Raw genomic sequence first — 102,313 nt, forward strand, 5'->3', positions numbered from 1 at the left:
GCTGCGAAAGTACTCGGCGCAGCCAGCGATCACTGGCGCTGAGACAGCCACAGGGCGGGGCTTACAGAATGGGCGGGGAGAGACGGGTTGTGCGGCGCGCGCAGCAGCTCGGGGCGGGGCGGGGCGGGGCGGGGCGGGGTAGGCGTCGTGCGCGCACGCGCCAATCACGGATGCCGCGAGATGGGTGCGCGCGGAGAGGCCGGGGGAAGTAGAAGGGAGGACGCTCCCCGTCTTAGCCAATCGCTACGCAGCGCCGCCATGACGCTAGGCTCTCCCGGGCGCCAAACGCCAGTCGGCGGGCCGGGTGGGTGAGGGCGCCGGGGTAGGGCGCGGGGCCGCGCGGGGGCGGGACTTCCGCAGGGCCCCGGAAGTGGGATCTGTGTGTTCTCATGCGAACGGGAAGGAGCGTTGGGGATCTGGAGTCTCGAGGTTGAGACATTTTCGGGCCCGAAAGGGGAAGGATCAGCTGCCGCCGCTGCCAAGCCCGCGCCCGCTCTTCTTTGCTGTCTCCGGCCCGGCCCGGCCGTGCCGCCTCTTCTTGCCGTCTCCCTCCTCGGCCGTCCCCGCGTGTTTTGCGCGGTCGCCGGGCACCGGGGCTGCGGCGACGAGCCCGCGGGCGGCCGGTCGGGCGGGGCGGGCGGCTGACAGGTGAGCGGGCCGTCCTCGGTCACCGACGGGGCGGCCTCCCTCCGCGCCCGGTGCTCGGACCCGCGCCTGCACCAGCCTGTCACCGGGCCGCCATCTTCCCGGAGGGACTGGGCCAGGCGGGCCAGGGCCCGGCCCGGCCGGGGAGGGACCGCACTGGGCCGGGGCACGGCAGGGGCAGGCGCTGGGGAGGACGGAGAGAAGGCCAGTGCCGTGGAGGGTCCGGCAGAGGAGGCCCTGGTTAGGCTGGACCTGGGAGGACCTGCGGGCCGGGGTCAGAGCTGACTGACACGGCCCTGGCAGGAGAGGACTGGAGCGAAGTGAGAGTGTGCTGAGTCGACCCCGAGGCCGCTTCCCCGAGGCCCTTGCGGGTTTGCCCATGCAGCCCGAGGAGTTGGGCTGGGGTCGCACGCCACTAGCACCCCGAGGGCGGGCGGGCGGGCGACGGGGACCCGCAGTGCGGCGCTGGGGCCTCGCCCCCCTCGGTCCTGCCGGAGACCAGCCAGACAGCCGCGCTCGCTGCTGCGGGGAGAGATGGCTCATTAGGGAATCGCATTCCTTCAGAACCAGGAAGTCAGGATCCTGTTGCTCGAGAGTGTGTTTGGAATGCTGCTCCCTTTTCCCCGCACACTTGATAGACTTGACCAAGTTCGACTTTGAAATAGTTCTGAAATTGAAATCAAACGTGAAGACTCCTGGGAACCGGCCTCCTGGTTTCTACGGCCTAACCACCTTGCTTCTCGGTGGTGTGTAATGGAACCTTAAGTTTGTTTCAGAGTTGAGGTCATTGCATATTGTGACTTTCAGTGAATGTAATCCTGTTTCTCCCCCCCCCCCATCGCTTTTTTGGTGTAAGGTGGTTTTGAATTTGGACTGACTCGAAATGTGAGAAAACTACCCGGAGAAAATGATCTCAATCTGACTTCCATTTGAGACCTTCTCCCTGGCCGTGGAATACTTTGTCTTAATCATAAACCGAAACTTTGAAGTTCTCTGTAATTGAGTAAACGAAGAGAGCTTCCCATGGCTTCAGTGGAATTAGTTTGTAGTACACAGTTAACCAAGAGTTTGTAGTGGAGGCTGTAGCAACTACAGCTATTTCTTTTAGATATTTAGCTACTCTCCTTTTCAAATTGAGTTGAATGTATAAAATGCACTTATGATTTGTTTTGAGTTGACCTTTGCACCACCACAACAGTGGTGGTCTGTTAGTTTGTTACATGCAATTTCCATACTCCCCCAACTTGATTGGCTCCCCTTATTTATAGTCAGGGTTAATTGACGGGCGTGGAAATGGTTGTGGCTTTTCCTCCGTGCTTAATATATAGAAGGCAGTTTTGTAATCAAGAAATAGCGTAAGGAGGTTTGCTGGAGTTGCTAAAGTGAAATGCTTTCTGAAAGTTTATTTTTCTGTTGGTATATTTTCCTTAAAACTTACATTGGGTAGAAATATATTTCATTTTGTATTTTGGAATACTAATATGACTTGTGTTGGCTTATTTACATGAATAAAAATGGCATGGCTTCTTAGTCATTAGAAGTTATATCCTGAACACATCTTTAATCCCAGCACTAGGGAGGCAGAGGCAGACGGATCTCTGAGGCCAGCCTGGTCTACAGAGAGTGTCAGGGCTAAAGAGAAACTTGTCTCAGGGGAAAGAAAAAAAGGGAAGAAGTTATCCTCTAGGTGACTGAGTTTCTCATCTGTAAAAGCCTGATAAGACTGATAACATGAACATGTAGATGTTGGCTGTTTTGCTGTTTTTATTGTTACTGATTTGTTATTTTTGATACTCTACCTTATAGCTGTCAGCTTTATTGGTAGTGTTTTTTTCTTCCTTGATCACATGTCTCTGACATAGACGACAGGTTCTGAGGCAAAATGTTAATTTGGAGAAAGAAGATATGCTATATTTGAGTAGGATACAGAAAGAAAATAGATGATTATATAGATGTAGAAGTTTGCTAGCATTCATTTTACACGTTCTGTAGAAGAGTGGCTGAAATTATAGCAGCAACTTAATATTTAATGTTCTGGGGCTTCCCCATATTGTTAAAAAACAGTAAACAAACCTTGAAACTAAAAGAATTGAACTTATCTAACCTATCTGACTTACCTAAATACGCACAAAATTTGACAAAGATATATATGAAGTCAGCAGAAACAAAAATTTCATTTAACTACCTGTTTTCATGAAAATGTCTTACAGAGTTATTTAAAATGTAATTCTGAAATCCTAAGTCAAAGTCTGGACATCAGGTTGTTAATGGTAATTACAGTAAAGAGTGCTTTCAAGTAGCTGCAACTATTCAGATTTGCAACAAGACTTACAAACTTTTTAGATTTGGCTGTTGTTACCAGTTAAGAAATGGCTGACACACTCCTAACTGTTGTTTTTATGTCATGGGGCATTTATACTTTTGTCAAAATATGAACTAGGATTATAATTTAGGTCTTCACTTATAGTGATGTGTGAGGTTGGGAAAGTGCTACGTAGGTTAGTTCCTGTAAGTCCCATTTGCTCTTAAGCTAGAGTTAAAAAAGGCGGAGTTTACATGTACTTTCCTAGTGCTCTAGTAGCTACTTTCTGGTTTAAGGTATATTTCTTTCTTACCAGATTGGTAGAAGCAGAAAATTTGTGACGTCCTTTAGTAATATCTATCGTTGAACCATTTTCTAATGGGAGGAAGAAAATTGTAGATGTTGAAGTTGAGCCTCCTGAATGCTGGATCAAAGGCGTGTGTCACCATTGCCCAGCTTTCATATTCTGTTTTTCATGTGAAGAAAGCTTTTTTGTTGTTGCTGCTTTTTTTTTTCTGTGAAGTTAATTTTAGAGTATACAGTGAGTGAATCCACTACTATTTGAGGGCTAAATTCATGAGACCTCACTTTAGTTTGACTGTTTTGCTCTAATTTATTTGGCAGCACATAGGATTAAACCCTGGTACTTGGATAATGCGAGACAAGCACTCTACCATAGATCTATATCCTCAGCTCTTTTTAAATTTTTTTAATTGGTTTATTTAAAGCAAGAATCTCACTAAGTTGCCCACCAGCCTTGAACTTGCTGTTCACCTGTCTTAATCTTACAGTAGCTGGGCACACAAGCCTGTACCACCAGGTCAGTTAGTTTGTTCTTAATTGTTAGATTTGTTCATGTCTTTGGAGCTGCTGTTTTCTGCAGTTACCTTAATTGGAAATGAATTTTCTTATTAGGCCATGGAATTGGAATAGTCAGCCTCTAGATTCCCTTAAGAAAAGGAAGGGGCCTTGTGACATGGTTCAGCTGCTATTGGACTCTTGCTATCAAGCCTGCTGACTGGAGTTCAATCCCAAGAACCCATATGGTAGGAGAGAACCAGTTTCTGCAAGTTATCTTCTGACCTTTGCACTCAATAAACACATAAATGGGAAAACAAAACCAAACCAGAAGAAAAGGAAGATAAATTTCAACTTGGAAATCTTTCTCCTTAATGTTGTGCCTTACAACCTGCATTTATTTTTCTTATGTATAAATGTCTTCCTTAGGAATGGAGGAAATTATTAGCTTGCCTGCCTGCCTGCCTGCCTTCCTTCCTTCCTTCCTTCCTTCCTTCCTTCCTTCCTTCCTTCCTTCTCCTTTTCTCTCCTCCCCCATGCTTTTGCCTTTATAAAGTCTGTCTTTGTACCCTTTGTACCACTTTTCTGTAGAGGCTGTCACGACCCCTATATTAATCATGAAGGATTTGCATTGGGGTATTGCTGCTGATTTTGTGATCTTTTCTTTCTTGCCATACCTTCCACCCTCAGCTTCTGAAGCCTAAGCATTTGGAAATATTTCATACTTTACACAAATGGAAAACATACTGCCTCGTTTTTTGTTTTGTTTTTGTTTGTTTGTTTTTTTAATAGGGAGCTTAACATTTACTGATACAAGAGTCAGTTGTAACTGAAAATATCCTTTTGAAGTTTCCATGCTAAGTTTTTCTTAAAGCTTATTAATCAGGATTGTTCTTATTTGCTTGATCAAAATAAAATAGTCCTGTATTTGTACAAGCTGTTTTCGTACAAGCTGTTTTCGTCATCTCCATCCAGATACTGCCTTTCAGGCACATCCTGGTTGCTTGGCCCTTCTAGAAACTTACCAGGACTGCCTTAAGCTCCATGACTTGCCCACTAAAACCCTACTGTCTCTGACTTCATTCCCTTCTTCACTCTCTAGGCTTTCCTTTCCTCTGTGCTTCCCTTCCACCGTGGTGCTGCTTTGGCTCTTGGTAGTTTCTTTGCTTGGATGCCCCCCAGAAACTTTTTTTTTTTTTTAAGTTTTGCTTATTTCCTTAATACACTGGTAAGATGACTCTTCAGGAATCCCTCAGTTTCTAAGTTTAGACTGAGTGCTTCTCACTTGCTGCACCCTAGTAAGTACACAGTTAACTCAGGGATACTTCTTGTGGGGAAGATCTCTTTTATGCTTATAACACCCTTCCCCCCTTTTTTTTTCCTACTTTAAGGCCTAGTGTGATGAGGGATGAAGCATGGCTAAGGACATCTTCAATTATGTAAAAAAAGTTGCTGACTATGTCTGTTAACAAAAGTGGACACCTAAAAAGGTTATTTTGCGGAGTTTCTTCTAGTTTATTAAGTTATTTTTACAAAGTTTAAACTTATTTTTCATAGCTGTATTTAATGGATAGAGTGGCTTAGAGATGGATAATTTAACTATGGGAGCTCAGATTTCACTGTCTTTCAGTCTTTAAACATATTCCCTTTCTGTAGACCTTTTATTTTATTTTTAATTTTTGGCTTTCTGTGTTTTGCTATAAATTATATTAACAAAACCCAAAACAATTATAGTATTTCTAATGTAGTTTTAATGTAATATTCTAAAGTCATGTACACTGGCATTCAGATACTGGTGACAGCTAAGTACTTCCTTGTTAGTTACAGTTTTCATTATTGTGTCATGTTTCCCCTAGGCTCTCTTATTTCCTTTCCTTCCTATATTTTTTGTTAGTTTTACTTATGGCACTATAATATGCCATATACATTATTTTATTTGTGGTCTGTTGTCTGTATTCTAATATAAATTCCATGACATATACAGGAAATTTTGTCTATTTTATTCATTGGTTTGGACCCAGACACCAGGACAATATCAGACACATAATGTGCCATAAATGATTTGTTTGCATTTATTTATTTGTTTATTTATGTGTGGTGCCAGGAATTAAATTATTTGTCCCACACAAGTGCTCTAGAGTTGTACTTCTAGCTCCCTGAGAAATTTAATAAATCCCAGCCTGTCATGGTGAATAAAGCAAATACCTGGTCTTTTTTTGGGTGTATTTGGTGTTCATTGAGGCAAGGTATGCAGCCTCTTAACCCAGTGTAAAAGTACAGTGTTCAGTAGGTCAGAGATGTGGACCTGGAAGGAAGTACTGAGAAAAGGCAGGAAATGAGAGAAGCCTTCTCAGCAAAGAGAATGATGTTGCAGTGACTCTGAGGTGGGCAGGAACAAAGAACTTGTGACAAATTAATGTAGAAATGGCTTAATGAGGTGAAAGAGCCAGAAGTAGGCGGGAGCTGGCCTTATAGGGCCTAGGATGTCCTGTGTAGGTTGAGGATTTTATGTTTATCCTGAGGACATCAGGAAACACATGGAGGTTTTTAAGTGGTGAATTACATGATCAGAATTGTCTTTTAAAAATAATTGTTTGGTGCTGGTGAGATAGCTGAGCAGGTTAAAGGTACTTGCCACCAAGCCTGACAAACTGTTCAATTGTCCCCAGATACCACGTGATTGAAAAGGAGAACCAATTTCTGAAAGTTGTACTCTTATTGCCATATGCATGTCATGGCATGTGCACATGCACATGTGTACATAAATATAATCAAGTCAAAACGTAAGAAAATACATGTTCGGCTTTATGGGAAGTGGTATGGAAGAGGCAGAAATGAACATACCGACACGAATTTCATTTAGTGGCAAGGTGCAGATTCCTCTTCCTTTAGTTTATTCTTCTGGGCATAGTTGAATAAACTAAAGTTGAAAAGGCCCCAGTTCAGCGAAGGTAGCTTGCTTAGTTTAAAACTATGCCTTAACTCCACTAGCATTGGTCAGTTGTTTAAAAGTATATTGTTAGTTCAGATTTTATCAAGGCTAACTAATATAAGTGCTGCTTTTAGTAATGTCTCTGAAAAATGGGAACATTTTTTCACGTTTCAAAAAGCTTTTTTTTTTTATTGTGTAAGTATTTTTATTGTGGATGCAAACTTGGCCAACTTGATGTAAAATTAACAGGTTACTCTTTGTGAACAGTTTCAACATTCATTAAAAAAAAAAAAACAACCTTGTACAACCTTTCTTTAGGATGGGTGTGGTGACACACACCTGTAATCCCAGTACTTGAGAGGTGGAGGCAGAATGAGCAAGCAGAGTTCAAGGCCTGGGCTATATGAGACCCTGTTACCCAAAGAGGGGAGGGATCTAGTCTATAAACGCATACTTTTTTTTGAGCCCTCATTTCTCTTTGCTGATTACATTATATCCTTATGTTTAATTGTTGAAATTTTTATCATGTTAGACATCTTCGCTTGAATTGTATTTCTCTGCTTTAGTCAGGAACAGTAACCTGTAAAAGTATTTCCAGTTGTTTGTAAACCAGGGTCTGCAAAGAGGGAAAATACTGTTCTTGTTGGAGAACAGTGTTACTTCTTCCTAATGGCTTACAAGGAATCAGAAGATTGCCTTTCCAGAGGACACTTGTATTGGGTCTAGATTGCCTTAACCACTTAGCTGTGATTGTGTGACAAAACAAAAAACAAAACAAACCTTTTTAAAAGTAGACTTAAAGTCCTATGAAGAAAGTTCACCTTTAAATATTCAGAAAGGTAAAAGAATTTTAAAATGCTTTAGGAGGTAGAAATGTTTAAAAGACAACCTATAGTATTTTATTTTTCTGTTAGTGTGTCACAGGAATGCTTCTTATGTGGATGCTTGGTTTTATTCTCAGCTAAAGCAGTGTGGCATGTTCATTAAGTCTTGTTACCTTAGTGGCTGATACCCATACTTCCCCAGTTATTGTTATCATGCCAGAATGCAAATTAGTGTTGCCATTTAACAGGTCAGTTGGAGTGCAGACCAGCTGTACATATGAGTAATTGGTGAATCAGCAATATTTGCTTTTTTACTCTTTTAGGGAGGGAGAGAACCACAAGGAAGACTAAAGGGTGAAATAAAGGAAGCTGTGTGCCCAATGATTGGTGTGTTCTGCACTTTTTCATAGTATTTATGTTTTTCTGTATACATTGATGAACTTAAATCTTTCTACTAAAAATGTCCTTTAAGACTGTCTAATTAAAGGTGAACTAAATCTAAACACAAAAAGATTAGAGGTAGAAACTAAAATTTCCAAAACCAAAACTTCCAGGAGCAATCAAGCTCATAGAATTTAAAGCTTCATGACATGGAAAATTTAAATTGTTTCTACACAGTGTCTCCCAATTCAGAATGATGGTATTTTAGTAGGTTTCAGTCAACCCCATTCTGTATACTGGTATACTGTGTCTTTCAAGTTCAGAATATTGAAAGTACTTGTCATTGTGGTAGGTTATAATATATGGTACATATTTTTCATGAGCTTACAGTTTGAGATTAAAAAAACTACAGATATTCTTGCAGATCCATTGAACACTTCAAAATTATATCAGCTCAGTTTTATGCAAGGGCAGTGTGAGTGTGGGGGGGGGATGCTGGATCCCCAGCTTTTAATTTGTGTGGAGGTGAGAGTAGGTAAGTTTATTGTAAAGAATAGTTACCACAAGTTTAATATTAACATCAAATTTAATAAGCTTTATTCCAGGTTCATGAATTTTTATCAATGTCCTTATTACCTGTGTGGAATTACTAGATGCTCATATAATATTAGGTAAAAATTAATACCACTTAGAGGTTGTACAGTCATTTTCTAAGATTTTGAGTTTTGGTCTACACTCTTTTGTTATCTGTCAGAAAGACAGTACCTCATCATAAGATTTTAGAGCTCTGAAAGCTCTGAAGTATTCCACAGAAGTTGTACTTCTGTTCGTTAAACTCGTTAAAAATACAGCTAGCTGGTTAGTGGCAGAGTTAGAATTGTAACTGATTGTATTCCAGGTTCTGGAGATGGAGCTGGGACTGGCCTTCAAATCCTGGGCTTCTGCCTCTTCCCCAGTGTGGACCCACCCCAGGCTCATTGCACTCTTAGTTGCATGTTCAGAACACATACAAATCTATAAAACCAACCTTGTCATTGGTGAAAACATTAACTTTATTTCTGCTACAGAAACATTTTAACTTTAAAGGCAGATTACCTCTTTTTGAATATTTTATTTTATTTTTTAGATTTACTTATTGTGTATACAATGTTAGGTCTCAGTGTATACCTGCACACCAGAAGAGGACACCAGTTCTCATTATAGATGGTTGTGAGCTACCATGTGGTCACTGGGAATTGAACTCCGGACCTCTGGAAGAGCAGCCAGTGCTCTTAATCTCTGAGTCATCTCTCCAGACCATATTTTTAAAAATATTTATTTATTTGTTTATTTATTTATATAGTATTCTGCCTGCATGCCAGATGAGGGCACCAGATCTCACCATATGGTTGCTGGGAATTGAACTCAGAACCTTTGAAAGAACAGCCAGTGCTTTTAACCTCTGAGCCACTTCTCCAGCCCCACAGATTATTTTTTAAAAAGATTATTTGAATTTTTTTACATGTGTGTGTAGTATGTGAGGGAGTAGGTGCCTAGGGAAATAAAAGAGGCATTTGATCTTCCAAGAGTTCAAACTACGGGCTACAGGCAATTGTGAGCTACCTCATGCGTGCTGGGGGTGGAACTCAGGTTCCAGTACATGCTCTTAATTTTTATTATTATTTTGTTTTTTCAATATTTTGTTTGTTTTCAAATCAGGGTTTCTCTGTGTAGCCTTGGCTTGGCTGTCCTGGACCAGGCTGGGTTCAAACTCATAGAGATCCTCTTGCCTCTGCCCCTCCTCTCTGAGTGCTGAGATTACAGATGTGTGCCACCACCACCCTCTTAATCGTAATCACCATCTTTACAACCCTAAAAGCAGATTTTTAAAGAAGCTTTAAAAAAAGATAGAAGGAATATTATTTGTTGCTTATTAAGGGGATAGTTCTGAAGTGCAGTTACGCTATTTAATTATTGTGACTATATCAAATACCTTAGAATGCTTAGCACAGACAGACAGGCCAGTCACTTTACATAGACTTTTGGTGTAGTCAAGGTTTACTGCTGCCTACACAACATGTCATGCTGTTTTATAGTAAGACTTTTTTAAAAAAAAAATGTTATACTCAAGCAATAAATAAGTAAATAAATTAACAGTAAATAAATTAATAAGGATCATTTATGATCATTATCGAGTATTATCTGTACATTTTTGCATGTGGTTTTACATGGTAGTGCAGTAGGTTTGTTTATACGAGCATTGCTACAACATTGAGTAATGTGTTGTAACCACATATTAGATATTTCCCAACAGCTACAGCAGCAATAGACATTTGGAATTGTTTTTTTTTTTTTTTTGTAACTTATAGTGGGTCAAGAGTGGGGTTGGGGGGTGGCAGGGTCTGTGCATGTGAGTACAGATGCTCACAGAGGCAAAAAAAATAGGGTGTGGAATCCCTTGGAGCTAGAGTTATAAACAGTTGTGATTCTCTTGATGTGGGTGCTAGGAATCAAACTCAGTTCTCTGCAAGAGCATCAAGAGCTCTTAGTCACCGAGATATTTCTTCAGCACACTCCCGAATTTTTAGCTCCACTGTAATGAATAGGGCCACCATTATGTTTGTATTAGCCTTTACTTAAGTGTTATATAGTGCATGACTGTATCTATTCAAGGAAAATTAAGGTTTTTTGTCATTCTACAATATCTATCAATCTTGATTCAGATAGAGAGGCAGTAATACATGTGATGAGCATCTCCCAATTTAATATAAACAGACTAGATTATAGTTTACCTTTGTCTGTTTTCGAGACAGGGTTTCTCTGTATAACCTCCCTGGCTATCCTGTAGATCAGCTTCGTAGACGAGGCTGGCCTCAAACTCAAAGAGATGTGCCTGCCTGTGCTACCATGCCCTTCTATGTAGTTCACCATTAAGAAAGAGTAACTCAAGAGAAATCCGTGTAAATTACATGATTTTCTTACTAAAGCATTCATATAGTTGTTCATTTTAGTATTCTTCGTTAACATAGGAGCCTGTGTATCAGTTCAAAGGTCCGATGTCAAACCTTGCATTTGTAATAGCTTTTGTTGTTTTTAAAGACTTGGTTTAGCTTTGTAGCTCTGCGATGACCTTGTGCTCACAGAAATCTGCTTCTGCTTCCCTAGTGCTGGAATTAAACTTGTGTACTATTATGCCCACAATCTATGAATTTTTTTTTTCTTTTAAAGAGACTCAAATTAAAGGGAAAGTGAACTTTTTTTTTTTTTTGGGAAAGCTTTTCTGTGGTGTGGTTTGCTGTGTTCAAGCAAAACAACTGGTATGTGTCATATTAACAATAGTTTTCCCATGTAACTAGAGAGTTGAATACTACATTGCAACAGCTCACATTCACAACAGTGTCTTATAGTTCTGAAGACTGAAGCTATTGATTTGTTCTTCATTCTTCAGAACACCTATTTACAGCTTGTGACTGAGGCCAGAGGACCATTTGCTCTGCATTATCTAGTACAGGACAGATATAAAATCATCTCATTTTCTAGTTTCCTACTTTCAAGCTCAACCCCTTGAAAAAGCTGTTGTTATTTCAGCACTGTGGATTCAGATAATTCAATAATGTGTATCTGGGGGCTTGCCTTAGACATGCAGGCTCTAGCCACGTGGAGTAAGACCCACCTCTGTACTTGTAGCACTCAGGAAGAACAGTCAGCAGGATTCTAAGTTCAAGGCTAACAAGACTGTCTTAAAAAGAGAAGGACATTACAGGCTCTAATGAGAAAGTTTTAATGTTTTCATTAGAAGTACAACACACTGAATAGTACTGAACACATTTCATTTAGCTTACTAAAAAGTAGTGCTGTTGGGAAGCTTTTAAAAAACAAACAAAACTTACTTGTGGTCCTCACTCTTGAGCTCAGGTCCACTCATGTGGTAGGTAAGTAGTCACTGAGCCACACCCCATCTAGCTAATTGGAGTTAAAATACTGGTTCGGTTTCTCAGCTTGCCCAACACTTATTGTGTGAGGTGTATTATCTACTGAAAAGGGAGTATAATCCTAACTGGCCTGAAATGGAGATGGCTGGAGACAAATCTTTTACTACAAGTACTAAGCCAAAGTGAGATTCTGAGTTTATTTTGGAACTTCAGTTCTTTTAAAAAATGAATCACTCCTGTACATGTTAGAGGATATTCATTATGTTTTAATAGTACCACTTACACTTTTATTTTGGGAAACTTTAAAGTATCTACAGTTGCAGTACTTAATTCTTGAAAACTGTAGTTTGATGCTGTAGCTTTGTTAATAGTTTGGTATTTCAGAATTTCAGAGTCTGGCTGTTGTCTCTCTGGGAATAGTCATGAAGAGGTGTCTTAAGCATGTTGGTTGTGTACTAGGTACTGTTTTGTCTCCGTGTTCTAAGAAGTCCTTACAATGCTGTTTGTGAGAAAACCCAGATGAATGAGGTTGTTTTTGGTGAGAAGGAGGCCAGTTCCCAGGAAGTGCCCATCATACCTCGGAACACACCTCCTAGTTGGGCTATTTAGCCTATGTTCACTCTGAAGAGGTCTAAAGAATTTGGAGTAGTAATTTAGTTGAGAGATGATTTTCTGAAGAATTTAGTGACAATGGGAATATAGAAGTGAAGCATATTTAAGGAAAGGCTACAAGGTATTTGCAGGTTCCTGGCTTAAGGATTGGTCATTTCTATTGGTCATTTATATATGTTTTCCAGTGAGATAAGCTTTGAGCAAATTTCCAAAACAATATTTTTACCTGTTCCTCCCAAACAAATAATTGCTTTAGTGTGTGTTTGTCACTAAGAGACTTCTTTGGTGATTTATGTTTTAATATTAAATTAATTTTAATGTCACTCTTTAATTTGATATGTAACTCTTACAAGTGCATCCTTATATGCACACATATGCATACAAACTGATTTAGAGACTAAAATGAAAATTTGCTCAAACTAATTTTACCCTAACTTACAAATACTGCCTGTTTGTGTATAACCCATCATTTGCAATGAAAGTTTTACTTGGAATCATCTCATTTCCTGTGCTTTCTGTTTTAATTGCTAGATAATTCTTCCTACGTGTATTCCACAAAGAATTATTAGACACACACTTAATGGGATTCTAACTCTATTAGGTCCTGTGTTAGGAGCACATTGGTGAGCAAGGTAGGCAGGCTGGCATGGATGTCCTTTCCTGGTGACAACATTTTGGAGTTGGTGAGTTGATCATAATTTGATATGCCATATTCCAGGATATAAAAGGCTATTAAGAGACATAAAATAACTAACTTGGGCTTTGTTGGGAGGAAGAAAAGTAATATCCAAATAGCTCTGTATATTTCTACTTCATTCTGAAGGCAGGCTAGAAAGTTGGAACTGAACTGAGGAGGCCCATGCTGTAGGAAACCAACTTGCCTGGTGGAGTCCTAGAAGGTGTAAGGAAACTCAGAAGTTAGGATAGTTTCAGAGATGCTGGCTTTCTGAAGAATTTAGGAATAGTTGGAATGTAGAAATGAACCTTATCTAAGAAGAGGTTATAACAACCTATATGCAGGTTTTAAATTTAAGTTTACATATTCTTGAAAAGGGGCTTATTAGTTTTTATCTTTTAAAAGAGTAGTGGAGTTAATGACTTTATTTTAAACAATTGATTTATAAGAGTCTACCAGACCATAAAAATTTCACTGCTTGTTGATGCCTTGAAATTTAGCATAAAGTTGTGAACTAGCCTTGTGAAAAGTGAACACAAGGGCATGACTTAAGAGGTAGAAGCTCCGGAGCCACATAGTTCCTGATTGCATTCACTAGATTTGTGAGATCTTCGGGACCTGCAGAATACTCTGCACTGTGACTGGTAGACTCCTCTTTGGCAGGTGTCTATCCTAACTGAGTTCTCTGTTTACCAAAGCCTCATAACCATGTTCACATTGATCCTTCTATTAGTGCAATTACATAATTTGATTACTGTAAATGAATACTATATTTTAGAAAGCATAGTGGTCAAGAGAGAATTTTGAATGTTTTCATTCACTAAAAAATGATAAATGTTAGTAATGGAGAGTCTAGGGAGTCAACACAGAAGTCACATAAAAGTAGGGGGAGGCTGGAGAAGAGCTGGCTCAGCAGCTAAGAGCACTTTTCTTGCAGAAGACCTGGGTTCTATTCCCAGCACCCACACAACCATCCATAATGCCAGTTCCAGGGCGTCAGCAGGCATGGTACACATACATGCATACAGGTAAAACAGTAACACCTACAAGGTAAAGTAAATAAGTAGAAAAAAAGAAAAAACTGGATGTATAGTGGTGTGCTGGTAAGTCCAGGTAGGAGGCAGCAACAAGAGGATCTGTGGGGCTCACTGCCCAGTCAGCCTGACCTAGTTGGCAGTCTGTTTCTTGAGGGAAGTTGCATCTAAGATGTTTCTGAGAGTGACACGAAAGGTTGTGTCCACACACACATACACACATACACACAGGAGAATAATTCTTATATAAACATTGTGTGTTTAGATGGTTTTCAATGTATTTTCAATGTATTAGGTGTGCTTTAAAGAAACAGTGAAAATATTAAATGATGTGTTATGGTTTCTGTGAGAAAGAAGAACATCAAAGAGGGACTGGGTCTAGGACAAAGATCAAAAGAAGGAACACACACAAGTTCAAGTTATGTGTGTGCACATTAATTTTTGTAATTACCTATTTGCTTTTGCAGTTCCTTTAAATTGTATGGGATACAGAGCTTCTTACTTTGCTTAGCACAGAGGAAGAATGTTTCAGGGTGGTTGAGAAAGAGTAGCTACAGAAGGAGAAGCACCAGGCTAGAGGGGAAAAGGCAGAGCAGACTCCCTGTTGGGCCCTGCTGTGCTTCTGAGAGATCTATCCAGTGGTACAACAGCGGGGAGACTGTTAATGGCTAGTGAGGCTGGAGACAGAAGCAGGCTGTGAAAGCATGTTAGACAGGCTCCCCGGAGCAGGGTCATGAGGGCATCAGTCAGAGTTGACCTGGCTCTTTTGTAGTATTCTCTTCTGTACCTCTCATGTCACACCTCTTCTGTCTTTTGAGTCATGATTGGGTTACTTTAAAAAAAAAATGACTTATTTTTATATGTACGAATGTTCTTTCCTGAGCTTATGTATATGTGCCGAATGCGTGCCTGGTGCCCTTGGAGCCAGAAGGTGTCAGATCTCCTGGAACCTTGTGAGCTGCTATGGATGCTGAAAAACTAAACCCAGGTCCTTTGCAAGGGCTCTTAACCATTGAGCCATTTCTGCAGCCCCAGGCTTTTTGAAACAGTTACAGTGTTCCTACTGAAGATGGAAAAAGACAAAAAATTGGATCCAGACCATAGGTAGGGTACTAATGTAGAACCATTGAGATTTGTCCCAGGATTCTTTGGGACCTGACAGTATTTCATAAAAGAGGTCGTAACCATTAAGGTGTATGTGTGATCAGTACATAGTTCTAAATTAGACTTTCATTAGTGTAATATTTAAAATAGAGTTTTATTTGGTATATAGCTAATGAATGGATACCTTTCCAGTCAGATTTTGTTAATAAAGTGTTGTATCTGGTGTCTGATTTTGATAAGACTCTTTTCTAGCACAAACAACTCAAACTGTAATTCAAAAAAAAAAAAAAACCAAAAAATTTCCACCATTGGCCTTTTCAGTAGAAGCACAGATGTGCATACATAAAAGGAAATTTAAAATATTCTATCTTGAATTTATTGGTGGCATCTGCTTAGGCGTACACTAGTGCTGGGTACCAGTGTCAATGTACAATTAAACTCATACTATACTAAGATTGGATTCATTTCTTTCATTTGCCAGTGTCTTTGAATAACACATTTACCATATGAGAAAATAAAGAACTAGAATAGCAGCCTTTCTGGAGAAAGCAGTCTTTTACTCTATAAATATTTCCACTATCTTGAAGATGAATTCTATGTGTAATCTGTGTGAGGTGAAAGAGAGAAGCAGAGTTGTCTCCCCTAAGGAACTTCACAGTTATTTTTGTGTGTCTGTGAAACTGGAATATGCATTTTCGGTTTGTGAGAACAATGTTGACAGTCATGAAAGAATATGATCTAGCAACATGGAGTGAATTAATTAGACACTCCAGTAACTGTCCTGTCTTTACTTCTTTATATCTCTAGAAATAGAAAATTGATGTTACTAGGAAATAGCCTTCTTTCCAGCCCTAAATTTTGCTACAATTGTATTTTAATAACTTTTTATAGCTTCCTTTACAATTTTTTCCTCTGGTGAATTTATTTAGTTTCAAAGAAGTCAGAGTCTAGTAAGTAAAAAGTTAAACTGTCTCACTTACGAATACATTTGGACATTGAAAGTGAAAACAATTTGACTTTTAAAATCAATTCCCCAGGGATCCATACAGTACTTAGGGCAGGTCTAAAATTGTGAATACCCTGTTTTTCTTATTCAGGGAAAACTTTACTTACCTGGGAGAATATTCATTTACTATTTTTTTTTAACTCTCAAAATTTAGTTGTGTGTGTGCATGTGTATGTGCTTAGGAGCCCTGACCCATGCCAGCGTGCACATGGAGAAGTGAGGACAGCTGTCTGGAATCCCATCTTACTGCCACCTTGTAAGATCCCAGGCTCAAATGCGAACTGTCAGGCCTGACTCAAGCACCTCCACTCTTTGAGCCATCTTGTTGGCCCCTCATTTACTTCTTTTCTCTTTTGGTAAATTTTTAAAAATTAAGTTGGCGTTCTTGGAGCATGTGCCTGTATAGTAGCATTTTGTATTTACCCTTGTGTTCTACCCCTTAACTGGTTGGTCCCAATCATGAGACTGAGAAGAGATCTTGGTAAACTTCTGTATGAATGCTGATGGTGGAGTAGAGTACTTACTTGGCCAACACTGTAGCAAGCCATTTGTGTCTGAGTATACTGAAAGAAGCACCAGTGGGCTGAGTTGTACTGTTAAGTCCTTGGTACAGTCTGTATTTCTGTGCAGTGTGCAAAAAGTGAAACTTTAATTACACATTGTTAATCTCTTGGCTTATTTCTTCCTAGTTTATTTTGGTTTTTAAGTAATTGCAAAGTTATATGAATTCTTAAAAAATAGTTACAACTTTACTTACTATCTATCATTTTATATTGTGCTTTTTTTTATTTTGCAGGTTTTGTCAAAAAAAAATTTTTTTTCTATTTAGCTATCACTGCCCTGGCTGGCTTGGAACTCACAGAGATCTACCTGCTTCTGCTGGAATTAAAGCCATGTGCTACTCCCCTCCCCCCCTCCCGCCCACCACCTGGCTGGTTTTGTCAGTTTTTAAATGGTTGCAATTATTGCAATTATAGTTTCTGCTTTTCTATAGTTAAATGTCTTATTCCTTTATGGCTAAACCCAACACTATTGTTTATAAAATGGTTTACATAGTGTTTTTTTTTTTTTTTTATTTCATCAGGACATGTTTTGAGTGAATATCAGTAATACGTCCAAGTTATATATGTGTGCTTATTTTTTCTCATTAGATTTTAAATATACAAAGTATCATGACCCTCACTCAGCCACTGATCTGCCATCCTTGAACCTTTGTTTTTTTTTTCTTCTTTAACTTTATTAGCATATTTTAAAAACAAATTCCAGAGTACATTACTTTTCCCATTCCTGACAGACTGCCTAATAAATAATTAAAGGAAGGGAGGGTCTTCCAGCTCTCAATTTGAGGCCATACATTTCATCTTGGCAGGAAAGTCACTGTATGTAGCAGGACCAGGAGGTGGATCAGTCATATGCATCCAGGGTCACAAAGCAGAGCGGGAAAAGGAAGAGGGGCCTGAGATATAAAATCCCAAGACCATCCCCCCGTGATGAATTTCCTCCAGCAAGGCTCTCTACCTTCTGAGAGTTGTACAACCTCCTTTCAAAACGGCGCCACCAAGCTGGGGACTGAATGTTTACAAATATGAATCTATGGGCAACATTTCACATTTAGACCACAACATAGATGTATATGTACAGTTCATTGCACAAGACGTTCGTATGTATATATATGTATTTATAGGGTAAGTCCTTAATGCTAGTCACATTTGGTCTTGAGTTCATGGGCTCAGGTGACTTTCTCAACTTGGCCTATCAAGTAGCTGGGTCTGTGTCAGCATGCCCTGTGAATAAAGAATTTTGGTTTGTATCTCTTTTATAATAAATATAAGGCCATTTCAAATGAACAGAACTGGAATCCCTTGATTTGAATTCAATAAAATCACTATCATTCTGTAATGTTCTTTCTATCCATGTAATGTTTTTTTTTCCTGTATCCAAAATGAAATTTTAAATTCAATTTTACTCAAAATTCAAACTCTTCCTACATTACACCATGTTACTTTATTGAAAGCTTTTGTAGTTTGTATGTATTTTTTTTTTCTTTTAAAATATTGTATTTGGTATAGAGATGAGTGCTCCACATTTTGGATTTAGCTGATGGCTTTGTCTTATTTAACACGAATCTCCTTCATATTCTTTTTAAATTGGCAGTCAGATCTAGAGGTTTGATTAAATATGGTTTTATTTTTGCAAAAATGACTCATAGATGATAATGCCTAGAGTTTTGGTGATAAGACTGAAAAATGGCCCTAGTCAATAGTTGATGTATCATTTATAAAGTTTCAATCATCAACTATGTAGTCAGCATCTTTATCTGATGTTGATGATTATCACCTCCCTTTTCTGTGAGATGTTGCCATTATTTCTGTTTATGTTGTTTCTAGTCTCATGTAGTCCAGGCCAGCTTGGAACTTGATCCTCTGCCCTCAGACTCCTGAATGCTGAAATTACAGGCATATGCCACTGTGCCCAACACTAAATTTTGATATTTTAAAAAATCATCCATTCTCAATTTAGTGAGGCTTTTCTTCCCTTGGTAACTGTTTTGTCATTATAAAATTGTTGGTTCATGTAGGCGAGGTAGAGTACATGATACTTCCCTTATTGAATTGATACCCTTACACACTCCAAAGAGAAGCTGTATAGAGGTGATGTTTTTAGCCTTCAGGGAATTTTAGATACCATATTTTATACTTGATTGAGACCCTGTCCACTTCTGCTGGGTCTTTAATCTTCTTGTAGTGGGACTACCACACTTAACTATGTTTAGTTTCCTTGTTTTCATGATAAGATGTTCCAGGTTCATCTGAAAACTAACAAACAAACATACTTAGTGTCAGACAACCTGGTGATAGCCCTTTAAACATTTTTTTTTTTTTGTAATGTTGAGTCTCGTATATATTCTGGCCTCACACATGGAAGGCAGCTGAGGATGACCTTGCATTTCAGATCCTTTATCTTCTGAATTGTAGTAGGTAGTACAGGCTGGTATTGCCACACCCATTTTACACAGTTTTGGGAACAACCCTGCATCCCTAGTTCCCTTTGTCTTCTTATTGAGCAACCTTCTTATTTGCTTGTGTACGAATGTTGTTTTCTGGTATTTATTTGTGTACATGCGCATACACATATGTGTGTGTGTGTGTGTGTGTGTGTGAAAGACAAAGTCAACATTGAATGGCTTCTCTACCTTTTTTGAGACAAACTCTCACTGAACCTGGAACTTAATGGTTGGGCTACAATAGCTAGCTCCAAGCCTCAGGCAGGGCATCTTCCTGTTGCTTCCTCCCCAATGCTGGAATTACTGGCAAGCACTACTGCACCTAACTTTTTATGCTAGACAAACAAATGTTGTGTTTGTCACTGCAGTCTTCACTTTGTGTATGAGGAGCTTTTGATGTCCACGTTTACTTTTGTAGGCTGAGCTGGACAGGTTCTCCCCTTCTTCCCCAGATCGTATGCTCTGAGGCTGACTCTGGAGTGCTTTGGCAATCAGGTAACCCCCCTGGAATGCCAGGGTTTAGTGTCTGCAGCAGAGCCTGCTGTAGCTGCATATCTCCAGAGGTTGACCCATCCCCTGCCCTCAGGCTTGAGGCTAGCAGGTTTGGATGGACTACCCTGCCTACTTCCTGATTGCTCATGGAGGTTATATGTGGTTTCCTTTTGCTGAGGCGTCCTGCCCCCCTCCATTTGTGCTTCCTTACATTTTTTTTTTTTTTTACTCTGGTTCTTTGAAATAGTGTTTGTTCCTTGTTATTCTGAGTCTTGTCATTCACTGCTACTCAAGACACTTTGGGGCAAATGCCTAATTATTTAGAAGGAAAAATGATGGGCATATTATGTCTGTTTAGCAAAACAAAGGCCTATGACCTCCAGAGTCCCAGCTTTTGACCAAGTTCAATGAGACCAGAAGTGACTTTCCCCCTGTGTAGTGGGTCTCAGAATGAAGTTGGTTTACCCCCACAATAGACATACCTCTATTTTACTATGGGGCATACCCTGTCTGGCAGGTTAATAATATACTATGCGAGACCCATTGTAGAGTAAGTGATATTTGGTGATAGTTGGTGATAGATTTCACCCAGTAGCCTGCATAGCCCATTCTTGTACTATGAAGGCTAGCACTCAGGGAGGAAAGTTTTTTGTTTTGTTGTGTAGTGTCTTCAGCAACTAAGCTATCTAGTCCTGGTGGGCAGTCAACCAGTGTGGCAATTTCCTGTATTATTTGGTATTCTCAGGTTTTCTTGACCAGCAACTTGGGGATGGGGGAGTCACTGGGCTCTTCATTAAATAAACCATGGGTAGATTATCTACCCATGCAGGATACATCAATTCAATCAGTTCAACCTCTTATTTTTTAAATTTGCTTGCCAAAGTATCCTTAAGGCTTTTCCATTGATTCTTAGTTTGGCAGACCTCCCCCTAAACCCCCTCTTCTGTTTCCTTATTTCCTTTTTTCTTCATTTATGTCTTTTTTTTTTTTTTTTTTTTTTTTTGAGACAGGGTTTCTCTGTGTAGCCCTGGCTGTCCTGGAACTCGTTTGTAGACCAGGCTGGCCTTGAACTCAACAGAGATTTTCCTGGCTCTGCCTCCCCAGCACTGGGATTAAAGGTGTGCAACACCATCCCTGGCCCTTGGTTTTTCCTTAAACCTTTCTATCTATTCCCTACTGTTCCCCTTCCACTCTCATAGTACATGTGCTCTGACAATACACTCCTCCTGAGATTGCTTGCTATTTGTCTTTAAATTTCATATCTTTTTTACAGCAAGATCTTATTATGTAGCCCTAACTGGTTTGGTACTTGCTTTGTAGGTCAGACTGGCCTTTTAAAGAGATCTGCCTGTCTCTGCCTCCCAAGTTTTGGGATTAAAGATCTATGCTACCGTGGCTACAGCTACCTGGCTGAGATTGTTTTTTGATTATCAAATAATTTCATTAATAAGAATGTTGAGAATTAGAATAGAATCAGGTTTTTGAGAATAGGGAGAAGCATAAAGAAGAAAACCCCCTCAATATCCTTAGCTGTTGGGAAATGCACTTGAGGCAGCTCACACTATAACTCTAGTTCTGGAGGGTATGATGCCCTCTGGCCTTCAGGGACACTAAGCACAGCCATACATACAGGCAAAATGCTCATACACACTTAAGAATAAAAAAGACAGCAGATGACAACAATGGGTTGTTGGCTGCTGCTAAGGATATGGGGAAAGGGCTCCTGGAAATGTGAACTTCGGCATCCATTATGTAAATTCTTCAAAAACTAAGAATATAATTAAGTATAACCTATATTTGAGTCTGTACACCTGAAGGACTCTAAGTCAGAACACATTACTTGCTCATCCATGTTCTTTGCTGCCCAATTCTTAATGGTCTGAAAATGGAGCCAACCTAGATGGCTGTCAATAGATAGCCGGCCTAGAAAATGTAGCACACAATAGAATTTTAAGCATGAAATCAAGACATTTGTAGGAAAATAGAAAATCAGAAAATTATGTTAATTGTAACAAACCATGTTCAAAGATGAACCTACATTCTCTCTCCTATGGAATCTGTTCAAAGATGAACCTACATTTTCTCTCCTATGGAACCTACATTTAAAATTCTCAATTCTATCCTCCTTCTCTTCCTTCCTCTCCCTGTGTTTATGTACAAATATTTGTCTGGCAGACACAAAACTAGGGATTTTGAGGATCATGAGAGGAGATGAAGAGACCTTAGGGATGGGAAATAGGAAAATGGAATACAAGTAATAAAGCACAATTTGAGACTAAATAGGAAAAGAAGCCAGCTGGAAGGTACTGGACATGAGAGAGCACAGTGGGAAAGGGAAATGAATGAGAACAAAGTATAATGAAGTGTGTGAAGATGCTGTAAAGAAACCCATTACTTTGTATGCTAACTTGAGAAATATAAGTGAAAAAACCTGTATGGGTACAAGTGAAACAGCAAGTTTATATTTCCCTCTCTCCCCTTTCTTTTTTGGCCTTCTGGTAATGGTTTTCAGAAGTGACTGAAAAGGAACCTGGCCTAGAGTGAGCTCTTTATCTTACTTTTGAGGCATTAAAGAAGAAACACCTTGAACTCAGAACTGAATGCTTAGGAATCCTCACAGTAATAGTAATGAATTTTAAAGTTAGATAAGGTAGTTAGTATGTGTGAATTTTATTGTCTAGTGCTATCAGAATGCTCCAGTGTTTGTACAACTCATATTTTCATATTTTCAGTTTCATATTTTCAGTACTCATATTTTCAGTTTCTTTCTAGTGAAATCATTTCTTTTCAGTTATTGTTTAATGTAGCTCTGGCTGGCCTGGAATTTGATGTATAGACCAGACAGACTGGTTGACTCACTTGCCCTTGCTTCTTGAGTGCTAGGATTAAGGGTGTGTGCTACCATACCTCATCCACAGCTGTTGTTCTTGATCAATATAAATCAATGGGACCATTCAAAAACTATAAAGATACGCATTTGGGATTTATAAAAAAATTTCTATTTTCAGAATTCATGCATTCTGTAGTTCTCTAGTTTGTTAATATGTACTTACCTAAAGTATACAGGGTGAAATGGTTCTCATAGTAAGTCATCTCACATTGTTACCTTTATGCGTGCATCAAGAGCATGTGAAATCTACTTTCATAGCATACTTCTGTGCACAGCATTTGATAGCCCCGTGTTATATTAGATAAGAGACCTCATCATCCCAAATCACTGTACTGTTGTGTTCTTTGACCTATGGCTTCCTATTTCTCCTACCTAGACCCAGAAGACTACCGTCGTATGTCCCCCTGCTCGGTTCATCTATTTTCAGCAAATAGCAAGATTTATTTCAAGTCTGAACAATCATATTCCTTCCCCTTATTCCCTAATCCATTGGTGATTCTCTTATTTCTGTTTGTGTCTTGGCTAGGATGAGTGATGCTGCAGTGAGCATGGACTGTCTTCATGAGGAGCTTATTGCATTTCCTTTGGATATATACCAAAAAATGGAATTGCTGGCTCATGTAGTGTAGTAATTCTATTTTTAAACTTTTGAGAAACCTCTCTACTGTTTTCAGTAATGGCTGCACAGGTCCTTCCAGCAGCATTCTCTTGTTTTCCACACCCATGCCAACACTTGTTGTCTTTTTTATAGCCATCCTAACAGGTGCATGGTGGTATCTTTTTGTGGTTTTAATTAGCTTTTCCCTGATGACTAGTGAGGTACTTGAATGTCTTATTATGTGTGTTTGTCCTTTTCCATGGCAGGGTGTTGGGGTTAGGGTGGGTGTGGGTGGGTGTGTGTATTCTTTGGCCAGTTTTGAAATTTAAGTTGATTTGATTTTTACTCTTGAGCTATGAATATTCCTCATGTGCCTTGATTATTAACTCCCTAATTTTAGGTTTTAAGAGGAATTCTTGCACTATTCTGTATTAGCACATGGTTTCTTAGTTTTCTGATAATGCTTTCACTCAGTTGGTCTGAAGGAGAAATTTGCTAAGGATTCAGTGAGTAATATGAATGTTCTGGGCAAATGTTTCTAAACTACTTGGAATCCAGAAGGGTAAACAAATATTCTGAAAAACTCAAGCATTTTCAGACTTAGTATCTCATACTTGTGATTCTAGCATTGGGGAAGCTGAGGCAGGAGGATTGTGGTGAATTGGTGGCAACCTGGGTTCTTCCTATAATGAGTTCCAGGCTAGCTTAGGCTATAGAATTAGACCATCTCAAAAATAAAACAACAAAAACTGGTGCTTCTTAAGTCACCCTTTCACTCTCTGTCATTTTCCAGCGTCCTGAGGTTAGCATTACACTTCTCCAGTGGAGCCCATGACTTCTGATCAGGACACTAAAGTTGTGGCTGAACCGCAGGCACAGCGAGTCCAGGAGGGCAAGGACAGCTCTCATCTGGTAGGTGTTGTTGGAGGGGAGGGCCACAGTCCACAGGTTACAGGTGTTTATTCCTTTTTCTAATAAACTCTACATTGATTTTAAAAAAGAGGTTCAAAATAATAACAGTAACATTGCTTAGAACACACGTATAATAAATAACAGTGTTGCAGAGGCAAAAGGACTTCTTGCTCATCCAGTGTACCTGGCTGAGATCCCCATAGCAAGAGATACACATAGGAGTCTTTAGATAGAAAGACCTACTAGGGCAGACTTTGCTAAATCTTATAACAGAAGAGAAGTGGATAGCTATAGAGAAGCATAATTGTACAAAAGATGGTGTGATTTGATGATATTTATGGGGAACTTAGCTAGATCTGTTCAGATTTTTCTTGACATCTGTGTGTGACATTTCTCCAGCCCTTTGGAATGAGGGTCTTGTGACCTATTTTCAAAAGGAAGTCAGCTTGTTTCATGGTATAATTGAGGTGAAGGAAGTAGTAAAAGAAATTCTAGTTTCTATTTTTCTGTTTTTATTCTAAAACTCTCTCAAATATTAAACTATAATATTTCAGACTGAACTGTATTGTCTGAAAAAAATACCTGCAGCTTTAGTAGCAGAAACTAAAAATAGCAGGTGATACAGAAAACAAGACACCTATGACTTTAGATACTTAAAGCTTTGTATCAAGAAAATGGAGTTTAGAGCCAGTAATTGAGGAAAAGCAGTTGTCACACAGCCTGCCAATTTGAATTTGATTCCCATAGTCCACAGCGGAAAGGAGAGAACCAACATGTGAAAGTTGTTCTTTGATTACCATATGCACACTGTGACATCCTCTACCTACACTCACATATGTTGTACATATATACATCTAACACAAATAATAACAACAACAACAATAATAAAATGATGGGAGACATTGTGGGCTAGAGACATGGCTGAGCAATTAAGAGCACTTAACTGTTCTTGCAGAGGACACAGGTTTGGTTCCCAGCACTCAAATTGTGACTCACAGCCATCTATAACTCCAATTCTAAGGGACCTGACCCCTTTTGTAGTCCCTGTGGGCACTAGGCATACACCTGGTACACACACATGCGTGGAGGCAAAACATTCATGCATGTTAATTAGCTTTAAAAACTGAATACCTTATTAATATAGGAACCATTCTAATAAATTATATTTGAAGAGTTAGGATTTTATTGTATGTTTTTGTGTTGTTTTGGCCACCTTTGACTTTTAATCCTGGACTAGAGATACAGCTTAGTGTTTCTCTGTGTAGTCTTGACTGTCCTGTACTCACTTTGTAGACCAGGCCTTGGACTCTGAGTGATCCGATGGCCTCTGCCTCCCTGCGAGCTGGGATTAAAGGCATGTGCCACCACGCCAGGGTGAAACATGGCTCAGTGCTTAATGTTCTTGAAGAACTCAGTCCCCAGCATCCGCATAGTTCACAGCCTTCTGTAACAGCAGCTTCAGTCCATCCTGTGGCCTCTGAGGGCATCTGCACACAAGTGTAAATACATACTTGCACACGTACATTTAAATAACAAATCTTTAAACAGTCTTAATCCTGTCAAACAATATCTAAAGTTTCTAAATGATGTTGGGAAAAGTAGCTTTTTAAAATTACCCCAGTTGAAACAAGAAATTTTCTTTGTAATGTTTAGTGAGACTCCAAAAATTATACATTTTAAGGCAGCTCTGTTCTTCCGAATGTAATTATTTATAAATTTCTTGCTATGTAAAAACATGAATTTTTTTTTCAGTGGGTTTGGTTTTAGTTAGTTACTATGGTTTGAAATTATGTTTTATTTATGTTTTAATAATGGAGTTTTTGATGTTTTCAATTTTGCAGATGAATGGTCCTATATCGCAAACCACTTCTCAAACAAGTTCCATCCCAGCTTTGACTCAGGTAATTTATTTTTGGTATTTATCACAGATTGTCTAGCCACAGCCAAGATTGCCAGATATGGCATTATACCAAATATATATTGTGAAAAGTTAGAAAAATGTAGATGTTTTTTAAAAGGAGGACTCATTTGGCCCTGTGCTCTTGAGTGTGTTAACTGTTGATATTGTCTCTTTCTAACAATAGAGGTGTCAAATATTTTAGTTCATTCTCAAGAATAGAATTCAGGGCAAAGTTTTCAGTTAATCAATTGTGCGTGTGTGTGTGTGTGTGTGTATAAGTGTTTATATCTTGGTTGTTTTTTAGAATATGCAAGTCAAATCCTAAATAATAAAAGAATAAGGAAACAGGCTAAAGATATAGCTCGTTGGTACCATATGAGGGGAGAGATCCTGTATAAACTGGGTATGGTAGCTCATTCTTGTCATCCTAACTTGGAAAGCAAGAAATAAGAGTTTAGCAAGAAACAAGAGTTTAGAGTCCTTTTTTTTTTTTTTTAATTTCTATAGAGCAAGTTTGAAGCCAGTCTTAGATACCTGAGATACCTTTTTGTTTTTTTAAGAAAAAGGATATGGTAGTGGGAATCCATTCTTTTAAATCTTGCTCTTTGCATGTGTATTGCATGTAGGAAGTACATCTATAGTATTACAAATTTAGTTTCTTATTTAAGTATCTTACAACTCTTATTAACTGTATATTATAAACTTAAGTGGTCTATACTCAAATACATAGCATGTGTAGAAATTAGCACATGTGCTACAGTATGTAAGTAGAGGTCAGTGGACAACCTGCAGGACTTAGTTCTTTCCTTCCGTCATGTGGGTCCTGGGACTGAACTCAAATCATCAGGCTTGGTGATGGCACTTTTAACCACTGAGCCATCTCACTAACCCCTCATCCACTTAAAAAAGATTTATTTACTCTCTGTGTGTGTGAGTGCCTGCATGTATGTATGCCTTCTACATGTATGCCCAGTGCCCTTGGAGGCCCCTGAAAGTAGTTATGGGCAGTTAACCTCCAAGATGCTTCCCTTAGCTATCTTTTCTATATTTTCTTCTTGTCATTCTCCTTCTCTTCTTCGTTGCCTTTACTATTTTTTCCTGAGGCTAGATTTTGCTACACAGCCCAGGCCAACCTTGAAGTTGTGGCTCTTCTGCCCTGACTTCCTGACCTCCTCTGCGTGCAGGAATTATGTATGTATTTTACCACACTTGAGTTTATTTATTATTTATGTTAGGCTTAAGTGTATAATTTGATGATATTTAGTAGTTTTCTAAGTTGTGCAATCATCACAATCATCTGGTGTTAGAGCTTTTTGTGTAAGTTAGAGTCTTATTTTATGTATGGTCTTATTTTATGTATGGTCCAATCTCTCAATCTTCCTGACTTAGCCTTCCATGTAGGTGGGGCACTGAGCAGTCTGATGTTCAGTTACAGTTAATCCCTGTTCCCCAGCTAGCTTTGGGCTCTCACAGGTGTCCTGTTTTTGTTTTTGTTTTTTTAAAGAAAAGAACAGATTGAATTTAGAGACTGCCTCTGCCTCCCAAATCTTGCCCTCACCGGCATCTGCCACTACTCTAGCCGCATGTACTTCTTGTCTCAGAGTTTGCTGTTTTTATGCCTATATGTGATAGGCAGTTACTGTTTTCTGAATAAATGTTAACTGTAGATGATAATGATAGGGAGGGCATTTTCTATGGAAAGGTTATTCACAGATGAGGATGGAACACCCATTGCTAGTGATAGTCCTAACACAACATGTACAGTTGTAGTACCAGAGTTTACATAGAGTAAATACAGACTTGGAGAGAGGGAACGATAGTTGTGCCTACAGAAAAAAATACTCTTGTTTTTTTTCCCCCTGGTAAAAGAGGGTCTTTTGAAATACTGTAACCTTCACTACTGGTTTTCAAGCAAAAGGGTTGAAGTATTAAATTTGCACTAAATTTCTTTGCATATAATGATAAGGAAAATATTGAAAATGTGAGTATTTCAGAAACTGGAAGGAAAGCAGCAGAGGGAATGAAGAAATGGAGGCGTGGGTTAAGATAGAAAGGAAATGAATAGCAACCAACTGATCTGACAAAACTGGAGCAAAGCAGGTCATCAATTTTGCCCTTAGCAAACGCAGATCCCTGGGTGATATTAGTGAAAGCCAGTCGGCAGAGATGCAAGACTGATGGACACAGCACACACAGCAGCTTTCTGCCTGAGAGCTTGATATTGGTGGCAAGAGGAAGGCCAACACAGGAATGGATCAGGAGGGCTATGAATGTATTTTGAATAAGGATGTAGCCACTCTGGGCCATTGTGATGGATCTACTTAAGAAAGAAACAAGATCTGATGACTGAAATTTAACAAGGTTAGCTGTTAGAGCCACAGATTCTGACGAAAGGAAACAATCACTGTTAGAAGGCCATTCTAACAGTGGGACTCAGATTCTAAATCCTACTGCCTTCTCTGCAGCTAAGTTGCCTCAGTGTTCTCGAGTAACTGCTTTGGCCTCAGAGGCATTTTCTGTTGTAGTGTTTCTGTTGTGTTTCACTGTAAATGAACAAAGATGTTGTTTGAGAGAGTTGTGTAAGGACAGGCAGTGTTAGTGCTTGTTTTTCCTGGGGAGCGCGATGCCTTTCCAATTACTATATGGGAATTTGATTCTTCTAACTCAGGAAATCTTGAACTCTGTCAGAATGACCTTAAGCATCTCATTATATTTAATTATATCCTCTATGTACACACACATGTGTACATATCTTATATCTTGTGTGAAGGTGAGAAGATAACTTGGAGGGAGTCATTTACCTCCTTTCACAACGTTGGTCCTAGGGATCAAATTTGAATTGTCAGGCTTGGCATTAAGTGCCTTATGACCCACTAAGCCATCTTCCTGGCCCAGTCAGAAATAAATTTTTCGAAACTATTTAATGATAACAAGATTAGAGAACTTAACCGAAGTAATTGTCTTGGAATATAGCTCAGTGGTAGAGTGTTTGCTTGGCATTTGCAAGGCTGTCACTTAACTTTCATTGATAAAGTATGCCTTTGATGACATTTTTTCTGATTGGATGTTTAGATTAACTGCTACATGTCTGCATATTGAATCAGTACGCTCACAGTCATAAAAATAGCTAATACTTGCATTTTGCTTGTAAATGACAACTGCCTGCCTTTTGCACAGTATTTTACAGGTTAAATGGTTAGTTGGTTGGTTGGTTTTTTAGTGCTTTTAAGGGAATTCTTTTTTTTTTTTTCTCTTGGTTTTTCGAAACAGGGTTTCTCTGTGTACCGTTGGCTCTCCTGGACTTGCTTTGTAGACCAGGCTAGCCTCGAACTCACAGAGATCTGCCTGCTTCTGTCTCCCTGAGTGCTGGGAATACAGGTGTGTGTCACTGCATCTGGTTTAGGAGAATTCTTTTTAAGGATACCAGTCTATGATATTTTTTTTTCTTAATTTCAATTTTCAGATATTTGTAAAGAGACTAGTACTTGCATTCCCATGTGTAGGCATCATGAACGTGAGCAATTATTCTCACTCTCCTTCAGCTGTTCATGTTCCAGTCCCCCATACAACACTCCAGAAATTCACAGAACTTTATTTTTTGTAGTATTTTAAGGCAAATAGTGGGCAGTTTATTATTTCACCATCAATGCTTCAGAATGCATCTCTTTATTATTCCATTGTGGGTTTTTTTGGTCTAACAAAATTAGCATGATTCCTTAATATGAAGAAATACCTCAAAGCTAGAAAATGAGATTATACTTTTAAATAGCTGTAAAGTATCTTTTCGTGTGTGTGTGTGTGTGTGTGTGTGTGTGTGTGTAAGAGTGCAAGTGTGCTGTGCCACATAGAATATGTGGAGGGCAGCCAGCCGTTCCATCCAGGCATTGAATTCAAGTTGTCAGGTTTGCGCAGCAAGCACCCTTATCTCACTTCCAGTCTCATAGTTGTAAATGTTACAGAGTAAGTTTCTGGTATTATTTTCTTTAAAGGGACAGTACCAGCTAACTTCTTTGGTTACTGTTATCTTATAAAATATAATCCAGGAGATACTAAAACACTGAAGTTTGAAATTTCTTCTGGCTGTGTTAATAAATTCAGTTGTTTTTAGAATTAACTTTATGAAAATAAGATAAAAATCACATATGTTGTGTTCCCCCTCCCTCTTAGATTCTATGTACCATTTGGATTTCAGCACAAGGAGTCTGATGAATGTCAGGCAAGACTCTTTTGTCATTAGAATTAGGTTTTGAGTGACAGGAACATGTGACTGCTGTGCAAGAAGTTATTTTTGGTATCTGGGTGTTGGCTTTGCCTCAGAAACGATAGCAAGTTAGTGTGAGATGCATTTGTAGAGGTTCAGAAAAGGACGAGCATTGTGATGTGAGTTTTGAACTTTCGATATGGGCTGTTGCTTCAGCAAAGAACTCAGTAGTGACAATGACAATGAGAAAATTGGCCTGTTACAAAAATGTGTGGAAGAGAAGAAACCGGAGAACAAGATAAGTAAAACTTTATCTTCATTATTTGATACCCTTGAAAGTGAGGAGCTTCACAAAGTTGAAAATGGACCCAGCCGAGCAGCCACTGGTGTTACTATGTGGACTAGAGTTTTTACAAGGTCTGGGCACAAACAGGATCATAGATCAAAGCAGTCACTGAATTCTGATTCCTCTTCCACATATGAGTTCTTTCATGGGCCTGAAAATTTAGATGAAGGTGACAAGAATTTAGATACTGTTGCTATTGAACAAAATTCTGAGATTGTTTGTGACCCTCTGTGTAAGAGTACTGACAGACAGGCTTATTCCGAAGATGACCAGTCTTTCTCACCTGTGCCCATGCCTTCTGACCAGCAGGAGGAAACTTTTGTGAGTGATCATCTACAAAGTTACCTGGCCACTTATAAAAACTCTTTAATAGAGAAAGAAAAATTGCCAAGTGTTCAAGTCAGTAGTTTTAATGAGAGTAACTCTGTAGAAGTATCTGCTGGAGAGTTGCGATATAAAAGCCCAATTTGTGTTGGTGACAAACAGTGTAAGAATTCAAGGGAGAGCAAATTTTACAGTATTTGTGCTATAGATCTGGAGTGTGTGAACATGGAAGAGGAACTGTACACTCCCATGTATGGAGCAGCTGCAGAAGAATGCCATTCAGCTGTTACTTACGAAGTTTTCCAAGCGGATTGGCCCTTAGCTAATAGGGAAGAATGTGCTGCCTCAAATGCCATACAGAGGGCAGGAAAGTTAAAGCTGCAGCAGGAAAAGCCATTACCCCAGGATGTCTTAGGCCCATGCGAAAGAAAAGAAGCATTTACTGAGAAAAGTGAATGTAGTTCTGATTTTTTGGTGGACCATGATCTATCTGATGAAGCACACATCAGTGACCTCCAGGCTGAGTCTGTAAGGGCAGAAGTTTATGCCAAAGTCCCTAAAGATCACACAGAACATAGTACATTACATAATACTGGCCTGTTCCCAGAATTAAATATTAACATAGGCAGTGACTCATTAAAATGCACATGTGCTACATCTGAAGAAAGAGAGAGCAGTGCTTCAGGAATAGGAAGTCAGATGGATGAGTCACTTGTTAATTTGCCAAATGACATTTCATATGTTGATGAGAATGGTGAACCTGAGGCTATAACAGTTAGCAGGGGTCAAAGTTTAGCCTCTAAAATGGAAAGAGAGTATGACTCTGAAAAGCCACTAGAAGGCAGTGATTACTTCCAGATCACTATTACCAGGCCAGGTAGGTGCCTTTCCTTCTTAGCTCTAGATAGTTTAAGTCCAGAAAGGTTAACCTCAGAGAGCTTAGGCAGTGAGTATCTCCCAGATCATGCCAGTCTCAGAGAAGTTGCCTTAAGCAAACATAAAGGCCCTAATTCTGTATCCCATGGTGGGCCAGAGCAGCACCTGGGGGATAGCAATCTGGAAACTGGAAGTGTCCAGCTGGCAAAGAGAGGTGAGCTGTTCTTGTGTTCTGAAAATAGTTCCTCTTATCAAGATGTGGATAGAATGAGCATTTTAGAGACTGAGAGCCATGGCAAGAGGGAATTGAAAAGTTGGTGTCAAGCAGACCTCTGTATAGATAGTAGGGCAGACAAGGCTCAGACAGAGACTTATGATTTAACTCAAGTGGAATGTGAACCAGACACAGAAGGGGTGGTCCAGAAGACAGATATTCTGAAGGTTGGACTTTCACAAAGAATGCCAAGTGACAAGTTTCATGACCACTCCAGACCTCAAGGCCGAGTAACACCACCTGTAGTCACTCTCACCTGTACTAATATTGAAGCAAGGGAAACAGGCCTACATGATAAAACAGGAGATGAAGTATGTGTGAAGAGTTTAGTTGCTGTATTACACAACCAATTTAGTGGGCCCTCTGAACTAGAAAAGGAACCACAGAAAGCTAATTGTAGAGAGATCAGTGAGGAGAACATAGAAAATGCCAAGTCAGATGCTAAAACAGTCTTTCAATGGGAAAAGAGTGTTCTTAGCAAGGTCATGCCCAGTGGGAACACGGTAACTTGTATTGGTTCTGGCATAGCAGCAGATCCTGATTGTGAAACTAATCAAATGGAGAACAGTTACAGAACTGATGGAGTGAATGAATACCCCAACCACAGTTCAGTGTCACCTGAAGAGGAGTGGGTTAATAGTGATAGAATCCCACAGTTGCATCTCAGTAACTCTGAATCAATTAAAGAAGTTTGTAATGCCTTTGATAATAATGCATCAGAACTGAGCAAAGAAGAGAAAGAGAAACTGTGTTTGGATAAACACAGTATTGATCCTAACAGCATTGACTGCTTAGGCCCATGTAGGACGAATGGAAGAAATGCCAAATCCACAGTTAAAGAAGCCACTTTAAATGGGAAGATGGATTTTTTGGGAAACTCTGAGGGGACTTTTAAGAAAATAGCATTTTGCGACACTTCTGAGGGGTCTTCCTCTTGGATTGATGTCAAATCTATACAAGTGGATATGCCTGCAGCTATTCCTAGTAATACTCCCCAAGCAATTCCTGCCATCCCAGCTGAGAGCAAAGAATATGCAGTGCCAAGTGCTGACCACATTGCATCACCCAAAGAGGACATCCTAAATGTGTCTGAAAATCATTCAGAAATGGATTGGCACAGGATCCCCGAAAAGTTCTATACTCCGTGTTTGAATGAATTTTCCTATTACCCGATGGGAGGGCTAACAAGTCGGGTACTTTCAGAAGGATTGGCAGGTGGGTGTGGCAGATATCAAGAGGGCTATCTTTGGGCTAACGCAGCTACAGAAAATACGACAGAAGATGCACAAATTTTTAGTGAGGATCTACACAGTAATGCTCAGTACTTAGAAAATACTTCACTTTCCTTGGAGCAGACCCCTTATCAGCTGCCAGTGTCAGCGGATGCTGTTGTTTGGGGATGGCAAAGTAGAGGTGGACAGTTAGTAAGTATGCTTTATCAGTGCTTGTTGTGTTGTGCAATGGCAGTTTTTACCTTTTGGGAGTGTTTATGAAAATTAGTTAATTCTAGGTTATTGGCAGTCTGGATGCTTTTGTAAGACTGAATGCATGGAGTATCAATTTAACCTTTTTCAAATGAGAAATGTGAATTATAAATTGACAAATTCAAGCCAGGGTTTGTATGTAAGCTGCTGGTGCCAAAGCATGCCCCACTAATTACCCCCCCCACAGCATTGTGCAGACCTTTCATGTGGATACTGTTTTGTTCAGTGCCCTTTACCCTTCCGAGACAGGTTCTTGTCCCATGGAGAGTGTGATGTGTTTCAGCAAGTATTTGAAGTCACTGACAGCGTGTCATACTTGCATTTCAAGTGTGTTTTCCTATTTGTATTGTGTCTATGGCAGGAAAATTTGCGACTTGTAGTTTCAGTAAAAATCACTCATGTCCTGACCTCAGTGGTTTGGAAGAAGTTTTGCTGTTGGTATTGGATAGCTGAATTGAGCATCTTTCTAGAAGTTCTTTAATGAATGCACATACTGTTCAACAACAGAAAACCAATGGTGCTAAGAATACAAATGTATCAAAGTGTTATTAATGAAAGGACATATGCTTAATCCTTTTGTGTTTGCAAGGGATTGATTCCAAGAGCCTATGGATACCAAAATCATTCTCCTGTATACTTGATGGCATTCTAAAATACTTAAAATATCGAATATCATGTAAGAGCTATGGGACTAAATACTGTCTTGTTTAAGGAACTTACAGGAAAAAAAATGTGTTTAGCGATGCAGAGTGCCCCCCCACCCCCCCTTTCTTTATGGGATCAGTAAGAAAAACTATTGGTAATAGGAAGGAGCTAGATTTCACTCAGATATTAAAGAGAGAGTTGTAAAGTGGGAATAAAGAAGTTATATAATTGAAGGAATTGCCCATCAGACTTGTGTGCATCTGCCTTTTCTCTATGACCACATTGTTTTTGAATCTTTTATTTAAATGTACACTGGTAGTAGTTGACTATCAATTGCTAATTGTTTGGTACATTTATGCAAGCGCAGACTGAGTGCTGTCTTTATTCTTTTGGCTTTAAGCAATATGTATGCTGTTTTAAACTGGCTTTTCAATTATGGGATAATATCCAAGCAATATACTGATTTCTGATATTACCATGTTTAATGGTGTTACTTTACTTTTCAAAACTTATTTTCAAAGTCTGTGATTATCACAGACATTTTAAAACTACCTTTCTTTTGAAAGCTGTGTCTCTGCTTTGCAGGTAAAGGGGCAGAGGTAGCATGAGCATGTCTCAGAAGTCAGGGCAACTCTAGGGGCACACCCTTCCCTAAGGTGTTCCCCACATCTTTCTTCTATTAGCTCATCTATTTTGGTTTCCCCCTTCGACTTCCCCCTCTCTGGCACTCTTCTAGTTACTATTCAGCAACCTGTTGGTGAGACCATTCTATCTTACATCTGTAAAATGCAAAGTGAATCGGTACTTTTTTTAATAGGGCATAGTGTTTTGAATGTACAGAGCCAGAGCATCAGAACCCGCAGGTGGGATGGCTCACCCTTCAAAGAGAAGCAGTGTTGACTTCATGCACAATCACTTGAGAATGTGGCAGCTAAGGTCAGCTTGCTTCTGGTTTTAATAACTTACTGTGCATTTTCAGAGAGAAAATATTCTGGCTCATACAGTCAGGCAGATGAAACTAGGGTTCTTGATAAGTGTTTACAAGTTTCATACACCTACAAGCAAAACCCATATTTCAAATAAACAGTATAGGTTGATCTTTGTTTAATAAAAATATTTTTCATGTGAATTTTGAGAAGGCAGTTCTTGAAAGTTTGCTGAGAAAGAATACAGTTTTCTAACTACCAAAAGTGCCATTGGCAGATTTTAATCTTTCTTTGTCTTGGTTTTCTTGTGAAATGGGGGTAGTGAAACCTGCCTTTAAGCTTGCTCTGTTTGTATTAGGTGGGCAGAATACAGCCGTCTGCTGTTGGTATGCCATTAGGTCTTTGAGATCTTCATACGTCATCTCTTTTGTCAGTACTCTCACTGAATCCTAATTAACTGCTCAAAATTGTGTAGCTTTCCTGATTTCTGGCTTGGACATATTCACCTAAATAATAGTTTCTTTCCTTTTTTTAATGTCTCATTTTAGATATATTTATTTATTTTACTATATGCATGAGTGTTTGCCTGCATGTACCTGTGTACCATGTGCATGCCTGGTCCTACAGCAGGTCAGAAGCGGGCTCCACACTCCCTAGGACTGGCATAAGAGGTTGTGAGCTACTGTGTTGATACTAGGAAGCAAACTCTGGTCCTCTCAAGAGTAGTAAGCTCTCTTAATCATTGTGCCAATACTCTAGTCCTCCTGTCTTTTGTGTTTGCCCGAGTGTATGTCTGCACCAGGTGCAGGTAGTGCCGAAGAAGGCCAAAGGAGTTTAAGAAAGCTTAGCTACCTACCGTGTGAATACTGAGGATCAAGCCTGGATCTTCTGGAAGAGTGGCTTATATTTATCCACTGAGCCATTACTTCAGCACCCAAGATGTAATAATTTCTTAACAGTAGGGTCCAAGTCATTTGTGGAAAATGTGTATTTCTGTGCAGTTACTTTGTTAAGTTTTTATTCAGCCTATTTCCCAAACACCATTCTACTATGGTTTTTTGAATGTTGCTGGGCATTAGCAACACGGTGGTAAGCAGAATGTGTCTTGTACCCACCACCCAAGAGTTACATAGACTACAGACACATTATATCTGTAGACACCATGGAAGACTAACTATGCTGTGCTGTGTGCTGCTTGTGGGCATTTCACAGACAGGAGGCCATGTAATGTGTTTTTATAAACTACAGAACTTGTATTGTTCATGCAAACGGCACTGAAATGAAGACAATTAATGTTAGTTAGTATTAGTAATTTAAAGAATGTATAGTATTTGCATGTGACAAGAGTCTGTTAATATATTGAATAAAACTGAATTTAAAAAAACTTGATTTTTGTGTTTTGGAACACTGGGAAGAGAAATGGGCCTGGCATAGCCAAGGTTACAAAGAGAAATCCTGTCTTGAAAAATCAAAAAGAAAAAGAAAACAACAACACAACAATCGCACCCCCCCCCAAAAAAAAAAAACCAGAACAGATTCTTTAGAGGATTCTTATGATAGTTTTATGAATCCAAACTCATGAAAATTATATAAATTAAATATGTGGGATTTTTTTTTTTAAGATGTAAGGTATATCTTAGTAAATTTATTAAGACTCTGTGTGTGTAACAGAGTATCTCAGTCTTTTTTAGCTTTGTGGGTGCTTACACACCAACCATTGTGTTCTTATTACTTAGCACAGTACTTAAGGCATGTTTGTGAGCCTGTAGGATGTACTTGTTTGATGGTATGTGAGAGAGAAGAGCTGAGACTAACTCTTTGAAGAGAAGCCAAAGGCCAAAGATGAATTGGACATTTAGTTGTGATTGAAGAATTGGTGTTTCTTGCTTACACTTACTTGGGGAAAAATTCTGGCTCTTTTAAAAATACCAAAGTAAAGAATTCCAGATGGGTACTTGCTTTGGCATCTGTTTTTGGAGGACGTGGTGTTTTAGTAATTGCCCAGTGAGTAGAAGTAGCAGAAGGTCAGAGTTGCTTTCAGAGAATGAACATGAATAGTGTTTGACTCAGGGAAGCCTTCTACTTGCAATGTCAGAAATAGTTTTACGGTTTTCACTGGCAGCTTCCGTTACCTGAGACTGTGGGTTTTATCTACCTGTTTATACTTATAAATCTCCATGCTTCCTTGATATAGCTCATTAATGGTATCTCATGTGTTATAGAGTGCAGAAATGAGGACTGTCAATGCTCTACCCCGGAGCAACACAGCCTGCCTGTTCCCAGCTTAGAACACTAGTTTGAGGTACACCCAGGACTGGGACTCTTTGTCCCTTCATGAGGAGGCTTTCCTTCAGGGTCCTATGGCTGGTGGTGTTCTTGAAAAGGCAAGTGGTTTCTTGAAAGAGTGCAATGGCAAATTGGAGTTAGTATTTGGGAAATAACTGCTCCTGGGAATTTTTTTTTTTTAAGAGAAAAATTTCGGGTTTGTAGGCAGAAGAGAGCCAGTTGGTTTTTTGTTTTGTTTTGTTTTCGCTTTTGTTTTATTTGTTTGATTTTTGGTATCGGGGGAAAAAACAAAATGGAAATGGAGAGTATTTCACTTAATGAGGGGATATTGTGACCTGTAAAGTGCCTGAGCAAAGACCATCAAAAGGAAATGAAAGAGTGCTAGACAAACTGAAGTACAGAAGTGCTGGTGTGCTAGAAACAGCAGGCAGTTGATGCGTCTAGAATTGAACAGGCCTAGGAGATACAGATCCTGTAAGAGTGCTTACTCTGATACTCTTGAGTGGACAACATTTGGATGAGGTCTCCAGCATCTGAGCACGGGATGGATGCTATTGTTGTCATTGTAACCAGTGAGCTAATGACTTAATGAGTGCCCAGTGTGTACCAGGCATCACTCCGAGTGCTTCATGCCAGTGACCTCATCACTTTCAACATCATCATCATCTGAATCTTTTTCTTTTTAAAATTAAAGTACCTGTAAATAATATATATATATATATATATATATATATATATATATATCATGCAGACTTAAGCAAACCCTAGGCCTATAAACCTCAATAAACTTCTATACAATTAGAATAGCCATTTTGAACCTGTGGAGCTTCACATTGGATTTTAAACCTTCACTACCAAATATACTTTCATACAATTCCACTAAAAACTGAAAATTTCCTACTTACTTTAAAAGGTGGCAAAAGTCCTTTCCAGGTGATGTTTATTGAGATTAAGTAACTGCACAGCTGTCTGTAGGGTGTAGGACTCAAGTAGCATTAGCACAGGTGAGAACCCTAGACTAGAAGTGTCAGCATCACTTGCAGCGTAGTAGTTCTGGGGAGTTGTTTTGCAGCCGCCGAGGTGATGGGGAGGCTCTCTCAGGAATGGGAGCGAGTAGCTCTGCTGAGAGTGTAAGGTGTTTTCCTGCCTTAGTGATGCTCTAGCTTTCTTCTGTGCTTCAGGAGCCTTGACTGCTAGGAGAAGCTTTGATTTTTCTATCTCTTGCTTATGTGCTCAAGAGCTTTATCGTTTAAATGTCTCCATCTACATTGTACTGAATTTGTAAATCTGTGAATTGGGATTTAGTTAGGTCATACAGGTAATCACTAGTTGTATAGTTGTGAGGCTGAACGTAATGAAATGAAGGGGTCTGTCATTTGCAATGTGTAGCAACCACTGTGCTTAGAAGGAACTGTAAGGGTGGCAGGTGGGGTTCTGGCTGCATCAGCTTGGTTTCTTTTTGAGCCTCATTTCAATCCCAAAGGTGTGTGTGAATAGCTAGACTTGGCCTTTTAAGCTTAAATTGTCTTAATATTAGTGTTTGTTTTTTACTATAAACTAACAAAACAGCATTTGTTGTACCTAAGGTACAAATACATATATGTGAAATTTTTTTCTAGGTCCCAGCAACTAAGGTTTCAGAACTAAACCCTAATGCGAAAGTATGGGGGACTCATATGTTACATTTGGAAGCGAGTAGTGCAGCTGTTGGTGTGAATGCCCCATGGGATGAAGTCCCCGGACATCCTGCAGACTGCGAACAGCAGGGTAAGCAGTGAGCCTGGTGATGACCTGGAGTGGCCTGCTTTAAAAAAACATTATTATACTATTATTATATTATATTATTATTATTATTATTACTATATTATACTACTGTTGAACAATGAATTACTGTATTTAAAAGTAAATTCATCAAAGTGTGGGGGAAAAAAACCTTTTGCCTTCCTTAACATTTTAATCTGTCTTCTCCATTCACATTTGTGTCCTGGTTTGTAATAGTATTTAGAGCCTTGGGAGCTTTTACAGTCCAGTTAAAAACTGAGTAACTATTTTAAAGGAAAGTGATTCTTCTAACACAACATTTTGGGGTTAAATTGCAATTAAAGGATTGGATGCCAATGGCGATGGTGACAAAAGTCATGAGAATGCAGCACTACCAGACGTACAGGAGGCAGACCAGACAGACATGAGCACTCTGGCTCTGGATAACTCAGAATATGAACCTCTGCCTGAAAATAATGATACAGGTAAGCCCACTTTATGAATTGTTTTTACTTAGAATATGGGATTTTTACATTTTAGTTTTAAACAATGTACTTTTCATTCCTTCCTTTTAATGTTCCTTGAAATTGGTAGATTCAGAAATGAGACCCTGGAGGGGAAAGTGTGCTGTAGAATAAGGCAGCTTCTGAGACAAATGGCATTGAGCTATGAGAAGCACGAGATTGTTCACAGGGGTGTTTCGATGGATAGAGATGGAGAATTAGTGTTGGAATTGAGGGTAAGACGGGCTGGATGGGCTGAGGGTTGTTAGAGCTAGAGTGATGGATAAGGCATTTGAAGCCTCACTTCAGAGTCTGGGAAGCCAGAGAGATTTGAGTGATGTCCCCTTTGTTAGTGCAGTGAGTGACAGGAAGAAAGTAAGGAACTTGGTAAGTAAACCTGTTGAATACATTATTTTTTCTTTTTTTAATTTTTGTTTCTTACTGTTGCAGTGTGTAATTGCCTCAGATTTTAAACCAAGTCCCGTCTCCTTAGTCTGCATTTCTGACTGTCAGCATCTGGAAGTATAGGGAAGCATTATCTTAGTGAGCAAGGAATAGAGTTAGCAGAACCATAAATGCCAGGCCCTGCTGTGTGAGGCATAGTGATCCACAGAAACCTCTCATATATGACAAAATTAAGCATTGTGACTTATGTGGGAAATGTGTTTTATAAATACTAGATTTGTTTTAAATGAATAAGGTAAGAATTGATAAAGAAAAAATCAAACCACATTGCTTTCTGGTAAATATGAATTGGCCATCTTGAATTTAAGTGATTTAAACCTTCATATAAGCAAGGGCTCACCAGCATGTAGCAATTTGATTTGATCAGCTCCTCCTCATTAACCTAACGCTAACTGGTTAATAATTGGGAAATAACAGAGTGTTGAGATACATTGGAGTGAAGGTGAAGTTGACTTTTTGATGGCAAAATGAGGGAGTGCTACACATTTAAAGTGGATTTCAAAAGAGCAAATAAAAGGCACCGTATATACAAGTGGTGGGGATCCTAATACTAAAATCTAAGGAGTCAAAAATAATTTAAAGTTTAGAATGCATCCAAATCTCAAACTGGGAACAGAAATTATGCAAAAGATACAAAATAGATGTATCAAAAATGAAATAATATGTTAAAATATGTCTGGAAATTCTAAAGTCAAAAGAAGTTGGTTCTTTGTAAAAGGATTATTTAAAACTAATTTTTGAAGGGGGAAAAAAAACCAAAGACTTTAATTCTCTTTGGTAGCCAGAATGTGTACCAATGTGAAATAGTTATAGGTAATGGGAAAGCGATTCCTTAACTCCATTTTTTTTCTGGTGTGATCTATAAAACCTAGTCAGTTTGTAAAGTGCTAATGTAGGCACTGGATTCAATTCCTAGCACTAGGGAGTGAAACCAAGTGAAGGGAAGGGTACGAAGGAGAAGCTATGAAGCTACTCTGTACTGCAGTGGATCAGCGTGTCCCAGGGGCACAGTCAGCCACTCTCCATGCAGTAGTTAGCAGAGCTCACAGGGCTTTAAGCGTGAATTTCCATCATGGCTAACGGTCTCAAGCATCTTTATTCTTTTAAGATGTTATTTTTTATTATTCTTTGACAGCTTAATCCATTTATGTACTGAAATTTGGGTTATTTTACGCCCCTCTTCCCCCCAATTCTTTTCAGCAACACCTCTGACTCTGATGTCTTACTGATTTAATTCGGGTCACTTTTGTGAATTTGAATTGAGGCTTAGTTACTGAGACATTGGCAGCTAATCAGTGGTATATCACTAATAGCCCCTCTCCCAGCACCTGTTGACAGTTGAGAGGCAGGGCTTCATGAGTTTCTCTCTCCTGTTGGTGATGAATGAAGCATTTACGGGCTCAGTCTTGTGCAGGCCACCACAGCTGCAGTGAGGTCAGTACATGCCGTGTCATGTGCTGAAGACACTGTTTGGCAGCACACTCCACCTTGTTGTGTTACCTGAGCCTTGGACAAGGTGACACAGATGTCCCATGCAAAGAGTGTTTTTAAATTCACAGCAAAATGGAGCAGAACGCCCAGTACACAGTTTCCAGATGTGCTTGCCTGTGCACTTGTGTAGCCTCCCCCGATGTGATCATGACTCCCCAGAGTGGTGTGTTTTACAACTGATAACCCCACGTGGAAACATCATTATCACCCAAAGTTCCTGCTTTACAGTTTATATTAGCCTTGCTGTTGTACATTTCAAGCACATAATGACATTAGTCAGTGTTAACATCATGGCTAGACACATTGCCAAAGCAATCAGCTGAGCTTTCTCTATCAACCCTTCTTTCCCAGTCCTGGGCAATCACTGGTGGTTTTTTTGTTTGTTTGTTTGTTTGTTTTTGTTTTTGTTTTTTTCTCTCTGTCAACCCCTCTTCCCCAGCCCTGGGCAATCATTGTTTTTTGTTTGTTTGTTTGTTTGTTTTTGTTTTTAGGGGGTTTTCTTTGCCTTTGAGGCTTTGCCTTTTTCAGATTACCAAAGAGGAATCAATCACTAGAGAGCCTCTTTTTTGCTTGCCCTCTTATGCTTAGTAATATGCATTTGTGGCCCCTCTATATCTTCACATGGCTTATTGCTAGGTGAGCCTGAATTATTCTAGCAAAGCAGTTTATCCAGTCATTTGCTGAAAGATACTTGGTTGCCTTTGAGCTTTGACAGTAATTAATAAAGCAGTGGTGGACATTAGTGTGCAGGTTTTTGTGTAGATATAAGAGATATTGAATCCTTTGGTTAAGCATCAAGGAACATGATTACTGTATTACATGGTTAAGTATGTTTAGTCTGTAAAGAGACCGTCAACTGTCTGCATGGTGCTTGCACTATTTTAGCTTTATGTTTTCATGCTTTGTTGTTAGGCATGTTATATTAGTCCTTGTTATGTCTTCATTTGACCCTCCATCAGATCATTAAAGCAGTTTTCCTTGCCCTTTTTGTTGTTTGTGGGTTTTTTGGTTTTTTGTTTGTTTTTCAAGACAGAGTTTCTCTGTGTAGCCCTGGCTGGCTGCTCTGGAACTTGCTCTGTAGATCAGGCTGGTCTTAAACTCACAGATAGACCAGGCTGCGCTCACATTTACGGATGACCATCTGCCTGTGCCTCCAGAGTGCTGGGATTAAAGGCATGTGCCACCACCACCTGGCCCAGTTTTTCTTGCTTTTTGAAGTCTGTTCTTTCTGAAGCAAATATAGCTACCCATGTTTCCTGTTGATTAATATTAACATTCTATGACCCCTCCCCCCTTTTTCAAGACAAGGTGTTATACTAGCCTGGAACTCAATCTTTCTGTCTTCATCTCCCAAGTGTTGGGATTTCAGAAATGCCATCATGCCCAACTTTTCCTATTGATTTTCTTTTTTCTTTTCTTTTTATTTTTTTCCCTGCATGATTAAGTTTACCATTTTGTGTATGTGCATGTGTGCTTGCTGGGAATAGGATCCAGAGCCTTATATTTACTAAGCAAATGTTCCTCACTGAATCAAACCCTCTGCCCCTTACTTACTACATTTTAATGTACAGGTTAGTGGCACTGAATACTGTTATACAACCATTGCCATCATGTGTCTTTAAATTCTTTGCATCTTATAAAAAGCTGAAACTATACTGAATAAAATAACTGCCTATTTCCCCTTTCCTAATCCTTGGCAATCCTCCTTTCTATTCTGTGAATTTGCCTACTTTAGGAACCCCATAAAGTAGACGTAGACAGCACATATATTTTTGTAATTGGCTTATTTAAATATTGACATAATGTCTTTAAGGGTTATCTATATTGTACCATATGTCAGAATCTGCTTCCTTTTCAGGGCAGAGTAATAATACTTTGTTAAATTGTATCACATTTATTTATCTATTCATTTGGAGTTGCTTCCATCTTTTAGATATTGTGATCGATGTTGCTCATTCTGCATTACTAATCCATTATCAAATAGGATTTGAAGATATTTTTTCCCCATTTTGTGGGTTGTTTTCCTTAGTTGATAGTTGATATACAAAAGTGTTTAATTTTATTTTGTTTGTTTTGGTTTTTTGAGACAGGGTTTTTCTGTGTAGCCTTGGCTGTCTTGGACTCAATTTATAGACAAGGCTGGCCTCGAACAGTGATCCGACTGCCTCTGCCCCCCTGAGTGCTCTGGTTATAGGCATGCTCCATTGCACCTGGCAACGTGCCTAATTTTTATAAAGTACAATTTGTCTGGTTTTTTGTTTGTTTGTTTATTTTTCTTTTGTAGCCTGGGCTTTGCTAATACATCTGCACTGTGTTGGAGTCCAGTATTTTGAAGCTTTTGATTTATTCTTTGCTTTCATCTAGAGTTTTATGATTTTGGTTATATATATATATAATATTATTATATATTATATTATATATATGGCTATGCTGTCCCCTTGATTTTTTTTGTTTTTTGAGAATTTTTATTTTTATTTATGTGTATATGCACATGGTCATGTGTGTCAATGGAAGTCAGAAGAGGTCATTGCATTCCCTGGAGTTACAAGCAGTTGTGAGCCCCCTGATGTGGGTGCTGGAAACTGAACTGTGTTCCATATATTCTTAACCTCTGAGCCATCACTCCAGCCCGCTTCCACACCCATTCATTCTTTCTGCATATAGATATTCAGTTTTCCCAGCACTGTGGAAAAGACTGCCATTCTCCTTTCAGTGGCCTTAGCATCCTTGTTAAAGATCATTTGACTACACACATGAGGATTTATATCTAGGTCTTTTATCTATTTTTGTGTAGTACTCTGTCATTATACCAGCATTACTGTGACAGATTAGCAGAGGCAGAAGAAAGAGGATGGCATTTCAACAACATATGGAAGAGTTGACATCACCATATGCCAGAAGTAAACACCTTATTCATGTTTGATACCATACATCAAAGAATTACTTTTTAATGATCATGAACAAAAAACATAAAACCTGAAACAATAAAACTAATAAAAGAAAACTTGTTTAATCTTACATTAAATTTTCTTATGTACCATCTCTATAGGAAGACCCATAAGAGAAAAACTTCGTAAATTTTACTATATAACATTTTAAATTATCATTTCAAACAGTGGCAGTATCTATAAATTACATCTGGTAAGGACTTGCATCCAACGACACTCAGTGAAACCACCCAGTAAGAACATGAGCAAACACACTGCACCACTGATGATATCTGTACACGAGGGTCCTTGAGCTTCCAGTTCCACATATGAGACTTTGAGAACTAACAAGTCTGAAATACCCTCAGCTCTAGGAAGAAGAGTAAGGTCACACCAAAACTACAGAAGTGGTCAGAGAGGTGAATACAAACCCACAGCAGAGAGCTCTGTCTCTGGGAACCAGAGCCATAGTTGGAAACAAACTACTGGGCACTGACTGAAGTTTACCTCCAAGAGCTTGCTCAGGGCCTCACAGGACTACTAGAGACACTTCTCATGCTTCTGGTAGAAGGTAGTGGGAAAGACCCATTGTCATGTATTCCAGAGCCAATGTCCTCCCTGACAGCAGTTGCCCTCCCAAGCAACCACACCCCACATCCAGCCTTTCTGTTCTCACCGTACAGTGATGTATTTACCACAAACCTGAATGAGCACTGACTGATACATTTCACCTAATGTCTTTTTCCTGTGCAGGATCGATCCTTCGTGGAACACATTACACTTAGTCTTCATGCTCTTTAGGCTTCTCATCTTAACAGTTCTTAGACTTTCTTTGTTTTTGATAATCTTAAGTTTTGAGGAGGAGCAGCCATGTGTTCTGTGGTACTCTTCTCCTTGGAAGTCTTCTGATGTTTTTCTACCACCATGCTTATATTATGAAGTAGGGAGAAGACCACAAAGGTAAACGCCATTTTCATCATGTGACAAGGGTAAACACACTTGTTGACAGCCAAAGAAACTTAGCATTGTGGTTGTTGACCTTGACAGCCTGCTGAAATGCCATTGATTTCTTAATAGTTCTGTAGTTAGGATGGAGGAGTGGCTCATAGATGCCTAGGAAATTGTTTTATTTATTTTTTTATGGTACTATTATTTTTTTAAAAGAAAATAACCTCAGACCTGTATCTGTATTTTGTTGGTGGTACATCATCTGTAGGCTCTGATTTCCCTTGGTCCAGGAGCCTGTCCTCATGTGAACACTCCTTTCTTCCCATGTCACGATCTTGGCTTCCTAGCTGCACCATCTGACTATCTGCATGGTCATGAACCTCCTACACTGCTAGATCAGTTTCTATCATTCTTATACAAACCTGTCTCTCCATCTAGGTCCTTTAGAACAGTGTTTTGTGCTAGCTGCCCCTCTGTCCTGGCCTCCTGACCAGTCCCTCCTGAACCTGTTTACAACAGTTAGTTGTCCTTACAGTTTGATAATTGTATTTATTGGCTCTTTAAAGACCTTGTTCTGGCCAGGACTATTTATTTTGGGGAGGAAGGGTGCTGGTGGTGTTTTTGTTTTTTTGTTTTTTTTTCCTTCCCTGCCTCTTCCCTGTGGTACTAGTGATTGAACCTCAGGCTTCTTCTCTGCAACACTCTGCCCAAGAGCTATATCTCACCCTGTTTTTCAAAATATTTGGAAGTATTCCTGTTCGCTTAGTTGGATCTGGGACTCACTGATTGGGCTTGAGTAGTTGGCTAGCAAGCTCCAAGGATTTACCTGTCTGCCCCACTCTCATTTCCACCCAGAGTTGGGATTATAAGTATGTAACATCATACTCAGGTTGGTTACATGAGCAAGATATTGAACTCAAGACCTCATATGCCTGCACAACAAACACATACCAACTCAGCTATCTCCCCAACTCCCTATGTTAGTGATTCCTTCACCCCACTAAATAATTTTCTTCTCTCACTCCCAACCCCCATCTACTTTACATTTCCATGATAGTCTTTACAGGACAACAGATGCAGCTCTGTGGCCACTGGCTCTCCTGTTGCTTCAGAGCAGAGGGTTGTCATACCCCTGGGCTACATGGGAGGTCTTTTGTCTTCTTCACTTGGCCTTAGTAACCCTATGCTTTGAGTCCTGAGTGGTGGTGTGCCCTCAGTGATTGTGTTAGCCTCTTGATTATACTACTGTGACTTCACAGTCTTTCTGCACCATGAAACCATGGTGACCTTTCCAAAATGTCACCCCAAAATTGGTTCCTAGTCACATTCAAATTAAAATTTGAACAACTTTGATCTGATTCATACATGCTTCATTCTGCTATTCTGTGACTTTCTCTTTTACTAAGTTCCTTCACTCCGTGGGTTACACCAGTCTCCTTGCTGTCTGTCGGTTCTGTCTCATGGCCTCTGCCTGGAACTTAACTTCCACTTTCCTCGTGCACACTCTCTTTCCACTTCAGTTCAGATGCACTTCCATGTGGGGCAGCACCATGCTACTCTGGCCCCTTGCCCAGGCTATTTTCCTCTGGGTCACTTCAGTCTCATTATGCTGGCAATGGTTTCTTTAGCTGTCCATTGTCAGCCTCTTTCAATGGAATGTTGGCCTCCTGAGAGCAGGGGCCTTGCCTCATTTAGGCTGAATTCACAATTCCTAACAAGTAAATGTCTCTTCAACATGGAGAATGGAATGTGAGTTTAAATGAGATAACCAGGGAAAGTCTCCAGGTCAGGGATTGACAGGTCTTGTTTTCCCTTTCAAGTTTCATAGTCTTGTGTGTTTTGTTCCTTGGTTATTTTAGCAGTTTAGTTTCTTTTTGCTAGTGGAGATGGATTTTGTGAAAGCTTGGTATAACACTATTATGTACTGTCTGCTCTAAGTCTGTTCTAAATTCCCCACCTTATCCTTCTTTTTCATAGTCTTTAACCTTGACTTTTAGAATACAAGTATCTTTGCTTTCACCTGGCTGACTTATATGTGAACACTCTTTAGTGTTCCAATACTTTTCCAATCAGTGACATTAAATACTAAGGTGTCCTGAGTGCTCAGGGTGGCAGGAGCTTTCAGCCCAAACTGGACTTCACTCTGCTACAGCCCATTGCCTCACCTGCTGCTGTGTGTGACCATATTCACATAATGTGCTCCCAAATATCATTTCCTTAGCAGTTTCCTCTGGATGCAGAAAGAGCTTTTGTGTCCTCAGACTGATTTCTATGTTTCTTTTTGGAGTGGTTTAGTTCTGCCTGTATTTATCTTTTCTTTGTTATGCTTAACTTTTTTATACCTTTATTTTACTGTTAGAGTCAGTGTTCTTGGTTTTGTTTGTTTTATTTGTTTGTTTGGTTGGGGGTTTTTTGTTTTTGGTTTGTTTGTTTGTTTGTTTGTTTGTTTTTTCTTGGTTTTTCAAGATAGGGTTTCTCTGTGTAGCCTTGGCTGTCCTGGCCTCCCTTTGTAGACCAGGTTGGCCTCAAACTCAAGCAATCTGCCTACCTCTGCCTCCCAGTATGCTGGGATTAAAGACCTGTGTCACCACACCTGGCTTCCTTAATGTAATTTAATCATTGTTTTCTCACCTGTTTGTTTTTTGTTGTTGTTTTGTGAGGTTTTTTTGTTTGTTTGTTTGTTTGTTTGTTTGTTTAGGGGAAGTGATTTGTTTTTCTTTTTCATCTCTTATTTTTTTTTCTGGCAAGTATAATAGCACTTTTCATATTATTGTGTGTATATGCAGGTGAAAACACTGAAATGCTGTACTGAATTGCCTGCTTGGTAAGTTTTAAGCCATTTTTTTTCCTGAGTTATCTATTACTTTTATATAGGAGGAAATGAGTCTCAACCAGAAAGCCAGGAAGACCCTCGGGAAGTACTTAAAAAAACATTGGAATTCTGCTTATCTAGGTAAGTCTATTAGTGATTTTTCTAATGACTAGTATCTTTTGTATTAGACATTGGCTATTGACTACAAATGTGATTTTGTTCCTAGTAGTATGTTTATAAATAACTAATTACATGTCTGTCTGTTCATCAGAAGTGCTCTAGACAACTGTTGGTAACCGTCAGGCCAGGGATCCCAGAGTTTGCTTCAGATTCATCTTGGTGATGATTGTCTGGACTGTTGTTTTACTGAGATTCCTGCACATGCACAACATGCCCTGATCGGGACCTTCCGATAAATGGCCAAAGCGCTGCTTTAGTGGGCTGTTTTATGTATATGGTGTTTACATTTACATAGATGTTTGAATTAGTTTTCCTTAAAATGACATTTTGTTGAAAAGTGTAGAACTTTTAAGTTAGTGAAGAAAGTAGGCATGTGAATGGGTTTGAGTGTGAAGGTAGGTAATGGCCGCAAATGAAGTTCCCTATAGCTCCAAGGACACCACTGTCCGAAGGTCCCACAAAGACAAGAGAGTCTATTTAGGATAGAAGAACAATGTCTGAGCCTCCTTTCTTCCTGTCATCACAACTTAGTACAGTACTGAGTTTTAGCAAATGATAAGTCTAAAAATAAGATACTTGTGCCAAAGTTGCAAAGCCCTGCTCCCTGCCATTCACAAACCTTGGTGCAGCCCTATCATAGCTGTAAGTGTCACCATCTGAGATAAGGGATAGATAAGCAGTCCTCCTCTCAGGTGAGCCAATTTCATTGAACACTGACTGGCCTTCACCAGGAGACGCTGTAAGAGGGCCTGTGCCAACCGTTACTGTATTTTAGTTTTGTGGTGTTTTGAGATTTTGTGTGTTTTATTACATATGGTTTTTTTTCCCCCCGTGAGAATTCACCAGAAACATTTTCTTTGGCCCAGAATGCCAGGAAGTAGTGCATCTTGTCCTGATTGCTGGTGTATAGTTTTTCTTCTGCCCTGGCTGAAGGTGCTGATCCTGTTTCCTTCTTGTTAACAGAACCTGCAGTCCATATGTCCAGACTTTATGGTGTACTGGGGTAGTGACTCTCTCCTGGCCTTTTGTATTTTTGTGGCTTTTTTACTCATTTTTCTGGATTTCCTTCTTGTAAAAAATTGTGTACATTTTTAATAAACTTTTCAAACAAGATGAGCTATAACTGCACCCTTTAAAAAAAAAAAAAACAAAAAACACAGCGTTTCTCTGGCCTGGAACTTTCTCTGTAAACCAGGCAGATATCCAACTCAGATATCCACCTACTTTGCTTACCGAGAGCTGAGATTAAAGACATGTGCCATCATAGCCACCTGTAACTGCATTTTAAAAGAATTAGTACACTGGCACTAATTTTGATTTTATCCCTTGAACAAATATCAGATGGACTTTAGACTCAGCTCTCATTCCAAAGCTGTCTGACACCACACTCGTGCCTCTTAGAAACTTGGTATTATTACAGGTGAAACATTTTTTTAAAAGAAATATCAGCTAAAAGAATTTGCTTTCTTTCAACAGAGAGAATCTTGCTAGCGACATGTATCTTATATCACAGATGGATAGTGATCAGTATGTGCCAATTACAACGGTAGCTAATCTTGACCATATCAAGAAACTCAGTACTGATGTGGATTTGATTGTTGAAGTGCTAAGATGTAAGTAGATGATGATTTACAGTGAGATTGTTGTCTTCACAGTGTCTGTTGTGTCACTAACGTTTACACCAACATCATCAGATAGGACTTGTGGATAAGTTAGATATTCTCTGACCACCGCTCTGTAACAGGAGCATTGATTGAACCTATAGTGAAAGTAAAAAGATTATAGGCTAATTGAAAGAAAAAATGAAACTTTCCATTAGAGATTTTTAAAGACAGCTGCTAAATTAATAAAAACCAAAATAAGTAATAATTTTATGAAGTAAAATATATTTGTGTAGTACTAAAAGAGTTTCCAACTTGTTGCTTAAGCTTTGATGAAATATTGTTGTACTTCTTACATAGAGGGATATTGGGAATGAAGTTGTTTCTCAGAAATCTATCACATACAGTAAATGTTTAAACACTACATAGTAATCCCACAGGCACTTCAGGAGATACAAGTCTCTTAAAGTGTTACCTTTTGGGTCAAAATTGTGTTTTATTTGTATTCTCCTTGGTTTGGGGGGACTTCAGCACCTTTTCTAGTTTATTTTCTTAAAAGAAAGAACATAACTTTACCTTAGATGTTAGTGACATAAAATGGTGTATTTAAAGGTTTTAGCCAGTTAGTTTTGACACATGGGTACATGGGGAAAACATCACAACAATAAGATTAAGGATACCTCTGCTCTTCCTAGAGCTTTGCTGGCCTTGTGATGCTTTCTGTACATACTATGCTGTGATGTTTTCATTTCCTTTTAAATCAGATTTTTATTATAAAAATTCACTTTTTGTACTCAAGCTACAAATTTCAGGTGAGTAATAGTCCCTGTTCCCTCCCTTGAGACTGATGTGTATGTGGTCCAGTTATATAGTGGCTTTTTCACAAAGAATATGGTGTGCTGTATTCCACACATGCTAGCACATCCATATTGTTTACAGACGTTTGAATAATCAGACATTGCTGTGTCTGAATTAAAGTCTTATTTCTTCCACCAGTCAGCCTTTTTTGTAGATGTGTGTCTATGTTGTCCTGTCCCTGTTCATTGATTAGACAGTCATTTTGAAATTTTTCTTGTGTGCATTGCACTTAGTAGTAATATTAAAAGATTGACATCTTCCTTTAGAACTTAATTGGACTTAAAAGACTTATTTTTTTGTTTGTGTGTGTGTGTGTGTGTGTGTGTGTGTGTGTGTGTGTGTGTGTGATACTGTGTAGGTGTTATGTGCCACAATGTGTGTACACGGGGGTCATGGCAACTTGTGGAATTTGAATTTTTTTTATTTTCTGTGAGTTTTCAGGATTGAAATCGAGTCATGGGCTTGAGCAGCTATCACCTTTACCTGACTGAACCATTTGCCAGCCTTATAATTGTATTTTCTAGTCACAAATAAGATTTCTCATTTTTCTATTTCTTATACAAAAAGCTAAAGAACTGGCAGGCATGATTATCAGTATATCTTTGAAGCATTATATAATATTTCCCAAGACAAGAAAGTAGTTTACTTTCCAGTATTACTATCTAGAATACAGACTTGGGGGTGAGCATAGTTGGGTTTGGTTCCATTGGATTTAGTTTAAAAGATCAATATTTGTCTATACTTTACTACACTAAATCAGTTGGATTATTCTTAGGTATCGCACCCCAATACCACTGCAAAAGTTGTCAGTTTTCACTGTGGAAAGGAAAAAACCATTGACTCTGTGCCAAGTGCTTCTAGTATTTGATCTCTTTGGTCTATTTGATCAACAACTGCCACCTCATTGTGTATATATTTGATACTCTTTCAGAACCTTTTAAAATTGCATATCCCTTTATTTTGAAAATTTGACAAACAAGATGGGTTCATTAAATTGTTTGGTAGTTTGTGTTGGGTTTGAACGTTTTATTAATTTACCATGTATACAAGTTTCTCCAGTGTTTGATAATGATTGCTCACATTCTGTTGGAGTATGGTGTAATGTGTGTTTTACCATGTATTTTTTTCTCTTCACAGCTTTACCTTTAGTCCAAGTGGATGAGAAGGGAGAGAAAGTAAGGCCAAATCAAAACCGGTGCATAGTGATATTGCGTGAAATATCTGAATCTACCCCTGTGGAAGTAAGTGGTTCCTCCATTTGTGGTACTTGACATTTTCCTGAAACTTTACCATCCCCGCCCCCCTCCCCCCCCAAAAAAAACACTAAACTTTAATAAGTCATCAGAAAGGCTAGATTCAGGCTTGTCCCCCCTTCAGACACGCAACACATTGTCCTCAGCTAGTCTGCATTGGTTTTTTTTGCTGGGGGAAAACCCTGCCAGTTTTTTTCTTTGTTCCTCTATATTAATTGTCTTTTTCTCTGGTTCTTGGAAAATTTGTCTCATTGGTTTAAGCAGTTTGATTATAGGTTGCCTTCTGGCAAAGCTTAGAAGTTTATCATTTCTTTTCTCTGTTCATCATTCTCTGAAATGGACATTCAGTTTCTATTCTAGTGTTGTTGTTTGCATTATTTTAAGGGTAATCTGATTGACTTTCTTATTACAGGCCAGACTTTTCTATTTCTTTATATAATCATTACTTCACTAGGTACTGAGTAGTTTCAAACTCTAATAAATATTCTGAAATGCAGCTCAGCTCCTTGGTGTATATACATGTATTCCCAACTACTTAAGACTAAGGCAGGAAGGGTCTGAACCCAGGAGTTCAAGGTTATTTTGAGCCAAACAGCAAGATGACCAGTTCCAAAAGAAATTGGCAAAAAATGACTTTGCACTATTTGGTTTCTGCATATGTGTGAAGAGGTTCAGAGTGGCCTTCACACAGGGTGCCCTCTTGTTCACTGCTCTCTGTTCTCTGTGGAGAGAACTCTGACAAAACTCTGGAGACCTGCCCATCCTGTGACCCCAAAACCCTACTTCTTCCTTCTGCTTCTGTTCTCCTCCAGCCTGTCTGTCTCCCTCCTGTCCTTATTTTCTTCTGTTAAAGATTCATGTACCCCAGACTGGCTCTGAACCCTGTATAGATGAGGATGACCTTAAGTTGATTGTTTTCCTTCTACCTTGAGTTCTGGAGAAACAGACATGTCCCACAGTGCTCAGTTTGTATGGTATTGGGGATCAAACCTAGGGCTTCTTATGTACTAGGCAGGACTTGCTTCCAAGTGAGCTACATCTCAGCCACTACTGTTCATATTGATCCCAGTTCTTTATGAGTAGGAAAAGCTCTCAGAAATTACTTCTTCTCTGTGGCATGTGAACCTGTGTGTGCTCCCTGCAGTGTTTCTGAAAGAGGGTTACAGCTGCATCATAGCATGAGAGGATCAGCTTTCCTTCTAATTTGATGAGGACAAAAAGTAGCATAAGTGAGGACTAATTTCTAACTTCTCTGTTTCCTATAGGAAGTAGAAGCACTATTTAAAGGAGATAATTTACCAAAATTTATAAACTGTGAATTTGCCTATAATGATAATTGGTTTATTACCTTTGAAACAGAAGCTGATGCACAGCAGGTAAGTGCATTCCTCTCGCAGCCTTCGAAGTCTGTAGATTACCCATGTGTGCCATCAGTGCATAGCACAAGTTAGGACATTGAGGTTATTATAACAATATTGTGTTAAGTGCAGGGAAAACTGAGTTCTAGGAACCCACGGGTATGTTTTTATATCACTACTAAAAACATGCCACATTACTTAAGTGTATTGTAAGCAAGCAGTCTCGGAAAATCAGATCTGGTCTCATATCTGGGAAGAGGAACGCTTTGTTTACAAAGTGAAGGTTGAACCTAACCCTGACCTGTAAGGCAGTATTCATTGTATGGCAAAGAGCTTTCAAAAGTATTGAGAAGTTCTGTGCTCTTAGAGGAGGTGTCTGATTTAGGGGAAACATACCAACAAGTATGAAATGTTAAGCAGTACAGAGGGTCAGAAACACACACATAGAAATCTAAAAAACCAGAAGGGTAGAGGCACGACGCTGTGTGGCCTTGACCTGCCTGGGGAGCCAAGCAAGTGAGCATAGGTGAAACTGAGGAGCCTCTGGGTGAAGTAGAGCTTGATAGACTTAATGTGCAGATGCACATGTTCCTACAAAAGCAATAATGGGGTAAATATATTAGTCTCTTTTTCTTTCCTTGTAAGTACTTCCTTCCTACATTATACAATCCCAGTTTCAAATTAGGATTAATGGGAAGGAGGTAATAATCCTTTTTGCTTCTAAATTGAGACTTTTTGCTTGTGGTTTGGTGATACTTGTATGGTATTTATTAATACTTATAAAATTTTATAATACTTATAAAATTATATAATTGTTGGGGATACAGGTACTATAACAAGGATATTTTAGAGATCTGTGATGAGGATCAGAAATCACTCTTAGATCCTGTGTGCTGTATTCAGCCATACATATTATTGTAGCTGTAAGAGTTTAAACTTACAAGGTTAACAAAAATGGTGTTTTGGATGATTTACCCATAGGCTTACAAATACCTTCGAGAAGAAGTCAGAACTTTTCAAGGAAAGCCAATTAAGGTAAGCAAGGCCATTGCTTATAGCTTCTTTATTATCTGATCAGTGTTATTAAATGTTTTAACTGGAACTTAAATGTCTCCAAACAGGCACGAATAAAAGCAAAGGCAATAGCGATAAACACATTTTTGCCAAAGAATGGATTTAGACCTCTGGACATGAACCTTTACACGCAGCAGCGTTATGCTACATCGTTTTATTTACCTCCAGTGTACAGTCCCCAACAGCAGTTCCCTCTGTACAGCCTGATCACCCCCCAGACATGGTCGACAACACATAGTTATCTCGATCCACCCTTGGTAAGCCTTTTTCTTTCTTTTATAAATTTATATAACAGATTTACATTTTAAGATAATTGTACTAGGCACTTTGAAAGTGTAAATCCTGCTCTAAAAAGAGAACCATGTGCCTTTAGGTTGTCTAGTATCCAGCCTTCAGGGTTATCATGTGGATTTTAAATTTAATTAGACAATAGAGTTCTGTGCAACAAAACTCCTTGGCCCCTCCCTCATGGCATTTCCTTCCTATGAGACACGATACAATAAAGGCTCTAACTGGTGTCCTGAACAGAGGGACAGGACATGAGGAGTTCTGTCATAGAGGAAGAGGTGTTTCATTGATTCCTAACAGGAAAGCAGGGCATATGCTGTCTGTCTGACAAAACTGTTTTAGTTCTCACACCCACCTTAGGGTTGGATAACATTAATTTTTTCTTTTTGGCCATTGTTAATTTTTATGGTTGGAATTTGTAAGTTTGTAGTCAGTATAGTCATGTTTCTCTAGCTTGATGCTATTGATGCTAGGAAACATGGATTCTGGTTTGGGGTCATTGATGTGGTAAGGTAGGACATAAAATCAGCCTTGTGTGGTAAGTTTCTTGAAAGTGAGGTCCATGTTACAAAGGGAGGGTGAGTTCATATCTAGGTTTGCATCACATGCTGATGCTGATTTAGATGTAATAAACAGTAAAAGAGTAGGATGCATAGAAGGTGATGGTCAGAAAGCAGAAATGAAGCTCTTAAACTCTGGAAGGCTATGTCCAGGATGTGGCTATGGATCAGATCAGAGAACAAGTGGAGGGTGCTCAGGATCCGGTGTCTGGGTGCCGGCCACCTGTCATGTAGAGGCAGTCCTCACTGGGAGACAAGCTGGGCAGGTGTGGAAAAGAGGGAAACTGAGACAAATCTGTTCATACTTGAAAATACTGAAATATGAAGATAAATGTGTGTGAGGAAAGGAGTATGTCTAGGAGCTGATACTGCAAAAATTGATAAAAATGGAAAGTAGCATTAAATTTATGGCAAGGATTGATGAGCCATTGTATGTTCCTTAATTGGGTTTTCATGCTTCATGTGAACTTAATGGAAGGTTCAAAGAAAGGAAGCTGAGGATAGATTGCATGTACAAAATCACCCACATTCCTGCAGACCAACTTTTATTCTGTGTAGAGCAGACGGCTGGGCACAAGGGTGTTAAATTGCTCTTCTGAGACTCCGTAGATACATGGACTTTGACCTGGATCTTTTTTTTCTTTGTATTTTTTTATTATTATTAATTACACTTTATTCATTTTGTATCCCCCCCATAAGCCCCTCCCTCCTCCCCTCCTGATCCCACCCTTCCCTTTCTGCATGCCTGTCCCTCCCCAAGTCCACTGATAGAAAAGGTCTTCCTCTCCTGTTTTCTGATCTTAAACTATCGGTTCTCATCAGAAGTGGCTGCATTGTCATCTTCTGTGGCCTGGTAAGGCTGCTCCTCTCTCTTGACCTGAATCTTGTAGGAAGTAATCTAGAATGTTTGTGTTAAGGAATGAGATACTCCTTTTTTTTTTTTTTTTTTTTTTTTTTTAAGGTGCAGGACAGGCAGAGTCAGAAAGGAGTTACAGGAGATTTTCAAACAGGCCCATAACACTCCCTTCCAGTTCTACAACCAGTGCAGTAAAAACAGTGTTTGATATACCAGTATCTAACATTCAAAATTATCTCCAAACTTTGAAATGGCCAGAGGAAAATACATGGAGACATAGGTAAAGACTATCTAAATAGGACCCCAGTGGCTCAGGACACAATACAACAGTGGACAGACAGGGTTCTGTTTGTTTAAGAGTTTCTGCACGAGGAATATCGAATGGCAGAGAAACACTTAAAGAAATGCTCATCCTCATTAGCTATCAGGGAAATGCAAATCAAAACGACCCTGAGATATCACCTTACACCCATCAGAATGGCCAAGATGAAAAACTCAAGCGACAACACATGCTGGAGAGGTTGTGGAGAAAGGGGAACCCTCCTCCACTGCTGGTGGGAATGTAAACTGGTACAACCACTCTGGAAAGCTATCTGGCGCTTTCTAAGACAATTAGGAATAGTGCTTCCTCAAGACCCAGCTATACCACTGCTAGGTATATACCCAAAATTTGCTCAAGTACACAAAAGGGATACTTGCTCAACCATGTTTATAGCAGCTTTATTTGTAATAGCCAGAACCTGGAAACAACCCAGATGTCCATCAACGGAAGAATGGGTACAGAAATTGTGCTATTTCTACACAATGGAATACTACTCAGCAATCAAAAAGGAGGAAATCATGAAATTTGCAGGCAAATGGTGGGATCTAGAAAAGATCATTCTGAGTGAAATATCCCAGAAGGAGAAAGACACACACAATATATACTCACTTATATAGACCTATAAGATATGATAAACATAATGAAATCTATACACCTAAAAATGATAATCAAGAGAGCGGACATGGGGTAAGATGATCAATCCTCGTTTAGAAAGACAGATGGGATGTGCATTGAACGTATGACAGGAGTCTACTGAGCGCATCTGAAAGACTCTAACTAGCAGTGTTTTCAAAGCAAAGACTCATGACCAAACCTTTGGCAGAGTACAGGGAATCATAAGAAAGAAGGGGAGTTAGTCTGATGGGGAAAGGATAGGAGCTCCACAAGGACCAAATATATCTGGGCACAGGGTCTTTTCTGAGACTGACATTCAACCAAGGACCATGTATGGATATAACCTAGAACCTCCACTCAGATGTAGCCTGTGGTAGCTCAGTAACCAATTGGTTTCCCAAAGTGAGGGGAACAAGGACTATTTCTAACAGGAACTCAATGACTAGCTCTTTGGCCTTTCCACCCCCCAAGGGAGGAGCAGTCCTGTTAAGCCACAGAGGAGGACTTTGCAGCCAGGCCTGAAGATAACTGATAAAACAGGATCAGATGAATGGGGAAGAGGTCCCCCCCCATCAGTGGACTTGGAAAGGGGCACGGTGGAGATGAGGGAGGGAGGGAGGGACTGGGAGGGAATGAGGGATCGGGACATGGCTGGGATACAGAGTTAATAAAATGTAACTGATAAGAAAAAAATAAAATTAAAAAAAAAAAGAAACATACCAACAATACATCCTTAAAAAAAAAAAAAAGAGTTTCTGCACAACAAAGTAGCAGTTCCCATAGTAGAGACAGCCTGTACTAGGAGAGAACCTTTACCTTAGCCACCCAACAAAGGCACAATACCCAAATACACAAAGAACTAAAATGTCTGCATATCAAAAGAACAAGTAAGTAAATGGAAGTCAGTCAAACAGGCAGCTCTAAAAGTAGAGCCAATGGGCCAGTGACCTATCTCAGCACTTGAACAAACTGGGTAGCACAAAAGGAGATAAGTGACTTTGCAAAGATCTCCTATGACCTTCATATGTGTGCTGTGGCTTATATACCTCCACATATAAATCACTCAATGATAAAAAAAAATTTAAGAAGAAATGCACATGATTAACTTATATAAATGAAGTTATAAATGAAAAGTTGCTCAACTTTCTTAGCCGTAAATTGAATGAAATTAAAAACTACACTGAAGCCAGGTATGGTGGCCCACACCTGTAATCCCAGCACTCGGGCAGAGGCAGTGGGATCTCCAAGTTCAAGATCAGCTTGGTGTACAAAGCGAGTCCAGGATAGCCAAGGCTACAGAGAGAAACTCTGTCTCAAAAAGGAAAAAAAAAAAAAAAACCCACAGAGATTCCATCTATCATCAAGGAGATGAATGGTATGCTGATAGTACTGGTGAGGATGCAAGGGAAAGGATTCCTTGTATACTGTTGCTGGGAATGTAAATTAGTTCAGCCACTATGGAAATCAGTATGGAGATCCTATAAAAAATAAAAGGTGAACTGTCACAGAAGCCAATTAGACCATCCGTGACACACATCCAGTGGAATAAAAATCCACAGACAGTAGAGATAGTTGCACGTTCGTCTCGTTGTGGCATTGTATACAGTGGTTGAGTCTGGTAATCCCTTTAGGTGCCTATCCAAGAGATAGGTACATACAGTGGAGACACATTTAACCATAAAGAAGAACAAAATCCCATTATTTGCAGGAAAATAGATCATCATATTAAGGAAAATAATGCTAGACTCCGATAAGTGCCACATGTTTTTTCTTACTCATGTGGGATATAAAATCTTTTTTTAAAGACGTGGAAATAGAAGAAATTCTAGTTTGGAGGGAGGAACCAGCATGGGAAGGCAGGCAAGGTGCATATGATTGAGTACATTGTGTACATGGATGAGACTGCACAGTGAAGCCCTTTATATTATACAAATAATAGAGACTGGTAGGAGATGAAAGAAAAGATAACGCCTGTCTCTTTTGAGTGAGTTCTAATGGGAAGAAAATACGCTTTTAAAAATAGTGCAGAGACCCTTGGCTGTGCAGTTCCCTTTCCCAGAGGCAGCAGAAGAGGTCTGTGGCTCTTAACTGTGGCTATTAACCTCTTCCTGCGAGTGCTCTTCCTCACATGCAGCCCAGGCTTGTCTTGCTGCGTTCTTCCTGCTGTGGGTTACTCTGTCATCCCTTGTCACACTCCTTGTCTAGATGCCTCTCCTGTAGTTTTATATCCAGGTCCTTCCTTCTAGGCCCTTTTCTGAGATATGAGTTTAAACTAATGTTTTGGTCTTAAAGTTTTGTTTGTTTGTTTGTTTGTTTTGAGACAGTATTTCTCTATGTAGCCCTAGCTATCCTAGAACTCTGTAGACCAGGCTTGCCTCAAACTCAAGAGATCCATTTGCCTCTTCTGGGATTAAAGATATGCGCTACCATCACAGTCTGGTCTTACCAGATTTAAAGTCCCCAAAACTTAGGTCTGAACTAGTGGCTCTTCTGTGTTGTATTTTTCTTCTTAATTTTTAAGTTAGACAACAGGTGTAATGGGTTTTATGATTGCATGTGTATTATTATCCCTTGTTCTCCTTGATTCTCTTCTCCCCTGCCTTCCCTCCTTCCCTTCTGGCTGCCTCCCTTCCTTCCCTCAGTAAGTCTCACCCACTTCATGTTAGTGTGTTACATCTCCTTTTCTCTTAAAGTCCTTCCTTCCCTCTAGGATCTTCCTTCTAGTTTCATGGTCTTTTCCTGTGTCTGCCTACTACCCCCATGTCTAGGTTCCAAATACTAAAAAAAAAAAAAAAAACACTCACAGTATTTATTTCTGTAAGTCTGGTTTGCTTCACTTAATAGGATAGTTCTATTTCCTGGCTATTATGAATAAAGCAGCAGTGAGCATGGATGTATAACAGCCAAGAGCTGGGTCATGTGGTAGTTCTATTTTTAGTTTTTTGAGAAACCTCCAGACTGGTTTCTATAATGTATACTGGCTGTACCGTCCATATTCCCACTAACGGCTAATTAGGGTTTCTCTTTCTTCCTGCCCTCACCAGCATTTGTTTTTTTCGTGTCTTGGTGATAGCCTTTCTGCCCAGGGTAAGAGAAAAATCTCAGTTTTTGCATTTCCCTGGTGGCTGGGGCTGCTGAATGCTTTTCAAGTATATACTGGCCATCTGTGTTTCCTTTGAAAACTGAGTGTCCATTTCTTTAGCCCATTTATTAGGTGGATGATTCAGGGTTTGGTGTTTAATTTTAGATTTCTTCAAATATTCTTGGTCTTAATCCCCTGTCTGTTGTGTAACTGGGAAAGATTGTTTTCAGCAGTGCAGTTTTTATAGAGAGTGGAGTTTGCCAAGTAGTAGAGCCTCCTTGACAAGTGTTAAGTGTTTTCCTTCTGCCGCTTTAATATTTTAGTTAAGGAATGATATTCTAGCTCTAATAGCTATTTTAAGTTTGAGTTTCTGGTTTCCATTTAGCATGAAAGAGAATTGCTTGGGTCCTCTCACCCTTTTCCTTTTACCTTTTTCAACCAATGTTTTGGTCTTAAAAATTTTGTTTTGTTTGGGAACCTGTATTTTTTTCAGTGTAGTGAAAATTCAGGGTGGAAACTGGAAGGCCTCAGGCAGCTAAGGGCCTTGGAAGTGATGTCATTTATGTGGAAAATATTTGAAACTGCATCCCATAGAGGCCAGAAAGTTAGTGATCTCACTCACCCTTCTGTCTTGTGATTATTATTATTGTTACTGTGATTATTTTGTGCCCAGGTGCTACAACAAGAGTGTAAAATTGGCTCTCTGTTTCCATATTTATGTAAGTTCCAGGGATTGAACTCAGGTCACCAGGCTTGTACAGCAAGTACCTTTACTGCCTGAGCCATCTCACTGGCACATCTCTTTGTTATTATATTTTTAAGATAAGGTTTCTCTGTCCTGAAACTAACTCACTCTCTCTCTCTCTCTCTCTCTCTCTCTGTCTCTCTCTCTCCCTCCCTCCCTCTCTCCCTCCCCCCCCCTCTCTCTCTCTCTCTTCCTCTCCCTCTCCCTCTCTCCCGTTCCTCTCTCTGTCTATACATACACACGCACACACACCAGGCTGACCTCAAACTCATTGAGATCTGCCTGCCTCTGCCTTCTGCATCCTAACAATTCTTTCTTTTCTTTTTTTTTTTAAAGAGTTGTTTGAACACTTTAGATCAGGCTGGCCTGGAGCTTAGAGATCTTCCTGCCTCTACCTCCCAAGTGCTGGGATTAAAAGTGTGTGCCACCATGCCTGCAAAACTGAGTTTTGGCATCCAAGGATACAGGGGTCATTGAGCCCTCCACGCTGGGTTTTATATGTCAAGATTTTAAAAGCAGTTGAATGGTACTTAAAATCCTGCACTTATGCTTTTAAATTTTTTTTGAAGTTTTTATTTTTATTAATTCAATTTGCATCTCAGTCATAGGTCTCTCCCTGCTTTCCTCCTAGTCCCATCCACCCTTTCACATCCTCCCTCTTCCTATTTTCTCAGAATAGGGGAGCCCCCTATCTAGACACATCCCAGCTCATCTATTTACATGAGGATTGAGTTCTTCCCTTTAGCCTGGTAGGGCAGTCCCATAAGAGGGGATATGAGCAAAAAGTGGATAACATAGTCCATGTAAACTTTTTAAAAATGTACATTTACCTCATATCTTTCATTGTGCCCTGTTATGATTTTCTTCTTCTTCATCTGTGCAGCCCTGGTTGTTCTGGAACTCATTCTGCAGACCAGACTGGCCTCTGAAATCTGCCGGTCTTTGCCTCCCAAGTTCTGGGATTAAAGGCGTGATCCTATATTATTGTGTTTATATGTTCAGTATCACTTTAAAGTATTACTTGGAAAAAAAATTATAGTCTAAAAATAGGATGCTGTTTACAGCAGTCTTGCATGAAAGTTACCCCTTAAAAAGGGTGGGGTGAGAAGAAATCCCTGCCAAAGGCGGTGGGGTTGACATGCATGATTAGGAGCAATAAGAGTGTGAGAGTTCCTAAAATTGGGCACTTGGGTGAATTTTGTTAAGGTTATTCAGGATAAAGTATCAACTACTTCTTGCCAGACTGAAGGTAGTTGTACTAGTAGTGGTAACTTAGTTTCAGCGCTTGAGTGTCCTTAGGCACTATGCCTATATTCAGGACTCCGTGTGATGGGGCAAAGTGTGTCCTCTTGATGTTCTCATTTGATTATTATAAGGATTAAGGTGATATGGAGAAAATTCTTAGCACTAGCCATGGCTTGAGCACTGGCTTGAGTGCTCAATATACATTTCCTTTAATAATAATGTGACTTTTTCCTTATCCTGCAGTTTTGTTTTGCTTTTTATAAACATAAAATGTAATAAACACTTGGCAAGAGGAAGACATGATCTGGTTTACCTAAGATACAATAGTGTAAATCCAATTGGAGTGTCTCATGTCTCATGTTTTTACATGCTTCCTTTTTTGTTAATGAATCCAGGTAACTCCATTTCCAAGTACTGGATTTATAAATGGGTTTACATCTCCGACCTTCAAACCTACAACGTCTCCTCTGACATCACTCAGACAGTATCCTCCTAGAAGCAGGCAAGTTCCAAGGGTGCTTTCAATGCTCATGAGCTTCATGTTGTTCTGTTCCGGTCTATCTGTAATGAGAGGTCTGTGTAGCCACGAGTAATGCTCATCAGAGATGAGGCCACCTGAAACTGTAGTCTGTGTAAAGAGCCCCAGAACTGGCTGCCAGCAGTAGGAGGCAATTCTCTTCAGACAAGGCTCTGGGGCAACTTTTACCTTGTGTTTATGAAGTAGGCAGCAAATCTTGACATACATATTCCACATTAGCATGCTCATTCTATGCTCCTTGATTGCTTTATAACTCAGCATATACAAACATCTCATTTGCAGGAATCCTAGTAAGTCTCATCTGCGCCATGCGATTCCTAGTACAGAGAGAGGGCCTGGGCTGCTAGAAAGTCCTTCAATATTTAACTTCACTGCAGATCGATTAATTAATGGTGTCCGGAGCCCACAGACGAGGCAAACAGGGCAAACTAGAACACGAATACAAAACCCTTCAGCTTATGCCAAGAGAGAGATTGGAACTGGGCGTGTGGAGCCAAGTAGTCTTGAATCCTCTCCTGGTTTAGGGAGAGGAAGGTAAGTCACTCGCATGTTTTGTCAAGCAGATACTTCTGTACCTTTAATGAACTACTAATATTTTAAATTTCAATTTAGATGTTTTATAATCCTAATACATTTCAGAAAAATCAAATAGAAGACTGTGAAAGGTTCCTTTTTTTCTTAAAAGCATGATATTTTCTCTCATAAAACTACAGCTGCCATTTAGGGGCTGTACAGTTTCTAACCTCTGTTCTTCCTGCCTGCAGCTTGACCTTAGCAGTTAGTCCTGGCCCTCTAGGTTGCTGCTCTCACAGATGGCCTCCAGGGTGTCTCACAGGTTCCCAGCCTTGCTCTCTTTACATCTTGTAGTGAGGAGGGCTGAGCATGGAGGTCAGCTGTAGAGTGCATGCCTCAGCATAAACATGGTCCTGGGTTCAATGCCTAGTACTCCACCAAAATAAAATGAGCTGGGATTGAGCTGACAGTGTATATAGTAGACAGATACAAGAGTTTGGTAGCCAGGAATGGAATTTAAATGCTGATTTAAATTCCATTTCTAATCAATTTATTTATAAACAAAAGCAGCTCTTGTGAAGCAGTGCCTGTTGGACACATGTTGCCATTCTTGGGCTAGTAGTTCTTAGTCTTGGTGTTTGTTGTCATTACCTAGAGTGCTTTCCCTACATTGTGACTACTATACTTTGGTTTTCTTTTCCTTGTAGCCTCAGGTCTTTTCTTCTGCCATTTATACTTATCCAGTGTTGATGAAGCCAGGAAAATCCTGATTTTCCTCTGAGAAATGTTAAGCAATATCTAGGCTTTTTCTTTTAACCTACTTTGAAAAATTTAAATGGAAAAAAAAAAAAAAAGAAAAGTCTTAAGTTTTCCATATATAAATATATAGCATGATTAGTGACAAATTGAAACTCAAACTGTTGATTCCTCTTTCTTGATGCAGAGACAGGACAAAGGCACACCTCTAAGATAGAGCAGGTTTGGGCTTGACCACCACAATAAAGCAGATGTCATAGCAAAGTGAGCCACACAGGTTTTTGTTTCAGTGTGCTGAGTTTTGAAGTGCTAAAGGTTAGGATAGGTGTGCAATGCCCAGGAATACAACACTGCTGTCTTTTTTTCTTTTGTTTTACAAAGCATATGCTACCATTTATTTTATCCACAGAATGCCAGAATTCTCACTCTGTGCTACTGCTTAATCACCCAGTTATAGTCTCAGCCTTTTGTTATCCATCCATTACCACTCAGCCATCGAAGGGTGAATGAGGTCACAGTCAGGAAGCTATTGAAGCTCACTAAATCTAGTTCTCATCCTGCTTCCACCCCTCTGAATCCACTTCCTCCGCTGGAACTCAAACTCTCTTGACCTCTTCCCATCCATCATAGGTATTTTAGCAGCACCTGAAATGGTAGATCCTTTCCAGAAAGTGTTTGGTTGACTTTCCCTTTCAGAGGGATCACTGTTGTCTATGGAATGTAGTCTCCTGCTTTGTTTTTGGTGTAAGCAGGCTACATGTATCATGTTTATCAACTTTGGGTCCTGCTATTCAAGTCCCATGTCTCTTTATTTTGGAGACAGCATCTCTCATTGAATTGGAGCTCACCTGTTAGGCCAGGCTGGTTGACTTTAGGGTTCCCCTTGTCCTGAATACCCCAGTACCAGGATTGTAAACATACCCACTTGGGTTTTTATTTTTGAGAGTCTGTGATGTTTCTCTAATGTTCTTATATGTCTACAAACATACATGTTTGGGTGATGTATGTGTTGAGGCCAGAGACAATGCCAGCCATCTTCCTGTATTATTCTCAACCTTGTTTTTTGAAACAGGGTCTGTCACTGAACCTGGAGTTGACAATTTGGTACACTTTGCTGGCCAGTAAGCTCCAGGGATCTACCTGTTCCTTGCGCATATTGGGGTTATAGATGCAGCCGTTGTACTTGGCTTTTATGTGTCCTAGAGATTCAAACTCAGGCCCTCATGCTAGCATGACAGACCGTATGCAAACAGCACCACCACCACCCCAGTCCCAATGCTTCGCTTTTTAAAGTGTGGTTTCTGAGGCTCAGACTCAGGTTTTCATTCTTGGGCAGCAAGCATTTTATGACTGACCATTTATTCAGCCCCTATGAATTGTGCATTTATTAAAGAGTAAGACCTATTATTTTTTGACCCATGACTGCAGAATGCATGCTGTGTTAGTTTTTATAAATGTGTTATTAATCTTGTATGTTTTCATTAGGGCTCTTGGATGACCCAATGCATTGGCAACAAACAATAATAATCTGAAAGAAATTTTTTACATAGAATAACATGTTTTTAGTACTTGCTTAAAGCATTCAGTAACCATGTTGTATTAGTCTCCAAGGAGGGGGCTATGACTGGAATGTAAAGTAAATAAATTAAAAAAACAAAAAACCCCAAACCCAAGAACCTTAGGTTGGCCACCTGATGTCACTAACTCTGTATTATTCAATGCACCCCCTTCAACTTTTCCATCTCCAATAACCCACTTGGTATAAAAATGGTGGGTGTAGCTTTTTTACTTGATGGTTCACAGGATGGTGTTAGTTCTCATAAGCCATGGTACCTGTGGCTTCATCATCATGGATGCAGGCAACATCACTGAAAATGGGAGTTGCTGCTTTCAAAGTTGTCTTCAAGTTAAACTCTGAAAATGCACTGAAAGCAAAGAGATAATCTCCTCCTGTCCCACTGCTGACCTTCACGGTTATGGACTTTTACAAGTGGCAGCCCCAGCCAAGCAAGCATTTCTACACTACTACTGCTATGACATTTACTCACTCTGTGTCTCTGTGACACACTTTTTATTAAATTAAATCATTACAATATTTCAAACATTATTGGGGATGCTATGGTAGTCCGAGGTTTGAGTTACTACAATTGTTATAGGATGTCATTAACTTTCCATGTAAGATGGTAAACTTAATAAGTGAATATATGGTCTGAAATTTTACTGACCAGCTTTCTATGTCCCTATTCTCTGGGATACAACAATTTGCAATGAATTGTACAATGCCTTCCAAGTGTTTAAGTAAAAAGAAGAGTCACATGTCTATCTAAAATCTAGAAATGATTAAGCTGAGTGGAGAAGACAAGTCAGAGCAGAGAGAAGCTGAGCACCTGTCACACCATCAGCCAGTGAATACATGAGTGACAGGAGAGGCAATTGGCTTTTCTGCTGATGAAGGACATTCCAGTGACCCAGACAGAAAACCAAACCAGCCACAATATTCCAGAAGACTGAGTCTGATGGATAGCAAGGTCCCCTCTTTTTAATTCTGTGGGGGTTGAAAGAGGGAAGGAAGCTGTAGATACTGACAGATGTTGGCCATGACTCGCAGGAAAAAACACCAGAGCACAAGTGAAGTAGCCAGAAGACCTAGCTACCATCACTCACAAGAGTGTTTCAGTTTCCCATTGAAAGAAGATACAATCTAGGACTTAATAGCTATAGAGAAGGCAATGCCCAGCATTAAAGTTTTAATGGCTCAGCTGACTCTCCACCAGGGACTAATGTAGTCTCTCCTTCTGGTCCCACCTCCTTTTCTTTTTATCCCAACCCTAGCTCATCAAGTTGCATCAGGACTGAACATATCCCCTTTCCCTGTGACCAGGGAATGCAGCCCCACCAGGAGGAAGTAATCAAAAATCAGGCAACCGATTTTTGATCATGTCAAAGACAGCCCCTGCTCCCCTTACTAGGGCACCCACTTGAAGCCTGAGCTGTCCAGCTGCTATATCTGTGTAGGAGGCTTACATCCAGTCTGTGCATGTTCCATGGTTGTGGTTGGTGCCTCAGTCTCTGCAAGCCCCTCTGGTTGGTTGGCTCTGTTGGTCTTCTTGTGGTCTTCTTTCTGTCACCTCCAGGTCCTTCTTTCCATCCCTCCACTTTTCCACAAGACTCCCTATGTTTCACCCAATGTTTGGCTGTGAGTCTCGCATCTGTTTGGATGTTTCTTAAAAGCTCAAATCTTTAGAGAAAGGAGCCTGGACCATAGACCTCCTGGGTCCAACAGACACAGTGAAAAAAGATTTTAAGCTAAAGGGAAAATTCCTGTGTTCTTCTAGCACTTGTTAATGAAAGCTTTACAAAGCTTCCTGGCAGAGGGAAAACAGTGTTTGCAGAATTCCAGCCCAAAGCGAAATAAAAAGGCAGGGCTGAGACTAGACTTGTTAACAAGTATGTTCTATATAGTCACTGTTAGTCTCCCAACAGTATTTGAATTTCCAGGTAGCCAGTGAAAGAGGGATATGCTTTTATCAGACATAGGGGCTTTGCACTAATAGAGACTCTCACTGTATTCTCAGCAAAGGAATCCTGTTTCCACTTAGTCTGTGACCTAAGTAAGGAGTTTAACACTTCAGTGAAACTTTGTTTTAGAAATTTATTTAATTTTATGTGCATTAGTGTGAAGGTATCAGTTCCACTGGAATTGGCCTACAAACAATTGTGACCTGCCATGTGGGTGCTGGGAATTGAGCCCAACTCCTTTGAAAGAGCAGTCAATGTTCTTAACCACTGAGCCATCTCTCCAGCCCTCAGTGAAACTTGAGAAAAACTGTATGTAGCTAACAAAGGGACGTGCACATGTTGAGCCCTGTATGTGTGTAGATTTCAGTTGTTTCTGAACCAGGGTCTGATGGAACAAGGATTAGAGCATAGCTTCCTTCTTTCTGTATCATATGTTCCATGTCCAGAGGGCATAATCAGAAGCAGGAGGGGTAATCTAGATCCTTCTTCTGAAGGCCTGATCTTCCATGGAATTGTCATGTCCCCTTCCACTGCTTTTTCCTGAGGGTTTGTTTTCCATTAAGTTTTTCTGCTGGTGTAAAGCACTAAGAAGTTCCCACAGAATCTGCAAGGATGTCCTTGAGCATACCAACCCCAAATGCCCCAAATGCCAGGTGGTAATCTTGACTTTGTGTCAGTGGAAGCCCTCTTAGTTCACAGAGTAGAAGCATGCCCATGTGGGATTCAAAACATGCAAGCGTCTAGTAAGTATCCCAGCTGCAGACTGCATGGTGCTTGTGCCTCTGTTACAGTAAGCCATGGACTGTGGGCAGCAGTCCTATGGAATCACTTGCCAAGGGATGGGCACTGATAACATGTTCCGAGACACCCTGTCACTACATACTGCACCAAGTAGGTTCTTAGTGGGCTATTAAGGTGCTCTGAAGGCAGTAATGTATCTTTTCGGAGGCCATAGGCTGGCAGAGAGACTTTGTTGTCAGGTGGCATTGGTATTGGTGCATAGGCACCTACAAGGAAGCCAGCCCAGCTTGGAGCCTTCATGGTGTCTTGAGGCATCAGCTGTACCATGCTCACAGTGTCCACTCCGTACCAGCACTTGTTACCTCTCTCATCCATATGGCCAGAGGCCTGGTCATTGTGGGACCAAGGACCTATTCTTACAGGTTAACTGCTCATGCCTGCCTTTATGGCATCTTTAGTACCTCATCTGTGATCAGGTTTAGGCTAGCTGAGCAGAAAGCCAAGCTCTGTTTTCTTCATTTCCTAATAGAGACATCCTGGTTCCACTCCAGAGTCAAAAAGGTCTGGAGCATACAGGCTAGCCTGAAGGTGTGTAGAGCATTCTTCAAGTTTATCATTCTAATAAGAACAGGTTAGACAAAACCATTTTTTAAATTTTATATAAATAAATTAACATTTAAGTTTATATAATGAATCTCCTTTGGGGAGTATGTTCAGTTGAAATCATAGAAGGGATAAACAAGTAAAAATGAAATTACAAGTTGAGATTCATGTGCGGCTTGTCAGACTACACAGACCCATCCAGTATTCCGTAAATACTGATGCAGTGGCTCACTGTAGTGCTGCAGGGCCTTTCTGCCCAGAATCTGAGTGCTGCTGACGGGTAGGCAAGTGTGGGTTTCAGGGTCCTCTTAGCGTTTAGAGGTTCTTATGTGGCTTTTGCAGTAAGGGATAATCATAGTTTTTGACTCCTGTTTTAAATAGCTCACCTATATAATTTGGTGTCAGATTGTTGTGCATATAACTTGTCCTTCCAGCTGAAGGACATTCAAATCTTCAAAATTCGAAGTAGCCAGTAGATAAGTGGTTACCATAACTAATGTTCATTGTCTTTCTGGACATCTAACAATGATTTACTGTCAACATTTGGATTTTCCTGTTTAAGACTGTCTTGTTACATGACACAGGCTGACAGTCTTCCTGCCTCAGCCACCATAATACTAGAACTTCAGGCATATGCTGTGATGCCTAGGCTCTGATTGTCCTTTTAAAATTGGCATTTTTTGAATCAACATTTATTCGTGAAAGATTAAAAATATTAAAGGCTGCCTGAATTGATGCATGCTTCTTTGAATATGTGAATGAAACACATAAATAAAACACAATTTTCAAAGTGTGGGGGGGAGAAATAATAGTCTTTTACTTTCTTCTCTTAGGAAAAATTCCTTTGGCTACCGGAAGAAAAGAGAAGAAAAGTTTACAGTGAGTACATAAAATGGTGTATGAGTGTGCGTGTGTGCGCGTGAGCTTGCTGTGTTTGTGTACACATTCAAACAAGCACACTAGTGTGAAAAGCCATGCACTTGGATGCATAAGAGCTATAAGGAGACTTCAGGTATCTTAAATGCTCCACCTGTTGTCTTGAGACAGTCTCTTACTGAACTGGAAGCCCACTATTTCAGGTAGGATGGCTGGCGGGTGAGCTCCTTTGATCCCCTGTTTTTTCCCATCAGTGCTGGGGTTCCAGACATATACCTTTGTTTATCTTTTTTTAATATTAATTAGTGTTTATTTATTTACTTTGTATCCCAGCTGTAGCCCCCTGTCATTCCCTCCCAGTCCCACCCGTCCTCATCTCCTCCCTGCCCCTCTCTTAAGTCCACTGATAGGGGAGATCCTCCTCCCCTTCCATCTGACCTTAGCTTATCAGGTCTCTTCAGGACTGGCTGCAATGTTCCCCTCTGTGGCCTAGCAAGGCTGCTCCTCCCTCAGGGGGTGGAGGTGGGGCTCAAAGAGCCAACCACTGAGTCTATGTCAGACTATGTTTATCTTTATACACGAATGCTAGGGATTTGAACTCAGGTCCTCATGTTTTCAGAATAAGCAGTCTTATTCATTGAACCACCTCCTTAGACCAAAACGCTTATTTTTACAAGGCATTTAAATCTAATGGTACACAAGCGTGAGAGTTAATTAAATGGATTAAGACTAAGATATGAGGAGGAATGTTGGAAAAAACTTTAAAGTGATTTCCTTAGATAGTAACTGACATTTTTGCCCTAATGAAGAAAGGATTGTGGAGTTTTTAGGAGTACTGATGACCAGATGTCTTATAGTGTGTTTCTTTAACACGTAAATGAGGTGTTCTGAACAGTTACAGGGAGGAGCTCACTTTTCTGCCTAGTACAGTCTCTATGTAGCTGTTCAGAAAGGGGCCTCAGTGTGGATTACTAGAGTGGGATTTTAAGCAGGAGCTTCCCTCCTCACCACTGGGAGATGTCTAAGTGGATGTGGAAACTGTGGTTGAAAGGAAGCATCTTACACATACCAAATTTGTAACTTCAGAAGTGTGAGACACAGCAGCCAAACCAGCATAAGCCTGTCTTCCTTTAGCAGCACTGTGAGCGGAGGCTTCATTTGTACTGTAGATCTTCGCAACCTGGGGGTGTGGATGTCTTTGCAACCCTTAGTAGAGAGCGGTCACCTTTTTCTCAGCAGGAAGCACTTTCTGGGTTCTCTGTCTGTCTTATCTGAAGTTCTAGTGTGTTACTGTTTTGCATTTGGAAGCCATGATTAAATTAGGTAAGGGTTATTTTAAACAAGCTCTGTGAGATCACATTTGATCTCATCACCAAGAAGGCTACTAAGAGAGCAGTTGTGAGGGCACATAGCCCGGTAAACTTCAGCTAAAAGATTTCCTATATAGCCTTAATTTGTCATCGTAGATGCATGCCATCCTTTAACCTGCTTACGTATGATTTTTTTAATATTATGACATTTTAGTTTGTGTGTGTTTGCATGTGCACAGTGCACCTTGACCCATATATGAAGGTCAGAGGACAGCTTGTATGAGTGGGTCTTTCCTTCCTTCCTTTCTTCCTTCCTTCCTTCCTTCCTTTCTTTTTTGAATATTATTACATTTTAGTTTGTATGTGTTTGCATGTGCACAGTGCACATGCTTGGCCCATATATGAAGGTCAGAGGACAACTGTGAGTGGGTTTTCCTCCTTCCTTCCTTCCTTCCTTCCTTCCTTCCTTCCTTCCTTCTTCCTTCCTTCCTTTCTTCTTCCTTCCTTTCTTCTTCCTTCCTTCCTTTCTTTCCTTTCTTTTTTCCTTTGTATCCTGTGGGTCCCAGGGATTAACCCTACATCCTCCAGCTTGGCAGCAAGTATCTTTAACCACCAAATCCTTTCACTGGCCCATTGCTTACATTTGAACACTAACATTGCTGTTTTCTGGACTGCTCACTCTTTATTCTAGTAGCCTAAATCTCAAGTTAGGTGGACCCTAGAGATTATTTGTGAAACATTTATAAACTTTTTTCAGGCAGGTGAGAGTCAGAAGATTCTTTGCCTTGCTCTCCTGCTACGCTTGTCACTCCACACTTGTGTGACCTTACTGGGTATCATTGTGTTGCAGAGCAGTCAGACTCAGTCTCCAACACCACCAAAGCCTCCATCACCGAGCTTCGAACTGGGGCTGTCCAACTTCCCCCCATTACCTGGAGCTGCAGGCAATTTGAAGGCAGAGGACTTGTTTGAAAACAGGCTTTCCAACTTGATCATAGGATCTTCAAAAGAAAGAGTAAGCTATATGACAGTTGTAACATTTGGTGGTGTTTTCTAAGCACTGATTTTGTGTATGGACTTTTTGTGTATGGGTTCTTTACACACATAACAAAGAAAATAACTGGGAGAGGTTTGAGGTTTGGATGCTTGGTGTTGGTGCCAGGATCATGCCATCCTTTCTCTTGCCACTTGCTATGATTGTGGGTGGAATCTATGCTGTACAGATGCTTAGGTTAATTTTTGTTGTTGACATTTAGGGTTTTTTTGTTTGTTTCACAAAACACAGAATGAGACACAAGAATCTGAATTACAACAGAAATAAGACTTTTGGTAATCTACGTAGTTACAAGTAGCAAAAAGCTTAGGCTCACTTTGCTGAGCCTAGTGGTTTCAGGTAAACTCTAGGTTGCAGCAAGGTCTTTCGCTGCAGTAGTCATCACTGTTAGTCTCAGCTGTGCTTTCCAAGAGTTTATATTTTCTAGTTAGAATTGGGATGTCTTGGAAATTGTAAGTCTTAACCTCACATAATAATTTCCAATTGCCTTGTAAAACAGTAGAAAATTATGCATTTCAACAGTCATGAAGTCTGGTTTTCAAGTTATGGCTTCCTCCCTTAAGTAGCCAGTAAAAGAAAACCAGCAGGCTTCCCCAGCTTTACAGAACGCTGCTGCTTTGAATGTATTTGAGTTTCTGTGCAAAGTCTTTCTTGAAGAAGAATCACTGCTTTCTGAAAGGCTGGGCCTGATTCTGTGGCCAAGTTACACAGTCTGCACAGCATATATAAGAACGACAGAGGGCTCAGGCCGTAGGCATTTAGCCCCTCCCTGTTTGACCAGGGATTTGTGGCTCTGCAAAGTGTCATATGTATCTGTGTTTAGTCAGAGTTGAAGTTAGGCTAAATCTGAGCATGCTTTTACAAATAGGGAGCCGTTGGCTACTCTGTGTTTTAGGTTTTTTGTTTGTTTTTGTTTTTGTTTTGAGCAGTCATAAGAAACCTCTGATTCTCAAGCCAGTAGAACCTCAGGCATTCTCCCAAAGCTGCAGTTCCAGCTACTTTATTTTATCCTTGAACTTTTACCTACTTTGAACAGAAAGGCAACTAGTAAATGTCTTTTTGTATTTAAACTTGTAATCAATTCTTTACTAGCACTAAAATTTCATACTGGGTTAATGACTACCCATGAGTAAAATGAGTTACAGCTGTACTGAGCAAGTCATTGATGGAATAATTTCTGATTCATTCCTGTCTTAGCTGAGTGGCCTTGTTGTGAAAATGGGCAGAGCAGGTTTGCATACCTGCTTCCAAGGGTGGTTTGTGGATGGTTTGTAGATTCAGGTGAGCGTTCCTGTGGGTATCTACCTCCCTCCACCAGGCGCTAAATGTATGTAGGTGTAGGTATGGCAGCCTTTGTTTTATATTAGTTACAGGAGTGAAGCATAGTATATAACTGTTGGCAATTCCGCCCCTGCTGTGGGAACCCTGACATGTCAGGTGAGTAAGGTGTGTTTGGAAGCTGTTCACTTGAAGATACGCTTACAGGTGATTATAATGCCTTTGCTCAGGGCAGGAAGGCTGAGTGCTGTGCAGCAGATTACAGACTCAAAATGTAGTTGTTGTGTTTGCTGGACGCTTCTTTTTCTGTGTTTTTGTGCTATGACTTAGTGGTTTGTTGGGAGGTTACCACTGTTCTGTTGGCTTGGAGGATGGACATGCCAGTCAGCATCAGTCAGTAGGGCTTGGGAAGCAGATGGGTTAGAGATTGCCATGGTTTTAATGGTTAGACCTTTAACTTCTTGGGCAAAGATCTGACAACCTGTAAATTGCTCCTTTAATGATTTTCAGAACCTCAGTGCAGATGCCAGCACAAACACCGGTCCTGTAGTGGTCCCCAGAGAGCCCTCTGTGCCAGCGCCCTGTGCTGTGTCAGCAGCATTTGAACGTTCCCCTTCCCCAGCCCATTTACCTGAGTGAGTATCAGTGTTCTACCAGCCCTCTGCCATGTACAAGTATAAATGACCTGTAATATTAAATGTGATCCTTAAACCAGATGGCATTTTCGCAGGGATCCCAAGGTGGCAGAAAAGCAGAGGGAAACCCACAGTGTGGAGAGACTACCTTCTACCCCCGCTACAACTGCATGTAAATCAGTGCAGGTGAATGGAGCAGCAACAGTAAGTGCCTTGCCTGCCCTCCACAGGACTCATTGTGTGTATGTCCTGCCTCTAACTAATTTTAATTACTGTGATTGGATGGTTTTCATTTTGTGTGCCTTCATTTCTCTGTACTATTATCACTGTGCCCTTCTATTTCAATATGGGGTCCCTCGGATAGTAGCAAGGTTCCAGCTCTGTCCTAAATGGAGTTTGATAATTTCTTCATTTACTGTGTATGTTGTATATATGAAAAAGAATTAGCCGGGCAGTGGTGGTATACACCTTTAATCCTGGCACTCAGGAGGCAGAGACAGGCGGATTTCTAAATCTGAGGTTAGCCTGGTCTGCAGAGCCAGGGCTACATCCTGTCTTGATAACGAAAACAAACAACAACAACAACAAAAAAAGAGTCTCTCTGCTTCAAAGGCTTAGACAATTGGGGTCTCTGGGGGGCAAGGTGAATCCATAACTGCTTCTTCATTTTCCGGGGAGGGCCTTGGAGGAGTAGAGAGAGGGGAAACTGCAGTTGGGATGTACTATATGAGAGAAGAATAAAAGAAAAAAACAGCAAGAAAAAGAATTAAGCAGAATGAGTAAAAAGAACAACATGGTGTCCTAGTGCCCTGTTTAAATCTAAGTGATTCTGCCAGGCCTTTAGTTCCAATGCTTGGGAGATAGGGCAGGCTGATGGATGACTGCAAGTTTGAGGCCCCTGGTCTACATAGCAGGTTTCAGCCAGCCAGGGAGTAAGGCCGTGAGTCCTGGGGTCTAGTAGTTTCTGACCTTGATGATCTAGCATCTCTTACATTTGGTAGGCAGAGGCAGGAAGATCGAACTTCTACAAGTTTCATGTAAGTGCTGGCAGCTAGGGTTACACAGTAAGACTCCATCTCAGACTCAGGAATTGGAAGCAGGAGGATCAGGAGGTGAAGCCCATCTCACATACTGAGGCTAGCCTATACTCCATAAGCTGCTATCTCAGTAAGTACATAAAGACTCAGAACTGCTGGGTCATACGTCACAGCTCCATCCCTGTGTACGCAGAGCACGTGCGTGTGCTGTCTTGGGTCACAGGAAGCAGGGCCAGTGTTTGTGTTGTTGTTTTTTGTTTTTGTTTTTTTTTTCCTGAGCCTCTTAGGTTTCCATGTTTCTCAACATGCTTTAACGCTTCATGTTGGGCAGAATTCAGTCATTATTTTCATTGCTGAGCCTTTATGTCTGTTAGCTGTTTTAGAGAGCTAATTGCTACAATATCTTGGGAGGAAAATTGTATTGCAAGAAAAGGAAGCGTTGATTTTTTCTTTTTAACCAAAGACATCAGAATTTTTTTCATCTTAAAAAAAAAACCTGAGCTTTTCCCAAAACAGCCATGATTAGCTCAGAAAAATGGATATATATTTTCAAATTATTTCCTTTTAACAGAAACTTAGCTTTATAGAATCTAAACAAACATAAAAAGCAAGAGTCTAACATAAGTCAAGGATATCCATTCATGCTTCAGGCTCCTCTCCTCTAGGAACCAGCACTGTTATATTATTCCTATTTAGTAATCCTTCTTCCTCCTTGGCTGATTCCAAACTCTGTGACATCTTCCAGCACCATATTGACCAAGTCATCAAATCCTAGAAGTGTACCAACAGTTGTATTATCACAGTGAATTCTTGATGCTATACACTTGTCCACAAGCTCTAGTGGCAGGAGCTTTGATGGTGATCACTAGCTGCCAGACATGCCAGAAGGTGCTATGGAATTTTGTGAATGTCTTAAAAGTCCAAGTAACCATGAAGACAGACGTTTACTTAAAATTAAAACTTATTTTACTGTCCCTACCATTTTGTAAGCATAATCCTACATTTTGTGTTTCTAGGAATTGCGAAAGCCTAGTTATGCAGAGATCTGTCAAAGAACGAGTAAAGAGCCACCTTCCTCCCCGTTGCAACCCCCAAAAGAACAAAAGCCAAACACTGTCGCCTGTGGGAAGGAGGAGAAGAAGCTGGCTGAGCCTGTGGAGAGATACAGAGAGCCCCCTGCCCTCAAGTCCACTCCTGGAGTCCCCAAAGATCAGAGGAGGCAGCCGGGGCGCCGACCCTCTCCCCCAGCTGCCGGGAAGCGTCTGAACAGGGAACAGAACACTCCTCCCAAGTCTCCTCAGTGAAACCTGGATGCCTGGGAGGGTCTGGAAGAGCTGCATTCACCACACGCGAAGCTCTCCCACTCAGTACGGAATGAGCCGCTGGTTAGGAGCTTGCAGTGTCTGTGAGGCCCGTGAGGTGCCTGCAAGTTATTTCCTTCTGTGAGTCGGATTTTCCCCCTCTTGAAAAAAAAAAATCTATTTTTCAGGATTTAATTATATAATATAAACCTTATTTTAGGTTGGTGCTTAACTGGAGGTGATGCAGAAGTCTGATGTTTTTCAGGATAGAAAATGTATTTATCCTAACAAATGGATATTTTTTATTAAGCCTCCACGTGGCTCTGAATGCAAGCTATATATGAGTTTTTCTAAATTAAGGGAACTATGCTACTTCATTTTTTTTTTTTTTTTAATAACTGGTCTGCAAGTGCATATCGATAAGGTGTCCCAACAGATGGATGAGGGCTGATGGCACTAGCAGGGGCAACCTTTGGCCTCACAGAGCAAGGGACTAGCAGTGTCAGGGCACTGACATACTGGCATAGGAACTGTGTTTTCATCTAAACCGTTAGCTAACAGGTAATTCTAGCTTTAAAACAAGATACACATGTATATACAGTTCTTTTTTGACATGGTGGGCAGAATGAACCTGTAAAGAGCACCCTAGAAAGACCTGAAACCTTTGAGTTTTGATGCCTGCAAGCAAGTAACCAGCCTCTCACTCCAGTTCCAAGTGGCTATTATGTAAAATAAATTCAAAGCACATTGTGAATAGAACCTAGATGAAATTAGAAACTGTTGCCCACTGACATCTACCATGAAGTTGTACCATGATGTTTGGTCCCTGTGAGCAGGCTACGCGGCTCTCAGCCTCAGTGCCTGCTCTGTCCATGTCCACACACACTGTTGGTGGAGAGTGGTGTCTTAGCCAGCTCCGTGTGGTTGTCTTCCTGTACCTCTGCGTTGGCACGTGGATTTAGAAGTACCTAGCCGTGAGAGAGTGCTGTTTGTGGTCCCTGCCTCTTTGGCTGGTGGAGGACAGAATCCTTGCTCTTTTTACCTCCAAGACGAGGGTCTCGTTGATTCTTTCTAGAAGTACTGCACTTCTGAAGAACAAGAAGAGTGCAGTAAAGTTAGCAAGTTTATAATAAAGTTACAGATAAATTATTTTGTTTTAAAATGCCTAAATTTTTTTCTTTGAGTATTCTAAGCAGCAGACATAAAATATTTCCTGCTAAATGTAACCATACAGCTTATTTCACAAAATGCTATTTAACAAGACTGAAGGTTGTTTTGGTTTCTTTTTTTTTTTAAGGAAAAAAAAATTATTTCCATCCAATATTTAAAGACTTGAATTTTATTTAAACTTGAAAATGACTTTGCCTTAACTTTTGTATAAGACAGCTTAGAGCTCACGGAGACCGGCCCCTGGGTTGGTGGGAGTGGATCAGTTACTCAGTTACCGAGCGGATCTCCTGGTGTTGGTTTTGCTGAGAACGCATACTGTTGTACAAGAACTCCAATGGTTTTTGTAACATACCTTACAGATCTTCAACAGTTGGTTTTTTTTCAGATTGTTGAAAAATCCTGTAAATGCAAACAGTCGCTACTGTGTTAAATCTGTGCACTTGGGAGTGTGCTCTGCCTGTACAGTGTAAATAATCAGAACCTATGAGAAAGGTACCCTACAGAGAAGAATCTGATAAAAATTATTGATATATTATAAATGTTGCTGTTGAGCTGGATGTAGATAAACTAAATGTTGTGGTTTGAGTATTATTTTAATTTGTTAAGGTTTTTCTTTTTCCCCTTATACTGGTGTGTTGAACTGATTTTGCCTCTTTGCTGCAAAAGGGAAATGGAAAGCTTAGTAAAAGCCTTTGGATGTTTTCATACTCTTAAAAGTATGTAAGTACATACTAATCATATCTGATGTTTAAGGGTTTTGAAAGAGTATAGGGAGCAGAGACTGGCAGGATCTTCCAATGAAAGTAAAAAACAGAAATGTACTAATTAAAATCATATTTTGCTGAGTGATTTGTCCTGCCAGAGGCAAAGATGGCCTAAATGCATGTGACCATTTCCTTCAGAGCAACTGTCATTCAGTTACATAGGAGTATATGCAGTGCTGATGTTTCAAATGCCTGTGAAAGGGACATAGGATGAATTTCCTTGTAGATGTCAGATTACTGACAAAAAATAAAAATTTAAAAAAAAAAAAGAAGAAAAAGAAGAAGAAACAACTGGCCTCTTGAACCCACACTAGCAGATACTGTCTATCTGGAAAGGCGAGCCTGAGGCTTCGGGTCCTTCACATCACGTTTGCTGGAAGAGGGGCCAAATTATGATCAGCATCCCCTGATTCCCCAAGGCTGAGCACTGCAGCACGAACCTGTGTGGCAGACCAGCTGTAGGTGCCTGCTGTGCTGGCTGGAAGGGTAAAGCTCAGGGCCACATGCAAGGGCAGGTGGGCATGTGCACGAGGTCGGGACACTAATTACTGCTTAGCCAGTGACAGTCTGGCATCAGAAACTAAAGCCTTGCTCAGATGTGATTTTTATAGCACTCTTTCAGGAAGCAAAGGTGATATGCCAAATAGCTGTATAATGTCAAAACAGAGACTTCCTGAACACTTTGAGGTTTTCCACTCAGAAAAAAATGGAAGTTATCACAATAGGAAGCTATTGAGGGTGCATGCAGACTCTTGCTATGTCACATACAGCAAGTGTGATATGTGGTTTTCATAGTCTATTTTTTAAGTTTACTCATTCCTTTCAGTATCTCAAGGTGTAGAATCAGAGATACCACAGTCACAAATGACATTTTTAACTTGTAAAATTGTGTGATGATGCTTAATTATCATATGGAAATATGGAATAGGAATCTGGCCCCATTTCACCAGACATGAGTTTCAAGTGATTCCTCTCTCAGTAGTCGGTGTCATGATGTCTCTGTGAATCCTTCCTGTCATTGCATCACTGGTTGCCACTGGTGGGTGGCAAAAAAAGAAAAAAAAAAAGTTTAAAAAAAAAAAGTCTTACATTGCTGTATTAGGGTTTCTGCAGTTGATATTGAAAAACTGGTCCAGTGTGTCACAGCAGGCGACTGATGGTGCATACCTGTCTTTGTGTCCCCTTCGGTGAGCTGTAGTTGTGGGTTTGTGTGCTTTGTAGCCTGTTACACGGAAAGCAGCAGACAATCGAAGATTCCAGGAGCGCTAACAGCTGCGAGTCACAGAACGGGAGTGTAACGTGGAAGGTTGCCTGAGGGTTTCTGTTTCTGTTCTACTTTTCATTAAGACTGGAATCAAGCTTACATGTAAACTATTGGTAATTTAAGTTTCCTTTTGTGTCATTCAGTGTAAAACTGTCTAATTTGAAAAAAAAATGTAGGTTATGAAAAATAAAGATTTAGGCACTGTTCAGTTTTTCTTTTGATTCTTTTAAATTAAAATTTTCTTCAAGAATGTGTTTTTTTAAAGAGCTTTTTGTTTCACTGTGTTCCCTTCACTGTGCGTGAGGATGACCACAGGGTCCACATAGAGTTTGGATTTTAAAGTCTTCCAGCCCCCTCATAATTTGACCATCCACAGCGTAAGATTGATGAAGAATGCAGCCTGTTCGTATTGGAACTCAGTCCTCTGGAAGAGCAGCAAGTGCTCCTAACCCCGAGACATCCCTCCAGCCCCCTCCAGCATATTGTGTTGGTTGGTTTGGTTTGAGACAGGGAGTCACTGGCCTGAAACTAGTTGTGTAGACCAGGTTGGTCTGGAGCTCATATCTGCCTTTAGAGTGCTGGGTTAGTGTCCCACCACACTCAGCTTCCAGTGTGTGTCAGTGGTGGTTTTTCTCCAGATTGGTGATGCCCTCTTTGTTAGCTCACACCAACCACCTACAGATAACCTGGGTCTGTCTAGGTTCTCTACTATGGTTAGGATAACCCCATTCCCTTTAAATTTGTCCCTCTTCCATTCCCAAGAGTTTCTCTTTGTACAGCTCATCCTAGGCTCACGTAGGTGTGCCCTCTGAAGGCATGTTTGCAATCAGGAGACCTGCTGCCCTACTTCCTCTTCTCTCTGCTGTGTGCAGCATAGTAGGGTGCTCAATAAATATTTAACCTGAGTATTTGTAGGTTTTATGTTCTTCATGTACAACACTGGCCTCAGAAATTTAGAGATGGTATGTGACTTGGTTTGCTGTGCCACTTTAACCTCATCAAAGCTCAGTGGCTTGCCCTGATAATCACAGCCCATGGGCTGGAGAAATGGCTCATAAGTTAAGAGCACTGGTTGCTCCTCCAGTGGTCCTGAGTTCCTTTCCCAGCAACCACATGGTGGCTATCTGGCTAATGAGATCTGGTGCCCTCTTCTGGCATCAGAAGGTGCCATGCAGGTGTACAAGCAGACAACATGGTATACATAGCAAATGGATAAATCTTAAAAACAGAACATTCACAGCCCTGTGGATTGCCTGTTAGGCTTGGCTAGGTGGATCTGGTGATGAGTTAGGTAGGCCCAAGATGATTGCCTTATGGCTGGAAGAAATACACAAGGACTGACAAACTCAGAAGTTTGAAATTAATTTGCTCACTCCTTTGTTTCTGCAGACCTTAATGTTAAGATCCTCTTTCCCAAGTCGTTGGGGGGGGGGGCAGCTGATAAAAGTAGCACTGTAGACAGACACTTGACTGGATACAAGCACTTTCTGAGCCAGGTAAGCTGTTAGCCTGCTAATTGAAGGCTATGGGTTTTTTTGTTTGTTTGTTTTTGTTTTGTTTTTGGTTATTCTAAGCTATAACTTCCCTGGTTTTATATGTACATGGTTTCCTGGGCAGTGTCCTTTGTACTTGGATTATTTACAAGTGTGTTACTCAGCTTCCAAGTAGCTGGGGGTTTTCCTTTTGTCTTCCCGTTTCAGATTGCTAAACTGATTCCACTGCGGACAGGGGACTACACTTTGAGTCCTCTTTCGAGCTGCAGGGCTGTTAAGCCTGGGTGTGGTTACCTGGGTGAAGGTTGTACCCATGCCACTGTCCTCTTGGATAAGGGTGTTGTTTTGACTCTGTCCTTGCTGTCCACTTCTGACTCTTGCTGTAGGTAGAGTGACAGCTGTAGTACTAGATCTCCCTATTCCTGTGTTTTGCTCTTTCTCTTTCCAGCATAGGTTTTGTTTTTGTTTTTTGCTTTACATATTTTCGAGGCTCTGTTGTTGGATGCGTACGTGTTAAGGTTCGCTGGATCTACCCCTGTTGTTAAAAAATCTCCCTCTTGGACCCAAGTCATTTTCTTTGCTCTGATCGTTCTTTATTTGATGCTAATAAACCAATTTCTGCTTTTTCTTTTTCTGTATTTGTGTGATGCACTGTTTCCTTTTTTATTTTCAGCCTGTCTGTATTATATTTGAAGTGACTGTAGTTGAGTTGTGTCCATTCCACTTGGCCTTTTACCTGGTATACAAAGCACATAATTGCAGTGGTTGTTTTATTTTTTTGACTCATTTGCTTTGTTTCTTGTTGTTTTTTTTTTTAATTACTATTTTGCATTTCGTTATTTGGGAAGTGAGCACAGAAGTTAGAGGACAATTTCCTCTTCACCAATTGAGTCCCAGGGATTGAACCAGGCAGGCTTGGTGGCAAGTTCTCTTACCTCATGAGCCATCCAACCAGCCCATTATCTGTTTCTTCTTGTGTTCCTGGGTGTAATAATTTACTTATTCTAAGTCCATGACTGGGAATCATTGTGAGAAAAGAACGCAGCGATGCTCTGTGCCCATCAAATTGCCTTTGTCAGGGTAGGCTCTCCTGGATAGTCTCTAATTCACAAATTTAATCCTTCTAAACCTGCTACATTATTTTTTTTAATAAGATTTTAACAGTGCCTATTTTCTAAGGCTTTCAGAAGTCATGGTAAACATTTAGAAGGCCCCTCCCCCAACCAGTTCCTTAACTGACTCCCCAGCCAACAGTTCGAGCAGCTGTCTGCTCGATGTTTTCAGTGTTTGAGCACGGACCCTCTGGCTGCTCTGGTTCCTTTAGAGCGAGCCTGTGACTACATGTCAGTGATGTCTGGAGCTTTATGAAGGACATCTCCTGTCAGAACACTGGAAATGATGTTCGTCTGGTGGAGTTTAGGCTTAAGAAAATGGTGGAGACTGGGAACAGCCACCTTGAAGACAGGGCATAGTATCTAACAGAACTTGATCCACAGACTTCTCAAGAAGTCTGACCGTACAAAGCCCCGAGCCAAGTTAGTGCAGCAGCTGGTGCTCCCTTTACAGTCTTCATGTCTACATGATAACAGGGCCCCTGAGACTGTCTTGTCTGTCTTGGGTGAGGCACTCCCAAAGCCTTAAAGAAACTGTTCTCACCCAGTACCTGCTTGATGGAGACTGGATTATGATCCACTGGCAGGTGTAGCATCTTACCCAGGCCAAGCAGACTTACCAGGAGAGATGACTGGGTGAGTCCTACCCTTTCGAGTTTTCCCATAGAGCAGGTAAACATGAGGATTGAGGATCATACCCAAGGAGGAAGGATGGAAGCATCTCAGTGCCTTGTGTCTGCAGACTTCCTCAGCTTAGCCTACGCCTTCCTCCAGGGTCCGCTGTTGGCCTCTCTCCATCTCCCAAGTGTAATCCTTACAGGACCCTGCACTGTCTTTCTGGGTAGTCTTCTCAGGCTCATCCCTGTGATTATACTTAATCGAATGGCTTATAATTCCAGGATGATGAATGGCCCAGCCTGGAAAGCCCCAGCCTGCACCTGGGTGGGTAGAGGCCAGTGACCTCCTCAAGGACCCTCTCTGTGTCCTTGCCCTCCCATCATGAGGTCAGCTTTTTCTGTAGGCACCAAAAATTTTTCTCTTTTATTTTTCTTTTTGATTAGTCATTGGTTGGAGGAGGGCCGTTGGTTGGAGGTGGTGCCATTCCTGGGCTGGTGGTCTTGGGTCCTATAAGAAAGCAGGCTGAGCAAGCCTTGTGAAGAAAGCCAGTAAGCAGCATCCGTCTACAACCTCTGTATCGGGTTCCTGCCCTGTTTTGAGTTCCTGTCCCAACTTCCCTTAGTGGTGAACAGCAATATGGAAGTGGAAGCCAAATAAACCCTTTCCTTTCCAACTTGCTGTTTTTATTTGTTTGGTTGGTTTTTGAGACAGGGTTTCTCTGTGTGGCTTTGGCTGTCCTGGACTCAATTTATAGACCAGACTGGCTTGAAACTCACAGAGATCCTCCTGCCTCTGACTCCCTGAGTGCTGGGATTAAAGGCATGCACCACCACGTCCGGCTCCCAACTTGCTTTTTGGTCATGGCACTTCATTGGAGCAATAGAAACCCTAACTAAGACAACAACTAGTATGCCCAGAACAAATGTTTAAAGGTTTTCCAGTGTCCCCAGTCTTGTTAACGCTCCAGCCATCGGACTGGTGTTGAGCTGCTTACTTGACATGCCTATTTGGATTTAGCCTATACCTGACATAATACATCCAAAGTAGGGCCCTCCTTCATTCCCTCTGCCCCCAGCAATACTCTCCCCCTGCCCCCAGCAGTATTTCCACTGGTATCCTTAACTACTCACTCAGAAACCTGAGGCACCCGAGCCTGTTTCCCCTCGGCCTTTGGCAAGCTGGTCACTAGATCAGAGACCATTCACGCTTCCTTCACCGATGTTCTGCACATCTGTATCTTACAATTGCCTTTATCTGGTCTCCAGCCCCCTGCTCCTCTCAGAAGCCCAAGGATCCCTGTTGCAGTCTGAGCTCTGCTGGGTCATCCCCCTGCTTCAGCTCCACGGCCACTTGCAGCAGCAGGGAAACGGACCATCCTAGATGGGGGCGAGGGGGTTTGGGGACGGGAGCTGTCACCCACTCACATCTGACTTCACTCCGACCACTTAGCCCTTCTCTAGCCACACTGCCACATCCTCAAACACGAAATCACTCCAGGGCAAAGCCTCTGAACTGCCAGTGTTCAAATACCCCACTCTGCAGAGCGGTGGCCCTTCACAGGGGCTGGCCCCTTGCCCTCCCCCACATACACTCCGGTTTGTTTGCTTGTAGCACTACTGTAATGTATCTGTGTTTACTTGCTTTTGACCAGAATCTCCAGATTATCAGCCATATAACCACCTTCTAGCGTGTGAGGCCTCCATGGTATTGAGGTTTGAATATGAAATCCTCTTTTCAGCTCATTCCTTTAAACACTTAGTTCCCAACAGGTGGCAGTTTGAACCTTTGGAAGGTGGAACCTCCCTGGAGGAAGTGGGTCAAACGGGAGAGGTGGGGGAGGCAGGCCTGGAGGTTTAAGCCTCACTTCTTGTTTGATTTCTGATTCCTAATTGTGGGTGCAGTGTGACCCTGCCCCCCGCTTCTGCTGCTGTGGCTCCCCACCCTGGCATAACCCCTTGAGTAGAAATGAACCCTTCCTCAAGTTTTCAGCCTCTGCTCTCCTTTTCAGGCACTGGGGATTCCGGCCCATGGAATGGCACTACCGCCCACATTAATCAACTGTTAACCCAGCCCAGAAATTTCCTCAAAGACATACCCAAAGATTTGTCTGTCATTTGAGATACAGATTGGATGGTATTCTCAACAAGAATAAGATGAAATACTTTCTCACATACAGAGGATTGTCATGGTTAAGGAATGTGAGATTCTGTCTCTTAAAGTCCAGACACCCCACTCGGATGCCTATGGTGTCAGGTCTTGGCACTGAGGCCAAAAAGATGATGGGTTAAAAGCGTCGGAAGGGCAGCAACAGATGGAGCAGTCGACTTCAGAATCGGGGAGACTTTGGGGTCTCAACCCTCTTAGACACACAAGCAGGTGGGCTCATCTCCAGTGGCAGCCACAGTGCGTGAGTAGAGCCCCCGAAGGGTCCGTCAGCTTGGGGAACCCTCCTCTCTCAGTGAGGAGCCCCCACAGGACAGCAGCCACTCAGCCAGAACTGTGCCGCATCGCTCACCGCTTGGCATCTATATTGTCAGGCACACAGCAAAGCAAACGGCCTGTGCATCAGCTATTTCGAGACCGGTCGATCGCATGCTGCCACACTGTTCCCCCCACCCCCCACCCCAAGCTTTGGGAATTTCCAGAGTCAGCTCTGCCTCAGTGGACAGGGCCTCTCCCTGACTTCTGCTTCCAGATCCTGAGTGCTGGGATTTGTAGGCTTTGGCCATAATGCAAACTGTACGTGCTGCTGGGATTCGAACCCAGGGAAAGCTTCACCCTAGGCAAGCGGGCTACTCACTAAGTTATGCTCCTTCTACTGGACCAGGCCATGACAGCTTGTATTTATTTTTTCCAACACTGGAAATGGTTGCCGGAGGCCGCCCTAAAAGGCCTTGATTTCTAATGGTCCAGATACTGATGGAACAGTGTAGGCCTTATCACCACAAGGGGGCGCCCGATCCTCACCTTAAAGTGCTCAAGGACAGTCCCTTTGTTTGCAGCCATGGAGAAGGTGGGACAATCTCTTTTGTGTTCTTGTTTAAAAGGCAAAGAAATCTGAGCCTGTTCTAGAGCCAGTTCCATCCCCATCTTCCCTGGAATGTTTCCTGTTCCTCCTCTTGGTGCTTGTGGAGGAATCTTAGAGACGGTTTTTCAGAGGCTGCTAGAAACCAGGCTGATCGTGGATGTGTGTGTGTATAAAGACACATTTTAGTTTCTTTAATCGGAAATAAATTGTTTTCATGCAAGATATTCTGAGCACAGCTTTCCCTCGTTATCTCCTCCCAGCTCCTCCCCAATCATCCAACCACACATCTTCTTTCTTTCTCTTTTTAGAAAGCAAACGGGCAAAACCAAACAAGTGGTGGCAGTGCACATTGGTAAACGCAGCACTCAGAAGGCAGAGGCAGGTGAATCTCTGAGTTCAAGGTCAGCCAGGTCTACAGAGTGAGTTCCAGGACAGCCAGGCCAAGGCTACACAGAGAAACCCCTGCCTTGAGAAACAAAACAAACCAGCAGACAAACAGAAACACACATACAAGCAGAACACACACATACACACACAAACAAAACTTATAAAATAAAAACAAAATTGGAAACCATAATATACAAGCAAAAGACCAGTACGGTTAAAAAAAAAAAAAATCCCAACAAAGCAACACAGGGAAAAAAAATTACAAAAATACCACTGAGTTCATTTTGTGTTGGCCGTGGGCATGGGGCCTGTCCCTAACTGTGGTATGTATTCCTGGTGAGACCCTAAGAAAACCACTTTGCAAGTGGTTGTCAATTGGAGACGGCTTCTTAGGGGTGGGAACTCCTGTCTGCTTCCCCCCCCTCAGCACTGGAACCCTATCTGGCTGGGACCTGTGCAGGCCCTGTGCAGGCTGCCACAGTCTCTGTGGGGTTCTCTGAGCCCTGGGGCGGAGGGGGAGGGTTGGTGAAGACATCCCATTTAGGAGTGAGCGTTCCAAGGTCTGGCACCCTCTGCATAGTGATGAGTTCTGAGTCTGTCTTGGTTCCATCTCCTGCAGGAGGAAGCTTCTCTGATGATGGCCGAGCGAGACCCTGATTTATGGGCACAGCAGAATGTCCCTAGGAGTCATTCTATTGCTGTGTTTCTTTAGCGGAACAATAGTAACGTGGTTCTCCTCCAGGTCCGTGGCTTACCCAGTCCCAGGCTCCCGGCCACCACGGTGCCAGGCGTGGGTTCCAGCTCGTGGAATGGGCCGCAACTGCAGATGGTGGTTAATGCTCTCACAGCGTTTGACCTCCACCAGCATCTCACAGGCAGGTCACCACTGTGGACTGCGGGGCTGTAGGCTGTAGCTGGGCTGGCGTTTAGCTTTCTTCTCTGTGAGTGTGCAGAGCAAATTCCAGTACCACGAACTCCAGTCGGTAGGGATGAAGGCTCTACCTAGGCACCAGCTCGACTTCGTGTTTGATGAGAAATACACCTACAGTCTTCAGCAACAGGGCCTTACCATCAGTTTGTAACTATATGCTACAGAAATCCATGATTCTCGCTATGCCGTTGGGTGGCCGAGCCCTGATTTCCCTATAGTCTTTCCTCCCCAGCTCTGCTCAGATCCGCGTAGTTCTCAAGCCTCCTTCGCTCTCACCCTCGGCGGTCACTGACCTCCCTGGAGTAGTGCTCAGACAAGGTCTGTCAGCCCGTCACTGACAAGGAACCCAGGCTGTTGCTTGAAACTAAGTAAGGCCTGTGGGTCGTTGAGTTGGGGAGGAGGGGACCTGACCTCAGCAGCTACGTGGCGACAGCTTCATGGCAGCGTGTTGGGGCCCAGGGACCGCAGCTGCGCATCTGAAGATGAAGCCGTCGCCCTCTTCTAAACAGGATGAGCGCTCTGCACTTAAAATCTGCACCTGCGGCTCTTGGCTTTTTGCCCGGACCGGAACCACCTGGAGTCTTCACTCCCAGGCCTCTGATGAGCTGGCGATGAGAAGAAGTGCCTTGGAAAGATGAAACCTCAGCTGTAATGGCAATCGCCACCACTGTCCAAGGTGACAAGGCGGGATCCCATCAAATCTGTTCTGATCCCTGTACCTATTGTGAGCGCACACACAGGCCAGCACATCCAGAGCTGGGCATAGAGCTGTGTGCACCCTCAAGGCACACAGGGCCAGCAGCTCTCCACAGGTTTGTCTGAATACAGATCTGCTTGTGGCTCAGTGTATCTCAATCACCTGGGGACGCTTTACAACTACTGGGTGTTGGATCCACTAACAAGGGTTCTGACACTATTGGTCCTGGTGGAGCCACATTTCAGAGTCCCAGAAGCTCTGTGTGGTAAAACCCGCCGAGCCCATCAGCACCTCGGACACTTCTTATCACCACCACAGTATTTCAGGTTCCAGGTTCCTCCAGACTTCCTGAGCTAGCTCAATACTTCTCAAAAGCCTAGGTAAAGCAACATCTATCAGACACAGCGAGGCAGGCCCAGCCCTGCCAGACTGGAACCTGGGAAGGCCCAGCCACAGGGATGTGTTCAGGACCCTTTGATCTCATATGCCAAGTTAGTCAATAATACTGCCTGAAATTTCAAAGGGCAAGCATTTCTCAGTGGCTTTGTGATTCTGTGGCTGTTTCTGACAGAAAACAATATTTAAATTTTTTTTATTTATTACAATTTATTCACTTTGTATCTCAGCTGTAGCCCCCTCCCTCATCCCCTGATAGGGGAGGTCCTCCTCCCCTTCCATCTGACCCTAGCCAATCAGGTCTCATCAGGACTGGCTGCATTATCTTCTTCTGTGGACTGGTAAGGCTGCCCCCCACCTCAGGAGAAAGTGGTCAAAGAGCCAGTTCATGTCAGAGACAGTCCCTGTTCCTCTTACTAGGGAGCCCTTTTGGAGACTGAGCTGCCATGGGCTACATCTGTGCAGGGGTTCTAGGTTATATCCATGAATGGTTCTTGGTTAGAATATCAGTCTCAGAAAAGACCCTTGGGTCCAGATATTTTGGTTCTATTGCTCTCCTTGTGGAGCTCCAGTCCCTCCTCTATCTCCCCCCTCTTTCATGAAATTCCTGCACTCTGCCCAAAGTTTGGCTGTCTCAGCATCCCTGTGGTAGGCTCCTGTCCTGTTCCGTTTTTTTCATAATCTGAGGTCTATCCCATTTGCTTTTCTGAGTGAGGATTGAGCATATTTCCCAGGATCTTCCTTCTTGCTTAGCTTCTTTAGGTGTACAGATTTTAGTGTGGTTATCCTATATTATATGTCTAATACCCACTTATAAGTGACTATGTACCATGTGTGTCTTTCTGCTTCTGAGACACCTCACTCAGGATGATCACTTCTAGATCCCACCATTTGCCTGCAAATTTCATGATTTCCTTGTTTTTAATTGCTGAATAGTATTCCATTGTGTAAATGTACCACAATTTCTGTCTCCATTCCTTGATTGAGGGACATCTGGGTTGTTTCCAGGTTCTGGCTATTATGAATAAAGCTGCTATGAACATGGTTGAGCAAATGTCCTTGTTGTATACTTGAGTATATTTTGGATATATGCCTAGGTGTGATATAGCTGGATCTTGAGGTAATAAATCTGTTAGAATAAAAAGTAGGGAAGAGCCTAGAATTCATTGGCACAGGAGACAACTTCCTGAACAGAAAAACAACAGCACAGGCTCTAATATCAACAATCAATAAATGGGACCTCATGAAACTGAAAAGCTTCTGTAAAGCAAAGGATACTGTCATCAGAACAAAATGAAAGCCTATAGACTGGAAAAGGATCTTCACCAACCCTGTATCTGACAGAGGGCTAATATCCAGAATACATAAATAACTCAAGAAATTAAACAGCAACAAATCAAGTAATCCAATTAAAAAATGGGGAACAGAGCTAAACAGAGAATTCTCGACAGAGGAATATCGAATGGCAGAAAAACACTTAAAGAAATGCTCATCCTCATTAGTCATCAGGGAAATGCAAATCAAAATGACCCTGAGATTTCACCTTACACCCATCAGAATGGCCAAGATGAAAAACTCAAGTGACAACACATGCTGGAGAGGATGTGGAGAAAGGGGGACCCTCCTCCATTGCTGGTGGGAATGTAAACTTGTACAACCACTTTGGAAATCAATCTGGCACCTTCTCAGACAATTAGGAATAGTGATACCTCAAGATAACAATATTTTTAACACAGCAAGAACTGCATCTCAAAGACTCCCAGGATGGATTCTAAGTCTAGGTGCTATGTCACTGTGGTCAAATAAGAGAAGATCCTGCTCTGGGGATGCTGAGATTTCTTAAATCATCATTCACTGGAAGTCACCCTCCTCAGTGGGCTGGCTGCATGATTCAGAATAGCAGTAAACATGCCTCAAGCTGCAGACAGACCTACGGCACTCAAGGTAAGAAGAGCCACACATGTGGACCCTGGGGTGCGAGAGCTCATGACTGATTTGCGTGCTCCAAGGCTCATGTCAGAGATACTTGCTGCAGAGCTCACTTCCTCAGGGGGACCTGCACGATATATATATATATATATATATATATATATATATATATATATATATATACATATACATATATATACATATATATATAATGCATATATACATTGGTGTGTGCTTGCATCTAAGTGTACATGCATGATCACATGCAGTGACTTGCCTTCTAAAGCCACCAGTTAAAACTTTGTTCTGTTGGCTTCTGAGCTGGGCCCCTCTGACTGTCCAGTGTCTGTTGCTGTTAGACACAGGCTTAGAGGCCTAGGTGCAGCCCTTTTCTTGCTGAGAGCAGCTTAGCCTTGGGGCTCAGGGAGGAAGACTGTGGAAGGAATCTCAGGGTGGGACATGCAATCTGTTCTAGTTGGGGAAAAACAAAAAACAAACCACTCTATGAATGGAGGAAGACTCCACAGACGTGGTGGCTTGTGGCTTTGTACTCCAAAGTCTGAGGAATGGGGCATGACAAGTTTGGGGCTGCCTGAGCTACATAGTAAGACCCTGTCTCAAAGAACTATAAATAAGTAAGTAAATAAATGGAGACTTACCAGCTGCATGGTTTTACCTACAGTTGGGGTTCCAGTTTGAGGCAGCCCACACTTGAGGTTCAAGGCTGCATTCATATCCCTGCCTCATCAAACGCATACCCTTTTGTCCCTCAGCTTCTCTGAGTGACACCTGCCCCTCCCTCCTGTGATCTCCCCAGGCTCTGTCAGCTGAGACTCCCCTCCTTAAACAGCCCCGTACCTTCAGCAGCCTCCAGAGGAATGGAGGGCTTATGAATAGCTTGTGTGACCCTGAGGCCCACACATGGAGCTGGATGCAGACCACAGGGTGGCGGTTAGTTCAGAAGTCGCAGGCTCGGTTCTTCCTCTCCTTCCCTATCTGGTGCCTCCACTCGGCCCATCACTTTGCAATAAAGTTATGAAGACTTTCTAATGAGAGCGTTTGTGATCTTATATTTATTGGGAGAACCAACAAGGAGAGTCCATGCTATATCCTTACATGTTCAAGTTCAGAATCTGACAAGTGACTTAGGAAGAGAGGATGTGTTGTGACTCAGAATTCGAGGATCTTGTCCAGGATGCTGGGGAAGGCTTGTGGGGAAGCAGCTTGAGGCGGCTTGTGGCTGTGGTCAGCAAGCAGAGAGGTGGACAGCCATGTTGGGCTCACCTTCTCCTTTTTATTCGGTCGGGGACCTCAGCCCAGGGCATGGTGAGCTCGCTCCACATTCAGTGTGGGACTTCCTACCTCAGCGGGGCTGGTCTAGAAGCTCCCCGACAGACCCATGTATCCAGAGTGGGTTCTAGATGCTGCCAAGTTGATAATCACTATCAACTGCCACCCTCGTCAACATGCCAGGCCCAGGGGCAGCGGCCCTGCAGCTCCGTGGGATGCCACTAGCTGTTGGACACACATGGCTCTGCCATGAAACCTCACGTGGAGTTCTGCGTATGTGAGGCGTCAGGTGTGTCTCCTGGAGTGAGGCCACCTGAGCTCAATCTATCTCAAGTGCCAACAGATTTGTTTTCCCATTTACTGGGCCATGAATTCTCTAACGTTCGTCTGAATTACTCTCCAGGTGCTCGTTAAAGCCAACCAGCTGAGTAAATAATATAGAATAAGGAGAAAAGAGATCAGCACTAACATACTTTTTTTTTTTTAATGAGGCTGCTTTGTGCCTTGTCATAATTAAGTCGTTCTCTAGCTCCTCAAACACACAAGCTGTGAGGAGGAGAGTACCCCGGCTCAGGAAGCAAACGGTTGCATGCTTGACATGATTCAGGATTAACTTGCAGGGCTGAACAGAAGCATCTAGGGTAGAGATGCTGGTGGATTTCACTCCCTGGCATTGCAACAGAAAGCGAAACGAAAACCCTGGCAAACAAGCTCCTGAGATGCAGGAAGCCAGAAGGAGACAAAGACAGGAGCTAGTCATGGGAAAGAATGGCAAGGCAAGAATGCTACATTAAGGAATGGCTTCTCTTGGGAATGCAAAACAGGTTTCCCTGGGGCAGAGGTGACTCAGCCCCAGGGGATGCTGGCTCCTCATGCTGGAGAAGACAGTGACTTGTCTCCTCTCCCATCGACTTACATGCATATTACACACTTGTCCTGTGTACCATTGGTGGATCCTACCCTGTGCTTCAGCTGGACCACACCAGCCACACACCTTCCCCCCACAAAGCGCTCAGGGACTGAGAGATGAAGGGAACGGCATCTCTTTCCGTCACTCCCTGGCCAGCTTAGTCCTGTGGTTTTTCCTGCACTAATGGGGTTGGCTTGAAAGGCCCTTGGTACTTTTGAGCTTGGTCTGGTCACAGACATCAGTGGCGGCTGATGTGCCTGATGTGTGAGCCACACGCCTCCTCACAAAGGGATGCAAGGCAGCTTGTTCCACGGACGAGTCTGTCTCTGTGGGTTCTGGCTAGGTCCAGAGCCAGCGAGAGCTGTGCTCACTGTGCCCCAGGCCCCTTGTGAGGTTTGCACTAGAGAGTAACCCTTACGCTTTTACCCTTTCACTTCCTGGAACAAATGTCTCCAAGTTGGACAAACTGGGAAGTCCTTACCCAAGACCACCCTACAGCTCAAGAATCCCCAATCTTCTGCAAAGTGTGCGTGTGGGGGGGGGGGTCCTCATCTGCTTTGTGGTGAGACACTGTGTTATAGCCCAGGATGGCCTTGAGTTCCATGTGTAGCTGAGGATGACCTTGAACCCCAGACCTTTTGAATCTACCACTGTAACACTGGGAAAGGGCCTGCCACTCAGATAGCACAGGCTCTATGGGATCCTGTTGTTCACATGTCAAGATTGCCAGGCAGTCCAAGCTGTCCCCAGGGGTCACGAAGAAGGAGTGTGTACATAGAGAAGGATGTGCCCATTGCTGGCTGAGTCCTTCACCCCCTCCAGGATTCAGAAAACAATGGGGGCTGTATAGAGAGAAGGGCACAAGGGGTCTTTCTGTCTCTCCCTCCATTCTTCTTTCCTCCTTTCTCCCCCTCCTTTCCCTCTGCCTCTCCCTCCCTCCCTCCCTCCCTCCCTCTTCTCCCTCATTTCCCTCTCACTCCTTCATTCTTCCTCTCTTTCTTCCTCCCTCCCTCCTTCTCTCTCCCTCACTCCCCACCTTGACTGTTTTCACAGTTTATTTAGCATGAATAGGCGCATCCACCTGGCTGTGCAGCCATCATTGTCATCTGTCTGCAGAACACTTCATTCTCCCAAACTGAAGCTCCACCTCTGTGAAGCACAAACTCCTTCTAGCCCCCAGCAACACCGTTGGACTTCCTGTCTCTATGTCTTCGACTCTTCTGGGGGCTTTATGTAGGGGAGTCACTCAGCATTGGCCTTTGAATACTATCGTTCTCAGCATAATGTCTTAAGTCCCATACACATTACAGTATAGGCCATCATTTTCTTCCTATTTTTTAATCCTTGCATTTTTATCTGTTCATTTGCATGTGTATGTAGTGTATGTACATATGTTTGCATGTATATGTGGTGTTTGTGTGTACGTGTTTTTGCATGCATGGAGGCCAGAGGAGGATATAGGGTGCCCTGCTCTATTTCTCTCTGGTTTATCCCCCTGAGACAGGCTTTCTCACTGAACTTGGTGCTAGGCTAGCAGCCAGCAAGCCCTAGTGATCCTTCTGTCTCTGCCCCTCCACAGGCATTGGGATTATAGGACCATGTGTGACCATGCCTACCTTTTAACACCTGAGTTCTTGGGATTTGAACTCAGGTCCTCATGCGTGTATATCAGTGGCTTAGCTCTTACCAGCTAAACCATTTCCTCCAGCCCCTCCTTGCTACCTTAATGCTGAATAATACTGTATTGTGTGTGTACCCAAACCTTTGTGTTTCTTCAACTCTCGTGGATGCTTGGCCAGCCTCCATCTCTTGGCTGTCGTGAATGTGCTGTTATCAACAGGGTAAGCAGACATCTTTGGGGGGGCCAGCTTTTAATTCTTTAGGGTGTATAGTCAGAAACAGGGCCTCACCTGGATTTGATTTTTGTTGATGTTGCTGCTGCTGCTGTTGTTTTTAGGAGGAGGAGGGTGTTTTACTTTCTTAAACCACCCTCTCTTCCATCCATGACACCTGGCCCATTTGTGAGTGCTTCTCCCGGAGCCTTGGTTGGCCCTTGCCTAGTTGCAAAGCAGAATCTTCCTGCATTGTGGTTGCACAGAAGCCAGTGTTGGCAGCATAGCGTTTGATCCCAAGGCCATACTCACAGCTGGACACATGAGTTTAGGCAAGTAGAGGTTGTCTGCCCAAGGGGGCTGGTGGCAGCTGTCGCTGTAGGGACAGTCATCTCTCTTGTGTTCCTACACCTGCTGTAGTTATGTAGCCACCAGGAGGAATGAGGATGTTCCAAAGACATACCTGGGTCCCTCAGCTTGGCTCTTGGGCTGGGTACGAGTGAGCATGTTTGGTTGTACGCTCAACAGAGATGACAGAGAGAAAGAGGCAAAGTCACACACACATAAACACAAACACATACACACACATGGTGGGGGGAGAACAGACAGACAAGATCAGGATAACCATTCCTCCACCTAGCCCTTTGTAGCCACAGATCCTCGTACCCCGCGCTGGTATCCTAGGAATCCTACTAGCATCCGCTGCTGCCAGCAAGTGTGAGAAGCTGCTGTTGTTTTTCAGGGACCCTGAGATGCACCGCGCAGGGACTTGGTGACAGCTTGAGGCAATGTCACATTACGAACCTCCCACTGTAGCCAGGGTACCAACCCTGCATTCTGCAGTGCTGCCTGAGCCGCATCCCCTGAATAGCTTCCAGGGATGTGGCGCACTCTACTCCCCTGGAAGCAGGGTTAATCCTCCTGAAGGAGGTCTGCAGGCCCAGGGGTTCCGTGTAGGCAGAGTCTGTCTACTGGTGTGTGTTCCCTGCACCAGGCCCCGCCTCTTGGATTTCGGGCTTCTGTGAAGTCTAGCTCGGCACTGGGTATTCTGATTCGCCAGCTCGGAGCCTCCTGAGGCTTCTAAAAATGGCACTTCCGAGCCCTGACTCAGTGGTGAAGGAGGCATTTGGTTATGTTCCTCCTCCTGAGTAGGAAGGCATGACTCATCCCTCCTCCTTGCCTGAGGCTTGGGGAGAGCCTGTGACACCAACAGCCTGGCTCAGTGCTAGACTGTGGCCTGTAGCTCCGTGCCCTCTCTGCCTTTAAGTGGGCATGGATCTGCTTTTTTTTTTTTTTCCAGGTGAGGGTGGATGAAGGAGAACCAAGGTGAAGGATTTTGAGCAACTGAGCCAAATACCAGCAGAGGACTCTCATCTGCTTTTTCCTGCTCCTCACTGACAGAGGGGCCTTTCTGAGACAGGTTCTGCTTTAACTGCCACCTTAGATCAGACTGTCAGATGGAAGTCCGGGCCCCAGAACAAAACATTCCTATAGTTGTGGGGGGTGGGCAGTGTCCATGCGGGTACATGCATGTCTGTGTAAAGGTCGGAAGATGTCCTCTGGTGCCATTCCTGAAGAGCTGTCCGTCCTTCTCTGAAACAACACCTAGCCTGGAATTCACTTAGTAGGCTAGAATGGCTGGCTACGGAGCCCCAAGGATCCCCCCTGTCTCCGCCTCCCCACCACTGGCGCTACAAGTATGCACCTCAGTGTCCAGCTTGTATGTGAGTTTTGAGGATGGCATTCGGGTCCTCATGCTTGCAGAGCAAGCCATATACACAGCCCTCCCTACAGTTTTTTACTCTCTAGAAAAGTGTTATGAATTTATTATTTATTTTATGTGTTTGGGTGCTTGGTCTGCACGTATGTAAGTTCACTATGTAAGTGGTTGGTTATGTGGGCTGAAGGTCAGAAGAAGGCTTCAGATCCTCTGGGACTAGGCCTACAGATGATTTGAAGCCACCACATGGCTGCTGGAAATCAAACCAGGGTCCTCTGCAAGAGCGACATGTGCTCTTAATTGCTGAGCGGTGCCTCCAGTTCGGCTTGTTGGGGTTTGGTCTGCTGCTTATATTTTGATGCTAATTATTGGCTCTTAAGATCTGGTTATTGCCCAGATATACCTATCCTTGTTGTGTAAACCTGCCTAAGACATTATTTCTGATTGGTTAATTAAAAAAAAAGCCTACCTGGGGAGGTCAAAGGTCAGCTTGGAGGTCTTGGACAGAGAGGATCTTGGGAAGGAGACAGACAAGAAGAGAGGAGAAGGAAGGAAGCCACGATGGGTTCACATGGAAAAGAAACTCTGTGGGCTGGGAGAAAGGAATGGTGTGGAAAGGCCCAGATGAAGAATACAAGTATCTTGGGATTATGGATGGAAGGTGGCCCAGATAGGAATGATTAAAGCAGATGGAATGGGATGCGGGCTGGGATATAGGAGATAGCCTTATATCACCTTGGGCTGGGCAGATAACTCGCCTACGCTATTATAAAATCTAGCAGGTGTCTATGTCTTATTGATCATGTTAGCGGGTTAGATAATACCATCATAATAATTATAGGACTAATAATAAAAATATTATTATTATAGGACTAATAATAAGAAATATTAAGCCTGGCACCATTTATTATCAGCTCCTCTAGCTTCTTACTACCCGTTTCCTCCAGGGTGGGTCCTGATAAAAGGTCCTCCTCCAGGACAAATTAAACTTGGGGCCAGCCTAGATTACATGAGACCCTGTCAGGAGGAGGAGTGGAAGGAGAGAGAGGAGGAGGAAGAGGAGGAGAAAGAGAAACAGCGGGTGGGTGGGTGCGTGGGTGGGGGACACAGGTGAAAATAACCCACATAAGCTTTGCAGAGAGCTGAGGAAACGCCAGGTGCTGCTGACTGCAATAGTGACGAGCACCAGAGCCATTAGCAGACGGAAGCCGTTGGCTTGGAGGGTTTCCCACAGAAACATTCCTGTGTGTCCCAGATTCTCAGGCACATGAGTGCTGGGCACAGTTTGACAACGTGCAGCACGCAAACCGTTTCTTCCAAAGGAGAGAGGGATGCCTGGCTTCTCCCTCCGCTGCAATCATGGCTGGGTTCGCCCGGCAGGCTGAGTGCACCCCTGGCTGGCTGCCAGGCCTTGAAGGGAGCTTAGATTGCTTAGCTGGGCTGCGCCGAACCTAGCTTATAAATAATCCAAGAGCTCTGAGCTGCCTCCCCCAAGGCCAGGTCTGCTGTGAGCCGTGCCCAAGGAGATCAGGGTATGGCTCAACAGAGTGTCTTGCTTTGATTCCACAAAGCCTTCCCGGATGCAGAGGTTCATGGTAAGACCTCAAGCCCAGGGTCCAGGTTTGACCCCTGCTCCTTGGGTTTAAATTGCATGCAGAGAGGCTGGGGAGGTGGCTCAGCATAGTCCCCACCGTGTAAACACGATGACCTGCGATTGGGTCTCCGGCACCCATATGAGAAGCTGGGCGTGGTGGAGCATGTCTATAACCTCAGTGTACTGCTGATTACAGCAGGGGCAGGAGGGTCCCTGTAGTTCACTGACCAGCCTGTCTTACCAAATCTGGGAGTGAGCTCTGGGTTCGCTGAGAGACCCCGACTCAAAAAATAAAGTGGAGGTGTCAATCTAGGAAGGTGTCAACATGGCCTCCACACACATGTGCCTGAAATGAACAAAGTAAAATGCAACAAGCCTGAAAAGAGAAACTTATTTTTTATTTTCTTTATTTTTCATTAGTAGGGATTGGAGCCAGGACCTCACACGTGCTAGGAATGTGCTACTTTTACAGTCTTCTCTTGAATATTATTACTATTGTTAATTACTATATCTTGTTTAGTTACTGGCTTTGTTTTTGTTGTTGTTGTCATTTTTTGTTATTGAGACTCACTCTGAAGCTATGGCTGGTCTGGGCTTCATCTGACCACAAACTCAAGGCAAGACCCTCCTGCCTCTTGATTTCTGAAGTTTAAGGCATGTGCACTACCCCAGGCTTGTCTTATACATATTTTTGTTTTGAGGCAGGGATTTACTAAGCTACCCAGGCTGACCTTGAACCCCTTCTGTAGTCTGGGATAGTCACAAACTTGTAGTTCTGCTTCAGCCTGTGGGGGGACTGAGGTTACACCTGTACTGCCGAGCCCTGGCATGGTGCCCAACAGCTGCCTTCCTCAATACAGAACGTCCCCTGAGCAAGACGGGATCTTCAGGGATGTTGTAACCTATCCAAGAAGCCAGGAGGCATTGTTTCCATACATTCTGTTAGTTTTGAATCAGTCCAAGGCCAGCTCAAATTCATGCAGAGATCACACAAAAGCATAAGTATCAAGAGATATCTGTCATCAGAAAATATGTCTTAGTCCCTGTTCTACTGCTGTGAAGAGACACCATGACCAACTCTTGTAAAGGAGAGCATTTAATTGAGGCCCGCTTACAGTTTCGGAGGCTTTGTCTGTTATCATTATGGTAGGAAGTGGGTAAACATGGTGCTGGAGCAGTAGCTGAAAGCTTTACATAGTGAGAGCTTTAGATACAGGCACACACACACACACACAGAGACAGAGAAAGAGAGACAAAGACAGACAGAGACAGACTGGGTCTGGTTGTGGGCCTTTGAAACCTCAAAGCCTATCCCCAGGGACACTTTCTCCAACAAAACTACACCTACTCCAACAAGGGTACACCTCCCTAATTCTTCTAATCCTTCTCAAACAGTTCCGATGATTGGGGACCAAACATTTAAACATATGAGCTTCGGGGGACCATTTTCATTTAAACCTCCACAATATTTTTGCCAACCAAAGACTATGAGACTGGAACCTGACTACTAGAAAGAGTTTGTGGCTCTGACTACTAGAAAGAGTTCTTTATAGAGTATTGTATGCCCAGAGTTCCATTCAATGTCGTTTGCACGTATGGAGCTCAATTATACAGGTTTTCTGGGTGGATAAATTATATAAACATGAGAATATTGTCACAGATTAAATTCTGAGACCTTGCCAAAAATCACAGATTTCTAGAAAACATGAAAAGCAAATGTTTATGAATGGCAACACCCCTGAAAGGTACTTGCATTCTGCTGAACTTTCAGAAAACCAGAGAACTGGTACACTAGGCAAATTTTATTCCAGACATTCCATTGGGTGCTGGACAGACAGCACACCTATTGGCCAATTCTGTTGTTGCAGCCCAACTACATTGGACTTCACAGATCCTTAAGGAAGAGAACTAAATTTGCACTTTAGGAACTCCTTGCTAAGCCTAGGCTCAGTGGCACACACTTGTAATCCCAGCATGCAGGGAGGCAGAGGCAGGCAGATCTCTGCTTTCGAGGCCAGCCTGGTCTACAAGGTGAGTCCAGGACAGCCAAGGCTACACAGAAAAACCCTGTCTGAAAGCTAACAAACAAACAGAAGAAGGAAAGAAAAGGAAAGGAAAGGAAAGGAAAGGAAAGGAAAGGAAAGGAAAGGAAAGGAAAGGAAAGAAAAGAAAAGAAAAGAAAAGAAAAGAAAAGAAAAGAAAAGAAAAGAAAAGGAAAGAAAAGAAAAGGAAAGGAAAGGAAAGGAAAGGAAAGGAAAAGGACCTCAGTGGAAGATAATGTGCACTGCTTTGTGGAAAGAGCAAAGGATGGTGTCTCAGGATGAATAGAGGAGACTCCAAGGGTTTCTTTATATACTTCCTCAACATGTCTTGAGATCATCTTTCCTGACAAATTTTTAGCTGAATCCATTTGGAGATTAACTTTTTTTGAAGTACTTTTAATATTATTTTATGTGTATGGGGGCTTTGCCTTCTGGTATGTCTGTGCACCACTTTCATGAAACACCAGTGGAGGCCAGGAGAGGGCATTAGATCCTCATGTGGGTGCTAGAAATTGAACCTGGGTCCTCTGGAAGAGCAGCTAGTGCTCTTAACTGCTGAGCCACCTCTCCAGCCCCATTGGAGCACACTTTTACCACAAAATTGTGAAATGACAGTGAATTGGAAAATGGTATTTTCACAAACATTTTATGGAGTCATGCCATTTATTTGAGAACGAATGCTTTCAAGTAAGATGAAGTGAATCCTAGACAGACACTAGGATGATGTGCAAGATAAGTTGCTAAGAACATGATCCAGCCGGAGGCAGCATGGAGTCTGTAGCTCTTTCTACAGGCTAGGTTCTCAGAGTGACTACGGATGCATTAACCTTCATCTCTGGCTTAGATGTACTGAGAGATCCATTTTCCCAGAATAATGGCCACAACTCAGTTTCTATTGATTCTTTTGTGAACTGAAATGAAAAGGTTCAAAAGACTTTGAGATAGCTTGCTTTGTTTTCTTGTTTGGTCTTCTTTCTTTCCTTCTTTCTAGATAGATTGGCCTGAAGTCGCTCTATAGACCAGGTTGGCCTTGAGCTCAGAGATCTACCAGCTTCCACCTCTGAATCCTGTATGCCTTTATTAAGGACACAGGGAACAACTGCTCCTGGCCAAGGGCTGGCCTCAGCGATGTGGAAAATCAGGTTGTCTCAAGTGAGATGTTGGAGCCAGTTTTGTTTGCACATTGCCTAACTGACAGTGACTCCAGGAGTGCTAAGGGAGGGCAGGTGGATAGCCACGAATTCCAGGCTAGCCTGGGATGCATTCAAGACCCTGTCTCAAAAATTCTTAGAATTAGAATAAGGTATGAAATGATAGTGCACATTGTATTCATTCTTAGCACAGTGTCAGGTGCACATCTGCTCAGCTCTGGTGCGTCTCCACTCTCCCGTGCAGTGGCAGAGTTTAGGTTTCAGCCCTCGGGAAAACATTTCAGAAAGGCCGTCTGTGTTAATAAATTCTATTTCCAAACTCCCATCAGAGTTGGAATTAGGGCGAATGCCCCAGGGCATGAGAGCAAGGTGAGGGAAAAATAATATTAAAAGATTACAACTTTTTTTTTTCACCCTCCTTACCCCCCTCTGCATGTACTCACTGCTGCTTCCTAGCCTTGTTCTGAGCACACCTCTTATTGCCTGGGGGATGTGAGCTCCAGTTTTGGGCCTTGCTGCTGGAAGCTTGACCCACTGACCGGAGCATGGCTGTCATTCAGGTGTTGCTGGCAATGCAGAAAGATAGTCCTGGCAAAGCTACTCATTTGGATGCTGCCTTAGCCAGGTCTGCAGCCTCAAAAAGGCACAGACAAGCTTAGGTGCATGGGGTCCCAGCTGGGCGGGCACCCCATTCCTCCTCTTCTTTCCTACTCCCCTTCTTCTTTTGTGTTCAAGGCCTGTCTATGTAACATAGACTGACCCCAAACTTTCAATCTTTGCCTCAGCCCCAAGTGCTGGGATTATAGACATGACCACCACGTCTGCTCCTACTCTTTCATTACAGGCTGATTCTGTGTGTGTGTGTGTGTGTGTATGTGTCTCCCTTTTTTCTCTCTCTCTCCCTCCTTCTGTCTCTGCTTCCTTCCTTGCTTTCTTTTTTTCTGCATGCATCTGTAGGCTAGAGCTTAACACCAAGCGTCTTCTTCACTCCCTCTCCATCTTATTTGAGACAGAGGCTCTCACTGAATCTAGAGCTCAAAGATTCAGCTACACCAACTGGCCAGTGAGCTACAAGGACCTCCTTGTCACCACTTCCCAGTACCTGGGATTAGAGGCACTCACCACTGCTGCACCTACCTGTTAAATGTGGGTGCAGGGAATCGAACTAAGGTGGGTGCTGGGGATCAAACAAACTTCATGTTTGTACAGAAAGCACCTTACCCACCGAGCCAACTCCCTGACTCCCTATTCTTTTCTTTAAACCTCTCCTTAATGTCTAGGTATTTTAAACACACACGGTGCCTGGATATCCCTGTTCTACTTCCAAAGATGCTTAATTTATGGGTTAAAATTAGCAAGTCACCACAGGGAGAAAACCATATAAAATTCATTGATGGTTGACAGGCTCATGGGTGTGTGTACCCCCCCCCCCAACTACTTTGAAGTCTAGCCACTCTTTCCTGCCTCCCTGAGCACAGGCACACAGATGGGTCCATC

General features: G+C 41.6%; 1 protein-coding gene across 5 annotated transcripts; it reads left to right on the forward strand.

Moving 5' to 3' along the window:
• The first annotated feature begins 282 nt into the window (after window positions 1–282).
• On the forward strand, window positions 283–79,894 carry Larp4b (La ribonucleoprotein 4B). Of its 5 annotated transcripts, none has more exons than XM_060372651.1 (18): window positions 283–304; window positions 24,003–24,121; window positions 25,963–26,022; window positions 39,003–39,150; window positions 39,489–39,629; window positions 48,353–48,431; window positions 49,947–50,083; window positions 52,067–52,170; window positions 53,448–53,558; window positions 54,522–54,575; window positions 54,662–54,871; window positions 62,723–62,829; window positions 63,148–63,399; window positions 69,831–69,876; window positions 72,034–72,198; window positions 74,026–74,150; window positions 74,231–74,354; window positions 76,204–79,894. In XM_060372651.1, the coding sequence occupies exons 2-18, from the start codon at window positions 24,041–24,043 to the stop codon at window positions 76,489–76,491; spliced, it is 2,232 nt and encodes a 743-aa protein (XP_060228634.1). In that variant the 5' UTR covers window positions 283–304; window positions 24,003–24,040; the 3' UTR covers window positions 76,492–79,894. The 5 variants fall into 5 exon arrangements, with proteins under 5 accessions (XP_060228634.1, XP_060228633.1, XP_060228636.1 ...); XM_060372650.1 differs by lacking the exon at window positions 283–304 and adding an exon at window positions 357–648; XM_060372652.1 differs by lacking the exon at window positions 283–304 and adding an exon at window positions 359–648 and having other exon boundaries at window positions 74,246–74,354.
• The last annotated feature ends 22,419 nt before the right edge of the window (window positions 79,895–102,313 follow it).

Source organism: Meriones unguiculatus, chromosome 19 (assembly GCF_030254825.1).
Source record: "Meriones unguiculatus strain TT.TT164.6M chromosome 19, Bangor_MerUng_6.1, whole genome shotgun sequence".
In the NCBI taxonomy this organism is placed as follows: Eukaryota; Metazoa; Chordata; class Mammalia; order Rodentia; family Muridae; genus Meriones; species Meriones unguiculatus.

Coding starts and splice junctions, on each gene's coding strand:
- Larp4b (XM_060372651.1), top strand. CDS start 24,041: ATGACTTCTGATCAGGACACTAAAGTTGTGGCTGAACCGCAGGCACAG. Junction 53,559..54,521: donor CAGAAGCTGATGCACAGCAG/GTAAGTGCATTC, acceptor ATTTACCCATAG/GCTTACAAATACCTTCGAGA. Junction 72,199..74,025: donor TAGGATCTTCAAAAGAAAGA/GTAAGCTATATG, acceptor AATGATTTTCAG/AACCTCAGTGCAGATGCCAG.